The following is a 144,179-nucleotide window of genomic DNA, read 5'->3' as shown; positions in this document are numbered from 1 at the left end:
TAGGTAACAAAGCAGGATGTGATTATTTTCCCAGGGTTCTACTGATGATTGTTCTAAGAGCTGAGATTGAAAAAAGGAGACATGGTAGACTTGGAAAGAGAAGAAGCCTTGATCTAAGACTTGGACTGTGGTTTGTGTCTTTGAGAATGAGTAGTTTAGGAGTGGGGAGGGATTATGGAGCACATTCCCATTCATTCTAGAGTAGTAAGTTTGTACTGATCATCCTCTGTGTCTACTGTGGCTGATGTGGGGGGTTTGGGCAAACTCTCTGCAGTTGTTCACAGATGGATCTTGGCAACAGCAGGAAAACATACTGTGTAATAAAGTAGTAGACATGTTGTCCCCAACAGGAGACAGATTACTTCAGAAGAATTCAAGGCCATCAACCATGTGGCTCAATCTCCATCTCCATCTTCATCTCTTGCTGTTTGTTTTAGAATTTTTGTTCTATGGATTTTGATGTTAAATTTTTTGATGTGTTAAGGTTCAATTATTATTATGTTTTCTTGGGCTATATATTTTGTTTTTTTAAAATCTTTCTCTGCTCCACTTAATTTTGCTGCCTTCAACTCTTCATTGATTCCAATATTACTAATTCAGTTGCCTTTGTATTTAGCAGTATATCTTTGCCCCTTTATTTTATGCCTGGGTTTAGTTGGCCCAACACCAATCCTAAAAGTGATGATAGCAGGTTAATGATCCAGCAGGAGTGAATACCAAGTGATTAACAGTGAGAGTCAGAGGCAGTCATCAGAATATATCCTTAGTCCAGTCAGCTCTGTCTTCTGAGAAGCTTTGCAGGACAGAAAATGCCTTTGGCTACTTCTCTCCAACAGGTAAACAGAACCTTTAGCTGCTACTGGATTAGCTGCTTCTGGTTTCTTTGAACCTTGCACAATCATACCAGAAATATGTTCTTTGTCACCTTTTGATATTTCTATGCCAGTTGTCAGCCTGAACTGGGTTCAGTTCAATTTTACCTATAGCCCCATCCACCAATGACTCTTTGGCTATGACTCACATGCTGGTCTTGTCTCAACAGCTTCCCAATACTGGTTGCAACTGACAAGGTTAAATATCTTAGAAAGCAGCAGAATTTCTGCTGTAATAACCAAGCTCTCTAAAAATTAAGGGAAGCACTAAGTATCTATGACCCATACCAAGGTCAAATTCTAAAAAAAAGGAGGGGTGGCTGGAGTTTCAAGCCTCTAAAGCCTTGTGGCTTTGAAATGCCAGTGGGTAATTTCAAGTCACCATCCAAGCTGCAGGAACCAGCTATCATATATTATTGCTATGACACATAGGCTCAAGAAAAAGATGAGCTGAAGAAAGCTGTTCACTGAGGCATGTGATATGTCTGGACTATGGGATGCAGCAGCATTCTGATAGCCTTGGAACTGGACACTTCACACAGTTTCAGTGAGAGTAAGGGCTGTGGAGATCAGTACAGTGAAGTAAGCATGTGCTGTGTGTCTTCTGTGCTAGGCACTGTACGGACAGCCCCCTTGTGTTCTCAAGGACACATCTAACACAAGCATGCTCTAAGGACAAAGGATGAAAGGTTCCTCCTAGGAAGATAGTGAAAGCTCATTATCTTAAGGACTCACATAGCTAGTAATTTGACCTTTCACATCGCTGCATATTTTTTCACTTGTTTAAATAAAATTACATCTTGTATATGTGCTTAACGCTTTATAGTTTAGAAAGTATTTTCACACATCACTCAATTGGATTGTTAAACAGCTGTTTCAGTCAGGCTCATAGTCTTCATTTTACAGATAAGGAAATAGCTTACGCTGGTTCAGATGATTGCCCAAGGTCAACCTTCTGACAATTGGCAATGCTGAAATTTAGTTATTTATTTTCACTCAGATATAAATTTTTTTTGCTTTTTATCCATTTATTTTTTAATTATAACACAAATTCTCACCATTTGTTTATTTCAACCTTCTCTCTCTCTCTGTGTGTGTGTCTCTCTCTCTTCCCCACATTTATTGAGGTATAATTAATAAACATTGTATATATTGAAGGTGTACAACATGATGTTTCGATGTGGAATTTGAACCCAAGACTTCTATTTCAAGGTTTTTTCAACAAAACCACTGCTGTTGTCATCTCTCAGTGTGAGGCATAACAAATAACTGTGATTGATACATTTTCCACAAACTATTAAAATGCTAAAAATATGGCTGAAAACGCCAGATTTTTATAATTGTGCTTCTTGCTTAAAACCTCAGGACAGAAGCATAATAAAACCATTCATTAAAATATTTAGATCAATTGACAGCCATAATAATTAAATACTCATAGCAGCATTAAGTTGTGTTTTAGATTAGTCTGAGTGTCTGAAAGGCCAGCAATAAGGGCCTCTGCTGAGCAGCTGTGGTTCACTGAGAATGGGAAGCAGAGCAGTGGGAGGATATTGAAGTTTTATCAGGGCAGGGCTCTCATGCATCTGAGGACCAAATGGAAGCAGGTTCCAGGCAGCAGATCTTTCCAATGATGGCAGCTTCTTTGGAAGAACATTTGATTTGAGATGTTGAGGAGCCCTAGGGCAGGTGCCAAAATAGTATGTGAAGTTTAAAAACATGTCATGGCCTAGATCATAGTTTGTCCCATGCCAGTGTTCAAGGGAACACTTACAGAGCATTTATCCTACAGAGAGGGTATTATGGACTTGATCTGCCTTCCTAGACCTTGTGAGATAACCCCTTCTAGTACCACACTGGGCTCTGGAGGATGCTTATTGGAGCTTGCCAGTGATGAACTTTGGTGCCCTGTAGCTTGTAGAATCACAAAGTCTGTGTCTCCATGTGGAAGCTGTCTCTTGATCCTTGTCTTCTGGGTCTGGTGCATGGTCTTTACCAACACCTCTTGTAGTCCAGACTCCTGGACCTGCCCCTCCCTGGCCTTTACATTCAGTTCAAGGAAGTACAAAGAGACATTTGTCTAGCTCCATCTTTGTAAAGGAGCACTTTTCAGATTATTTTGATTTTGTAATTGATTTGAGTGAATAAATATAGTAAAAATCAAGCATCATAAAGGGGCCCACAACAAAAATCAACGTTGCTGCTCACTATCCTTATCTATCCCTAACCTCATTTTGTAATAGTAGACATGTTTGTACATGCCTTTTTTCTCTTCTGTTGGCTAACACTGTAATTCTAAAAGCATATGCTCACATTGTGGTCTTTGCATATCTCTCTATCATCTGCTGTCTCTCTAAATTTAACTATTTTAAGCAGTGTTTATAGACTCAATGTCATGAAAGATAAAGAAGTCACTTACGGATATTACCTTTCACCTCTTGGGGTTGTTGGCTTCCAAGATGGCCCTCAATGATGCCTACCTCCTGGTGATAACACCCTTGTGTATTTTCTTCCAACACTGTAATTAGACTGAGGTACCAGGGCTGGTCTGTATGACTCATGGTGTATGGGTTAAGTGTTGGTTAAGTATGAAAGACACTGTAGATTCCACCTTTCTCTATCAACCTTTCCCCTTTATCACTCACTGGGGGGGGAGTGTCAGTAACCATATCCTGAAGACACTCATACAGTCTTGTGGAGAGGCCCGAATAGCAGGAACCTAGGCTTCCAGTTAGCAGTCTAAAAGAAACTGAGGCCTCTTGAAAATGGCTATGTGAATAAACTGTCTTGGAATTGCATCTTTCAGCCCCACCCAAACCATGAGATGAATGCATCCCTGGCCAGCAGCCTGACTATAACCTCATGAGAGACCCTGATCCAAACCCATTTAGCTAAGCTGCTCCTGGATTCTCTTTAACCCTGAGAAATGACAATATAATAAATCTTTATTGTTTCCAGCAAGTTAAGTTTTAGGATAATTTATTGTTCAATGATAAATTAATGAATAAATCTTCCTCCAGATGTTTGGTAGATATTTTAGCATTGAATTATCTTATTAGTTACACTGTATCTTTAAATAGTAGATCTCTATTTCTTGCTTGTCAATTTTAAAAAGAATTTTTTGACTTAACATTTTGTGGGATGAAAATAGTAGCATAGGCTTCCTACCTTTTTTCCTCCATTTCTACCACATGAATTCTAACAGCTTGATTTTTATTTTAAAAATATAGGAAATTTAAGTTGCACAGACAGATAGAGAATAGCATGATAAACCTCCACATACCCATCACCTTGTTTCTAAGATGATCAACCCAGGGCCAATTTTGTTGCATTTTTGGCTCCAACTACTTCCTCCCTCAAATGTTATTTTGAAGCAAATCCTATATGTTTTACAACTTAATAAAAATGTTTCAGCATGTATCACTAAAAATTAGTATTTTATAACAAAACTATGATTTCATTATTAAATATAAATATAACAATAATTTCTAAATACAGTATCACCAGTGTCTAGCCAGTTTTCAAATCTCTCCCTCTCTCTCTCTCTCACACACACACACACACTCTACACTGTTTGAGTAAGGGTCCATATAAAGTCTATATATTATGATTGGTTGATTTGTTTTTCACATTTAAAAATATAGGAACTTCCTCTGTCATATTTTTCCTCATAATTTATTTGCTAAAGAAACCAACATGTTTTTCATATAGAATTTCTCAGAGTCCAGATTTTGCCAGTTGAATGCCTGTGGAATTGGTTAACATGTTCCTCTGTTCTTTATATTTCTTGTGAACTAGTAGTTACTTCTATAGGTTTGCTGTAATTCAGATTTGACTGGGAAGAGAAAGATTAATATCATATGTTATGTTGATTTCCTTCTCCATAGACACATAGTGTCTAACCTTTTTTTACAATGGTAATTATTATTGTTCAATGTCCAACTCATTACTTCATTAGGGTTTTGAAAATGGTGATATTCTGCTTCTAATTATATCTTCCTCTATTAGCTAGAATACTTTTAAAAGAAACGTTTCCTTCATTTACTGTTTGGTTGCCCAGTGGTACAGTCTATACAGAAAATGCAAAATTGGTATTGATTATTTCCATTTAGTTACAAATTCTCAAAATAATAATTTAGCCTCTATCATTTGAAAAAGTGACCTTTTTAAAACAAGGAAATCATGAAATTAAACATGTTCAGTGTATTCAATCCATTGAAGTCATCTTTTTGTTGTTGTTTGATTCTCAAATTGTCCTATTTTTGGGAAGTAAGTTGGCTTTTGTAATATCCTAGCAATCTTTGATAGTTTCCTTGCTATCTGGTGGGTTGAGATGGTCCAGGTTTATTTTGTGCATTTCTTGCCCTAGATCTACAATCCTCCACTTCTATTAGTAAGAAATGGCATTTCAAGATCACAGACTGTTAATGTGTTTTTCCATTTCTTAACTAGATTGCTTGTCTTGCTGTTTTTCAGTTTCTTGAGCTCCTCATATATTCTGGATATTAATCCTTTATTGCATATGCAGTCTATGAATGTTTTCTCCCATTTTGTTGGCTGTTTTATCACTTTGTTAATTGTTTTCTTTTCTGTGTAGAAGCTTCTGAGGTTCACGTAGTCCCATTTGTGTATTTTTGCCTGTGCTTTTAGGGTCTTACCCAAGAAGTCTTTGCCTAGGCCAATGTCTTTCAGCATCTCCCCTATGTTTTTCTCTAGCAGTTTCAGGCCTGAAGTTTAGATTTTGACCTATTTTAAATTGATTTTTATATGGAATATAAGTTAGGGGTCTTGTTTCAGACTTCTGCATGTGGGAATCCAATTTTCCCAACACCATGTGTTGAAGAGACTGTCCTTTCTCCAGGGAATGGTTTTAGCTTATTTGTTAAAAATTAGTTTACTGTAGATGTGTGGGTTTATTTCTGAGGTTTCTATTCTGTTCTGTTGGTCCATGTGTCTATCTAAATGCCAATATCAGACTATTTTGATTATAACAGCCCTGTAGCAGGTCTTGAAATCTGGTATTGTGATGTCTCCTGCTTTGTGTTTATTGTTTAAGATTGCTTTGCTCTTTGGGGTCTTTTGTGCTTCCACATGAATTTTAGGATTTTTTTCTAGTTCTGTGCAGAAAATCCTTGAAATTGCATTAAATTTGTAAATTGATTTGGGTAGTGTGGACATTCTGATGATATTAACTCTTCCAGTCCATGAACATGGAGGATTTTTTCCTTTTTTGTATGTGTGTCTTCTATTTCTTTCATTAGGCATTTTTCAAAGGATGAAATACAAATGGCCAATAAATAATGGAAAAATGCTCAGGATCACTAATCATAATGGAAATGCAAAAATAATGACAATGAGTTATCACATAGCTCCAGTTAAAATGCTATTATCAAAAAATAAAAAAAAAAAATAGCAAATACTGGTTAGGATGTGGAGAAAAAGGTACCCTAATGCATTGTTGGTAGGAATTTAAATTGGTACAACAATTATAGAGAACAGTATGGAGATTCCTTAGAAAACTAAAAATAGATCTACCACAGCTATTCCATTCCTCAGAATATATACAAAGAAAATGAAATTACCTACACTCCCATGTTTATAGCAGGTGAATTACAATTGCAAAGTTATGGAATTAAACTACATGTTTATCAACAGATAATTTGTTAAAAAATGTGATATTCAGATTTCTGATGTATCTCCATACTCTCTTCCACAGTGGCTACACCAGTTTACATCCCCACCAATAGTGGATTAGGGTACCTTTTCCCCCATCCTTGCCAGTATTTGTCATTTGTTGATTTAATATAGACCTACCATATGATCCAGTCATCTCACTACTGGGAATTTACCCAATCCAAAAGAAATCAGCATATGAAAGAGTTATCTGTACCCCCATATTCAATGCAACATAATTAACAATAGCTAACAAATGGAGTCAACCCAGATTTCCATCAACTGTTGACTGGATCAAGAAATTATGATATATATATACTATGGAGTACTACTCAGCTGTAAAAAAAATGAAATTCTTCTTTTGCAACAAGATAGACATAATTGGTAACCATTATACTTAGTGGAATAAGCCAGTCCCCAAATGACAGATATTATGTTTTCCCTGATATGAGGTAACTAATATAGTGCCTGCAATGAAATGTACTAGAGTGAAATAGACATTTTCAGATTCTATGATTGTTTGCAATTGTTGTCTCTTCTGTTGAGGAACAGTATTATTTTTTTCTCCATACTATATGTTGAATTTTTTAAATTTAGTGTTAGGTTAACTGTATGATCATTAAGTAAACTAAAAATAGATCTTTGTCAAAATTAAGAGTGAAAATGTGAGAGGGAGGAGGAGGAAGTGAAGGTGTGAGAACAGGAGGGAGGGTGGGCAGAAAGTGTCATTATGTTCATAAATTTGTATATATGAAATACATGAAACTTGTATAACAGAATATAAAAAATAAATAATGTGATATAGGAAATGGGGTTGAAATTTTTTCTGGATATAATTGTAAAACAATGGCCGGTGCCATGGCTCACTTGGCTAATCCTCTGCCTGTGGCGCTGGCACCCCAGGATCTAGTTCTGGTTGGGGCGCCAGATCCTGTCCTGGTTGCTCCTCTTCCAGTCCAGCTCTCTGCTGTGGCCAGGGAGTGCAGTGGAGGATGGCCCAAGTGCTTGGGCCCTGCACCTGCATGGGAGACCAGGAGGAAGCATCTGGCTCCTGCCTTCGGATCGGTGCAGCGCAGCAGCTGTAGTGGTCATTTTGGGGGTGAACCAATGGAAGGAAGTCCTTTCTCTCTCTGTCTCTCTCTCTCTCACTGTCTAACTCTGCCTGTCAAAAAAAAAAAAAAAAAAGAAAAAGAAAAAGAAAAACAATGCCCAGAGTGATGGGAAATTTGCTGTTTCCCAGCAGAAATGGATTGTTTCTTTCTGGGTGCTGGGAGACTCTAGGTCTGTAGATTATTTGGTTAGCTCCTCAAGGAAGCCTTGCTCCAGGTGTGACTAGCTGAGCAATGACAGGAATTTAGCACATATTTCATTTTTGGTATTAAAATTATTTTAAATTATCTACACAAATCATGAACACATCTACAAATCTCTATGGTCTTTCATCTCCTACCAAAAACAGTTCTAGGTTCAAGGAACTTGAAACTAAATGAAAATGGCTTGTTCCTTTTTAAGAAAAGACACATAAATTTACAAATTGAAAATTAAGTATAAAAGTCTATATTTATTTTGTTTATTTTTTGAAAGAGAAACTGAGAAAGAGACAGGCAAACACACACACACACACGGAGAGAGAGAGAGAGAGAGAGAGAGAGAGAGAGAGATCTTATTCACTGGTACACTTTCCAAATGGCTGCGACAGCCAGGATGGCAGCAGACTGAAGTCAAGTGCCAAGAATTCCATCCAATTCAAGTATTTGAAACATCATTCACTGCTTCCCAAGCATATAAGCAGGAAGTCGGATCAGAAGCAGAATAGCTGGGACTGTACTGTGATGTAGGATATGGGCATCCCAAGCAGTGGTTTAGTCCACTACGCCACAATGCTTGCCCCGCACTATTTATTTAGAAAGGAAAAACAAATTATAGAAGACATAAATATAAAAGTGAAAAAATGATAAAAACCTCATAAAACCCAGAAAAATGGCCCAATATTTTATTTATCTGATAGTCTCTAATCACTTCTGTGTATGTGTGCATGACAATTTTATAACATTTTTGGCCAGTGCCACGGCTCACTAGGCTAATCCTCTGCCTGCAGAGCCAGCACCCCGGGTTCTAGTCCTGATTGGGGCGCCGGTTCTGTCCTTGTTGCTCCTTTTCCAGTCCGGTTCTCTGCTGTGGCCCGGGAAGGCAGTGAAGAATGGCCCAAGTGCTTGGGCCCTGTACCCACATGGGAGACCAGGAGGAAGCACATGGCTCCTGGCTTTGGATCGGCTCAGGGCGCCAGCTATAGCGGCCATTTCGGGGGTGAACCAATGGAAGGAAGTCCTTTCTCTCTCTGTCTCTCTCTCACTGTCTAACTCTGCCTGTCAAAAAATTTTTATAACATTTTAATAGAGAGAATAAAAGGTATTTTTCTTTTCACTGTCATTATTGATTGAATTTTTTATTGTTGATAGTTTAGAAAGCATTTTCCCCCAGCTTCACAACTCTTTGATGGTGATTCATCTAAATCCTTAATATTATTTTCAGATATAGGTAAGTCCCAATATATGTATGTTTTTTGAGAGAAATTTCCACAAACTACCTTCTAATTTCAAAACTCAGTACACTCAAACCTTGTCTTTCATAAACCACACACTTTTGCAACCAGTTGGTATAGAACATATGAATAAGCAATAGGATCTATGAATTTTTATGTTATGACCCCAGGTGAGTCATCCTTGTAGGTAGGAGGGATATCCTGGAAATCCTTCCCTTAGCAGGATGCCCAGGAATAACTTAACTTTCATGGAAGTAACTGAAATCCCCATAAATATATCACATTAAGCTCAAAATACATGTATCCTAACTCAACTTCTCGTAAGCTAGATCACCAAATGCCACTGGCTACTCCGATGCCACCCCCACACAAGGGAAAGTGGGATAAATGAATAACTCAGAGTTGAATAGTATAGTAATTTAACTGATTACCATTAAAACACCTGGCTCTTGCAAGTTTAACAAAACCTTTGACATTATAAGCATAGTGTTAAGTACCCTGTGCATTTCTACTGCTTCCCCATCCTATTAATTTCAGCATCCCCAAAACCTTGTACAGGGTCTATCCAATTGTTGAATAAATGTTTCATAAGCCTGATGTAATACATTTCATCAACCATGATTCAATGAAATTAAAAGTTAATAACACTACATTTTATACTAGAAATCTACCGAGAGTCAATCTCAAGTATTCTCACCACAAAACCACATAGCTATGTGAGATTATATATATGTTAATTAGCTTGATTGTAGTAATCACTTCATAAAATGGATGAAAATATAAAAAAGTCATCTTGTGCATCTTGAATATGAATAAAGCTGAAAATAATGAAAGCTTTCTTATATCCATGCCCTTTATAATTTTAGATTTGTGGACATTTTTGTTACGAATGAATGTTATCCTTATGTTTCAGGGAGGGCAGGGACTAGTGTGATGTAACGGAAACACCTAGGAAATATGATTCAAGGAGGCAGTACGTGCCTCACTTACCCCACACTCATCCTAGTCTGGTCCCATGATTTGCCTGTTATGGCAGTCTCCTTTGAGGTGTGAAAACGATGAGTGTTTGGTCCTTTTCAAGCAGCCAAATAGCTAACTCTCTGTTGACAGGAAATACAGAAACATAATTATCTTAGTCTATTTGTGCTGCTACAATGAAATCTGAGACTGAGCAAGTTGTAAAGAATATGAATTTATTTTCTCACAATTCTGGATGCTGGGAAGTGAATATAGAGGCACCAGAAGGTTCAGTTTTCTGATAAGGGTAGCTTTCACTCTTTCCAAGATGTTACTTTATTGCTGCATTCTCCAGAGGGGGTGGACACTTCATCTTCACATAGGAGAAGGTGTAAGAGCAAGCAAAACAATGGTGTGTGAAGCCTCATTTATAAAGTCCTTAATCTAATTCACAAGGGATCAGTCCTCCTGGTTCATTCTCTGGTTAAATATATATACCTCCTATTATTAACTACTACCACATTGGCAATAGTTGTGTTTTAGAGGAGACACTTTTTTTTAAACTTTTATTTAGTAAATATAATTTCCAAAGTACAGTTTATGGATTGCAATGGCTTTTCCCCACCATAACTTCCCTCCCACCTGCAAACCCTCCCACCTCCTGCTCCCTCTCCCATTCCATTCACATCAAGATTCATTTTCAATTATCTTTATATACAGAAGATCGATTTAGTATATATTAAGTAAAGATTTCATCAGTTTGCACCCACACAGAACATAAAGTGTAAAATACTGTTTGAGTACTAGTTATAGCATTAATTCACATTGGACAACACATTAAGGACAGAGATCCCACATGAGGAGTAAGTACACAGTGACTCCTGTTGTTGACTTCACAATTTGACACTCTTGTTTATGGCATCAGAAATCTCCCTAGGCTCTAGTCATGAGTTGCCAGGGCTATGGAAGCCTTTTGAGTTCGTGGACTCTGATCTTATTTAGACAGGGTCATAGTCAAAGTGGAAGTTCTCTCCTCCCTTCAGAGAAAGTTACCTCCTTCTTTGATGGCCCCATTCTTTCTACTGGGATCTCACTCACAGAGATCTTTGATTCATTTATTTATTTATTTATTTATTCATTCATTCATTCAATTTTTGCCAGAGTGTCTTGGCTTTCCATGCCTGCAATAATCTCATGGGCTCTTCAGCCTGATCCAAATGCCTTAAGGGCTTATTCTGAGGCCAGAGTGCTGTTTAGGACATCTGCCATTGGATGAGTCTGCTGTGTATCTTGCTTCCCTTGTTGGATCATTCTCTCCCTTTTTTATTCTCTCAGTTATTATTCGCAGACACTGGTCTTGTTTGTGTGATCCCTTTGACTCTTAGACCTATCAGTGTGATCAACTGTGAACAGAAATTGATCACTTGGACTAGTGAGATAGCATTGGTACATGCAATCTTCATGGGATTGTATTGGAATCCCCTGGAACATTTCTAACTCCACCATTTGGGGAAGTCCGATTGAGCATGTCCCAAATTGTACATCTTAGAGGAGACACTTTTAAATCATAGCAATTGTGTTCCTATTATTCCAAGAGTCATCACTGAAGGTACAGGGTTCTCTGATCAATAGCACACAGTGATAACACCATTAATAGCTAAAATTCGAAACCCAAACAGTAGTCCAACACTTGAAAAAATTTAGTAACATCAAAACAATGGCAAGGGTGAGCATTTCAGCTTCCTAATTCAGATTTCATCTAAGTATATTAGGAAAGTTCTGCACACTATCTACATCATTGTAGAAAAGAAGTGAGCATGTAGACAAGAGGAGAAGCCTGAAAGATTGGAATAGGGTTGCCACACAACAAGCCCATTTCTGAATTGCCTCTCTTCCATCCCTGGTTTTACAGAAAGTGTGATCATTAGGAAAGAATCAACGCAAAGACTCCCTCCATAACCTCTGGTTTTCTTTGACCTGAGATCAGTTTCATATGACACTTCAAAGAGGAAAAATTTAGCTAATGTATTCTCAACTGCTCTGTGCTCTTAAAATTTATTTTAAAATCCCCACTATCCTAGAACCAAACCAAAATGCACTTGCATCATTTTTCTCATCATAAAATAATATGCATTGTATAAAATATGTCAAATGTGTCAAAGATAAGAATGAAAAAGGATGTAAAATGATGATTTCAACAAAGATAACCATATTTGATGATATAGTGTATTTTCTTTCAGAATGTCTTATATACGTAGGCAAGTACACACATGCATGGGACCAGATTAGTTTGTATACTGATTCTTTGGCCTATTGTATGCTATGTTTGATATTGTTTGTCCTCCAAAGGTAAATATGCTAGAACTTTGGTCCTCAGTATCATGGTACTGGGAGGTGGTCAGACCTTTAAGAGGTGGAGCCTAATGGGAAGTGATTGGGTCATGGTCACCCTCATGAAAGTTTCAAAGTTTGTCTTGAGTGAAATCGGTCTCATAGGAGTCAATTAGTTCCAGTAAGAGCAGGATGTTATAAAAAGATGAACGTGGCTCATCTCAGACCTCTTGCTTCTTTTCTGACCATGTGAACTCTTTCATGTTCTACTGTCAAGTAATGTCATTTACCACTTAGTGACATAGTCAAAGGATCCACATCAAACAGGAATACCATGCATTTTGGACATTTCAGTCACCAGGATCCTCAGTAAATCAAACTTCTTCATATATTACCCAGCATCAGGTATTTTATTATAGCAACACAAAATGGAATATTGGGGCATTTCTATCTACCAAGAAATACCTTTTGAAAATAGCAATTTTTAGCTGTAACATACTACTCTCATGCATGGAGGTACTGTGATTTAATCTTCTGTTGTCAAGTATATAAGCCATTTCAAATTTTTAGAGAAATTTCTGCAAGGAACTTCCTTAATTAGAGATATTTGTTTGTCTAATAAATTCTGTAGATTTATCTTTTTAAAACTTTATTTAAATTATAAAGTTTCATGTATTTCATATATATAGATTTAGGAACATATTGATAATTCCTTTCCTCCCACCCACACTCCCACCCTTCCTTCAACTTCCTCTCTTATTTCCTCTCTTAATTTTTACAGAGATATATTTAAGTTTACTTAATGATCATAAGTTTAACCCTACACTAACTAAAAGAATTCAACAAATAGTATGAAAAAAGCACTGTTCCTCAACAGAAGAAACAAAGGCTGTAAATAATCATCTAATATCAAAATGTCCATTTCATCCCAATGTATTACGTTTTAGGTATTCTAGTAGTTACCCCTGATCAGAGAAAACATATGATATCTGTGTTTTTGGGACTGGCTTATTTCACTAAGTACAATGATTCCTAGTTGCATCCATCTTTTTGCAAAAGAATTATTTTATTTTAGAGCTGAGTAGTATTCCATACTGTATATATACCATAATTTCTTTATCCAGTCTTTAGTTGATGGACATCTGGGTTGATTCCATATCTTAGCTATTGTGAATTGAGCTGTGATGAACATGGGGGTACATTAACTCTTTCATATGCTGATTTCTTTTGGTTTGGTTAAATTCCCTGGAGTGGAGTGGCTGGATCTTAAGGTAGGTTTGTATTGAGATTTCTGAGATGTCTCCATACTGTCTTCCACAGTGGCTGTACCAGTTTACATTCCTACCAACAGTGAATTAGGGTACCTTTTCCCCCATATTCTTGCCAGAATTTGTTGTTTGTTGATTTCTTTATGAGAGCCATTCTAACTGGGGTGAGGTGAAACCTCATTGTAGTTTTGTTTTGCATTTCCCTGATGGTTAGCCATCCTCAGCATTTTTTCAAGTGTCTATTGACCATTTGAATTTTCTCTTAGGAAAAATGCCTGTTCAAGTCCTTTGCCTACTTAACTGGATGTTTGTTTTGTTGTTGTTGAGTTTTTTGAGCTCTGTATAGATTCTAGATTTCTTAGCATTTTTAAATTTTTAATTACATGATGAATAACTAGTGACAAGGCCAAAAGAAACATTTCTTTATATATATATATGTATATATATATAAATTTTATTTTCTTTAACTTTTATTTAATAAATATAAATTTCCAAAGTACAGCTTTTGGATTACAGTGGCTTCCCCCCCCCATAACTTCCCTCCCACCCTCAACCATCACATCTCCTGCTCCCTCTCCCATCCCATTCACATCAAGATTCATTTTCACTTATCTTTATATACAGAAGATCAATTTAGTATATACTAAGTAAAGATTTCAACAGTTTGCACCCATACAGAAACACAAAGTGTAAAGTACTGTTTGAGTACTAGTTATACTGTTATATAATTTAAATTTTTATTTATTTATTTATTTATTTTTTTGACAGGCAGAGTGGACAGTGAGATATAGAGACAGAGAGAAAGGTCTTCCTTTGCCGTTGGTTCACCCTCCAATGGCCGCCATGGCCAGCGCGCTGCGGCCGGTGCACCGCGCTGATCCGATGGCAGGAGCCAGGTATTTATCCTGGTCTCCCATGGGGTGCAGGGCCCAAGGACTTCGGCCATCCTCCACTGCACTCCCTGGCCACAGCAGGGAGCTGGCCTGGAAGAGGGGCAACCGGGACAGAATCCGGCGCCCTGACTGGGACTAGAACCTGTTGTGCCGGCGCCGCAAGGCGGAGGATTAGCCTAGTGAGCTGTAGCACCGGCCTTGTAATTTTAATTTTTAAGGAATAAAAATTTCATAAGTACAACTTTAGGAATATAGTTATTCTTCCCACCATACTTACCTTTCTACCCACACTGCCACCTCTCCTCCTCCTCCTTCTCCTTCTCCCCTTCCCAGTCCCCATTCTCAATTATGATTCATTTTCAATTAACTTTGTACACAGAAGACCAACTCTATACTAAGTAAAGATTTCAACAATTTGCCCACACACACACACACACACACACACACAAACTGTTTGAGAACTAGTTTTACAGTTAACTCTCATAATACAACTCACTGAGGACAGAGGTTCTGCATGGGGAGTTAGTGTACAGTGACTCCTGTTGTTAATTTAATGATTAACAATATATGACATCAGTGACCACCCGAGGCTCTTGACATGAGCTACATAGGCTATGGAAGCATTTTGAGTCCACAAACTCTGTCAGTATTTGGACAAGGCCACAGGCAAAGTGGAAGTTCTCTCTTGCCTTTAGAGAAGAGTACATCCTTCTTTGATGGCCACTTATTTCCATGGGGTCTCATTCACAGAGATTCTTCATGTATGTGGGGAGCAACTGGGAGCAACTCAGACTAGACTAAGTTACTGGAATTAAGACTTATTCTATACATCTGCTCTCCCACAATATGGCTCTGGGAGAGGAGGAAACAGCTTCTACCCAGCTGCCTCTCACCAACTTGACAAGCTGCAGGACCTGCTCCTGATTGGAGGAGAGCAGCGTACTCGGCGTGTGGGTAGCAGAGTTGGGATTGGTGGAAGAGGACTATAAAGGAGGAGAGAGACAACATGCACCAGGAACATCTATCTGAAGGAACACCTGTGCAGCCCCCGAGAGAGCCGGCCGGCGGTGTGCCGCTCCCCCGCGGAAGTAGGGAAGGTGGCAGGGGGAACCGCCCTTCCATGGAGGTGGAAGGGTCGGTAGCCAACCTGGGAAGAACCAGCAGCAAACCCGGGGAGGGCCGAGCAGACAAAAGAACAGCTCAGGGTCCTGTGTCGTTCCTCCACGAAGACGGGGAGCGACACATGTAGAACATTTTTTTTTTGCCACAGTGTCTTGGCTTTCCATGCCTAAAATGCTCTCTCGGGCTTTTCAGCAAGACCAGGAAGCCTTAAGGGCTGATTCTGTGGTCAGAGTATTACTTAAAGCTATTATCATTCTATGAGTCTGCTGTTTGGACTGCTTCCCATGTTGGAACGTTTTCTTCTTTTAAATTCAATTTTTTTTTAAACTTTTCTTTAGTAAAGATAAATTTCCAAAGTACAGCTTATGGATTACAATGGCTTCCCCCCATAACTTCCCTCCCACTAGCACCCCTCACATCTCCCACTCCCTCTCCCATTCCATTCACATCAAGATTCATTTTCAATTATCTTTATATACAGAAGATCGATTTAGTATATATTAAGTAAAGATTTCATCAGTTTGCACCCACACAGAACATAAAGTGTAAAATACTGTTTGAGTACTAGTTATAGCATTAATTCACATTGGACAACACATTAAGGACAGAGATCCCACATGAGGAGTAAGTACACAGTGACTCCTGTTGTTGACTTCACAATTTGACACTCTTGTTTATGGCATCAGAAATCTCCCTAGGCTCTAGTCATGAGTTGCCAGGGCTATGGAAGCCTTTTGAGTTCGTGGACTCTGATCTTATTTAGACAGGGTCATAGTCAAAGTGGAAGTTCTCTCCTCCCTTCAGAGAAAGTTACCTCCTTCTTTGATGGCCCCATTCTTTCTACTGGGATCTCACTCGCAGAGATCTTTGATTCATTTATTTATTTATTTATTCATTCATTCATTCATTCAATTTTTGCCAGAGTGTCTTGGCTTTCCATGCCTGCAATAATCTCATGGGCTCTTCAGCCAGATCCAAATGCCTTAAGGGCTTATTCTGAGGCCAGAGTGCTGTTTAGGACATCTGCCATTCTATGAGTCTGCTGTGTATCCCACTTTGACTCTTAAACCTATCAGTGTGATCAACTGTGAACTGAAATTGATCACTTGGACTAGTGAGATGGCATTGGTACATGCAGTCTTGATGGGATTGTATTGGAATCCCCTGGCACATTTCTAACTCCACCATTTGGGGCAAGTCCGATTATTATTATTACCAGGCACTTGATCATATTTATATGACCACTTTAATACTTAATCCTAACTATATGTTCATTTTAACATAAATATGATCACTTTAACAATTCAGATGACATTTTTACCATCAAGCTTAATGGAATTTGGAGTCCATGACAAGTTTTTAAACTGTACCCTTAGAAGTAAGTCCATAGGAATGTATGCAGAACTGCACAGCTTTACAGTTACAAACTTCCTCCTCCTGCTCTTATTTTTTACTGAGATCTATTTTCAATTGACTTTATATACATATGATTAGCTCCATGATAAGTAAAGAGTTCAACAAATAGTATGAAGAAGAAAAAAAAAAACAACAAAAAAATGAAACTGTTCCTTGCCCAATCAAGACAAAATCAGCTCAAGTCATCCCTTCTCGAAGTATCAATTTCACTTTTATGTGCTATGTTATCACAGATCAGGGAGAACATGTGGTATTGGTACCTTTGGGACTGGCTTATTTCACTAAGTATGATGTTTTCCAGCCTTTGTTTACATATGATCCTTCTTCAAGAAATACCCTCGCTTTATGTTCTTTTTTTCTAGTTAATTCTTACTGAGCTTTGAGATGTGTTACTGGTATTCCATTCTATGGTATGGTGATTATAATCAACAATGATTTATATTTTAAAATAGCAAGAAGAGGGGATTTTTTTAATGTTCTCATGACAAAGAAATGATGTTTGAGGTGATTTATATACTAATTAACTTGATTTGATCATTATACAGCATATACATATATTGAAACAACACACTGTACTCCATAGGTATACAATTATTTTATCAATCAAAAATAAAACAAAACTTATTTTAAAAGTGTCACTCCAGTGTCACTTGCTTTTCCAGAAGCCTCTGTGACCCTTGTTGGGAGAAGATTATTTTCCTGTTCTCATAGCACAATGTGCTGCTTCCTTGTAGCATTTCTCACCAGTGATTAATTAGGTTATTGTTTAATAACAATCTACAACTCTAGACTACTGGTTCCAGAGGCAAGGGCCATGCTGTCTTGTTCATTGTGGGAAACCCAACACTGAGAACAGAGCCAGACATGTGAAAGTCACATACTGGATAGTTGTCACTTGAATGAGTTGTAGTGACTATTCTGGAAGTTATTGTTGTGTGCTCTTAGGCAAAATACTTAATCTTCCTGAAATTCCTCATTAGTAAAATGGCCTGTTCCCAGAGTTCTGAAAACAAAGATCAATTGATTAGATCATGATGGACACTCAATAAATCTTAGTCTTCTTTCAGAACAGGGAATAAGAATTCTGGGAGTTGGTCACTGCAGATCTTTCCCACTTTGTCACATATTTCAGAATCCATCCTGTTAATGAAATGCAGTCGCCTTTGGTCAAGCCAGTATCACTTGGAGGACAAGACTAGGAATGTATCCATCTGGCCCTGTAAACCTCTGGAGCAAAAGTGAGTAGTCCATCTATCTACTCATTTCTTTACTTAACAAATACTTATTGAGCACCTCCTATGAACTCATAGTTCATAGGAAGTGCTGGCATCTATTAGTAACTATGAACGATATTGGCTCTGACCTCGGGGAGCTTATAGTCAACACCTTTCAACTGTTTGCTTTTTGTGGCACCAGACAAATAGTTTTATTCCTCTGTATTTGTCTTTAGACAGCTCCATCCATGACTTGTGGTGTGGTGTGGTATGGAGGAAACCTTTGCTATCTTGGTTGACTTCAAGCCCTTTTACTTCCCTAGACAAATTTGCACTGGAACTTTTAAATTGCTACCCACAGCATGTCTTCTTAATTTAATATCTTTATTTTGTACTCTATACTTTCATCCTTTCCTGAACTGCACTTGAAATTCTATTCTTTCTTATAACAAAAATGCAGATAGGATATTTGTCCTCGTTCTTAGAGCAATAGCTATTTGCAAAGTGTTGTGAAGAAAAGTATCAGGTGAGTGGGAAATGTTATTACAGTATATTGAAAACTATTCAATTTGTTTTCATCTCCTACATGTGTCCAAGCTGGCAGCATGGCTTTAATTCTGAAGTCTGTTTGCATTTCTTGGCAATTTTAGCTCATTAACGACATATACATATTGGAAAACACAGGGGAAATGCAAAACCCCAAGAAACCCGAGTTCTATTTCTCTCTGCACTTTGTAAGAACACAGATTTATGCTATGGTGTGTGGATGAGAATGCTTTGATAAAGAAATGCATGCAACATGAATCTGCTGTATAGAACAATTCATGCCATTATGCTGACTTTGACTTGCGTGAGCTGCCCGGGATCCATCTCAACAGGATGGGAAAACATCCTTAAAGCCCAGAGTTTCCTGAAACAGTAAAATGAGAGGGTTTGCAAAATATGCTTTCTCTGTCACATGGAGAACCATCTGATTGTGAGGATAAGAAACTTATCAGTACCCCCAATTTATTTATTTTGGAAAGAGATAGCAGGACACCTGTGTGTGTATCTGTGAATGATCTTGTACGTTTGGTGGGGGAAGATATTATTTGGGGAAAGAGTCATATTCTTCCAATTTTCAGAAATGCAATGGCCTCTCATGACAGAGCCAGCTCCACAGCTTCGCTTTTAATGGAGTGAGCAGATTGCAGGAAGAATGTGATGCTGCTCAGTAAATTTAATGACTTTATGAAGATAAATGTTTCCCTTCCGAGGCTCCTTCTTGTCAGAATCCATTTAATACCGCCATTCCTTTGAGAACTAAATTCCTGTAGCACTTTGCAGCATATTAACATGTTTTTCTCACCACATGAAATTGCACTTCAAGCAAGAAATAATAATGTTTCTGCCTCCCCTTGTACATTTTTATTACTGCCAATGAATAGGAGTAAATTAACTATTATGACTAACATTATTCACGGGGACAAATTCCTAACTCATTTTACAGAGAATAATAAATAACTGAATGAATAAGATGCCTTTAATTTCGCATGTGAATTATCAAAGATTCTTCAGAATAACGGAAGAGAAGCCATCATGTTTATATACAAAATACAAACATATAGACAGTGTTTAGAATCATGAGCTATGTCACTTAATAGTCACCTGCTTTGGGTTACACACATAACCTTGCTGTTTTGGGTCTGTGATCCTATAGAGCCAAATTCTCATTCATTGATTCATTGATATTTAGCTAAATATCATATACTTTAATTATATACTATAAGGCTATATTCAGTTTTTACAAACTTGAGTTACAATTTTTATCCAGGTATTTATCACTTCATTCCCAAGGCAACCTCAAGACCAGGCAGATCTTGTCTTGTGAATGACATTACAAAGCAAATTCCACTGTAAAGGAAACTTCCAAAGTCCTGGCCAATGAGTCTTTCCTTTGGAATTGCCTTCAACACACCCAAATTCCATTACAATGACATAATTTGAACACCCTGTAGCCAGTCCTAATGGGATTTTTGTGGCACCGTAAATTATCAAGGGCCTGAAAGGTACAAAGCAGGAAAGTAGGGAACAGAACAGTGTACACCCTCTTCTGGGTTATTATTGTGCTTAATGACCTTCCCAGATCTCTGTAGCTGCACTGCCACATCTGTGCCCTCATTGCCAGATGTCTATTGAGCAGTTTCTGTGTTAGGGTACAGGAAACAAAGTTTAGAGATTTCCAGCCTCTCTTGAGAACATTCAGCCTGGCATTCTGGGTTAGTTGCCAAAAGGGAGCTATAGGCTGGACTTCTGCTAGGCCTTCCAGGAAGCAGATCATCAGCCTGGCTGAGAGGAGGACAGGGCAAGGCCTTTTAGGCAACCATGCAACAGAGCAAATGTGTGAAGGTGGGGATGTGCTGAATGTGCCTGACCAGGGGTAATAAGTTATTGTTCTCATTTACCTGGAGCCAAGGACGTGTTGGGTGAGTGGGCATAGGAACTGACAGTGGCAAACCTTGGAAGCTTGGCCAAAAGAAAGTAGGGGATGCCTTATACCTCTGGACACTGAAATACTAGTGAAGAATCTTGTGCAGATGGCCAATATGTTAATATATGTGTTTTATAGAACATTTTCAAAAAAACCTTGAGGTTCAATGATTGTTTATAGCCCCTATCTCTACTGTTGAGGAATGGTGTTTTTTTCTTCTTCTTATTTGTTGCACTCTTTACTCAGTGTATGGTTAATCATATGAGTATAAAGTTAAGTGAAAATAGATCATTGTAAAAATTAAAAGAAAGAACAAGAAAGGAAAGAGGAGTAGGGTAGAAGTAGGGAGGGTGGGAAGTATCACTATGATCTGAAATATATATATATATTCATATATATATATGAAATACATGAAATTTGTTCACCTGAAAAATTTCAAAATTAAAAAAGAAAAAAGATAAATTGTGTGGAATGGATTTTAGTGAAAGGTTGAGTGAGACAAGCCACTTATGTTCCTCCACCCTGATCATCATCTGGAATGTGGAGCTTGGTTTTCACAAAGGGAGACACTGAATAAAGCATTTCCTCCATAATTTTGTAATGTCTCCTCATCTTGGGACCAAGGAAGTATCATAAACAAAGCTTTGAAAGGGATATTTTAGAAGCTCAATCATTCTAGCTATACTTTGGTGATTATAGATCATCCAACACTAGACGTCTAGGTCTATATCATACTAAGGTTTTTATTTAGGTAAATAGCAGGGAGAGTGCTCAATGAAGAGGTCGTGGAGCCCATGTCATTTCAGTGCTCATCTAATTTGCCATGAAGCCTGTTACTCCCTGACAGAGCACATGCCATATTACAATGACTGTCTTTGAGTGGTAACCCCTACTGGGACTTCCTTGTGACCACCCAATGCAAGCCCAATACCTGAGTGTCTACTAAGCCTTCTTTTCTTTGGATGAAACACTTCCAGGTTAAAAATATTCGTAGCATGGGGCAGGGCATTTGTAGTGATTGGATCCCTGCCTGGGATGCCCACATCTCACATCAGAGTGCCTTCATTGAGTCCTGGCTACTCTGATTCTCTTCCTGCTAGTGTGGATCTCAGGAGGTAGCAGATGGTGGCTCAAGTAGTTGGGTTCCTGCCATTCACATGGGAGACCCAGACTGATTCTAGGCTCTTGGCTTTGGCCTGGCCCAGCCCTGGCTGTTGTGGCCCTTTGGTAGGGGGTTATCTAGCAGATGGAAGATCTCTCTTCATCTGTGTCCCTGCCTTTCAAATAAAATGAAAAAAAAAATAATAAAAGTTTAAAAAATATACTTATGGAAGACAAGCCAGCTTATGCTCCTGGTCACTCTCTTTTGATCAAAGTCTAGGAATTCAATATCCCCTGAGAACATGTTGCTGCCCAGAACTTAATATGTCCCTCTAGTTGTGAACTGCTCAAGGGAGAGCTGTGCTGGACCATCACCTAACATGTGCTAAGCCTCATATTCCATTCAGTTACCCCTAATATGTTCTGATCTTCAGGCAGCCACATCTCATGATTGTCTGATGTACGTCTGACTGCCATTTACAATCCCTAAGTCATCTTCATGCATGCCGTGAATTCATTTCTTTCCCTAAAAAACATTGATTTTTTTGGACACAAGTGAAGAACTTTACATTAGCTCTGTCAAGCTTCATCTTCATAGTTTCAGTTCAGTAGCTCTGCTTTTCAAATAACCACATGCCCTTGTAATTTCTCAATATTATCCCCCTCTTAACTTTAGCATATCTGTAATTTTAACCCACAAGCCATTAACATGTTCTTCCAAGAGTCTGCTGGAAATTGTTAAATGAGGTAGGTCTAAGGTCCAACTTCAACTAATATGATTGAACTAATTAGAATTTTGGGCATACAGGCAGTCATTCAATTGTTTATAAACTCATGAAACTTTACTCTGATTTATAGAATTGGCCTCTTTCTAATTTTAGAAAACAGATGATTTTGCCTTTTCTACTCTTCTAATATCATTGCTATTCTTTTTTTAAGGTTTATTTTATTTATTTGAAAGACAGAGTTACAGAGAGAGGTAGAGCTAGAGAGAGAAAGGTCTTCTATCAGCTGGTTCGCTCCCCAGATGACCACAATGGCCGGAGTTGGGCTGATCAGAAGCCAGGAGCCAGGAGCTTCTTCCAGGTCTCCCACATGGGTGCAGGGGCCCAAAGATTTGGGCCATCTTCTACTGCTTTCCCAGGCCATAGCAGAGAGCTGGATTGGAAGTGAAGCAGCCAGGACTAAAACTAGCACCCATATGGGATGCCACCAATGCAGGCTGGGGCTTTAACCTCTGTGCCACAGCTCCAGCCCCCAACTATTTTGTATATTTACCACACCCTGGCTGATTTCATATTTTGGCTATCGTGAACAGTCCTGATATAAAAATCATGGAACCAGTATTTATTTGACATAATTAGTCCATGTCTTTTGGGTATATACACAGTAGTGGGATTGTTGGATCATATTGCAGTTCTATTTCTAGTTTTCCATAGTGGCTGTACTAATTACATTCCCATCAACAGTGTACAAGAGTTCTGCTTTCTTCACATCTCTCACCAGAATTTGCTACTTTGTCTTTTTGATAATAGCCATTGTAATGGGTGAAGTGATATCTCTTTGTGGTTTTGATTTGTATTTCTCTTATGATTAGTGATATTGGGCATTTTTTCATATATAGTTGGCCATTTATATTTCTTCTTTTAAGAATTGTCTATTCAGGACCTTTGCACATTCCTTACCTGGATTGTCCTTTGTTGCTGAGTTTTTTGAGTCCTGATATATTGTGGATATTAATCTTTTGTCATTAAGTAGCTCACAAATATTTTCTCCAAGTCTATGAGATGACTTTACTTTATCGATTGTTTCCTTTGCTGAGGGGAAGCCTCTGTGTTTGGCATAATCCCAATTCTCTACTTTCTCTTTTGTTGCTTTTGCTTTTGGGTTCTTTTATATATATTTATACAATTTTATTTTTAAAATTTTATTAATATAAAGAGTACAGATTTTATGTACTTCATAGGTACAGTTCTAAGAAGATAACCATACTTCTCTTCTTCCCCTCTCCCTCCTCAATTCCATATCTTCTCTCTCTCATATTCTTTGTGTTAATTTTTACAATGATATGATTTTAATTCACACTATAGTCACAAGCTTAATTCATGACTAATAATAATATTCAATAAGTACAAAGAAGGAAGACCACGGTTCCAAAGGAGTATAAATAAGGGCTAAAAACAACAACCATATTACAAGATGTCCATTTCATTCCTAGTTATTTTTGTATTCTACATAAACTGACTTGTATTAGAGGAAACATATGATATTTGCCTTGTTGAGACTGGCTTATTTCACTAAGAATAATGGTTTCCAGTTACATCCATTTTGTTGCAAAAGGCAAGATTTTGTTCTTTTAATCATTGGCTATACCAGTGTCTTAAAGTGTTTCCCCTATGTTTTGTTCTAGCAGTTTCATAGTTTCAGGTCTTACATTTAGGTCTTTGATTCATCTTGAGTTGATTTTTGTATATGGTAAGAGATAGAGACCTAACTTCATATATGTTTTTATATATATAAATATATAAATGTATAAATATATATAGATACACACACACACACACACACACACACATATATATATATATATATATAGAGAGAGAGAGAGAGAGAGAGAAAGGGAGACAGAGAGCTTTGCCAGTACCATCTGTTGAAAGGACTATCCTTTCTCTAAGGTATATTCTTGGCACTTTTCTAAGAAATCAGTTGGCTGAATGTACGTTGATTAATTTCTGGGTTCTCCACTCTGTTCCATAGATTTATATATTAGTTTTTATGCCAGTACCATGCTGTTTTAATTATTATAGCTTTATAGTTTGCTTTGAAATCAGGTATTATGGTATCTCTGGCTTTATTGTTATAATTTTGCTCAGGATCACTCTGGCTTTTCTGGGTCTTTTGTGGTTACATATGAATTTTATTTTAAAATATTTTATTTGGAAGGCAGAGGGACAGAAAGAGGTGGAACAAAGGTCTTCTATCCATTGGTTTACTCCCCAAATGCCAGCCACAGCTAAAAGCAATAGCCGGAAACTCCGCCTAATTCTCTCACATGGGTGGCAGGAACTAGAGCACTTGAGCCAATATCCACTGCTTCTCAAGGGCATTAGCAGGAAGCTGGCTCAGAAGCACAAAGTAGCTGGCACTAGAACCAACACTCTGTATATGGGATTTCTTTTTCGGAAGTACCATTATTATTGTATAAAATACTACTCTTTTTATGTGTTGATTTTTTTATCTTGGACTTTACTAAAATTTGCTTTATCTGTTCTAACACCTCTTTTATGTAGTGTTTTGCTTTTTCTAGGTACAAAATCATATCCTCTGAAAACATGGATATTTTGACTTCTTCCTGTCCAATTTTGAAGTCCTTTATTTCTTTTTCTTTTTTTGACAAGCAGAGTGGACAGTGAGAGAGAGAGAGAGACAGAGAGAAAGGTCTTCCTTTGCCGTGGGTTCACCCTCCAATGGCCACCGCGGCTGGCGCGCTGCGGCCGGCACACCGCGCTGATCCGATGGCAGGAGCCAGGTATTTATCCTGGTCTCCCATGGGGTGCAGGGCCCAAGTACTTGGGCCATCCTCCACTGCACTCCCTGGCCACAGCAGAGAGCTGGCCTGGAAGAGGGGCAACCGGGACAGAATCTGGTGCCCCGACCAGGACTAGAACCCGGTGTGCCAGCGCCGCAAGGCGGAGGATTAGCCTAGTGAGCTGCGGCGCCGGCCTGTCCTTTATTTCTTTCTCTTCCCTAATTGTTTTTTCTAACATTCCCAATACTATTTTGAATGACAATGGTAAAAGTGGACATCCTTGTCTTCTGTCAGATATGAGGGGAAATGTTTTCAGCTTTTCCTCGTTCAGTATGATGTTCACTGTGTATTTGTCAGATATAGCCTTATAATTTTGAGGTAGGTTCCTAGTTTTTTTAATCATGAAGTGATGTTGAATCTTTATCAAGTGCTTTCTGCACATCTGTTGAGATGACCATATCATTCTTTTGTTCTTCATTCTGTTGTTCTCTTTCATGACATTTATTCATTTGCCAATGTTGAACCATCTTTACATCCCTGGTATAAATCATATGATTTATTATACGATCATGGTAGATTATCTTTTTTGTGTAGTGTTGGATTTTATCTGCTAAAGTTTTGTTGAGAGTCCTTGCTTCAAAGTTCATCAAGAACATTGATCTCTGGTTTTATTTTTTTGTTATGCCTTTGTTTGATTTTGGTATTAGAATAATGCTGGCCTCATAAAAAGAGGGGTGGAGTTCCATCCTTTTCAACATTTTGCAATAGTTTGAATATTATTGGAGTTAGTTCCTCTTTAAATGCTTTGTAGAATTCAGGTATAAAGCCATCAGGTCCTGTACTTTTCAAATCTTGTTACATATTATCAGTCTGTTTAGATTTTCTATAAATTCTTGATTTAATCTTGGAAAATTGTATGTATCCAGGACTATCTTCATTTCTTCCAGGTTTTTAATTTGTTAGCATGTAATTATTTGTAGCAGTTTCTTATCATCCTTTGTATTTCTGTGGTATCAGTTGTAGTGTTTCCTTTTGTAACTCTAATTTTATTTATTTAAATTTTTGTGCCCGGCGCCACGGCTCAATATGCTAATCTTCAACCTGTGGCGCCGGCACACTGGGTTCTAGTCCCAGTTGGGGCACTGGATTCTGTCCGGGTCGCTCCTCTTCCTGTCCAGCTCTCTGCTGTGGCCCAGGAGTGCAGTGGAGGATGGCCCAAGTGCTTGGGCCCTGCACCCCATGGGAGACCAGGAGGAAGTACCTGGCTCCTGGCTTTGGATTAGCGCAGTGCACCAGCTGCAGTGTGCCGGCCGCAGCGGCCATTTGAGGGTGAACCAACGGAAAAGGAAGACCTTTCTCTCTGTCTCTCTCTCTCTCACTGTTCACTCTGCCTGTTAAATAAATAAATAAATAAATTTTTGTTTTTATTTCTTAGTCTAGCTAAAATTTTGTCTATTTTGTTTTTATCTTTTCAAAAATCAGCTTTTCATTTTGTTGATCTTTTGAATTTTTTATGTTTTAACTTCATTTATCTCTGCTCTTATTATTTCTTTCTTCTTGCTAATTTGCATTTGGTTTCTTTTTACTTTTCTAAGTCCTTGAGATGAATGATTAGATAGTTTATTTGAAAATCTTTATATTTTAAAATTTATGTTCTTATTGCTATACAGTTCCTCTTAATAATGCTTTTGCTATATCCCACGGATTTTGATATGTTCTTTTCTCATTTTCATTTGTTTCAAGAATTTTTTTATTTCATTTTTTTAAATTATTTTATTTATTTTTTATTTAGTACATATAAATTTTCAAAGTACAGTGTATGGATTACAATGGCTTCCCCCCCCCATAATTTCCTCCCACTCACACCCCTCCCATCTCCACTCCCTCTCCCATTCCGTTCACATCAAGATTCATTTTCAATTATCTTTATATACAGAAGATCGATTCAGTATATATTAAGTAAAGATTTCATCAGTTTGCACCCACACAGAAACACAAAGTATAAAATACTGTTTCAATACTAGTTATAGCTTTAATTCACATTGAACAACACATTAAGGACAGATCCCACATGAGGAGTAAGTACACAGTGACTCCTGTTGTTGACTTCACAATTTGACACTCTTGTTTATGGCATCAGTAATCTCCCTAGGCTCTAGTCATGAGTTGCCAGGGCTATGGAAGCCTTTGAGTTCGCCAACTTCGATCTTATTTAGACAGGGTCATAGTCAAAGTGGAAGTTCTCTCCTCCCTTCAGAGAAAGGTACCTCCTTCTTTGATGGCCCGTTCTTTCCACTGGGATCTCACTTGCAGAGATCTTCCATTTAGGTCTTCCTTTTTTTTTTTTTTTTTTGCCAGAGTGTCTTACCTTTCCATGCCTAAAATACTCTCATGGGCTCTTCAGCCATATCTGAATGCCTTAAGGGCTGATTCTGAGGCCAGAGTGCTGTTTAGGACATCTGCCATTCTATGAGTCTGCTGTGTATCCCGCTTCCCATGATGGATCATTCTCTCCCTTTTTGATTCTATCAGCTAGTATTTGCAGACACTAGTCTTGTTTGTGTGATCCCTTTGACTCTTAGACCTATCAGTGTGATCAATTGTGAACTGAAATTGATCACTTGGACTAGTGAGATGGCATTGGTACATGCCACCTTGATGGGATTGTATTGGAATCCCCTGGCATGATTCTAACTCCACCATTTGGGGCAAGTCCGATTGAGCATGTCCCAAATTGTACATTTCCTCCCTCTCTTATTCCCACTCTTATATTTAACAGGGATTACTTTTCAGTTAAAATTTAAACACCTAAGAATAATTGTGTTTTTAATTTCTTCACAGACCCATTCATCATTTTGGAGCATGCTGTTCAATTTTCATGTATTTGTAAATTTTCTATTCTTCTTGTTGTTTTTGTCTACGTTTATTCCTTTGTCGTATAAGAAGATATATGGAAAAATTTCAATTTTGTTAAATTTACTAAAAATTTTACATGTGTGTGAATACCTATATCCTTACCCATTTGACAGTTGTGTGTATTCTTAGGTGTAAAATTTTTAGCAACTTGATGGGAAAATAATAATCTCATTTACATTTCTTTGATCACTGGTCATATTGACACTTTAATGCTTATTAACTATAAATGAGGAAAATCCAAAATTTTTCTTCTGTGTTGAGTTTTTCTTACTGATTTATGAAACCTTTTATGTATGAAGGATATTCAATTGTCATCTTGGTTGGGATGTTCAGTTTCTCATTTGCTTCCATTTCTTCTGTAAAGTAGGGATGATTCTTTTTACTTTGCGGAACTTGTTTTATGGTTAGCCATGCTACTAGTAAGGTCTCTAACATAGTGTCTGGTACATGTTTGGTGCTCAATACAGAATGGTTATGACAATGGTTGTTATCAGTTAGGCTTGTATACTATAGTTTTTGGATATGGTCATATGGACATTTCCGCGATAGTCCAGATTTCTGCGTAGGAAACAATACTCAAATTGCTCCTGGGCAAACAAAGTGCTCAAATCATGTGCTGCCTGCCAGAGTAATCAGTAGGCTTGCTGGCCTTTTGAGAGATATCTTCAGTTAGAGAAATAAGATCCCAGTGCCAGAAAGAGGATCCTTAGAACTAATACAATGTGCCTTTAGGGGAGGTATTATCATTTCTCCTTGTTTACTAGAGAGGAAACTGAGTAAAGCATAGGGGGCTTAAGGAACTTTCTTTTTTAAAAAGATTTTATTTATTTATTTGAGAGGTAGAGTTACAGACAGTGAGAGGGAGAGACAGAGAGAAAGGTCTTCCCTCCCAAAATGGCTGCAATGGCCGTAGATGCACCAATCTGAAGCCAGGAGCCAGGAGCTCTTTCCAGATCTTCCATGCGGGTGCAGGAGAGCGCTTGGGCCATCTTCTACTGTTTTCCCAGGCCATAGCAGAGAGCTGGATTGGAAGAGGAGCAGCCGGGACTAGAACCAGTGCCCATATGGGATGCTGACGCCACAGGCAGAGGATTAACCTACTGTGCTACGGCACCTGCCCCTTAAGGAAATTTCTTAAGGTCACAGAGTAACCTAAGAAAACCTAAGGGCGTGGCATCTTGGAAATCAGTCATTTGAACATGAACAAATTTGTTCATTGTGTTAGAGTTTCTTACCTATGAAGTGGAGATAGAAATTCTAACCCACACTAGGTCTCCATTGATATATCTCTAGTCAATACAGACAAAGGAGCACCTCATTACTATTCCCCACTGTCTCCAGGAACTCAGCAAGAGAGGTGAGGTGGGCCTTCTTGTTGCTGATGTACAGGGTAAAAGTTCAGGCTCCCGTGTCCTCTGGTAACACATTACAGCATCCTCTATAATATTGGGTGAAGAAGCAAGTGTCAGCTCTCCACCTGGCCTTCTTTGAAAGACCCTGGTGGTAGGAGTGATGTGGTACAGTCTAAGTTCTTCATTCAGTCTTTCTGGCTGGCATGGAGTGAAAATCAGATTGGCTCCCATGGCTGGGATGGAGTGGCTCCGTGGTTGGCATCACGGGTGAGCCAGAGGCAACGCTGTAGGGGAACAGCTTTACTTCTTAAACTTAAGGAAGCCGTGACTTCTTTTCCCTTATGCTTATTATCTTTACTTCATGGATTAATAACAGATAATTATATTAAAATCCTGAATGAATGTAAAAAATATCTCTTTGGAAAGCCATATCCACCAAATATGTCCAAAGTCTTTTGATCTGGGAGATGTTTTATCAGATATGATCTTCCTTTCTACCATCTGACCTTGGCTTTCCTTTGGCCTGTACCATTGACACTGCTCTTATTCCTGAAGCTTCTTTCATCTCATAACTACACTGACATTTCTGTGAAGACCTGGGTCAGACAACTCTTTTAAATTGAACTGTTGTACCAAAGCAAAGGTTCTTTATGTGGAAAGAGGTCCAGTGGATCTTGCACATACTATGTCCCAGGACAAGTATTTACTCAAAGGATCTTCACAGACTACCTGATTTCTCATTCTCTTCCTTTAGTTAATAAGTCATGCTTTGGCCTGTTCCTAATCAGGGGAGTATCTTCTTTTTCCCTTAGTTGTATAAGGCAACTCATGCCGTAAATATTAATTGAGCTCAAATTATTATTGAATTCTGTATTAGTTGAAAGATTATGAGCTCAGATAGTTTTAATTCAGGAATTTCTAGAATAAGTATCAAGTACTTCTTAGCCTTGGGAACTCTTTCCACTTTTTTACATTCATATAAAAAATTCTTTATCCTTCAGATTTGTATTTTATCATCATGTTCTCCCTGTAACACCTCTTGCCTCTTTATCCTAGGTTAAATGTCTTTTGTTTGTGCTCCCATATCACTTTTTTCTTTTACCAACACTACTTTGCTGTCTGGAAATGACACTTGACTTGTTCATTGTCATTTCCAATAGATCTTAAACTCCTTAAGGACAGGGGCTATGTCTTGATCACCACTGTGCCATCAGTGCCCTGCACAGTTTGGTACATGATAGCTGTATGTATTGGTGAGGATTCAACCAGAGAAACAGAAGTAGCAGTGATATATACATATAGATATAAATGCACATATACAGATATGCATGGTATTCAAAAAGTTCATTGGGAATCTGTGTTATGAAAAAACTGCACTGGGCCGGCATTGTGGTGTAGCTGGTAAAGCCACCAACTGCAGTGCTGGCATCCACTGTGGGTGCCAGTTCAAGTCCCGGCTGTTCCACTTCCGATCCAGCTCTCTGCTATGGCCTAGGAAAGCAGTAGAAGATGGCCCAAGTCCTTGGGCCCCTGCACCTGCATGGGAGACCAGAAGTAGCTCCTGGCTCCTGGCTTCGGATTAGCGCAGCTCTGTCTGTTGTGGCCAATTGGGGAGTGAACCATCAGAGATGGAAGACCTCTCTCTCTCTGTGCTTATCCTTCTCTCTCTGTGTAACTCTGACTTTCAAGTAAATAAAATAAATTAAAAAAAAAACTGCACAGTTTTCAAAAAAAATGTTTGCACCAAATAACATATTTTAATTCCATTTTCCATAAATTTTAAAAAGTACCACCACATATATGTATATATATATGCCTTATAAGGCTAATAAACATTATACATACATATGTACACATATATATTATACACAATAAATTGGCTTATGAAATTACCGAGGATGGCTAAGAAAGTTTGAAGTCTATAGAGCAAGCAGTCATGCAGAGTGACACACAAAACTGGAAAGAACTGCACAGGCCCTGGCTGAAGCTTGTCATCCATGGGCACCAATCTGGAAGGAAGACGATAGGCAGGCTAAAACCTTGTAAGCAGTATCTGTTTAGTATCTCTGCCTCAGGGAAGGCCTAAACTCTCTTTTAAAGGGCTTGTTTGATTAGGTTGGACACACCTGGGATAATCTGTAATGGATTAATTTAGGCTGATTGATTATGATATTTAATCACATCTGCAAAAATCCCTTTCACTATAGCACCAACATTAGTGTTTGCTTGAATAAAGGGGACTGGAACCTGTGCCTAATCAATCTGACACATTACAGTGCTCAATAAACGTTTATGAAAACAAAGGAAGACTGGATGATTGAGTAAAAAAGAAAGCTGGATTATTGAAGACTGGGGCCAGAGTAGGTATATGAGGGGACTTCAAAGAGTTTGTGAACATAAAATTAAAAGATGACGCAAAATTTTCACTTTTCAAAATTTCAAAATTTTCAGACAGTTCCCTCATATACCGTCCTACATTTGGGCAGGACAGGAAAACCATGGAATCACTGAAGCCAGAAGAAGAAAACCAAAGTCTATAGCTCTGCAGTGAGAACTGACCTAAAACTAAAAATTTTTAAAGATTTATTTTATTTATTTTAAAGACAGAGATAGAGAGAGAGAGGAAGAGGAGAGAGACAGAGATCTTCCTTCCACTGGCTTATTCCCCAAATGGCCACAACGACCATTGTTAGGCCAGGGCAAACCAGGAGTCAGGACCTTCTTTCAGGTCTTCCATGTGGATGGCAGGGGCCCAAGGATTTGGGCCATATTCTGCTGCATTCCGAGGAGCATTAGCAGGGAGCTGGATGAGAAAATGGAGCAGCCAGGACTTGAACCAGTGCCCATATGGGATGCCAGCACTGGAGGTGATGGCTTTACCCCTTAGGCCACAGCGCCAGCCCCAAGACCAAATTCTTTAGTTGGATCTTCCTGGCTTCCAGGGTCATGCCTCATTTTATCAGCTCCTCCATGTGCTACATCTGCCACAGCCAGGCCAGACCCTCAGGGTTTCTGCATGTGTTCCACATTCTTCCCTCTCTGCTATTTTGCTTCCGTCTGCTGCCTCTCTCTGCCAGTCCTCATGCTCCCTCTCAATCTGTCAACCTTCTCTTTTAGAACTGTGTTGACTTATTCATGATTAGATAAGACTGCTATCCCCAAGGGAACCCTGGCCTAGGGTATTATAGGCCTGTGGTTATGTTAGCCCCAAAGCATGCTCTATCTCTTGTTTATTTGTGGCTTTGTGTTCTTATCCCTATTGGACTGTGAGCACTGAGAAGGTGGACATAGTGTCCCCTGCTTCTCTGTGTCCCTCTCACAGGGCCTGCATAGAGCCATAGCTTGACAAATCCTGAAAGCTTTGAATTAAAGCAGAATTTGAAATAACCCATCTTTACTCCTTAAGCTTCTGGATTCTGTATCACATGTTCAAACGAAAGACAATTTGTCTTCTAATTAGGTTTTAATGAATTGCACTTGACCTTTTAGCTCTATTTTCAACCTTGAGAGCAGGCAGTGAATGTGTAAATTCCAAGGTCTGATTTAATAATAAAATCACTTCCACTTGCATAGAATCTTGCAGCCCTCAAATTACTTTGCCTCCCCTTGTCTTGTGCACACTGTTTGGATAGGTGAAGAGCCATCCAGATCACAAAAGAGGAAATTGAGAATCAAAGAGGTCAGGGCCCTGGCCCAAAGTTACGTGGCTTGCAAGAGGCAAACCTGAGACTCCAAGCAAGGTCTCTTGACTCCAAGTCTAATGTGTTTTCCCCCAAAGAACAAGTACATTTACCAATTAGGAGGGGAAAATGGAACACTGATCATAAATTTGATAAGGATTTTGGTTATGAAACTTTCTGTTGAACGGAAGGAACATTATACTGTCAATAAAGACTCTGGGGGTATTTGTTGGTGTTCCACTGGGACATTCTAAGACTTTTCCCCAATATTTCCTAAAACCAATCTATATGTGTTTTCTGACAGCTGTGGCTCTAATTTGCCTGTGGCAACTTTTCTTTAAGTTCCTGGCTTTTGCCATAAATTATTTGACATGTTTTCTTAAAAAAAAAAATAGTAAGATCCGATATAGAGAAACCAGAGCAGTGAGAGAGAAAAATAATGGCTTTGGTTACCAGATCATTGACAGCAGTTCAATATGTGGTCATCCCATTTGATTGCTCATTTTCATTGCTCAGTGCTGGGAATCTGCTAATCTTATGTTTTAAAAGATTATTTATTTCAAAGGCAGAGAGAGAGAGAGAGAGAGAGAGAAAGAGAGAGAGAAAGAGAGAGAGAAAGAGACAGAGAGAGAGAGAGGGAGAGAGAGAGATGGGGGGATATCTTTCATCTGCTGGTTCACTCCCTAAATTCTTGAAACAGCTGGGGCTGGGCCAGACTGAAGCCAGGTACCAGGAACGCCATCGAGGTCTCACACATGGGTGGCAGGGATCCCAAGTTCTTGGGCCATCTTGGCTGCTTTCTCATATGCATTTGCAGGAAGCTGTATCAGAAATAGAGCATCTAGGACTTGAACCAGCACTCTGAAATGGTCCCTGTGTTACAAGCTGCAGCTTAATCTGCTGCACCACAACTCTGGCCCCCTACTCTGTTTTTGACTCTGATATGCTAAGAAAAAAGGGGAAATACCTATTTTACTCTTGGCCATAAAGATAGCCACAGCTTAGTTGGTTATCATGGGAGAAATTTGTCTTTTTGTTGTAATTGAGCCTTGAAGGACTCTTATTTTTCCTTCTTACTTTGTGATATTTTCACCAAGATTTCCCGGCACATTTTGCATTCTCTGCAAGACCTGGTCAGGTTGTTCTATCTTTGCTGAGCCAACCATGACATCCCCTTACCTGGTACGTACACATTTCACATTAGATGGAGCCCTGTAATCAAGCTACAGAATCTCACCTGAGTCTCCACACAGCCCCATAAGATGAGCAGAGCTTTCCTATTCATTGTAAGTGAAGAAGCTTAATGTCCAGAGAGATTACATGCTTTTATTCAAGGTGGCATAAACAATATAAGTAGTAGAATTTAAAATATCTCTGTTCTCTGTAGTTCATTGCTTGCTTCAGTCATATCCCATGTTATGCCAATCACATGAGAGGACCGATGAGTGTTCATTGCTTGTGTCCCCGGGACCTACCCTGGAGCCAGTATCTGGCAAGTATTTTGTTAAGTATTTTGTCATAGGCTGTGTTATTTTCTGATTCCTTTCCAAATGCTCTCTCCATGACACTCCCTACAGCTCCTAGATAGTTCACTGAGAATATTTTATATCTGATGTGGACTTGGGCCTGGCAGGTCCCTTGGAATTTGAGGACAACCCACCCTTTTCATGTACCTGGAAGAAATTGAAACCCAGAATGAGAGAATGATATTCAAAATCACACAGCCAAACTGAGATGGGAAGCCAGATTCTGGTACTTTTCTCCAACACCCCAGTCAGTGATAGAGATTTTCTCTCCTTCTTTCCTAATTGCTATATGTATGTAAGAGAGGTAAGTTCTAAAAGGCAAGACTGAGATCATAATTATGAAACTGGAAAAGTACTATGCACATAGGTGACATTGTAATTATCTATTACTGGGTAACAAGCAACCTCACAACTTAGCTCAACACAGCAAAGCCTGTACCCATATTACTTTTTATGAATCTATAGATCTTCCTTGGACTCTCTTATGTGGCTGCATTTAACTGGTATATCTTCTAGAGGCTGGGTTCACCCAGAATGCTGGAGGGGAGTAGTGATGGTGAGTGAATGTTTCTCTCCATATGGTATCAAGGCCTCTCTCATAACATGTTCTCTTGTTATTAAATAGTTCAGAATGACTGTCCTTAAACAATAGTGAAAGTGTTTCAAGAGTAAAAAGAGAACCTTTCAAGACCTCTTAAGGCCTAAGTCTAGAAGTCACATAGTGTTACTTTTACCACATTTTATTGGCTAAAGCTAGCCACTATCTATCCCAGAGACGAGGGGAGAGCAAATGGATCGGACATGTGGACAGGAAGAGCAGCTTGTGAATTCAGGAAAGTGAGACATTTTTGGTGACCACTTTTACAGAAAGCCTGCCCATGAAAGTATTCAATTAATGACATGGTCCATTTTGCCAGAGGCGGGGGTAAGGGACAGTAAATGAAGGGAAATAATGAACTAATTAATTAGTGAATCTAAGAGTGATATGACTGGGCATATGACAGAATGTGACAGAGGGAAGAGTTGAGTCAGAGAGGTAAGTAAGTTGGGCCATATCAAGTGGCCCAAGCTCCACAACTTAGGAGCTTGGGCTTTATTGTGAAGACAGTAGAGTTGATGAACAATTTCAATGACATAGTAAGCTGTACATTTTACTTTTTGAGATATTTGAGTTTTAGATAGATCTCTGTGGTGGTAGAGTTGGAAGGGGAGTGACAGAGGGCGGGGAGGTTGGTGTAGTGATCAAGGGTGAAGTGCTAAGTGTTAGAATTATGGCAATAACAGAAGAAATGTCCAACTCGAAAGGTATTAATGAAGTAGAATTACATTTAAAATATTTTGTAAACTTAAACTTGCCACAAAATCAGACTGTGTAGCCCCAAATCAGACTAACCAATCATCCATCAGGGAAGATTGATTGGGAACAAGGAAAGAAATGGAAATGTAGTATCTTCATTTGGCTTCTCTTTTGTACTGTTACTTCCTCAGCTTTACATCACACCATTAACTCAATTATTTCAAGTCTCACCAGAGACAAGATATTGTTATGGCATTTAAGAGAGTATAACCCATTTACTCCTTCCTTGCATTTCAGTGTACTCTGTGTTATAGTGTTCAGAGAGCGAAAACTCTGCCATAAGTCTCCTAAGTCTGTGAAATGCTTTACTTCCTGTTTAACATATTTCTTCATTGATTCCTTTTACATAAAAAAGAGATTTTTTTACAAGAACAGTGGCCAAGTGTGACTCAATGATTGCCCTTCTCTGAGCTTGTAGCCCTGAGAACAATGAATCAGAATCTGCCAGTTAGACTTGTATCTAACAGGATAACTGGGACAGATGACCCACTTCTACACTTGAAGCACAAGAAGGATCATTGACAGTTGTTTAGTCCACTCTATTCATTAAAATGTGAGGGGGGTGTGTGTGTGTGTGTTTGTGTGTGTGTGTGTGTGTATGTGTGTATGTGTCTGTGCTGGGTAGGTTAGTTGGGAAACTGGGGAAAGAGAGGTGTATAAGCAATTCATAGAGGCCTCAGAGCCACAATTAAGGTGTCCTGCATGCCTTGGTACTTGATAACCCTTAAATAAGAATGAGGATGAGAAACAGCTTAAGATATTCAAAGCCAAGTTTTCCTTGCTGGGAGGCAGGGGGATGCATCAATGTGCTCCTAACCAACGACAAATTTTCCTCTACATTCTGCACTGCTCCAAGCTTTGCACCAGGCCACAGTAATCAGACATTGGTAGAATTAAAAAATAAGTCAAGTATTCTGGGAAATGATCCACCCCTCACCAGTAGGGTGGTCTGTCAAGTGACATGGCCAGATGAGGACGGCCACCCTAAGGAATGCTACTTTCACAGATCTCTGTGGAATAAGCTTTAGTGATTGGTGGAAGGAAAGAAGAAAAGTAGGCAAGAAAAATACTTGCATCTGCTACATTCATCACATAAATCATGGGGCCTTTATGTCTAAAGGGAGATCAGAACCATGTTTACAGAATGACTGTCCAGAAGTGTAATGATTTAAGCACGTAGGCATCTGGTTTATTTTATGCATGCTGTTTTTTTTAAAGATATGTAGTCATTGGGAATGATGGGTGTGCCAAGGTCTGAGAAAGGAAGAGAAAGCCCCTGGATCTCCAGAAAGGACGTGAAGACAGCTGTCAGAAGGTATGTAGACTGGGAGAGCCCACTCCCTAGCAATGAGCTAACTATAGGGAATAGTTACTTAGAACAAATAAGTGGTCAGAGGTGGAACTAGGATTTGAAGTATTGAGTATGAAAAGGGGTGAATGCATTTGTATACTTGGGCAATATTTTACTAATATTAATCCCTAGGTCATATGGAAGAGTGGAAATGTGAGAGTTCTGCTAAACTGAAGATGTATGATGTTGGACAGGTATCTTTACCTTACTGAATCTCAGATTCTTCACCTATAATCTGGAGTTAAAAATCTCTGTTATTCCCTTTCACAGATGAAAGGAAGGCTACCATGAAGGCACTTGGCCATCCAAGAAAGCTTCAAAAGGTTATGGCAAAGTCAAATAAACAGATGATGCATATTTTACATGAATTCTTTTCAAGCACTGTCAAATGCATGGCAATTAGGAGAGTCAATTACAGTTCCAGAACTCTGTGAAATCCTCAGGATGAGGGGCCCTGCAGGAACCCAGGAGCCTGTGATCCTTGCTTGGCAGAGCTGTTGATGATCAAGATCTGACAGATGCAAGAGGAGCCTTTAGAGACCATGTAGTCTCAGTCGTCATTGTACTGATGAGGCCACCAAGACTCAGAGAGAGGAAGGGCCTTTCTTATAGTCACACAGTGTGCAATTTCTCATTTACTTTTCTCCAACACAAAGCATTTAATTTCAGTGAGGCATTGTACAATTCCTGTCTCAGTGAACTGTATGTTCGCATGATAATCAGTTCAGAAAATTATTACAGTGCAAACCGAAAGATAAATGGTTCTGGCATTTGTTAATACTGTAAACACCATTTGTTGGCAAGCGATAAGCTTTATTGATATCCCTAATGTATGTATTAGCAAGAACAATGCACCACAAAATGTTAACATCTGCCAACGCAGTGCAAACAATTATAAGTAACTTTCTTTTAATGCAGAAATTATGCAATAACAAAAGGTATGGCTGCAAATTACTGTGACACAGAGCCAGGTTTATGTATTTAGAGGCATAAACAATAATTTTATACTGAAAGCAAGCAAAAGTTCTTTTAAACATTGCTTTGTCAAAAATGACTCTCTGACACCAAATACAGGAGAAAGTCAGGGAATTGAGATGGTTATTAAATCTGACCTTGATCAGATTTTTATTATGTCAGAAAAAAATGGTTCTTAAGAGAGAGAGAGTTGTCATGGGATTAGAGTCCATCTACAGTGAGACGTTTCCATGGCAACAAATCAAACACCATTTCCTCTGACTCCAGTCTCCTGCTTCAGAAGTATGAACTTAGCATTGAATAATTAGAGTGAGACGTGGTAATGTTGTATAAAGACAAAAAAACAGAAGAATCAATCTGGAGGCAGTGAATTATTTTCAAATGGCAATTAACCCCATCAGTGTTGCTGTCTGCAGCTCATGCTGGCCATGACAAGTACGTATTTGGTTTTACAAATTGAAAGCATATTTTTTTGTCACACACAACCTTAATAAAAAGCCAAAGCCAAACCAGAATTTTACCGAAATTAATGAAGTCTGAAAGTTATGGACGAGGTCATAATAAAAATTCAGAGCTATGCCTAAGTCTGCAGTGGGTAGTAATATGTGATACTCTACCTGAATTCTCCTCATGTTTGAGGGATCTAAAAACATACTTGATACTGGTGCGTGCTTAGTGTCCCACAACCAATGAGCTATCTAAATTCATAAGCTCCAATGTCACACTTCTAAAATCTTGGTGGAAAGTTAAACTGGTACACACAAAGCCACTTAGAAGTTAAGGAGATACCTAAACCCTTTAGTTTCTTGGTTGGCTTGAAGTACTGTCATCTAATTGCATTAAGGGCATATTGTTTTCCTTAGCAAATGGATCACAGGAGCTAATCCGGTGGATAGCATCTGATGTTCACTGCTGGGTTGTGTTCCTCCCAGATGTTTCCCATTTCTGTCAGAGATGTTTTGTACCCACGTGGGTGGGGTGGGGGTGATAATCCAAGATCTGCATTTGTGCCATGAGAACATGCTGTCTTGCTCATGTCACCCAAGTTATAATGAGTGAACTTATCAACATGGCAATCATGTTTGAACCAATTCTATTTCCATGAAGAGGCTTGGGGCGTGGGGCCCTGGATGCTCCTGAAAACACATGGATTCATTCCTACAACACTTTAATCTTATTTGGGTCTCACAGTGCTCACTGTTAGAGACTTCTCTGAAACATCCCTTCCGCTTCCCTTAGTGTGGTTCCTTGGCTGTGGGTAGGCTAGGGACATTTTTTTAAAGATTTATTTATTCTATTTATTTGAAAGACAGAGTTACAGAGAGAGGTAGAAACAGAGAGAGAGGTCTTCTATCCGCTGGTTCATTCCCCAGATGGCCACAACGGCCGGAGCTGCACTGATCCGAAGCCAGGAGCCAAGAGCTTCTTCTGGCCCAAGGGCTTGGGCCATCTTCTACTGTTTTCCCAGGCCTTAGCAGAGAGCTGGATCAGAAGAGGAGCAGCTGGGACTCAAACCAGTGCCCATATGGGATGCCAACACTTTAGACCAGGGCTTTAACCTGCTATAGCACAGCACTGGCCCCTAGGGACATTTTTATATTGATCCTTTCATATCTAGAGGAAAAAATTTGTAATTAAACATTTAGAAAAAATACTGATTCTGAGAGAAATGGAAAAAAGTCTTGCCGATGGCCTAGATTCAAAGGCAAAACTTGGCTTGTCCTAATACATAGTTTTTGAATGTTCCTTAGTTCTATTTCCAGGACTCCTTTGGCCCTCTCTTTTTTTCTTGCAAACTTGTGATTCTGATTATGGGCTGGGAAGTGTGACAGAATCTGGATAATTTAAAGGTAGGAAGCATAGGGAGATCCAGTAGTCCCCTCATTTGTTTATTTATTCATTCTCTCATTTATTCATTCATTTACTTGATTCATATAGTGCACTCTAGATTGGAGGCATCCCAAGGTATTAATCCAGAAAAAGTGGATAAGCAGATCATGTTAGCCTTACATTTGGAGAGTGATGTAGAATTCTTGTCATAACTGAATATTCCCACTCTCCATGTTTCATTGGATGGAAATGTTGGATAGACTTGTCGATGATATAAGATATAAGATAATATGGAATAGGCATTTTACAATACACTTAGCTAGTCCCTCATCCCCTAAAAAGTAGCAAAGAGCTCTGGTCAAGTTATTATCCAGCATGGTTTATGCAGAGCTACTATTGGCTGATAATAGGACAGATAGTAGCAAAATAGCAAAGACTCCAGGTTAACTCTGACTCTACCTCTTTCTAGGTGTGTGAGCTGGGTCAAGTTACTGCATTTTACTGGGCCTCAGTTGTCCCAGCTTGAAAATGGTGTTAATATCTGCCTCATTGGTTTTTTGCCAAGAGTACAGAATATGAAATACAGGGTGTTCAGTGTGAGACCTGCTTGATACATGTTAATAAGAATACTGATGAATTTCAGCTCTATTTTCTGGTTAGACCTTAATATAAGGATGGCTCTGAGGCATATCTGAGGATGGATCTAGACATATTATTTAAAAGCCAACAGAAAATGGGTAGCTTATAAAAATGCATTGTGCTAATATGACATTTCAGTTCTCCAGTACATTTTGTGACTTAGAAAGGTAAGATAAACATTATTCCAACCTCCATTTTTCAATTTGTTTTATTGCATGAAATCCCTTACACACAAATTGTTAGATACTTAAAAAATAGAACAGCTCTTCACTTAGGTTCTTGACCTCACACATTTGAATAGGCTCATGATTTCTTTTACTCCAGGACAACTTAAAAGCCATCTCTATGTTAATGGTGAAATAGTTACTTTAGGTCTATTCTAATGCCTTTAATAATAGTTGGCAGTTAGAGAGGTGACAAATGCAAGTGTCCTCAGATGAATTGTGTGTCATGGGTCTTACTGAGGAAACATTTACAAGGGTTGCCTTTTAGTCAAATGGGGAACTGACAAGCACCTTGGCACAGGGGTCAGTGACTCCACCAGAGAAGAGGACCTACTTCTGGAGAACATGCCATCCCTTGGGACCATTAGTAAAAGCCAAGTGTCTGAGTGCCCCTTATCTTCGTGACAAGCATCTGCATTTGCTCTGTTGTAACCCAGGCTCTCAGCACCCAAGCTTCCAAGCTTAGACACTGCCCTCTATGGATCCTTGGTTACTCATATTATAAGATGCTGAACTTGACTCCTCTGTCATTTGTTCAGTACCCAATCAAGAACAAGAAAAAAAGCAGCCAACTGCTTTGCCTTCTACCCCCGCCCTCTCATCCAAATATTTGACATATTTACAATAAATGTGCACATGGACTGTGTTCAGAAATATCTTATTTCATTCTCATAGTAGCTCTTCACTTGCTGCCTATTTCCTAGCCTACCAGCACTAAAGAAACAGCACTGAGATTTAGGGCAACATGTTTCCAGGGTCAGGATTCCAAAGTGTAGAAGGTAACAACCAACGTGGGTGGGGGCAGTAAAGACACACAACTTGTGCAAAACTCATTTTTCAACACTGGCAACACACCATACACACACACACACACACACCTCCAGCAGGTGTCCGTTCTTCAGAGCAAAGGCAGTGTCTGCCACCCATATGGAGACTGGGGTTCTGTTCCTGGCTCCCCGCTTTGGCCTGGCCTTAAGTTGCTTTTTGGGAGTAAACCAGTAGATGGGAGATATCTTTCTGTCTCTATAATTCTGTCTCTTTATCAAATAAGTAAACAAATAGAAAGTAATAAAGTGGGGCTGGCACTATGGCTCACTTGGTTAATCCTCCGCCTGCGGCGCCGGCATCCCATATGGGCACCGGATTCTAGTCCTGGTTGCTCCTCTTCCAGTCCAGCTCTCTGCTGTGGCCCAGGAAGGCGGTGAAGGATGGCCCAAGTGCTTGGGCTCCTGCACCCGCGTCGGAGACCAGGAGGAAGCACCTGGCTCCTGGCTTCGGATCGGCGCAGCACGCTGGCTGTAACGGCCATATAGGGGGTGAACCAACGGAAAAGGAAGACCTTTCTCTCTGTTTCTCTCTATCACTGTCTAACTCTGCCTGTCAAATAAATAAAAAAGAAAGTAATAAAGTAAAATAAAACCTCACGTCTTGAAAGTTTACCTGAGCACAGAAGACTCAGAGGCCAGATGCTGCCTTGAGGTCCCTCTCAATGAAGCACTCTCAGCAGCAATTCCCAACCTCTCATCTTTGAAATGTGAGATCAGTGCTATTTGCCATTCTTGATCCACTTGCAGGCAGCCTAGTCCAAATAAATTATGCCTCCTGGTTGATGATGCTATAGGAGATCAGACCACAGAGCTGCTGGCCTATGCTCAGGTAGTTGAGCCCTTCCATGGATCCTTTTTTCCAACTTGTAAAGTGGGGTTTGTGTGGTATGTGGATGAGAAGAAAGCCTGAGAGATCATGATGAGGCAAGCTGCTCTCCCCTGCCTATCCCTCTCACCAGAAGAGCAGCCAGAAAGATTATCTCATTAAATAAAGAAAAAATGATCTGTACATTACTCTTTTTAAACTTTTATTTAATAAATATAAATTTCCAAAGTACAACTTTTGGATTATAGCTGCTTTTTCCCCGCATAGCCTCCCTCCCACCTGCAACTATCCCATCTCCCGCTCCCTCTCCCATCCCATTTATGTCAAAATTCATTTTCAATTATCTTTATATACAGAAGATCAATTTAGTATATACTAAGTAAAGATTTGAACAGTTTGCATCCACACAGAAACACAAAGTGTGAAGTACTGTTTGAGTACTAGTTACATCATTAATTCACATAGTACAATGCATTAAGGACAGAGATCCTTCATGGGGAGTAAGTGCACAGTGACTATTGCTCTCATTGTCCAAAAGCATATAAATGTGTATTACTCTTAAATGTGTGTTTATATGCTTTTGGGTAATGAGAGCAATAGTTATTATATTGCTCCAATAATAAAAATTAAGAATTGTTGCACATCTGAGTTGACCATATGGGAAGCATCAGGCTTGGCAGCAGGGGCACTGAGCAGAGAGCTGTTGGGGACCCCTGGCCACTACAGTATGGGGAGAGCAGCTGTGGTGGAGAAACTTGTTTCTTTGAGTATGCTGTCCTCTCTTGTGACACCTTGTTATTTCATTTATGTCTTCTGAAAACAGCAAAAAAAAAGTAGGGGCTCTTGATGATCCCATCCCCATGTGTATCTGTATTGACATAAGTCAGGAGCTGCCTTGAGAGTTTCTGACATCAGGCAAAGAGGAAACTAAAGGAAGCCCTGTTCAACAGCTAGCCCCACTTTTGAGCAAAGTCTCAAACAGAACCCATTTTGATGTATTTCTTGTTGAATCAAAATGGACCCCTACCAAGCAGGAAAGCCTGCTGATGGATGAGGAGGGCCTTTTGTAAATCCTGTGCTCTGGCCAAACCACATTCTGCACTGCTGCACAAGCAGACTTCCGTTTTCCTGTGCCCAGACCTTTATCCATACTGTATTTTCTGACAGCAATGCCCACTCCCATCATTCTTATTGCTTGTGTCAAAATCCAATTTACCTAAAAGACTCACCACAAAATGGTATTCCCTCAGTAATCCATTCCTAGCACTATCTTTTCCTATCTCCCCACCCTATCTAAATTATTATCATTCTGCGTATTTTTTTTCAAAAATACTCTTCAAGAACTCAGCAGTTCTGTGTGAACATTCGTAACTATGGTGTGAGCCTATCTACCCCATGAGACTGTGAGCTCCTTGGGGACAAATGCTGTGCCTGACCTTATCTGTGGCATTCCCAATGAACTGGCCAGATCTAGTCTGGAAGCAGTGTTTTGAAAGCTTGCTGAGTTTTAATTTGAGCTCAACGACTCAATCCTAGGCTGATTAAAGTAGGCCAAGGTGTTGTCCCTGATGACATTGCACTTTGTATTCCACTGTCTGGCATGAAGGCATGCACTTTAGTAGAACTATGACAGTGTTGGAGTCCCCTTGGCTAGGCTGGCCCTCTGCTGTTGCTTCCCTATAGAATGATTACTGTAATTACAATATAGTTCCTGGGTTGGCAACAGGCTGAACATGTGGCCTGTGCCATCTGTCTCTTATATAAATGGTTGACAGTGTGAGCCCATTTTTAAGGCCTTGACTTAGAATGGTTGGTCTATGAAGGGATGCCCCAGGCTTTCTTATGCCTAGTGATCTCCAAAAGATCCAGGACTATATGATCTTCTAAACTTATAGAGATCTCGAATTAGAAGGACCCCAAAAAGCAAATAGTCTAATCCTTTCAGTTTAGAAGTAAGCAGAGGGACATATAACTGGTTTGGGATCACGCAGCAAATCCATGGGAGGGATGGAAAGAAAAGCCAGGGTCCTGACTCTTGCCAGTCACTATTTCAGTACATCTTCCTCTCTCAACTTCCCCTAGCCTACCTAGCCAATTGTTAAAGCAGTTGGAACTCAGGGCTCCCAGAGCAGAGTGTCAAAAGCCTCATGGTTGAAATTCTCAGAATGATGATTGTCAGTGTTGACAGGAGTACAGTGGTGCTGGCATATTGGAATGTTCTAGGGCTTGCACAAATTGGAGCAACCCCTTGGGGTTGCTTTGCATATCATCCACTGGGACACCAGACTCTGATTCTCGCTGTCATTCTCTTAATCATCCACTATGTACATGTTGAGCTCTGAGTCTAGGCCAGCCTATCACTTCTTCAGAAAACTTCTTCCCCTAATCCAGGCTGTGGAATGGGATTTGGTTACCTTAGTTCCCCCCATGAACAGTTTTATACTTAAGGGTTGCCACTGAGGCACTATTTATAAAAGTAGTATATGGAAGTCTGCCTAAAGATGACTCCTGAAATCACTCTGCCCATTAATGGCATGTGATTCAGTTACTAATACAGGTTGTGTGTGAAAACAATGTGGAAGTGTGGAAAAGACTCCTGATCAGTGAAAAAAATGTCTTCTACAAAGCAAGATTGGAATACCATTATATTTGTGTCAAAATGTGAGTGCCTGTGGACAGAGCTTGGAAAGGCACTCTTCAGAATGAAAATAATGACTTTATTGTGGGGTGTGGTTTTGAATCCTCTATCTATTTTCCTAACTCAGTATGATTTTGCTTGATTGGTTTTACTTATTCCCTTAAAGAGAAACAAAGCCAGAAGTCTGTATCTGTGCAACATGTTGCAGTTTTGGTCTTCTGCCAGCAGGTGGAGATGCCCCGCTTTCTGTTTTCTGGCAGTCAATCTACCAGAAGAAAAATCTTGGATTCAGTCAGAAGGTCCTGCAGATTCTCTACGTATTCATTTAAATATTTAACCATGACTTCCCTAGTACCCAAATGAGCCCTAAAAGTTATTTCTGATAAGTCTATGTGGCTTCAAGGGAGAAGATCCAAGTTTTATAGAGCCTGAAGCTTATAAAATGTGTGTGTGGGGAGAGGGGGAAGGGTGCTCCTTGAGAAAAACAGTTCAAAATTACAAACACAAAATAAAGTATGGAAACTTTGAAGTGGTCGCTGCAAGCATGACCCATTTAGCTGAGTCTTCATTAGCTTCCAAATGAATCCATCTGAGATGGGCGCATTTGCACAGTCTGTCTGGCCTGAGGAAGAAGAGTGTTACCACAGAAAGACCAGAAGCTCTTTGTGGGAGGAGTCATGTATTTATTCCCATCAGGTATTGGTAAAGAGTCATTGTCTTTTCTGTTTTTATCAGACATAATTTCTGGTAGGCACTCAGTGACTGGGTATTAAATTATTTATTTTCATTTTATTTGAAAGACAGACTTGCACACACACACAAACTCACACACACACAAATACATGTACACACAAAGAGATATTCCATCCACTGATTCACCTCCCAAATGCCACTAACAGGCAGACCTGGGCCAGGCCCAAGCCAAGAGCCTAGAGTTCAATCCTTGTCTCTCACCTGGATGGCAGGAACCCAAGTACTTGAATGACTTCAATGAGGTGAAGCAGAAACAGCAGCTAAGAGGAAGCCTAGATCTTCAATCTGTCTCCTTTGGAAGGGGAAGCTTCAAAGATGTGGCTCTTAATTTTATTCTTTTCAAGGATCCTGATGGCTGGAGGTCAATGATCAGAAGTGCTACCCAGTGTGATTCCCGCCCATCAGCTACCCAGTCCAATTCTTCTTTGGGTTCCAAAAGCTCTGAATTATTTAGTCTTATTTGTATATAGAGGGTTTAACAATATGCCAGGTCCTGTCAGTATGAATATGCAGGAGTAGTTTTTCCTTCACTTTTTCTTTAAACATTTAATTTAAATGGGCAAATAATTGTATCTGTGTTTACCCTAGTTGTCCTGCCCTATTTCCTTCCTCTATTTTATACACAGATGGGCTGCAATCTTCTTTAGTATAAATATTCTAGTGGTTGGGACTGTTGCTGTTATGCTTCTGGCCATAGCCATGATCAGTACCTTTCTTATAGCCGTGGTGCTGCCTTCTGGCATCAAACCATCTGCTTATTCTGTGTATGTTGGGTTGGCCAGCATTGGTGTATGGTCCTTTCAATTTTTATAACTTGCCCTAAGAATAACTAACTACATATTGAAGAGGCTCCCCTATTGTCCTGGATCTGTTATTATATTATGTTGTTTAGGCTAGTCTGCAGTAATAAATAAAGCCGCACATCTGAAAATCTAAGCAGAATCATATTTCTTGTTCATGCAATGATCTAGAATAGTCCTAAAATGGCAGAGTGCTCTGGTCATCGACCTAGGTTAAGGAGGCTGTGGCATGTGACTTTCAGGGTCTCCTAGGTTCTCTATAACTTAGTTAAGCAGAAGGAAGAAAGCATGCAAGAATTAAGGTTAGGGTTTTTTTTTTATTTTTTTTAATTTATTTTTTTTTACAGGCAGAGTGGACAGTGAGAGAGAGAGACAGAGAGAAAGGTCTTCCTTTGCCGTTGGTTCACCCTCCAATGGCCGCCGCGGCCGGCGCGCTGCGGCCGGCGCACCGCGCTGATCCGATGGCAGGAGCCAGGAGCCAGGTGCTTTTCCTGGTCTCCCATGGGGTGCAGGGCCCAAGCACCTGGGCCATCCTCCACTGCACTCCCTGGCCACAGCAGAGGGCTGGCCTGGAAGAGGGGCAACCGGGACAGAATCCGGCGCCCCGACCGGGACTAGAACCCGGTGTGCCGGCGCCGCTAGGTGGAGGATTAGCCTAGTGAACCGCAGCGCCGGCCCAAGGTTAGGGGTTTTTAATTGGCCAGGCACGTCCCTTGTTTCTGCGTGAATCTCATTAACCAAACATAATTGCAAAGGAGGCTGAAAATGTAGCCTTCTTGTGTATCCTAGAAGAGTGAATAAATTTTGATGAACAGGTAGCCATCTCTGTCTATAGCACAGCAGATATTAGTAAGCAGCCTAGATTCCTACTAGACATTAATTTTAGGCTGGTGGAGTAACAATGACTTTATGTGTTCTAAAACTAAATTGGGGAAAGTGAATGCAAAACAAATATTAGAACTTTATTTTTGCTTAAAACTAAAAATGCTAGTAATCATGAACCACCAAAACAGAATAGGATGTCGTGTGCAGTGAACATTGGGCTGGAGTAAAGGGAGCGCCAATAGAGAATAAATGCCTTTGCAGATCTTTTGGGAGAGCAGGCTGAGCAGAAAATTCTCCAAAGGAAGTGGCCTTCTCTGAGAGAAAATCTAACAATCCTTTGTTTGGGTGCCTATTTTGCTGCAGGAATCTTATGAACTCACTTGGATACTTTAAAATGGCAGGGGAAGTGAGAATGAGTGCAAGAACTCTCAGATACTCCATCTTTGTAAATGCACAGCATGTGGAAGAAAAACTGTGGGTGTTAGGAAGCTCTGTAGCAGCCATTTTTGTGAACTAGAAAGAAGGAAAGGTTAAATCACCTTTCTGTCACTGTCTTTCTGTCACACGCAAAACACATTCACAAAACTCATCTCATCATCTTCTCCCACAAGACCACAGATAATAAAGCGTTTTGCTAAAGAATCATGGGATTTTCTGCTAACCAGGAACACTCTCCTGGTCCCTCTTTTTCACTACTCCTTTCATATATCTGGTCTAGGAAGATTTATTCTCAAAGATGATTAATGATTAAAAAGGAAAGAGGATAGATACAATATCACAAAATGGTGAAAAATATAAAAATCAAACTAAGCCTGAACATTATGAACATTTTGAGGTAGAGATTATGAAAATCATGATCAAATATTTGTCTAATAATTTAAAGAACTTTAAAATTAGAAATCCTTTGCAAATTGAGAGTGAGAAGGAATCGAGAAAGGCAAGGGAAGGAGACAAAAACCAGGTTTTCTGTGTCTTGGACACAAAGTGTAAGTGAAAACTAAAACAATACAGAAATTATGACTACTTTGTAAATAGTACTAATTGGTAACATAGTAGCATCATACTATTAGCTGATGTAATAATAAAGGTGCATGACAACTTGAAAATGAGTGGCAACTTTCAGATAATTGAGTAAAATTAACTGGAAATTTTTAAAAATAACTAGAGGAAAATTATGCATATGGGAGACAGGAAAAGGAGATAAAACATAAACATAAATGTTTTCTTTTTAATTTTATTTAACTTTTACAAGTTTCATGTATTTCATGTATACAGATTTAGGAACACAGTGATACTTCCCACCCAAGCTCTGACCCTTCTTCCTCCTCCCTCCCACATTCCCACTCTTAATTTTTATAAAGATCTGTATTCAGTTTACTTAATGATCATAAGGTTAACCCTACACTAAATAAAAGAGTTCAACAAATAGTATGAAGAAAAAAAAAAGACACTGTTCCTAAAAAGAAGAGACAAGGGCTGTAAACATCAAAACGCAAAATGTCAATTTCACTCCTAAACATTACATTTTAAGTACTTTATTAGTTACCTCAGATCAGGAAAAGCACGTGATAACTGTCTTTTTGGGACTGGCTAGTTTCACTAAATACATCGGTTTCCATTTATTGAAGAAAAAACTAAAAGCTTTAGAAAATATTTGAAGATGTAATTTTTTTTATTTACCCCATGACATTTGGAATATATGTCAGGATTGCCTAGGGGGCATAATGGTGGTTATGATCAAAATGACTTTGGTCATCTCACGTTTAACTCTATGATGGCAATATAATTGAATGATCAGATAATAATATATTTTGAGACATCATAAATATCTTGAATAGGATATGGTTGAGAATTTTTATGTCTCTGCTCATTTGTCAAATATTAGCTTATTTTACCTAATAACTTTATCATATTAAAATCTCAGTCTTTCTTAAACTTCCTTATAATTGCTATCACCATTCTTTTTTTTAACTTTTATTTAATGAATATAAATTTCCAAAGTACAGCTTATGGATTACAATGGCTTCCCCCGCATAACGTCCCTCCCACCTGCAACCCTCCCCTTTCCCACTCCCTCTCTCCTTCCATTCACATCAAGATTCATTTTCGATTCTCTTTATATACAGAAGATCAGTTTAGCATACATTAAGTAAAGATTTCAACAGTTTGCTCCCACACAGAAACATAAAGTGAAAAATACTGTTTGAGTACTAGTTATAGCATTGTGAAGATGTAATTTTTAAAAACTTGTCCTGACATTAAAGAAGATTACAATCTGAAGTTTGAAGGGGAACAGTAGCTCTTAAGGAGGAAGAAAAAGGTTTTCCATGACTGAACCATAGGCTAGTAAAGTTTCCTGAATTAAAGACAAAGAAAACAATTTTATAGACATGCAGAAAAAAAAATGATCGAATTACCTATAACAAAATGAAAATCACAGGTTGACTTCAGACTAACCTATCTTCAGCATTACAAGACAACAGATGAATGTGTAAAAAGTCTTCAGGAGGGGCCGGCGACATGGCGCAGTAGGTTAATCCTCTGCCTGTGGCACCAGCATCCCATATGGCCACCAGTTCAAGTCCCAGCTGCCCCTCTTCAAGTCCCGCTCTCTGCTGTGACCCAGGAGGGCAGTGGAGGATGTCCCAAATCCTTGGGTCCCTGCACCTGCATGGGAGACCAGGAAGAAGCTCCTGGCTCCTGGCTTCAGATCAGCACAACTCCAGCCATTGAGGCCATTTGGGGAGTGAACTAAAGAAGGAAGACTTTTCTCTCTGTCTCTCCCTCTCACTGTATGTAACTCTAACTCTCAAATAAAATAAATCTTTTTTTAAAAAAAGTTTTCAGGAAAAGATGAAGGGAGTTGATAAATTTTTCCTAGCTAAATTGTTTTACAAATATAATGGCAACAGAAAAATATTTCCAAATATGCAAGAATTCAGGGAATATAGTTTCCATGAACACTTTTTTAAAGGCACTATTGGAAAATGAAGTTGAACCAAAATGTAAACGGAAAAATCTGGGGCAAAAATAAATGTGGACCTATGGTTAAATGCTAAAACAACTATGGGAACTACTATTAAAATATAAAATGTGGCCGGCGCCGTGGCTGACTAGGCTAATCCTCAGCCTGCGGCGCTGGCACACCGGGTTCTAGTCCCAGTTGGAGCACCAGATTCTGTCCCGATCACTCCTCTTCCAGTCCAGCTCTCTGCTGTGGCCCGGGTTTGCAGTGGAGGATGGCCCAAGAGCTTGGGCCCTGCAGCTGCATGGGAGACCAGGAGAAGCAACTGGCTCCTGGCTTCGGATCAGCGCGCCAGCCGCAGTGGCCATTGGAGGGTGAACCAACGGCAAAAGGAAGACCTTTCTCTCTGTCTCTCTCTCACTGTCCACTCTGCCTGTCAAAAAAAAAAAATACAAAATGTGATATGATCCAGTTTTCTAATTTTTCATATCAGGTGGGGTTAAATATTTTTTAAAGATGGACACTGAAATTTAAAATATATAAATGAATTTAAGTATGTAAACTTAATGATGAGAACTAGATCTAAGGCTAATAGCACATCCTATGTAATTAAAGATAATGGTGAGGAGTATATTCATTTAGCTTTTTCATGTTACTGAAGTCAATAAATATTAGATAAATACATGTATTAAGTACAACATATAAATTTATTGTTTTTTTTAATTTTTATTTAGTAAACATAAATTTCCAAAGTAGAGTTAATGGATTACAATGGCTACCCCCCCATAATTTCCCTCCCACAAACACCCCTCCCATCTCCGACTCCCTCTCCCATTCCATTCACATCAAGATTCATTTTCAATTATCTTTATATACAGAAGATAGATTTAGTATATATTAAGTAAAGATTTCATCAGTTTGCACCCACACAGAACATAAAGTGTAAAATACTGTTTGAGTACTAGTTATAGCATTAATTCACATTGGACAACACACTAAGGACAGATCCCACATGAGAAGTAAGTACACAGTGACTCCTGTTGTTGACTCTTGTTTATGGCATCAGTAATCTCCCTAGGCTCTAGTCATGAGTTTCCAAGGCTTTGGAAGACTTTTGAGTTCGCCGACTTCGATCTTATTTAGACAGGGTCATAGTCAATGTGGAAGTTCTCTCCTCCCTTCAGAGAAAGGTACCTCCTTCTTTGATGGACCCGTTCTTTCCACTGTGATCTCACTCGTGGAGATCTTCCATTTACGTCTTCTTTTTTTTTTCCCCAGGGTGTCTTGGCTTTCCATGCCTAAAACACTCTCATGGGCTCTTCAGCCATATCTGAATGCCTTAAGGGCTGATTCTGAGGCCAGAGTGCTGTTTAGGACTGCCATTCTATGAGTCTGCTGTGTATCCCGCTTCCCATGATGGATCATTCTCTCCCTTTTTGATTCTATCAACTAGTATTAGCAGACACTAGTCTTGTTTGTGTGACCCTTTGACTCTTAGACCTATCAGTGTGATCAACTGTGAACTGAAATTGATCACTTGGACTAGTGAGATGGCATGGGTACATGCCACCTTGATGGGATTGTATTGGAATCCCCTGGCATGATTCTAACTCCACCATTTGGGGCAAGTCCGATTGAGCATGTCCCAAATTGTACATCTCCTCCCTCACTTATTCCCACTCTTATATTTAACAGGGATTACTTTTCAGTTAAAATTTAAACACCTAAGAATAATTGTGTGTTAATTACAGAGTTCAACCAATAGTACTAGAAAAAAACAAAGAGAAAATACTAAAATGGATAAAGTATTGAATTGTACATCTACAGTCAGGACAAGAGCTGATCAAGTCACTGTTTCTCATAGTGTCCATTTCACTTCAACAGGTTTCCCCTTTGGTGCTCAGTTAGTTGTTGCCAATCAGGGAGAACATACAATATTTGTCACTTTGGGACTGGCTCAATTCACTCAGCATAATGTTTTCCAGATTCCTTCATCTTGTTGCAAATGACTGGATTTCGTTGTTTTTGACTGCTGTATAGTATTCTATAGAGTACATGTCCCATAATTTCTTTATCCAGTCTGCTGTTGATGGGCATTTGGGTTGGTTCCAGGTCTTAGCAATTGTGAATTGAGCTGCAATAAACATTAAGGTGCAGACAGCTTGTTTGTTTGCCAATTTCATTTCCTTTGGGTAAATTCCAAGGAGTGGTATGGCTGGGTTGAATGGTAGGGTTATATTCAGGTTTCTGAGGAATCTCCAGACTGACTTCCATAGTGGCTTACCCAGTTTGCATTCCCACCAACAGTGGGTTAGTGTCCCTTTTTCCCCACATCCTCTCCAGCATTTATTGTTGGTAGATTTCTGTATGTGAGCCATTCTAACCGGGGTGAGGTGAAACCACATTGTGGTTTTGATTTGCATTTCCCTGATTGCTAGTGATCTTGAACATTTTTTCATGTGTCTGTTGGCCATTTGGATTTCCTCTTTTGAAAAATGTCTATTGAGGTCCTTGGCCCATCTCTTAAGTGGGTTGTTTGTTTTGATGTTGTGGAATTTCTTGATTTCTTTGTAGATTCTGTTTATCAACCCTTTATCTGTTGCATAGTTTGCGAATATTTTTTCCCATTCTGTCGGTTGCCTCTTACTTTCCTGACTGTTTCTTTTGAAATACAGAAACTTCTCAATTTGATGCAATCCCAAATGTAATTTTGGCTTTGACTGCCTGTGCTTCTTGGGTATTTTCCAAGAAGTCTTTGCTAGTACATATATCTTGCAGAGTTTCTCCAATGCTCTCTAATAATTTCATGGGGTTGGGTCGTAGATTTACGTATTTAATCCATGTTGAGTGAATTTTTGTGTAAGGTGAAAGGTAGGGGTCTTGCTTCATGATTCTGCACGTGGAAACCCAATTTTCCCAGCACCATTTATTGAATAGTCTGTCCTTACTCCAGGGATTGGTTTTGGATCCTTGATCAAATATAAATTGGCTGCAGATGTTTGGATTGATTTCTGGTGTTTCTATTCTGTTCCATTGGTCTATCCATCTGTTTCTGTACCAGTACCATGCTGTTTTGATAACAACTGCCCTGTAGTATGTCCTGAAATCTGGTATTGAGATGCCTCCAGCTTTGTTTTTGTTGTACAAGATTACTTTAGCTATTCGAGGTCTCCTGTGTCTCCATATGAATTTCAGCATCAGTTTTTCTAGATCTGAGAAGAATGTCTTTGGTTTCCTGATTGGAATTGCATTGAATCTATAAATTGCTTTTGGGAGAATGGACATTTTCATGATGTTGATTCTTTCAATCCATGAGCATGGAAGATTTTTCCATTTTTGGTATCCTCTTCTATTTCTTTCTTTAAGGTTTTGTAATTTTCATCGTAGAGATCTTTAACGTCCTTGGTTAAGTGTATTCCAAGGTATTTGATTGTTTTTGTAGCTATTGTGAATGGGATTGATCTTAGAAGTTCTTCCTCAGCCGTGGCATTTCCTGTGTATACAAAGGCTGTTGATTTTTGTGCATTGATTTCATGTCCTGCTACTTTGCCAAACTCTTCTGTGAGTTCCAATTGTCTCTTAGTAGAGTTCTTTGGGTCCCCATAAGTAAAGAATCATATCATCTGCAAATGGGGATAGTTTGAGTTCTTCCTTCCCAATTCGTATCCCTTTAATTTCTTTTTCTTGCCTAATAGCTCTGGCTAGAACTACCAGAACTATATTGAATAGCAGTGGTGAGAGTGGGCATCCCTGTCTGGTACCAGATCTCAGTGGAAATGCTTCCAACTTTTCCCCATTGAATAGGATGTTGGCCGTGGGTTTTTCATAAATTGCTTTGCTTGTATTGAGGAATGTTCCTTCCAAACCCAGTTTGCTTAGAGTTTTCATCATGAAAGGGTGTTGTATTTTAACGAATGCTTTCTCTACATCTATTGAGATAATCATATGGTTTTTTCTTCTGCAGTCTGTTAATGTGGTGTATCACATTGATTGTCTTGCACACATTGAACCATCCCTGCATACCAGGGATAAATCCCACTTGGTCTGGGTGGATGATCTTTCTGATGTGTTGTTGTATTCTATTGGCGAGAATTTTATTCAGGATTTTTGCATCTATATTTTTAGGCATATTGGTCTGTAATTCTTTTTCAATGCTGCATCTTTTACCGGCTTAGGAATTAAGGTGATGCTGGCTTCACAGAAAGAATTTGGGAGGATTCCCTCTTTTTCAGTTGTTCTGAATAGTTTGAGAAAGATTGGAGTTAGTTCTTCTTTAAATGTCTGGTAGAATTCAGCAGTGAATCCATCTGGTCCTGGGCTTTTCTTTGTTGGGAGGGCCTTAATTACTGTTTCAATTTTTGTCTCAGTTATGGGTCTGTTTAGGTTTTCCATGTCTTCCTGGTTCAATTTAGGTAGGTTGCATGTGTCCAGGAATGTATCCATTTCTGATAGGTTTCCCTGTTTGCTGGCACACAAGTCCTTGTAGTAATTTCTGATGATTCTTTTTATTTCTGTGGTGTCTGTTGTTACATTTCCTTTTTCATCTCTGATTTTATTGATTTGGGTCTTTTCTTTTTTTAGTTAGTTGGGCCAATGGGGTGTCAATTTTGTTTATTTGTTCAAAAAACCAGCTCCTCATTTGGCTGATTTTTTGTAATTTTTTTTTTGGATTCAATCCTGTTGATTTCTTCTCTGATTTTAATTATTTCTCTTCTCCTACTAGATTTGGGTCTGGTTTGCTGCCGATTTTCTAGAACCTTGAGATGCAGTGAAAGCTCATCTATTTGGTGCCTTTCCAATTTCTTGATGTAGGCACCTATTGATATAACTTTTCTCTTAACACTGCTGTTGATGCATCATAAGTTTTGATATGTTGTGCTGTTAACCTCATTTACTTCCAGAAAATTTTTGATTTCTCTTTTAATTTCTTCTATGACCCACTGTTCATTCAGGAGCATGTTGTTCAATCTCCATGTGTTTGTGTATGCTCTAGGGATTCCTGAGTTGCTAATTTCCAACTTCATTCCTTTATGGTCTGAGAAGCTGCATGGTATGATTCTAATTCTTTTGAATTTGCTGAGACTTGCTTTATGGCCTAGTATGTGCTCAATCCCAGAGAAGGTTCCATGTACTGCTGAGAAGAATTTAAATGCTTTATGTGTAGGATGAAAAGTTCTGTAGATATCTGTTAGATCCATTTGGGCTATAGTGTCATTTAAATCTACTGTATCCTTATTGATCTTCTGTCCGGATGATCTGTCTATTTCTGAGAGTGGAGTATTGAAGTCCCCCAGTACTATTGTATTGAGGTCTAAGTCTCCCTTTAAGTCCATTAACAAATCTTTTAGATAAACCGGTGCCGTGTAATTTGGTGCATATACATTGATAATTGTTATATCTTCCTGTTGAATTGATCCCTTAATCATTATATAGTGCCCCTCTTTGTCTCTCCTAACAGTTTTTGTGTTAATGTTTATTTTGTCTGATATTAAGATGGCTATGCCCGCTCTTTTTTCATTTCTGTTGGCATGGTATACCTTTTTCCTGCCTTTCACTTTCAGTCTGTATGCATCTTTGTTGGAAAGATGTGTTTCTTGTAAGCAGCAAATAAATAGGTTTTGTTCCTTAAGCCAATCAGCCAATCGGTGTCTTTTAACTGGGCAGTTCAGGCCATTAATGTTCAATGTGACTATTGATAAGTGGTAAGTTGGCCCTGCCATTTGCCAAGGATATTTTCTGATATATGTGTTGAATTCCCTGTGATCTTTTGGTGTGAGATTTCCTTCCTTTACCTTCTTTCATATTGATGACCGTGTTTCTGTGTTTCTGTGTGCAACACATCTTTAAGGATCTTTTGTAGGCCTGGACGAGTGATGACAAATTCTTTCAATTTCTGTTTGTTGTTAAAGGTCTTTATTTCACCTTCATTCACAAATGAGAGCTTTGCAGGATATAATATTCTGGGCTGGCAGTTTTTCTCTCTTTGTACCTCGGCTATTTCTTGCCATTCCCTTCTAGCTTGTAGGGTTTCTGATGAGAAGTCTGCTGTGAGTCTGATTGGAGATCCTCTGAGAGTAATCTGACGTTTCTCTCTTGCACATTTTAGGATCTTTTCTTTATGTTTTACTGTGGAGAGTTTAATTACAACGTGTCGTGGTGAGGATCTCTTTTGGTCATGTGTATTAGGGGTTCTATGAGCTTTCTGCACTAGGATGTCTCTGTCCTTCTCCAAACCTGGGAAATTTTCTGCTAATATCTCACTAAAAAGGCCTTCTAATCCTTTCTCCCTCTCCGTGCCTTCAGCAACTCCTAGAACCCGAATGTTCGTTTTTTAAATAGTATCCTGCAGATTCCTCACAATATTTTTTAGATTTCTAATTTCCTCTTCTTTTCTTTGGTTTGACTGGATCCTTTCCTGTTCTCTGTCTTCTAAGTCCGATATTCTCTCTTCTGCTTCACCCATTCTGTTTTTAAGGCTCTCTATTGTGTTTGTCATTTGATCTATTGAATTCTTCATTTCATTGTGATTTCTCTTCACTACTAGTTTTTTCATTTTATTTCATTTTGATTCCTCCTTAATATTTCATTTTCACGGGAGAGATTTTCTATCTTGTCCATTAAGGATTTCTGTAGTTCAAGAATTTGTTTTTGAGAACTTCTTAATGTTCTTATCAATTTTTTGAGATCTGCTTCTTGCATTTCTTCTATCTCATCATCCTCATAATCTTGAATTGGGGTGTCTTTTTCATTTGGGGGCGTCATAGTGTCTTCCTTGTTCTTATTATCTTGGTTTTTGTGTTTGTTGTTTGGCATATTGGAGATATTCTTTGGTTTCTTCACTGTGGTGTTTTTTCTTGTTATGCTATGACTCTAGATTAAGTGGACTGTCTGTTTTTGATGGAGCCTTAGAGGCTTGAGATGGGTATGGTGTGAGAGCTCTGTTTGGTTCCTCAGGGTTAAGGGTGTGTCAAAGGTGACACTCCCAGGTTAGGCATGGTAAATCTCTCTCTCTCTCTTTCTTTCTTTTTTTGATTCAAAAGGGAAGTAATTCTGCACAGCTGAACAGAATTGGAGGTAGTTAGCAGGCAAATGATATACCCACAGGAGCCAGAGATCGGAAGCTCTTCCCCAAGGACCACACAAGGAATCTGTCCTGCCCTCAGTGTGGGCTCAAATTCTCCTGCAATCTTCTACTGGGTTGCCAAGGTAATGAAGTTGTAGCATCTCTGGAGAGTACTTACATGAATTCCATGAGTTCTCTCCCCCACCGTCTCTTTTTTCACAGTCTCAGTTCAGTAGCACCACAAATTCACTAGGTCCTAATCTCCTGTTAATTCCCCCGCCCAGAGTCAGGTTTTTCTGCTAGGCTCAGGGCCGATGCAGACCTGAGGTCGCTCTGCTTATGACGTATGTCCAAGATGGTGCCTGCTCTTTGTCTTGCTCGCCTTTGAGAGGTGAGCACAGAAAGAGAAACTTGTGTCCGTACCCGTCACTTTCTCTCTCTCTCTCTCTCTCTCTCTCTCTCTCTCTCTCTCTCTCTTCTAATTAGCCTGGTGAACTTTTCCCACCGGGGTCGTTCCCTTTAGTCTCCTCTTTCTGCTTGCCTGCCGGTGTCTCGGGCTATTGAGGTTCGGCTCACCTCGCGTTCCAGTGCTGGTGTGTTGAATCTGCTGCTGGTGTGTTGAGTCTGCCGCTGGTGTCCCGAACTGCAGGCTCCCACGCTCTCCACGCAGGTCCACTGCGAATCACTAGTTCCGGAAGAGTTTCTTCTGCTGTTTCTTCCCCTGCTCTTCCTTGAACCTGCAGTATCTCCACTTCATTAAACTGTCTCTCCCCGGACTATCAGTGTGCTCCCTTCCTATTCCACCATCTTGCTGCTCCTAAATTTATTGTTTTAAAAGGTTTATTTATTTATCTGAAAGTTAGAGTGATGAGAGAGAGAGAGAGAGAGAGAGAGATCTTCTTTATAACTAATGGTTTACTCCCTAAATAGCTGCAACATCCAGGTCTGGGAGAGGCTGAAGCCAGGAGCCTGGGACTCCATCTGGGTCTCCCACTTGAGTGGTAGGGGCCTGAACACCTGGTCCATCCTCTCTGCTTTGCCAGGCAATTTAGCAGGGAGCTGGATCAGAACTGAAGTACCCAGGACTTGAGCTGGTGCTCTGATATGGAATGCTAGCATTGTTGGATAGTGGCTCAACCCATCGCATCATAATGACAGATCCTATAAAATTATTCTTACAAAGGCAATTTTATAAATAAAATGAGACTACACATTTTCCAAAATGACAGGAAGAAGCCCCACAGAAAACAAAGCAAAGAAATAGAAGATTTTAAAAAAAATTTCAACAATTGTATTAAATATATATATATATATAAATAAATAGAGACACTCATATTCAATGATAAAGCAAAAACTCAATTTGAAAGCAAAAGTATGGGCAAAGACATGTTAGATAACTGAAAATAAAAAGCAGATATCTGAAAATTAATATAATGATGTTGAATTCAAGGAAAAATAAGACAAAGAAGGGCAGGGTATAATCATATGAATGTCTAAAGAATATCTATACAGAAAATAACATAACATCAAAATGTATTAAAAAAAACATAGAGGACTACAAATAGAGTTAGAAACCTAGAGTAGTTTTTAATTTAGTTCCATCATTCCACAACAAATAGTCCAAAAAATGAGTAATTGCAAAGGAGTTGAAAAATCAAGTTAATAAGATACAATGTTAACTTTATTTTGAAAATCTACTTTATTAATAATCAATCACTGAGGTAGATAGATTCTATACTTGGAAAACAGAGGATGCATCTTTTCAAAAGAAATAATACAAAAATTCATTATTTATTTACAACACAAAGATATCATTCATACGAAAACTTTAAAAAGTAGATTAAATTTTATATTGTTGACTTGGAATTGCATGTAACTCTGGGAAATATAGTCTTTGATTTCTTCAAAGTGTATCAGAGTTGGCCAAATGAAAGGAAGTCTTAAGAGATTTAAGTAATAGAAGAGAGCAGAGGTGAATTATCTCTGGAGATAGTACATTTAGCCATATAGACAGATGTAAGATTCACATTGGCACCTTGCTAATAGCTTGAGAACCATCATTTTGTTGCTGCAACATGGGAGCTTTCTCAGAAGTTTTTAGAATTCCAGAAGTTTCCTGGTAAGTATCTGAGCTCTCCCACTTCCACGCTCAGACTTGCATCTTCAGTGTCTCCTTCCCTGATATTCCAATCACAACTTTTTCTGGTCTTCTGCAGTGACTTTTCTGATCTGTTAGATTAGTTTTACCAAAATTCATATAAGCCCTCATTTCTATGTGAAATCTTTCACTTCTGGAATATTTAAGTGCCTTTGTTTTCATGAGGGAACTCAAATTAATAAACCCAGAAAAAAAGTAAAGATAATCCATTATGTGAACATAGATAAAAAATATTCTAAGGAAAATATCAGCAAAAAGATTTATTAATATTTGAAGATGTTATACATGGAAAATCTAAGAAAAATACCACAAAAGTATTAAATGATAAAAAACAGTAAGATAGTTGTGTATAAATTACTATTAATATAGAAATATCAACAGCCTTTCTTTTTTCAAGCAACAGTAAATTAAAAAATATAGAGCACAGGGTTGGCAAACTTTTTCTTTTTTTTTAGTTTTTTTTTAACTTTTATTTAATGAATATAAATTTCCAAAGTACAGCTTATGGGTTACTATGGCTCCCCCCCCATAACTTCCCTCCCATCCGCAACCCTCCCCTTTCCCTCTCCCTCCCCCCTTCCATTCACATCAAGATTCATTTTCAATTCTCTTTGTATACAGAAGATCAGTTTAGCATATATTAAGTATTTAACAAATATAAATTTCCAAAGTACAGTTTATGGATTACAGCGGCCTCCCCCATAACTTCACTCCCACTCGCACCCCTCCCATCTCCTGCTCCCTCTCCTATTCCATTCACATCAAGATTCATTTTCAATTATCTTTATATACAGAAGATCAATTTAGTATATATTAAGTAAAGATTTCAACAGTGGCAAACTTTTTCTTTAAAAAGCCAGATTGTACAATATTTTTGACTTTGCATACCCTGTGGTTTCTGTTATGACAACTCAGTTGTTTCACTGCAGTATGTAAATATCCTTGATAACATCAAAACAAAGGGGTTTGGTAATTTAAATTGTATTGTAGAAACAGCCAGTGAGCTAAATTTAGCCCTCAATTTATAGTTTGCTGATCCCTGATATACAACAAAGGGAGAAACAAACATCTTTAAAAGTTATAGAAAAAAGAGAGTAAAATAACAAGGATGAACTTGAGAAATGTACAGTAATTCTACAGGGGAAACCATTGAGGGACATAAGAGACAATTTGAATGTAGGGAATGACATTCCTAGTTTTTGATGGTATGATTCATGGTGATGACAAATGACCCTACATTAATACAGAGAGTCAATGCAAACTTGTAAACTTTGAAGCCTAAAATAAATCCAAATAAACAATAGATTTGAATTTAATAATGTCTTAGAGAAAAGTGGATGCAAACAAGAAGTAATCTGGAATACACTAATGTCTATCAAAAAACAAAACCAAGAGTACAAAGACCGTAGGGGAAAAAATGACAAGTCAGCTAAATACCAGCTGGCACCAGCAAGATAAAATTGGAAGGCAACATCTAGCTTTTCATAGGATCATAGAAATATTATCATCCAAAAAACACTGCTCAGGCACTTAAAAGTTCACCTAAGCACTAACTATTTTCCAAATTAAAATAACATAACAGGAAGGTACTTTTTTAATATAAAGAGCTGGAAAAATTGTTGTACTGTGGTCTTATAAGAGGTGACACTGGAAGTCCACCCAAAGGAGGTAGTAATAGTAACTGATCAATGGCATTAATCAAGTACTTATCACAGGCCCTTAGTGGCCTACATATATTAACTCACTTAACACCTCATGAGAAATGTATTATTGTTCATTGAGTATACAGTAATGCACCCAGATACAGCTAGTATTCTCCCAGCCACCTGCTGCAATTACTTTTCACATACATTCATACAACAAATATTTACTGAGACTCTTCTCTGAACCAGATATTATCCAAGTGCTGGTGATGCAACAGTACATAAAACATTTATGGAGCATCCATTCTTCTGGGAAAATATGGACAAAAACAAATTCACATATTGGTACAGAATGGTCATCTACATAGACTAAATCTTCTAGATAACTCCGACTTTAAAAATTTTCCATCACCACTGAGAAGAGACAGGGACCTTAGTTACATGAAATATCCTCTCAAGTTGATAGATATCCCCAGGCATATGAAGACAATGTTTACTATGTCTTAGTTTATCATATTTATTTGGTAATACTTACTCCTTCAGTCCAGTCCTCAGAGCCACTGGCTGCCAAACCAAGCAAAATACAGCTACCTTGAACTGAGGGTACAACACATGAACCTATTTTAGTGGTTTAAAACTTATATGTGTAAAATGGTCTATGCACATCCATATTCCTCCACACATCACAATCAAAGATGCCTAGGATCCACAGAAATGGGATCCTAGGTAAATTCTCAATTCAGGATCTTTTTTCAAGTATTTTCTATCTATCATACATTAACAATTTTAATTTTTTATTAATAATTTTACACATTTATGAGGTATGGAGAAACATATCAGTGTGTGTATACAATGTGTACTGATCAAATCAGGGTAATTAACATTTGCTTCTCTTCACCATTACTTTGTGATTGGGCCTTGGAGTTCCTCTCTTCTATTTGCTCACAAAATATATAATGTTATTGTGAAATACTGGCAACCCACTATGCTGTGTAACTCTAAGAACTTATTCCTTACATCTAATTCTGATTTGGTACCCTTATTCAACCTCCTGCCACACCCTTTTCTGCCTCCAGAAATTACTATTCTATGTCAGACTGGATTTTGTTTGATTGTTTCCACATATGTGGTACATTATATGTCTGGCTTATTTCACTTAACGTAAATGTCCATTGGTTCCTTTAATTTTGTTGCAAAAGACAGTAATTAATTATTTTTATAGCTGGGCCAGCGCCATGGCTTTCTTGGCTAATTTTGTAAAAAAATTTGTTCCTAAGTATTTTTCTGTTGTAGCTATTAAAAAGAAAATAAAAAAGAGTAAAGGATCTGAATAGACATTTCTCAGAAGAAAAAATAAAAATAGGATGGCCATTTGGCCTAGCAGTTAAGATACCAGTTATGAGCCCATGTGCCATATCACAGTGCCTGGATTCAATAACTGCTTTTAGCTCCCTACTCCAGCTTCTTTCTGATGCTGACTCTGGGAGAAAGTGGTGATGGATCAAGCAGTTGGCTTCCTGTCCACTACATGGGAGACTTGGATTGAGTTCTAAGCTTCCTGCTTTGTCCTCAGCCCAGCATAACTATAATAGGCATTTGGGGAGTGAACCAGCAGATGGGATGGCTCTCTCTCTTTCTCTCTCTCTCTCTCTCTATCTCTATCTCTATCTCTATCTCTCTCCCTTTCAAATGAATAGAAAAAAATTGAAATGGCCAACAAATACATGAAAAAATGCTTACTATAATTAGCCCTCAGAGAAAGGTGAATCAATACAACAATGAGATATTATCTTACCCCTGTCAGAATGGCTATCAACAAAAAGATAAAAAGTAAGAAGTGCTGGTGACGATATCGAGAAAGGGAAACTTTTATACACTGTTGGTTAGAAGGTACCTTATTATAGTCATCATGAAAAACATTAACAGAGATTCCTTTGAAAACTAGGAGAATTAATGACATATGATCCAACAATCTCACTACTGGATATGTATCTACAAGATGTGAAATAATTATATCAAAGAGGTACTTGTACCACAATATTTATTGCAGCACTATTCACATAACCAAGATATGGAGTCAAATAAAGCGTCCATCAATAGGTGAACAGATAAAGATAATGTGACATACAGACACACACACACAAACATTGGATTATTGTTCATCTATAAAAATAATTTTTTAACAGGCAGTTAGACAGTGAGAGAGAGAGAGAGACAGAGAGAAAGGTCTTCCTTTTCCGTTGGTTCACCCCTAAAAAAGACCGCTACAGCCAGCGTGCAGTGCTGATCTGAAGCCAGGAGCCAGGTGCTTCCTCCTGGTCTCCCATGTGGGTAAAGGGCCCAAGCACTTGGGCCATCCTCCAATGCCTTCCCGGGCCACAGCAGAGAGCTGGACTGGAAGAGGAGCAACTGGGACAGAATCCGGCGCCCCGACCGGGACTAGAACCCAGGGTGCCGGCGCTGCAGGCGGAGGATTAGCCAAGTGAGCTGCGGCGCCAGCCAGGAACAAATTTAGCCTAAGAACTTAAAGATCTCTACAAGCAAAATTATAAAACACTGTTAAAATGAATCATAGGAGCCGGCGCCGTGGCTCAATAGGCTAATCCTCCACCTTGCGGCGCCGGCACACCGGGTTCTAGTCCTGGTTGGGGCGCCGGATTCTGTCCCGGTTGCCCCTCTTCCAGGCCAGCTCTCTGCTATGGCCAGGGAGTGCAGTGGAGGATGGCCCAGGTGCTTGGGCCCTGCACCCCATGGGAGACCAGGAAAAGCACCTGGCTCCTGGCTCCTGCCAGGATCAGCGCGGTGCGCCGGCTGCAGCGGCGGCCATTGGAGGGTGAACCAGCGGCAAAGGAAGACCTTTCTCTCTCTGTCTCTCTCTCTCACTGTCCACTCTGCCTGTAAAAAAAAAAAAAAAAAAAAAAAAAAAAAAAAAAAAAAAAAAAAATGAATCATAGGTAACTGAGAAACTAAAAAGAATCCACATTAATGGATTGGAAGCATTAATATTGTTAAATATCCATACTATCCAAAATGATCTACAGATTCAGTACAACTGCTTTCAAAATATCAGTGACATTCTTTACAACAATTGAAAAAAAAAGGTCCTAAAATTCGTGTGAAACCACGAAAGACCCAGAGAAGCCAAAGTGATACTGAACAAAAATATAAATAAGCTGGAGGCACCAAAATACTTGACTTCAAACCCACATTACAAATCTATGGTAACCCAACCAGCATGGTACTGTCATAAAAAGTGACACATTGATCAATGGGATAAGACACAGGACCCAGAAATTTGGAAATCTTTAATGTAACCTGTGTGTCTTCAATGTTGGACAATGCCATATTCTAGACCACTGTCAAAAAGATCAAGGTTCATTCAGTTCTAACTTTTATTTACCTTCAATTCCAAACTCATCTCATTCATAGAAGTAGAATCATCATTTCTGTCTTAGTCCATTATTTGTTGTTTTAATAAAATATCTGAGATTGGTTTATTTATAAAGCAGAGTTGTTTATTTAGCATATGGTTATGGAGGCTGGGAATCCAAAAGCATGGGTTAGCATCTACTCAGTTTTGGAGAGGGCTGCTTCATAATATGTGTGGAACAGACAAAATACAAAGGGTAGTTTCAGTTTATAACAATCCACTCTTCTGGCGCCTAATCCAGTCTTGTGAAATATGCATTAATCCCTTCTAATGACCTAATTACCTCTTAATCCAATGCACCATAACAACTGCCCCAAACTAATCACCTCTTTAAGCTCCTACCCCAATTCAACATTGTTATATTGGGGACTAAATGTCCATATGAATTTCAGAGGGGACAAATCATGTTCAAATCACAGTAACTTCTGAATTCCATTTCCTTTGTATTTTTCCTATGACTCATCAGGAGCTATTAAATTCCCAAATTAAAGTTTGTGAAATTCCCTTTGGGAAGTCCTAATGGTGATAACTCACATAAAGAAATGGATAGAAATGGCCTCTGTCTTTCTGTAAACATTGGCACTTGGTACTTGGTTAGAAAAATACCTTGGGTGTTTAAAATCTGTAGCTCCAAGAGTACCTAGCTAGAATTTAAAATGTTAGAATTTATTTCAACCATCATTAACACTGTGTGCATGCCTCCTGAGTCTGGATATCCAAGAGCAGAGGATTCTCCCTGATGACTTCTACTACCCTCTTGGGAATGTCCAATTTAATGGATACATAGAAGTTACTAAGAAGGCTCCACAAATAGAAGAAACCACATAAGTCTACCTCCATCGAGTCCCTGCAATGGGCAATGTTTTGATCATCCTACAGAAGACAGAATGAAGATATAAAAGGAGAATTTTGGAGATTTATGGTATTCAATTAGTACTTAACCTCTATGAGGCCATGTATCTATATGGTATATGCATGGATTTCTTTGGACTTGTGCATGCATCTGTATAGGAGACACCATCATAGGACCAGTATGTCACTATGCTGCAAAAGAAACTGACTGGTGTTAAAATAGTATCTCCTTTCATCACCTCTGTCTCCTTTATCCACCCTTATTTTTATTTATAGCACTTTTTGCCACCTAACACTTTATTCACTTATGATACTTTCCCTTCACTAACATCTCAGCTCCTTGGGAGCAGAAACTTTTATTTTTCATTACTGTTCCTCCACTACTTAGTATAATATATGGTACTTAATATATACTCAAGAAATATTCTGGAAGGAAGGGAGGGTGGACTAAAGGGAGTAATAGAGGTAAGGAGGAAGAGAAGGAGAGAGGAAAGGGGAGCAAGGAAGGACGAGATGATGTTAAGTAAAAGGGTTGTCTCACATTTTCACTTCTGACTGACCAGGCATGGTAGACCAAAGGCCTGAATTTGACCCACGGGATTGCTAAATCCCTACTGGAACCAAATGCCTCCCACTTGACTCTCTGAAGCTCCTTTGCTTTGGTGCCAAATAGCTGCAAGGTATTGCTGCTCTACTGTGCTTATGAGAAAAACAGATGTCCTTTGTTTTGGAAGACTTTACTCCTTCTTGAAGTACATGTAAGTAATTCCCCAGGAAGTATGAAGGCAAAAATGTTCATCTTTCTAGAAAACCCTCTTTTCTCTTGCTTCATTTTCCCTTTCCTTATTAACTTTCCAATGCTCTGAGTTAGGGCTGCCCCCACTGTGAGCTCTCAGAAGATGTTGACTGACTAGATAAATTATGCTATTGATGCAGCTTAATTAATACTAATGACTTATCATGAGAATTACAGATATGTATCCATGTCTAGAAAGTCAGTGACAAGAGAATTAAGGTGTCAGTTCTCATAAAATATGAGCAAAATACTCCACAGGGTAATTGGAGATAGTTACTTCCTCTCCCAGTAAAATGCCCTTGAATTTTATCAGAGCATGCTTGTGATTCTTGACTCTTCAGTCTTAGGTTTGTGATAAGCATGGTCACATTTAAATTCCACTTTCCACACCAGCCATCCACTTTTAAGGAAGAGGGTAACAAGTAGGCTGTGGATCCATGTAGCAAAGGTGCATTGAGTAGTGCTGTTTAACCATGGATGGCACGGCCAGGCATCCAGGGCAATATATATCCAGGCAGATAAATGTATAGATTAGCATCCTGGGGTTAATTTAGCTCTGCAGATAATTAACATGTTCTTATTTTGGAAATAAATGTTTCTGCAGTTAAAATAAATGTATTTAATTAGTAGAGACATTTAGTACTGAAGTGGGAAGTGAATGTACTAATGGAAAAATGGTTGTATAAACATTCCAAACCTAGGTTGAATGCATCTCCTTCAAGCCAAACATATGGGACATGGATCTTAGGTGGCAATAACTCATTTCTGGGAGGCTGTAGGTATGTGCCTTGTCCCAAGGTGAAGGATAAGATTGACTCATTTGAGCCTTTGTGTTCTGTATGGGTGACAGAGTTCTAGCCTGGCTTGCAGCTTGAGTTCTTTCCAGCTGTCTAATGGGCACTTGAATTAAGCTGCCTGTTGAGACCTTCAAGACAGACATCTGCACTGCTTCCAAACATATACACTTCCAAACATATACACACAAACGCTTCCAAACATATACACATTCTCCTGTGGCTCTTCTGTCCATATTTTCTGTTGCTGGCTCTTTGCAAACCTTGCATTACCTGTGATTTGACTCTTGTCCCTACATCCAAAACTTCCTTCCAATCCAGCCCATCTTTCACAATTCCTCTGCCATTTCCTTGCAATCCAGGCCAAATCTACCATTCTATTGTCACTATCCTAATTGTCTTAAGTCTGAATTATCCAAATTTCTTCAGGCCCACTGCTACCACTGCTATATATATATATATATATATATATATACACACACACACACACACACACACACACATACATACATACATATAGTGCTGTTATGACCTTCACAGTTTCCTCTTTGTCCCTCTGTACCTAATTCTGGCTTCCATTCAGTTTGTTCTTCACATTGTCGTTAGAGTAACTATCTGGAGACCCAAAGCTGATTGTGTCATCCTCCTGCCTAAACTCTCTTGTGGGTTATGTCACCCTCCCCTCAAATTGTCCCCAGAATAAAACAGACCTTTTTAAAAGGTATTAAAAACACACCAAAGTCTGATCCTTACTTTCCTGTTCAGCCCAATTTCTCATGCCTGTACTAGATGTACTCCAGATGCACAGCAAATCTCCTTCATGTAAACTTCAGAAATCCCATGATTTTCAGCATCAGTGCCTCTGCTCAGGCTATTGCTTTGTCCTAGAATGTTGAGTTCCTTGGGCTTCTGACTTTGATTCCTGGGAAGGACTGTAGATGAATGTGGTTATGGATCCTGATAAGGAATCACTCTTCTCTACCCTATTACCTGCCCCATGCAAGCTGCATTTAGCTTCTGGAATCTTGTCCTGTTTACGGGGCTACAAGCATGAAAGGGGAACTTCTCTTGATGAATTCCTCCTGGGACCTTGTTTCAAATATTGGGCTTATATTCTTCTTCACCTCTTTCTATATACCCAGGATTTCTAAGGACACCTCAGAGTAAATATCCCATGGTCAGATTTACCTCTTGAGTTTGCTTGGAGCTAAAGGTTTTTCTGTAGAGCCCACATGGTGGCCTCATGTTGACCAGAGAGTGAGGTGTCTGCCAATTCTCACCCCAGCACCAGAATATTGGTTTCCTCTGCTATTCCCAGGAATAACCCCAGAACTATGCCCCATCTTTCTCTCAGTTATAGAAGTATTCTGAGCCTTCCTGCTGGGAATCCTAATTCTCATTCATTCACTCCATTTGCACACATATAGCTGCACTCATGTATGTGTGGTGCGTGCACACATACAAATACATAGACTTGTTCTTCAGCTCCAGGCCTGGGGTGGAGACCAGCTGAGGTATAGCTACAAAAAGATTTCAAGGAGGAATTCTCTTGCACCTTGATTTGGAAAGCACTAAGGAACAAGGTCAGAGGTTTTGGCTTTGGAAGAGTACATTGCTTTGGGTCAGGGATAAAGGCAGGTCAGAGATCCTTGAACCCAATGGAATTAAGTTATTTTACAAATACTTATTGAGCACTGGCCATGTTCTACATGATATTCAATCTAGGCAATGCAGACAAAAGTATGAATAAGACAAGCCTGATCTTTCATGGTGTCTATGTTCTTGTGGAAATAGGAAACATTCTCTCAAGCCAATTGCCAAGTCCAGGAAGTCTGCCTCCTAAGTAGCTCTGAACATGAATGCCACTCCTTTCCACTGCCAGTCTTTTTGTTCTGGCTTTCATAACCTTTATTCATTCATTTCTTCATTTTTCATATCAGCAAATATTTATGTGTTTGTACAGTGTGTCAGCAATGAGAAAAGTTAATCAAGTCCTGTTTTCCTAGAACTTAGAGTCTAGTTGGGGAAGACAGATGTCAACATATCACTTCATTAACATTTTATTTTATTTTATTTATTTTTTTTGACAGAGTTAGACAGTGAGAGAGAGAGAGAGACAGAGAGAAAGGTCTTCCTTTTTCCTTTGGTTCACCCCCAAATGGCCACTATGGCCAGTGCGCTGTGCCGATCCGAAGCCAGGAGCCAGGTGCTTCCTCCTGGTCTCCCACGTGGGTGCAGGGCTCAAGCACTTGGGCCATCCTCCACTGCCCTCGCGGGCTACAGTAGAGAGCTGGACTGAAAGAGGAGCAACCGAGACAGAATCTGGGGTGTCGGTACCACAGGTGGAGGATTAGCCTAGTGAGCTGCGGCACTGGGCTTCATTAACATTTTAGATGATCTCAGAATAAAAGTCTGTTCAGGACACCTTGAAGACAGAAAGGAGAGCATAGTTGGTTCTGCTAGGTCAGTGGATGTTCCACAAAGGGTTACCATGAGCTGGATATTGACAGGTTAAGGGGTAGCCTCCAGGTGGACAGGGACATGGTCTTGGCAGGCCTAGGGAGGAGCAAAAACACCAGGGCAGAACAGTTTCTGGTGTTTAGGAAACTGCCAGTACTTCCCTATGGCTGAAAGATAAGGTGGATGATGGATACTACCATAGCCACAGAGAAGAGTGAGTTAGAGCTTTGCTAATTGACTTGGTTCTGGGAGGAATTGCTGAGTGAGGATAGCAAGATACAGAAAAGTATATACAGCATGATCTCTGTTCTGTAAAATAATGACTAACCACCCAAAATGTACTTGCGTGTGTGTGCAAGTGTGTAAATGCTTACATATACAAAGACATCTGAATATGATTATGAGTATACAGAAAAATATGGGGATATACAGATTGGGTTTTTAAAATTTTTCATTTATTTTATTTTTATTTATTTGAAAGGAAGGCATACAGGAAGAGATCTTCCATTTGTTGGTTGATTTCTCAAATGCCTGCAATAGTTGGAGCTGGGCCATGTTGAAGCCAGGAGTCCAGAATTCAGTCTGAGTGTTCCAGGTGAGAGTCAAGGATTCAAACACTTGACACATTACCTGCTTCTTTCCAGGGTTTTCATTAGCAGGAATCTGTATTGGAAGTGGAGGAGACAAGACTTGAATCCGGACACTCTGATATGGGATGCAAGCATCCTAAGTATCATCTCAAGCACTTTGACAAATGCCACCCTTGCCTCTTATAATTCAAATTGTTGACATGTGTTATGGGGGATGACACAGAAACACAAGTGGGAAAGGAGAGGCAAGAGAGTGATGCATAAAGAAAAAAATCCAATAAATGAATAATGCCATGGATTTATGAATGACTGAGCAAATTCATTAGTGCAAAATAGGTTTTAATGGCAGGAATTGAAAGGACTCTGACTTCCTGAGTTCAAAGGATATGATTGAATCCAGCCTACAGTGGCCATGGCATGGAAGTTACAGTCTAGCTATAACTTGATGGTTTTTGCCAGAATTGAAGGTTATGGATAATTCAGGGTCCTCCTAGGAGCCTGAGTAAAGCTTAGACATATGAACACTTCTTATCACTAACTATCAGGAGTCAATAAAGTCTAATAGATTACAAATATTTACACTGGGACCATTTGAGGATAGAAGCCTAGCTCTATGCTTGTTATCTGGATGACCTTGGATAAGATACACCTCAGTGGCTGCCTCCATTTCTTTGTTTCTAAAATACAGATGATAACAACACCTTCCTGGAGAGTTTTGGTGATGAGTAAATGAGTAAAAAGGTGTGACCCATTTAGGACAGTGCCTGTATTTAGTAAGTTACTTTACTTTGTAATTAGACTTGGAAGGAAAAGAAAATAGCATTTACCCTATGCCAACTCTGCCATGTGCCAGGTTGTAGTAATACTTTTGTTCATAGGACTTTCATGACAATTCTATTGGGTGCCCTCCTGAGGAATTTACTGAGTTCTCCACTAACCTTTTTTGGTTGTGGGCCTGAATTGAATCTATAGCTGCCTTCTACAGACAAAATCTCTCCAAGTCCATACACATAAAATTATGTGGACTGTTTCAGGGGTACTTCAGTTCTCTCTCTCTCTCTCCTTTAATATTTATTTTATTTATTTGAAAGTCAGAGTTACAGAGAGAGGGAGAGAGAAGAAGAGAGGAAGAGAGAGAGAGAGAGAGGAAATGAGAGAGAGAGAGAGAGAGGGAGGGAGGGGGGGGTCTTCCATCTACTGGTTCATTCCCCAAATGGCTGCAATGACCAGGGCTGGGCCAGACCAAAGGCAGGAGCCAGGAGCTTCTTCCAGATCTCCCACATGGATGCAGGGGCCCAAGCACTTGGTCCATCTTCTGCTGCTTTCCCTGGTACATTATCAGGGAGCTGGTTCAGAAGTTCAGCAGCTGGGACATGAACTGGTGCCCATATAGGATGCTAACATCACAGGCAGTGGCTTTACCTACTATATAACAGTGCTGCCCCCAGATTTCTTGAAACATCTCTATGGAACCAAGTTTGCAGACTGCTGCTGGATAGGGAAAGGAGTCTTGTGATTTTAGAGGCTTTCATCCCTTCCCTTGCTGCTTTCTTTTTTCACCCTTATATCCTCCAGAAACCCAGTATTTCAGACAGAACACTTTGGAGATCCAACCACCTTTATTTTATGGATGTAGAAATCCAGGTCCAGCGAAAGACGATTCCTTATGGTTGTACCATAACTGAACTTCTGTGTAAGAGAAGGGTGATGGTAGCTTACACACATGGAGCCTTGCCTGGTGAACAGTTCTTTCACCTGCATGAATTTGTTTAATCCTCCTTATAATTTGAGTTCCAATACTGCTCTGCTGATGTACTAACTATGCTAATAAATTACTGAATATTTAACTGTAGCTGGAGGATAATCCCAGTGTCCTTGTGAAGACTGAGATCTTACAAGTGTGCCTGTGATGTATGGGGGCCCAGAGAGATTTCCTGTTCTGTACCTTTCATCTATTGGAAGACAGTGCAATGGACATCAACTGAGGGAACACATCATAACAGTGAAGGAATTGTGAACATCTGATTTTTGCCTATGAACAGGGGTACACATATTTCTGAAAACCTAGGATTTTCAAGGCTTTGGCAAGATCCATGTGGGATCCCAAGGCCCTGTCTTCCTGAACTGTATCCTGATGGAAACGTGTACAGCGATAGTGATACAGATAGAACAGAGGGCACAGGTCCTTGAGGTTCTCAACAAACTCAGGGAAAAGACTATCAGACCTCAAAGGATGGTGTTTGGCGGTGAAACCTCCACGTGAAATAAAGTGAACAGGGGCCAGAGCCATGGTGCAGTAGGTTAATCCTCCACCTGTGGCACCCGCATCCCATATGGGCGCTGGTTCTAGTCCCGGCTGCTCCTCTTCCAATCCAGCTCTCTGCTGTGGCCTGGGAGAGAAGTGGAAGATGGCCCAAATCCTTGGGCCCCTGCACCTGCATGGGAGACCTAGAAGAGGCACCTGGCTCCTGGCTTTGGATTGGCACAGTGCCGGCTGTAGCGGCCATTTGTGGGGTGAACCAACGGAAGGAAGACCTTTCCCTCTGTCTTTCCCTCTCACTGTCTGTAACTCTACCTCTCAAATAAATAACTAAATAAAATCTTTAAAAAAAGAAACATAGTGAACAATGGGGAAATCTCAGACAAAATCAGTAGCTCTGTGCTCCAGCTAGAGAAGCTGATGGTAAGTTTGAACCGCTCTGGAGATGCTTCCTACAAATGGTCAAAGCTTTAGTGGGTCACAAACGAGACTTTAGATGCCCTAACCATCTATAATCAGCACTGTGTATCTGTGGGTTCCACACCTATGGTTTCAACCAACTGCAGATCAAAAACAATTGAAAAAAATTGTGCTGTACTGAGCATATGCAGATTTTATTTCCTTGTCATTAGTTCCTAAACAGTAAAGTGTAACAACTATTGTATGAGATATCATAAGACATCTAGAAATGGCCACTGTGGAGATGAAGACTGAAGTTAAGGAGTTGCAGTCAACTTGTGATTGTGGCAGTGTCTCCTCCAAACTGTCACAGGCATTGCAGGCCACCCACACAGTTCTCTGCTGGGGCTCACTGTGTCAACTCAGCAGGGCTGCTAGAGCAGCCTCCCTGGTCCTCCCCCTCTCATATCCAGCACTGAAGAGAAAGCTCTTTGGGAAATTCAGTTCCATGCTGGACGAGGTCATTTTAAAATAACCTACGGAAGTTCTTTGAAGACATCGCTGTCATGGCAGATAAAGGAAACTCACGGACTACAGCATGCTCAGATTTTTAAAAAGCATCTGACAATGTTCAGCATCTAAGCTGAATGGGCGAGGTAGAGGGTAATAGGAGGGGCTGTTAGATGGCATGAGGGTGGAATTAAAAATAGCACTTGGCCCTTTTGTAAGCCTGTCTTTGAAGGGTCTCTCCTATGAAATGCCATTGGCTATGCCCAGTTTCTCTCAAGCCAGAATCCACTGTGAACCCAATTATTGCTGGCAGGCTTTCAGCATCCCTTATCCCAGATGCTCCCTGGATACAATATTTTGAACCTCTCACTAGGATTTTCTACAGAAGGATCAGTTTTGGGTGCTGTTTTTTGCCTTTGCTGTTTAAAACAGCAGCCCTGATAGGGAGAAAGTATGATCTCAGGCACTGATGTCCAATAACTGTTTTCTTTTCCAACACCCTGCTGGCATGCATGGTGACTTCAAAATAATGGTGGGAAACGGAATTACAAGATATGTTTTTTGTGATACAAAGGTTTTTGAAATTATGCACACAAAGGATCTTCACAAAGTTCATGGAAAATGCTTAGTATGAAAAAAAGCATGGATTTCAATTTTTTTCATCAAAATAAACTTTTAATTCCATGTTTCCATAGTCTTCTGTATGTGCCTTCATATAATTAATGCAGACAAACCAATGCTCACTATGGTAGTGATCCTCAAGAATTGTGATGCGATGGAGGATGCTGAAAGGACTCCATATGTCATTGCAGTATCTCCCCTATCCTCCCCCATTTGAGAAGAACTGCTTTAACTAAATGACTGCTGAGCTGGTAGGCAGGAGAACAAGGTTTGAGTTGTAGTCTTATTAGCTCTTAGCTGTGTAGCCTGGGACAAACCACTTCTCTTCTTCAGACAGGATTTTGTCATCCACGGAATGATGACTTCTGCAGTTCCTTTTTACTCTGGATTTCTGTGTTCCTATAGTAGTGTTTCTCTCTGGGCCTGCCGGTCTGAGAATCCCCTGGGGAATAAATATGCAGCTTTCTGAATCAGAATCTGAGGCCAGGGTTGTAGATCCACTTCCATAACAAGCTGCCCAGGTGATTCTTACGCATCACGGAAACTGAGAGCTACTTTTTCCTCATGTAAATAGTTTAGTGGTTTTCAACTTGTGGGTAAGGAAAGCTCAACAGGCATAGATGCGCAGCAGCTTGATGAGCCCATAGTACTCTCTTCATGTAAAATGTAGATGTGTAACCATATCAAGATTTCTAGCTATAATTTTTTTGTTGCTTTATTGCTTTTGAAAGGGGCTTGATCTCCTTGGCTGAGTGTTGCTTGTGAATAAAGTCCTTATATGTAGGGCCATGTCTTTGTTCCCTCCATGTTTCTATCTTTAAAGACTGTCTGTAATCTGAGGTTTTTATCTTGATGTATCTATCTTGCCTGGAGAAGGGACTCCTGCTTAAGACCTGAACTGGCAACGAAGTTTTTGAGAGCTATGGAGATGGGCATGTGCAGGAGAGAGAATCATAAAAAAAGGCTGAGGGTTCCTTGAGCGTGAGGTTTCTTCTGATTCACTTCTTTTTCCTACACTTTGCACTGAAGCTAGCACATAGTAGGTACTCCCAACATTTCTGTTGAATGAGTGACTCTGAAGATCCCTCTCTACAAGTGCCGGTCTAGAACATACAGTATTATATGCCTAAAAGATTATATGAGCCATTGCGTGAGGTGGAGTTAGACAAGAGTTAGTGGTGCTCTTTGCCCTGATTTGATCATTGCATAATGTATACATATATCAAAATATCACATTAGACTCTATAAATATGTACAATTAATATGTCAGTCTAAAGTAAAATAAAACTTAAAAATTAAATAAAAAGTAGCCATTAAAAAGAAAGGAATTAGTAAAAAGGGCCAGTCAACAATTCCAGATGGTAAAGGACTGTTGGTTGCCCCCCTGCTGGCCTCAGCCTGCACTGTAGTTTGTGTCAGTGATTTGCTTATCAGTAGGTTGGTAGGTGTGGAGTTATCTATTTTTTATTTGACAGGCAGAGTTAGACAGTGAGAGAGAGAGAGAGAGAGAGAGAGAGAAAGGTCTTCCTTCCATTGATTCACCCCCAAAATGGCCACTATGGCTGGTGCTGTGCCAGTCTGAACCCAGGAGCTAGGTGCCCCTTCCTGGTCTCCCATGTAGGTGCAGGGATCCAAGCACTTGGGCCATCCTCCACTGCCTTCCCGGGCCATAGCTGAGAATGGAATGGAAGAGGAGCAACCAGGACTAGAACCTGGCACCCATATGGGATGCCAGTGCCGCAGGCAGAGGATTAACCAAGTGAGCCACGGCTTTGATTGTTAGACTTGTTGAGGGCAAGTTCTACAAGGACCCATCTGGGCTCAAAATGTTGTTTGAGCCACTACTCACACTTCAGGCTGCTGTAAGCCAGTGTCTATGGATGAAGGATAGCAGGGCTCACACCCCTCTTCAAATCATCCATGGAAGCCTCCTTCCATTCCTGACAGAGGTTCATAAATACAGCTCTCCTAACCCCAGATACTTCTTTGAGAATCCCCAGAAGATCATTATAATCAAGACAACATCTATAGACAATTGGCAATGATTGAACAGATTTATTAGGTACCAAGCATTATGCTCACAATTTTCACCAATATCATACTGTATATGACCTTTGAAAATCTTTATCACAACATCATAAGGCAAGTGTAGTTGTCCATTGATATCTGCAGTAAGAGGAGGAGGATTTTTCCCCAACAGTTACAAAATGTGCAAATGCTCATGTCTCTTATGTAAAATGTTATAATACTTACACATAACCTATATGCGTTTTTCTGTAGAGTGTACATCATATTTTTGTTTTTTTTGACAGGCAGAGTTAGATAGTGAGAGAGAGAGACAGAGAGAAAGATCTTCCTTTCGTTGGTTCAGCCCCAAAATGGCTACTACGGCCGGCCTGCTGTGGCCAGCACACTGCACCTATCCGAAGCCAGTAGCCAGGTGCTTCCTCTTGGTCTCCCATGCGGGTGCAGGACTTGGGCCATCCTCCACTGCACTCCCAGGCCACAGAAGAGAGCTGGACTGGAAGAGGAGAAACAGGGACAGAATCCGGCGCCCTGACCGGGGCTAGAATCTGGGGTGCTATTGTGAATTGAGCTGCAATAAACATTAAGGTGCAGACAGCTTGTTTGTTTGCCAATTTCATTTCCTTTGGGTAAATTCCAAGGAGTGGTATGGCTGGGTTGAATGGTAGGGTTATATTCAGGTTTCTGAGGAATCTCCAGACTGACTTCCATAGTGGCTTACCCAGTTTGCATTCCCACCAACAGTGGGTTAGTGTCCCTTTTTCCCCACATCCTCGCCAGCATCTGTTGTTGGTAGATTTCTGCATGTGAGCCATTCTAACCGGGGTGAGGTGAAACCTCATTGTGGTTTTGATTTGCATTTCCCTGATTGCTAGTGATCTTGAACATTTTTTCATGTGTCTGTTGGCCATTTGGATTTCCTCTTTTGAAAGATGTCAATTGAGGTCCTTGGCCCATCTCTTAAGTGGGTTGTTTGTTTTGATGTTGTGGAGTTTCTTGATTTCTTTGTAGATTCTGGTTATTAATCCTTTATATGTTACATAGTTTGCAAATATTTTTCCCATTCTATTGGTTGCCTCTTACTTTCCTGACTGTTTCTTTTGAAGTACAGAAATTTCTCAATTTGATGCAATCCCAAATGTTAATTTTGGTTTTGATGGCCTGTGCTTCTGGGGTATTTTCCAAGAAGTTTTTGCCGATACCTATACCTTGCAGGGTTTGTCCAATGCTCTCTAGTAATTTGATGGTGTCGGGTCATAGATTTAAGTCTTTAATCCATGTTGAGTGAATTTTTGTGTAAGGTGTATTTAGGGGTCTTGCTTCATGGTTCTGCACGTGGAAATCCAGTTTTCCCAGCACCATTTATTGAACAGAGTGTCCTTACTCCAGGGATTGGTTTTGTATCCTTGATCAAATATGAGTTGGCTGTAGATGTTTGGATTGGTTTCTGGTGTTTCAATTCTGTTCCATTGGTCTATGCATCTGTTTCTGTACCAGTACCATGCTGTTTTGATAACAACTGCCCTGTAGTATGTCCTGAAATCTGGTATTGTGATGCCTCCAGCTTTGTTTTTGTTGTACAAGATTGCTTTAGCTATTTGAGGTCTCCTGTGTCTCCATATGAATTTCAGCATCATTTTTTCCAGATCTGAGAAGAAGGTCTTCAGTATTTTGATTGGTATCGCATTGAATCTATAAATTGCTTTTGGGAGAATGGACATTTTGATGATATTGATTCTTCCAATCCATGAGCATGGAAGATTTTTCCATTTCTTGGTATCCTCTTCTACTTCTTTCTTTAAGGTTTTGTAATTTTCATCGTAGAGATCTTTAACGTCCTTGGTTAAGTGTATTCCAAGGTATTTGATTGTTTTTGTAGCTATTGTGAATGGGATTGATCTTAGAAGTTCTTCCTCAGCCGTGGCATTGCCTCTGCATACAAAGTCTATTGATTTTTGTGCATTGATTTTATATCCTGCTACTTTGCCAAACTCTTGTATGAGTTCCAATAGTCTCTTAGTAGAGTTCTTTGGGTCTTCTAAGTAAAGAATCATATCATCTGCAAAGAGGGATAGTTTGAGTTCTTTCTTCCCAATTTGTATCCCTTTAATTTCTTTTTCTTGCCTAATAGCTCTGGCTAGAACTACCAGAACTATATTGAATAGCAGTGGTGAGAGTGGGCATCCCTGTCTGGTACCAGATCTCAGTGGAAATGCTTCCAACTTTTCCCCATTGAATAGGATGTTGGCTGTGGGTTTTTCATAAATTGCTTTGCTTGTATTGAGGAATGTTCCTTCCATACCCAGTTCGCTTAGAGTTTTCATCATGAAAGGGTGTTGTATTTTAACGAATGCTTTCTCTACATCTATTGAGATAATCATATGGTTTTTTCTTCTGCAGTCTGTTAATGTGGTGTATCACATTGATTGTTTTGCGCACATTGAACCATCCCTGCATACCAGGGATAAATCCCACTTGGTCTGGGTGGATGATCTTTCTGATGTGTTGTTGCATTCTATTGGCGAGAATTTTATTGAGGATTTTTGCATCTATGTTCATCAGGGATATTGGTCTGTAATTCTCTTTCTCTGCTTCATCTTTTTCCAGCTCAGGAATTAAGGCGATGCTGGCTTCACAGAAAGAATTTCGGAGGATTCCCTCTTTTTCTATTGTTGTGAATAATATGAGAAGAATTGGAGTCAGTTCTTCTCTAAATGTCTGGTAGAATTCAGCAGTGAATCCATCTGGTCCTGGGCTTTTCTTTGTTGGGATGGCCTTTATTACTGTTTCAATTTCTGTCTCAGTTATGGGTCTGTTTATGTTTTCTATGTCTTCCTGGTTCAATTTAGGTAGGTTGCATGTGTCCAGGAATCTATCCATTTCTGATAGGTTTCCCTGTTTGCTGGCATACAGGTCCTTGTAGTAATTTCTGATGATTCTTTTTATTTCTGTGGTGTCTGTTGTTACATTTCCTTTTTCATCTCTGATTTTATTGATTTGGGTCTTTTCTCTTCTTTTTTTTAGTTAGTTGGGCCAATGGGGTGTCAATTTTGTTTATTTTTTCAAAAAACCAGCTCTTCGTTTGGCTGATTTTTTGTAATGTTTTTTTTGGATTCAATCCTGTTGATTTCTTCTCTGATTTTAATTATTTCTCTTCTCCTACTAGATTTGGGTCTGGTTTACTGTAGATTTTCTAGATCCTTGAGGTGAATTGAAAGCTCATCTATTTGGTGCGTTTCCCATTTCTTGATGTAGGCACCTATTGATATAAACTTTCCTTTTAACACTGCTTTTGCTGTATCCCATAAGTTTTGGTATGTTGTGCTGTTATCCTCATTTACTTCCAGAAAATTTTTGATTTCTCTTTTAATTTCTTCTATGACCCATTGTTCATTCAGGAGCATGTTGTTCAATCTCCATGTGTTTGCGTATGCTCTAGGGATTCCTGAGTTGCTAATTTCCAACTTCATTCCTTTATGGTCTGAGAAGCTGCATGGTATGATTCTAATTCTTTTGAATTTGCTGAGACTTGCTTTATGGCCTAGTATGTGCTCAATCCCAGAGAAGGTTCCATGTACTGCTGAGAAGAATTTAAATGCTTTATGTGTAGGATGAAAAGTTCTGTAGATATCTGTTAGATCCATTTGGGCTATAGTGTCATTTAAATCTACTGTCTCCTTGTTGATCTTCTGTACTGTTGATCTACTTCTGAGAGTGGGGTATTGAAGTGCCCCAATACTATTGTATTGGGTGTAAATGTCCCCTTTAGTCCCTTAACAAATCTTTTAAATAAACCGGTGCCCTGTAATTTGGTGCATATACATTGATAATCGTTATATCTTCCTGTTGAATTGATCCCTTAATCATTATATAGTGCCCCTCTTTGTCTCTCCTAACAGTTTTTGTGTTAATGTTTATTTTGTCTGATATTAAGATGGCTACACCCGCTCTTTTTTCATTTCTGTTGGCATGGTATATCTTTTTCCTGCCTTTCACTTTCAGTCTGCATGCATTTTTGTTGGAAAGATGTGTTTCTTGTAAGCAGCAAATAGATGGGTTTTGTTCCTTTACCCAATCAGCCAATCGGTGTCTTTTAACTGGGCAGTTCAGGCCATTAATGTTCAATGTGACTATTGATAAGTGGTAAGTTTGCCCTGCCATTTGCCAAAGATATTTTCTGATATATGTTTTGAATTCCCTGTGATCTTTTGGTGTGAGATTTCCTTCCTTTACCTTCTTTCATATTGATGACCGTGTTTCTGTGTTTCTGTGTGCAACACATCTTTAAGCATCTTTGGTAGGGCTGGACGAGTGGCGACAAATTCTTTCAATTTCTGTTTGCTATGAAAGGTCTTTATTTCACCTTCATTCACAAATGAGAGCTTTGCAGGATATAATATTCTGGGCTGGCAGTTTTTCTCTCTTAGTACCTGGGCTATATCTCGCCATTCCCTCTTAGCTTGTAGGGTTTCTAATGAGAAGTCAGCTGTGAGTCTGACTGGGATGCTCTGAGAATAATCTGATGTTTCTCTCTTTCACATTTTAGGATCATTTCTTTATGTTTCACTGTGGTGAGTTTAATTACAACGTGTCATGGTGAAGATCTCTTTCGGTCATGTTTATTAGGGGTTCTATGAGCTTTCTGTACTAGGATGTCTCTGTCCTTCTCCAAACCTGGGAAATTTTCTGCTAATATCTCACTAAAAAGGCCTTCTAATCCTTTCTCCCTCTCCGTGCCTTCAGCAACTCCTAGATCCCGAATGCTGGGTTTTTTAATAGTATCCTGAAGATTCCCCACAATATTTTTTAGATTTCTAATTTCCTCTTCTTTTCTTTGGTTTGACTGTATATTTTCCTGTTCTCTGTCTTCTAAGTCCGATATTCTCTCTTCTGCTTCATCCATTCTGTTTTTTAAGGCTCTCTAATGTGTTTGTCATTTGATCTATTGAATTCTTCATTTCATTGTGGTTTCTCGTCACTCTCACAATTTCATTTTCTACTAGTTTTTTCATTTCATTTTGATTCCTCCTTAATATTTCATTTTCACAAAAGAGATTTTCTGTCTTGTCCATTAAGGATTTCTGTAGTTCAAGAATTTGTTTTTGAGAACTTCTTAATGCTCTTATCAATTTTTTGAGATCTGCTTCTTGCATTTCTTCTATCTCATCATCTTCATAATCTTGAATTGGGGTGTCTATTTCATTTGGGGGCATCATAGTGTCTTCCTTGTTCTTGTTACCTCGGCTTTTGCGTTTGTTTGGCATATTGGAGATATTCTTTGGGTTTTTCTCGTTATACTGTGACTCTAGATTAAGAGGACTGTCTGCTTTTGATGGATCCTTAGAGGTTGTGATGGATGTGGCCAGAGAGCTCTGGTTCTACAGGGTTAAGGGTGTGCCAAAGGTGATTCACCCTGATTGTTCTCTTGCTTGCTCTCTCTCTCTCTCTCTCTCTCTCTCTCTTTTTTGACTCAGTTGGGAAGTAATTCCACACAGCTGTGGAATTGAGAGCAGTTGATGTATGAAATCTGGCCCCTGTGTGTATTTGTTCGCTTACCAGAGTCAGGTTTTTCTGCTTGGCTAATGAGGGGCACCTGCTTTACATATGCAAAATGGCACGCACCGCTTTACTTAAGTAAAATGGCGCCTGCCCTTTGTCTTGCTCAGCTTTGTAAGGTGAGTGGAGAGAGAGGCTAAATTTTCGTGCTGGTTCCTCTTATTTATTCGTTTTTTTCTCTCCTCCAGCCAGCCTGGTGAACTTTCCCCAATGAGGTTTCAGGCCTCGTTCTCTGCAGGCTTTTTCTGCTTTTCCCCGCCAATGTCTCGGGTTACCCTATCCTCTCTTTAAAAGTGAAGAAACAGACGAGCAGGAATGTTAAGTAACTTGCTTAAAGTCACACAGCTACCAAGTAAAAGAGTGAGAAGTCAAACCCAGGTTTGTCTGACTTAAGCCATGCTCTAAAATCTTACTGATGCACATTATGAAGAAAATGGATACATATGCATGCAACACAAATGTATAAAGTACATAAATGCCTCTCATAATCACATATGCACACATAAGTACATATAGAATACCTTCACCCATACATACACATGACACAAACTTACCTGTGGAACACAGTCATCCATATACTCATAGATACACAGGTATGTAACAAGCTCACCCACCTGTACTTATGCATATACATCCTAATCAAATATATGGTCAGTTACACACAGTCCATGTATGACTTACTTAAACACATGCTTACAAAAGTTACATAAGTCTACTCACCAATATACTCTTACACAAACTTACAATTACAGTGTCCTTATTTAAATATACACAGCTAAGGCCGGTGTCGTGGCTCACTAGGCTAATCCTCCGCCTTGTGGCGCTGGCACACTGGGTTCAAGTCCCGGTCGGGGCACCGGATTCTGGCCTGGTTGCCCCTCTTCCAGGCCAGCTCTCTGCTGTGGCCAGGGAGTGCAGTGGAGGATGGCCCAAGTGCTTGGGCCCTGCACCCCATGGGAGACCAGGAGAAGCACCTGGCTCCTGCCTTCGGATCAGTGCAGTGCGCTGCCCACAGCGCACCTGCCGTGGCGGCCATTGGAGGGTGAACTAACGGCAAAAGGAAGACCTTTCTCTCTGTCTCTCTCTCTCACTGTCCACTCTGCCTGTCAAAAAAAAAATACACAGATAAATATACAACCCTTTCCACTATACCTTTATAAACACACATATATATCTCTCTTACCAAAACACTCACACACACATACACACACAGATATATCCACTCAGACATACACTCACACATACAGGTATATACATGCCCCACTTCATACACTGACATGAGTACAAAATTCTTTACACACACCTGTCCCATACATGTACCCTTCACATGTGCACACACATCCCTTTTACACATAAACATAAACAAAATGAAGGCACAGTCCCTACCTCTGACACATATAACCACACAAATGTATACTAACACTCCTCACATGCATATACTCTCACGATTATGAGTTCACTCAAACACACATACACCTAGAAGAATATATACTTTTCTTTAATCTATATTGACACACAAATACACCTCATTTATTCATAAACGCACATACTCTTTCAAACACATTAAGATAAATATGTACATGTCTATTATCAGTATAAATATACTCATCACCCATACACTTACACACTCACACACACATCATTATATGGTACCTCCAGATATATTCATGCTTACATGTAAGTGTACAACACCCTCACCTAATCTCTCTCACAGACATATACATTTGCGAACTCTCACCTATATTTTCATACATAGAGATATATACATATGCATTCCTTTAATCCTATATATGTACACACATACATTTAAATATATATTTCCCACCTAAAACCTCTCATATATATATATATGCTACCTCTCCATTCATACATTCAACACCTGCATACATAAATGCCCTCTCATTTACACACTGATACCCACGTGTGCAAATACACTTCACAGAAACATTTACATATGCTAGCACATTACATAAACACCATCACCCTTACACATACATAGGAATGCATATGCATGTATATGGCATACAGTTATATACATTTGCATATAGCATCCAATCATGCACTCAACCATCACATATGTACATGTGAACTCCACTTACTCAAATACTGAAGCACACATGTTCATTTCTGCATCCACCTCCCATTCACTCATATAACCACACATAGTTACTCACCTTTATTTATAAGAGGATACTTCAAAATGTTTGTGGCAAATGAAACTGAAATATGTTTATTCCCATGCCATATTTTGAAATTCCTGAATACAAGGAGTCTTTAAAAAGTTCCTGAAAGATATCTATTATGAAAAACTATCTCTTCCATCTCTATAGGTGTCAACACTGTGGACATGCATGTATCTACTTCCTCACCTAACCTCTCTCACACACATTCATAAATATACTCCACTTACCTATAGCTTCAACCCATACACACATATGTACACTCCCACACAGAACCACATTGGCTCATATACACTCCTTCACTAATTCTCTCCCTGCTCACACACATATTTCTATACATACTTATATCACCTATTCATGCAAACATGTACAACTTCACCCATTGTCTATCACAGACAGGTTGCTATATACTGTTAATAGAAGTAAAACACATGGGTACATGTATACTCTCTGAGACATGTATACTCTTTTCAACCATTCTCTCTCACACCTATCCATATATACATCATCCTTACACATAGACTCACATGCTCAAGTACACATAGTCCTTCACTTATATTCTTTCACAAGCATGGATACATACAACACATACACACACACACAGAATTACGTACACTGCCCTTCATCCATTATCTCTCTCACCCACACAGGTACCCAAACATCACCCTTACTTCTCTCTCTATACACATATTTTTTCACACATTTGAGTTCTTACTGTGTGTCAGGAGTTTCCAGCCCCATTTGAACCTCATCAATGTTCTCCTAGGTCTTTTTGGGACTCAAGCTAAGAAGCACTATGTCAAGGAAGCATTGAGCACTGCAGTGCCTGCCCTCCCTGCCTCCTCCCCAGAAGACATGTGGAAGCGTTTCTCCTGGCATCATGAGCTGCTGGGGACTGCAGCTGCTGACATACAAATTGCCAGTTTGTGTGGCTCTAGAGCATTGCCCACTGTGTGCTCCTTCTGCTCTCTCCACCTTTCTTGTCCACTCAGACATTGCAGAGAACCAGAAGTTTCCCCTCCCATGCCTCAGGGCACCAGAAGAGAGAGAGAGTGATTTTTCCTGTTCTTCCATTTCTATTTTTAATTACAACTAACTGGGGACAAGAGTGAAGCATTTTAGCAATTTAATCTTAGTGTAAAATGGTGTATTTTCACTTCATTAACTAAAAGGGAAATCAAATGGCTTATCAAAGGTTGAGTTTCAAATTTGCATATGGCTCTGGGATTCATGAAGTAGGATTTGTAACAGCTATAAAAGCCCCATGACTGTCTCTGGGGATCATCAGCTTTCCCATTTTGACTGAAGCATTATAAAATGACATTTGGACATGAAGTGAGATGGGTGTTCTTGCTGTAGTCATCTTCATGTGCTCTCTGGTCTCCCCAAGCCTGCAGCATCACTTTTGTCTTGAGTCAGGGAGATGCATGTAGAGGTTTCAGTTGCGAATTAGTTATCTATGGCTGCAAAACAGAATTACTCTAAAACATAGGGACTTAAAACAACAACTAATTATTATTTCACAGTTTTCATGAATCAGGAATATGGATACAGCTTAGCTTGGGGCCTCAAACTCAAAGTGTCTCATGAAGTTACAGTCAGGATAACAGCTGGAGCTGCAGTTATCTCAAGATTCATCTGCGGAGGGATCCTCTTCCAAGCTGAGTCACAGGGACTTCTCCAAATGGCTGCATTATTGCCTGGCAGCTGGCCTCCCCTGGAGACAATGATCTATGAGAGAGCAAGACAATGGAAACAAGAGTGAGAGAAAGAGATTTAGATGAAGCTACAATCATTTAATGAACTATGTATACGTCTTTTAATAACCTACAATCAGAGCAGCATCCCGTCACTTCTGCTGTATTCTGCTTTATGAGAAGCGAGTCAATAGTCTGGCCCAAGCACAATAGGAACCGATTTCACAAAGGTATTAATACTAGAACATTGGGCCATTGGGGGCCGTCTTAGAGGCCACTCTAAAGGTCATTTACTGCAAGTTGCAATGGGGCCTAGGAAGAAAAAGCATCCTCAAAAATGGAGGAGAATTATGAAATTCTGACCTCCTCTTCAGGCCCTTCCTTCCAACTCTTACTCTTTCTTCTCTATGTGACTTCTCTCTACGAGTCTATAAGGCCCTTACAGGGTACCTAATTGGTTTAAGTAGTAATAAAGGATTACTATTTATTTTATTTTAGCATCTCTAGAACACTGTTGTGCAGGTAGCACCCTGAGGTTGCAGCTAGGGAAACAAAGAGAAAGGCTCAATTAGTCAGGATCAGAAAGTGTACAGCAATCCTTAAAAACAAAACAAAATTCCAGGAGAGGGCAAGATTGAGGATGGAGCACTATTGAGGCAGACTAAGAACCCTTATGTAAGTTTAGGAGAAAGACACATGGAGAGAAAGAGAGAGAGAGAGAGAGAGAGAGAGAGAGAGAGAGGCTGTGAAGCACTCTGGAGTTTTTATGTGTTCCTTTGGCAGAAAGAGTGGGCAGAGATTGGTCTCAGGGCCCAGTTTCATTGCAATTACAGGTTGCTCTACTTTCATGGTCTACCTTAAAGACAAAGCCAGTTTTTAGCCATTACTCCAGCCACATGATTTGGCCAAGTGTTGGCACAGAGTAGGTGTCAGAGTGGAGAATGTTTCTGGGATGAAACCATTTATTTATATACAAATGCTTCTATGGAAAATCTATCATGTACCACAAACTGTGATAAGCCATTTATTTTTTATTGAGCCCAGAGCTTCTTCCAGGTCTCCCCCATGGGTGTAGGGGCCCAAGCACTTGGGCCATCCTCCGCTGCTTTCCTAGGCATGTTAGCAGGGAGCTGGATTGGAAGTGGATCAGCTGGGACTAACCAACACAATAGGGGATGCCATCACCACAGGCAGCAGCTTTACATGCTATGCTACAGTGCTGCCCCTGTGCTAAGCCATTTATAGAGGGAAAACAAAGTGGACAAAGTAGCTCCTGTTTTCTAGCAATATAAGACACCAAAGAGGGAAACTAAAACATAAGGCAAAATGATAAGACTAGATGTATTATATGGAATGTACCACAAGGGGTTAGGAAGCACTGTGAGGGATGAGCTGGAGTCAAAATGATTTGTAGCTGTATGCATGGAGACCATGAAAGATTTTCTGTAGTCAGTAGTATTCAAAATAGACTCGGGATAGCAAGGGAATTGAGAATCACTGGAGTGACAGAAGCAAGCAAAATTGTTTTGTAGAAGGCCGGCATTGTGATATAGCAGGTATACCCACCACCTGTGATGTCTGCATCCCATCTGGGTGCTAATTTGTGGCCCAGCTGCCCTACTTCCTATCCAGCTCCCTGCTCATTGCCCTCCCACTGCCTGGGCAAAGCAGTGGAAAATGGCCCATGTGTTTGGGCCCCTGCACTTATGTGGGAGACCTGAAAGAAGCTTCTGACTCCTGGCTTCAGCCTGGCCCAACCCTGGACATTGTGGCCACCCGGGGAGTGAACCAATAGATGAAATAGTTCTCTCTGTGTCTCTCCCTCTGTTTTCGTAACTCTGATTTATAAATAAATAAATAAATAAATAAACCATTTTTGTAAAAAAAGTGTATTATGGGAAGTTATCAACTTCAGTATGGTTCAGACTTAAAGAACATTCTCAAGTATGGCACACAGGAGGAGTGAGGAAATGGCATTGTCAATTGAACTTAGTTCCAGAAATCTTTGAAGGCATACTAAGAAACTTGTAGGGCCTTTGGATGTTTTGATTAGCAAAATCTCTTGTATTTTGATAAGAAAAAGTCTGGCAATTGTCTGTGGGGTGGCACATTTAGAACCTTGATCATGATGTGGGTGAGAGTTAAATAGGCTTCTGGTTCCTGGTGGAAGGGCCAGATGTTTGAACCAAAACTAATTCTCTGGGCTTAATGAAGGATTGGAGTGGTAAAGTCAGGAAGAAGGAAAAGATGTAACTGATAGGCCTCAAACCTGATTCATTGGAAGAAGATAGCAATGGACATGCATGGGTTGAGCTAGTACAGTTCTAATCAGAGGACAAGTGGTTGGTCCTGTAAAAATGTGTGAAAATGGTGCTGAGTGAGTGTGGTATTGGCTGATTTAGGAAATACAAAATAGGATATCTAGGTAAATGCAAATTTCAGGTAAACAAATAAATTTAAGTACATGTAAATATGCACTATGCAATATTTGGGATAAGTATAATTATGGAACATATTTATATTAAAATCTACCCTTTGTTCATCTGAAGTTTACAGTTAATGGGGCCTCCTGCACTTTTTCCTGCACCCCTAACTGATGAACAGTCATTGGAGTCCTAGATTCAGTTCCTTGACATTGAGACAGTCATGCTGCTTTCTGGGGAGGCAATGTTAACTGCATGGGCCCTGGTGTTAGACCAGCTGAGTTCAAATCCAGTTTCTGCTGCCTATTAGTTATGTGACCTTGGAAAAGTGACTCAACCTCCCTAAGAACTCATCTAGGAAGTGGGAAGAATGACTTCTGTTTTGACCACCTACCAGGGTGATTGTGGGGGCCAGATGAGGCCACGGCGTGTGGTAGCGCTTTGAAACCCACGGGGCATCATGAGGCACTGTAATGATTCCCGAAGAAGATGAATACGTTGGCCTCATTAAGAAACCCGCTAGCTGGTGTGGGATTTGGGGCTCTAATTAATTCTAAATATCAAATACTAAGCTGCAGATCTTTCTTTCTTCTTTCTGGAAGTTGGGAGGGGGAAAATGGGGAAAGGGGGACAAGCAGACTCTGTCCGTGTACTACCCCCACCTCTGGTATTTCATGATGTCCTGGGAAGAAATATTCTCCAAACAGCTTGCACTTAATTTCCCTGAAGCCATCATATAGCCAAGACAAAGCTTGCTGGGGGAGGTGTGGGGAGACTGAGTTCTGAGCATATCTCTCTGAAGGGGCAGGGCCTCTTAAGCAGGCAGGGCTGTCATATAGCACAGGGACAAGACAGGCACTGGAATTGATCACAGCCTGGCATTTGAATAGAATTCTAGGAAAACGGCATATTTATCAGAAAACAAATAGAAAGGTGGCAGGTATCTGCCCAGAAAGTGTGTATAATTGTGATTTTCCTCAAAAGCTTGACAACCAAGTCAGGGCAATGTGAATGACAGTGAGAAAGAAAATTATTGCAATTCAAATCTCTTTTATTGTTTGAGATGTGCAGCAGCCATGGAGAAACCAATGACAAAACAATGCTACAAAGCACAAAACTCCTCCACAGCCAGTAGGCAGATGCAACAATGCCCTAAAGCAAAATGCTCTCTTTCCAAACCTGCCAAAACATGGATGACATGTGTGTAGGTTGAGGGAAGCCCCATTTATTTCTTAAAATGAATTCAATGATGGCTTTTCCTCCTTTTGGCAGTATTGTGGATGTCCCTGCTCTTCAGATCACTTTCAGGGTTTGTTATGGGATGGACTGTACCCCCATCCAAATTCATACATTGAAGTCTTAACCCCTGCCCTGCTGCCTCAAACTATGACAATATTTGGAGATAGGTGCTTAAGAGGGGTAGAATGAAGTCATATGGACTGGCCTTGACCCAATAAGATCAGTGTCCATAGCAAAGAAGTGATGGCACAGACACACACAGAGGGAAGACCGTGTGAGAACAGAAGGGAGATGATGCCATCTGCAAACTAAGGAGAGAGACTGTGAAGAAACTAACCTTGCTGACACCTTGGTCTCAGAACTTCTAGTCTCCAGAACAGCGAGAAAACAGTTGTCTGTTGTTTAAGCCATCAGTCTGTGGTTCTTTATGATGGCAGTATGAACAGACTAAGACATTGTCCTATGTGCCATTTCAGCTGGGGTCTTTTTGGTAAAGCCAACTTAACAAACCATTTCTCAGGGCTTAGAAAGTTCTTTTACTTGAACCTTTGCATTGCCTTCAGGCAGAATTTAAAACCATTGGATAAGGTCATAGCATTGTCCTGGGACAGTAGCTGTATTCAGAAATTTCTAGGAAAATGGTTTGTTCCAACAATCATTGGTAAATTTGAAGTAAAATGAAAATTTTTATGTGACTATTAAAGAAGAATGGTGAAAATTTTCCTCAATTTTTATTTATCTTTTCATTTTAAAAAATTATTCTAAGTGTACATATCTATGAGGTGCAGTATGATAATTTGATCTGTATATTCAATGTGTGATATTCAATCAGGTTAGTTAACATTTCCATTTCCTTAAAAAGTAAAAAAAATTGATCAACACTTATTTATTGTTCATATTTATGGGTGTAATGTGATATTTCAATAAATGCATTCAATGTGCACTGATAAAAAATAGAGGAAGCAAATTACCTTAAAATATCTCCTGTTTGCTTCTTGAAAGGTATTAAAGACTAAATCATGAAATCTTTATAAGCCCCTGATATATACTGGGAAGATATTAAAGGGTTTTAATTAGGGAATTTGACCAGGATTGTTAATGTTCTTCAGTTCTCTAGGGATCCATTTGCTTCTTAGACAAGATTTTACCAAGGTGTGATTGATTGATAACTCTCAACTGTAATTCAGTCTGGAATGGTTAAGGTAGAGTATGAGAGTGGAGAAAGGGACTACAGAGGCTTCCAGGAAGTTAAGTTATTTGATGTGATGTGATTTGGTTTCTTACTGTTAAACATTAGTTGTGGAAGACAGTAAGTTGTGACAAAGAATGTGGCAAAGATGAATTGGCTATTCATGAATTCTGGTTTCTCTTGCTGAGACCACAGGAAGACTACATCTCCCAGCCACCCTTGGTGTTATGTTTGGGCATATTGCTGGGTTCTCACCAATGGAATGTGGGCATAAGTGATGCTGTACCACTTGTAAGCCTGACTATAACATTGCTTCTGTACTTCTGCTTCCCCTTCAGAGACTATATGTTGAAAACTGCAGCATCACTGGATGAAAGAAACCTGAATCCCCAGATCATAACATGGAAAGTAGCCACCAATGAAAGCTGTCCAGTTTACATTAGATTTTTATGTGACTGAGATATAAACTGTTCTTACACTAAGTCACAGATATTTTGAGGATATATGTGGCAGCAGCTAGTGCTACCTATGTTGATCAATACAGGAACAAAGCTACCTTGATTAGATAATTACTGGATGTTAACTATATTCCAAGTACTGTGCTTCATACTAAGGATATAGTGAAGAGCAAATAAAACATGTTACTTACAGTCAGAACTTCCAGACTGGTGGGGGCAATATATATTAAGTAAACAATTGTACAAATATAAATAACACAGCAAATGTTTTAATTGATTTGTGCTGTACTGAGGATATGTAATACATAAATTTAACCTATTCTGTTGGGGGAGGAGATAAGGGATAGCGATGACAAGCTAGCTTACTTCTGAAGGACATGTGGGCATTAGCAAGGAAAAAGCACAGAAGGGGGAGATTTCCGGGCAGAAGGAGCAAACAACCTGTGCACTGAAATAAGGCCAAAGGGGGTGGTTCTTCTGTAATTTTAGCTTTAATAACCTGCTCATTAGTTGAAAACTTGTTCATTCATTTCTTTTAGTAGTATCCCTTCCTCATTATTAGGGAAAAGCTGCAGGAGTAACTTCACCCACATCTCTTACTTAATGGGGATCCTGACAGAAGTAGAAACATGAATGTGTTGAGAGGGAACTTTTCAAAGGTATTCCTCAGCATAATCAGGTTCTGTTTTAGTAATAAATAGGAACTTTTCATTTGGAGTTATTATAGTTTATCATATCAGAACCTACTCATGGATTATTGACACTAAAAGTCTCAAAAATGTGCCACAATCTGCTTGGGGACATCTTCATCCATGGGATATTGATACCATCAACCATAAAGACTTCTTCTAAAGGGAAATAAAATAATTGCATGATATTGTTGCAGCACAATAAAAATGGAAGTTGTAAACTTGACAATGTGAATTAGTTTATTTCCTTTTTTATACAACAGATGTTGTTTGACCTAGAAGAAGGAATAATATTATTGAAATTGTGATCAGTCTGAAAGAAAAAAATAAGGATGTCTAAAAATAAAATACAAATAGCAGCTGCTTGAATTGTCTTCCTAATATATCAGTGTTGACATACTTTTCTTTTGCAATTGAGTTGGGATTTTCAAGAAAGCATTTATATGGAAGATTATTTCAGGAGGGCACCCACCATGTGTGTCATATGACCCTTTCTCACACCAAGAGGTCTCACAAACTCAGGACATCTCTGTGAGTCTGGCCTTAAATCCTGGGACCAAATGCCATGGCAGATATGTGGATCATGGGGTCTGAAGAGCCCAGATCTTTTGCCATGACATACCCTAGTTTGCTTTTGTTTTTCTTCTCTACTGCCTACTGATTTTGAAGACAGACTGGCACACAGATTTTCATTTTTGTACGTGTATCCCATCCTCTACGGCAAACTTATTTCTTCCTTGCAGAAGATCTCAGTAAAAATTATAAAGAGGTAGAAAAGAAAATGATAAAGCTTTAGAAGGTATTGAGAGCAGAATATGGTACTGCAGTGATGATATTAACTAGTGAAGAACCACAGCAGTTTTAAACTATGAATACACCTTTCATTTTATGATTTTATTTACTTGTGTCTTGCCATTAGCTATGCAAAATAATAACTATGCATGTATTGGGTGCTTACTGTTTTCCAGGCACTATGCTGTGCATTTTAGACACCTTACCTCAATTCAGGTCTCATGTCGAGTTCAAGATGGTGGCAGAGTCATTGCCCCTCCTCTCATCAAGAGGAGTATTTTTGCTCCCCCATTCACGGAGGAACAACACTGGACCCTGCGCTGTTCTTTTTGCCCGGCTCTTCCTGGGTTAGCTGCCGGCCCTCCCGCCCCCCGCCTCTGCGGAGGGCCCCCCCCCCCCCCCCCGCCGCTTTCCCCACTTCCGCGGAGGAGCGGCACACCGCCAGCCGGCTCTCTCAGGGGTTGCTCAGATGTTCCTCAGATGTTTCCCTCTCAGATGTTCCTGGTGCATGTTGTCTCTCTCCTCCTTTATAGTCCTCTTCCACCAATCCATGCTCTGCTACCCACACCCTGAGCACACTGCTCTCCTCCAATCAGGAGCAGAATCAGCTCCTGCCACTTGTTAATCAAATTGGCGAGGCAGCTGCATAGAAGTTGTTTACTCCTCCTCAGCGCCATATTGTGGGAGATCAGATGCATAGAATTAGTCCTAGTTCCAGTAATTTAGTCTAGTCTCAGTTGCTCCCCACAGAGTATATGTCTCCTCACCTTGAATCTGAATAGAATCTTTTACTACTTTGATCAGAAGAATATGGTGGCAGTGGTGCCATGCCAATTTCCTGAATTTTGAGTATCTTTCTGGGAGCCCTCGGCTGCCAGGTAAGACATCCAACTACCCTTCAGCCATGTTAAGCATTCTGGTAAATAATCCTACCTGAGTGAGAAGCTCCCAACAATCCTCACTAAGGCACCAGACATGCAGTTGAAATCATTCTAAGTCTTTCGGATTGGCCAATCCATCAGCTGACACCACATAGTGAATGCACGTGATGACATGTGCAGCAGAATCTCCCAAGTGAGCCCTGCAATAATTCCTGACATATACAGTGATGAAATATCATTTGCCTTTGTCTCCAACTGAATTTACTTGATGCCTATCAATGCTGGGCTCTGACTTGATCCCGTCCCTGAGATTATCTTGACTGGAACAGACAACATAGAAGCAGGATGGTGGGATTTGAAATTGGAACCTGTTCCTTAGCCTCCAGGAGCTAACTATTCTTTTGGGACATAGTTCTTGATCTTGACCCTCCAAGCTCATCCAGCTAGATCCTGCCTGCTCCTCAGTGGTCACCACAGTGTTCTCAGTGGTCTACCACAGCTTCCACGGCACCAAAGAGAGACTATTTCATGAGATTCTGCTGTTAGTCTTTGCTTCCATGGACTTCCTGAGGGTAGAAATCATTTGACTGGTATCTGAACTTGCTTTCTTCTCTGGACATTGTGTCTCTTGAGGAATAGGGAAACCTATAATTGTTGCTTTTCCTACATGTGCTATTGAATGTAATTCCTAAAATACCTCTTGAATCTGAATTTTATTTTTAATTTCCACTGCTACATTAAATTCAAGGCCCCAAAGTCTCTTACTTGAACTATTTCAACTGTATCCTCTATAGGTACAGTCTCTCCTCCTTCAATCGATTCTCCATTCTACAGACAGATGGATAGTTCCAGAATGATAATACAGACAGCTAACCTCTTGATTGAAATCTTTTAAGAGCTTCCTAGTCCTGCAAAAATAATTCAGATTCCTTAATATGATTCCTTGATCAGGCTCCTGTCTATTTTTCAAGCCTCATCTCTTCTTCCACATCAGCAAGACTAAATTTGGCTCTGAAAGCACACCAAACTCCTTTAGGTTCTCATAGCATACCCTGTTCTTACTTCTGTCCTAGTCATTCATCATGTATTCCCTCTGTTTGCCTTAAGTTTCCCTATCCCACCTGCACTTTTTTCCCCTTGTCTTCACTAAGAAACACAGAATGCTTTGACAATTGTGTGACCCAGCTTTCTGAGATTTTCCCGGGTAGGATTGAACCCAAGATGGGGCTTTGAATATTCCTAGACACTGATAAACTTGTTTAGGAAATTCTCTAAAATACTAAAATATCATACACATTGCTACACATATAAAAACTAGACCCCACCTTGAGTTAAATTTCTTAAACTCTCATATAAACTCCATTCCCTGACTCCCATGCTACAGACATACACAAGTAGAACATCTTTTTTTTTTTTAACTTTTATTTAATGAATATAAATTTCGAAAGTATGATTTATGGATTACAATGGCTTCCCCCACATACCGTCCCTCCCACCCACTACCCTCCCCTTTCCCACTCCCTCTCCCCTTCCATTCACATCAAGATTCATTTTCGATTATCTTAATATACAGAAGATCAGCTTAGTATACATTAAGTAAGGATTTCAACAGTTTGCTCCCACACAGAAACATAAAGTGAAAAATAATAGATGATTTTTTTAAATGATGATGAAATCAGATCAGACCTATTGTCATGTTTAATCCCAGTGAGAGTCAAGTTGGGAGTTGATAATTTCTTTCTTTCTTTCTTTTTTTTTTTTTTTTTACAGAGGATCAGTTTAGTATACATTAAGTAAAGATTTCAACAGTTTGCACCCCCATAGAAACACAAAGTGAACTATATTGTTTGAGTACTCGTTATAGCATTAAATCTCAATACACAGCACATTAAGGACAGAGATCCTACATGAGGAGTAAGTGCACAGTGACTCCTGTTGTTGACTTTACCAATTGACACTCCTGTCTATGGCATCAGTAGTCTCCCTATGCTCCAGTCATGAGTTTCCAAGGCTATGGAAGCCCTCTGAGTTCTCCGATTCTTATCTTGTTTAGACAAGATCATAGTCAAAGTGGAGGTTCTCTCCTCCCTTCAGAGAAAGGTACCTCCTTCTTTGAAGACCTGTTCTTTCCACTGGGATCTCACTCGCAGAGATCTTTTGCCAGAGTGTCTTGGCTTTCCATGCCTGAAATACTCTCATGGGCTTTTCAGCCAGATCCGAGTGCCTTTAGGGCTGATTCTGAGGCCAGAGTGCTATTTAGGACATCTGCCATTCTATGAGTCTGCTGAGTATCTCACTTCCCATGTTGGATCACTCTCCCCTTTATTTATTCCATCGGTTAGTGTTAGCAGGTACTAGACTAGCTTATGTGCTCCCTTTGACTCTTAGTCCTTTCATTATGATCAATTGTGAACTGAAATTGATCACTTGGAATAGTGAGATGGCATTGGTACATGCCACCTTGATGGGATTGAATTGGAATCCCCTGGTATGTTTTTAACTCTACCATTTGGGGCAAGTCAGCTTGAGCATGTCCCAAATTATACATCTCTTCCCTCTCTTATTCCCACTCTGATGTTTAACAGGGATCACATTTCAGTTAATTTTTAACACTTAAGAATAACTGTGTATTAATTACAGAAGTAAACCAGTCATATTAAGTAGAACAGACAAAAAAACTACTAAGAGGGATAATATATTAAGTTGTTCATTAACAGTCAGGGCTATGCTGATCAAGTCACCATTTCCCATAGTGTCCATTTCACTTCAGGAGGTTTCCTTTTTGGTGTTCAGTCAGTTGTCACTGATCAGGGAGAACATATGGTATTTGTCCCCTTGGGACTGGCTTATTTCACTCAGCATGATGTGTTCCAGATTCCTCCATTTTGTTGCAAATGACTGGATTTCGTTGTTTCTTACTGCGGTATAGTATTCTAAAGAGTACATATCCCATAATTTCTTTATCCAGTCTGGCATTGATGGGCATTTAGGTCGGTTCCAGGTCTTAGCTATTGTGAATTGAGCTACAATAAACATTAGGCTGCAGACCGCTTTTTTGTTTGCCAATTTAAATTCCTTTGGGTAAATTCCAAGGAGTGGGATGGCTGGGTCGAACGGTAGGGTTATATTCAGGTTTCTGAGGAATCTCCAGACTGACTTCCATAGTGGCTTGACCAGTTTGCATTCCCACCAACAGTGGGTTAGTGTCCCTTTTTCCCCACATCCTCGCCAGCATCTGTTGTTGGTAGATTTCTGCATGTGAGCCATTCTAACTGGGGTGAGGTGAAACCTCATTGTGGTTTTGATTTGCATTTCCCTGATTGCTAATGACCTTGCTAATGACCTTTTTCATGTGTCTGTTGGCCATTTGGATTTCCTCTTTTGAAAAATGTCTATTGAGGTCCTTGGCCCATCTCTTAAGTGGGTTGTTGGTTTTGTTTTTGTGGAGTTTCTTGATTTCTTTGTAGATTCTGGTTATTAACCCTTTATCTGTTGCATAGTTTGCAAATATTTTTTCCCATTCTGTCGGTTGTCTCTTCACTCTCCTGACTGTTTCTTTTGCAGTACAGAAACTTCTCAATTTGATGCAATCCCAATAGTTAATTTTGGCTTTGACTGCCTGTGCCTCCCGGGTCTTTTCCAGAAACTCTTTGCCTGTGCCAATATCTTGAAGGGTTTCTCCAATGTTCTCTAATAACTTGATGGTGTCAGGTCGTAGATTTAGGTCTTTAATCCATGTTGAGTGGATTTTTGTGTAAGGCGTAAGGTAGGGGTCTTGCTTCATGATTCTGCATGTGGAAATCCAATTTTCCCAGCACCATTTATTGAATAGACTGTCCTTGCTCCAGGAATTAGTTTTAGATCCTTGATCAAATATAAGTTGGCTGTAGATGTTTGGGTTGATTTTTGGTGTTTCAATTCTGTTCCATTGGTCTATCCATCTGTTTCTGTACCAGTACCATGCTGTTTTGATTACAGCTGCCCTGTAGTATGTCCTGAAATCTGGTATTGTGATGCCTCCGGCTTTGTTTTTGTTGTATAAGATTGCTTTAGCTATTCGAGGTCTCCTGTGTCTCCATATAAATTTCAGCACCAATTTTTCCAGATCTGAGAAGAAGGTCTTCGGTATCTTGATTGGTATTGCATTGAATTTATAAATTGCTTTTGGGAGAATGGACATTTTGATGATATTGATTCTTCCAATCCATGAGCATGGAAGATTTTTCCATTTCTTGGTATCCTCTTCTATTTCTTTCTTTAAGGTTTTGTAATTTTCATCATAGAGATCTTTAACGTCCTTGGTTAAGTGTATTCTAAGGTATTTGATTGTTTTTGTAGTATTGTGAATGGGATTGATCTTAGAAGTTCTTCCTCAGCCATGGCATTGTCTGTGTATACAAAGGCTGTTGATTTTTGTGCATTGATTTTATACCCTGCTACTTTGCCAAACTCTTCTATGAGTTGTGGTAGTCTCTTAGTAGAGTTCTTTGGGTCCCCTAAATAAAGAATCATGTCATCTGCAAAGAGGGATAGTTTGAGTTCTTCCTTCCCAATTTGTATCCCTTTAATTTCTTTTTCTTGCCTAATAGCTCTGGCTAGAACCTCCAGAACTATATTGAATAGCAGTGGTGAGAGTGGACATCCCTGTCTGGTACCAGATCTCAGTGGATATGCTTCCAACTTTTCCCCATTCAATAGGATGTTGGCTGTGGGTTTTTCATAGATTGCTTTGCTTGTATTGAGGAATGTTCCTTCCAAACCCAGTTTGCTTAGAGTTTTCATCATGAACGGGTGTTGTAATTTATCAAATGCTTTCTCGGCATCTATTGAGATAATCATATGGGTTTTCTTCTGCAGTCTGTTAATGTGGTGTATCACATTGATTGTCTGGCGCACATTAAACCATCCCTGCATACCAGGGATAAATCCCACTTGGTCTGGGTGGATGATCTTTCTGATGTGTTGTTGCATTCTATTGGCGAGAATTTTATTGAGGATTTTTGCATCTATGTTCATCAGGGATATTGGTCTGTAAATCTCTTTCAGTGCTGCATCTTTTTCCGGCTTAGGAATTAAGGTGATGCTGGCTTCATAGAAAGAATTTCGGAGGATTCCCTCTTCTTCGATTGTTCTGATTAGTTTGAGAAGATTTGGAGTTAGTTCTTCTCTAAATGTCTGGTAGAATTCAGCAGTGAATCCATCTGGTCCTGGGCTTTTCTTTGTTGGGAGGGCCTTTATTACTGTTTCAATTTCTGTCTCAGTTATGGGTCTGTTTAGGTTTTCCATGTCTTCCTGGTTCAATTTAGGTAGGTTGCATGTGTCCAGGAATCTATCCATTTCTGATAGGTTTCCCTGTTTGCTGGCATACAAGTCCTTGTAGTAATTTCTGATGATTCTTTTTATTTCTGTGGTGTCTGTTGTTACATTTCCTTTTTCATCTCTGATTTTATTGATTTGGGTCTTTTCTCTTCTTTTTTTAGTTAGTTGGGCCAATGGGGTGTCAATTTTGTTTATTTTTTCAAAAAACCAGCTCCTCGTTTGGCTGATTTTTTGTAATGTTTTTCTTGATTCAATCCTGTTGATTTCTTCTCTGATTTTAATTATTTCTCTTCTCCTACTAGATTTGGGTCTGGTTTGCTGTAGGTTTTCTAGATCCTTGAGGTGAATTGAAAGCTCATCTACTTGGTGCGTTTCCCATTTCTTGATGTAGGCACCTATTGATATAAACTTTCCTCTTAACACTGTTTTTGCTGCGTCCCATAAGTTTTGGTATGTTGTGCTGTTATCCTCATTTACTTCCAGAAAGTTTTTGATTTCTCTTTTGATTTCTTCTATGACCCATTGTTCATTCAGGAGCATGTTGTTCAATCTCCATGTGTTTGCGTATGCTCTAGGGATTCCTGAGTTGCTAATTTCCAACTTCATTCCTTTATGGTCTGAGAAGCTGCATGGTATGATTCTAATTCTTTTGAATTTCCTGAGACTTGCTTTATGGCCTAGTATGTGGTCAATCCTAGAGAAGGTTCCATGTACTGCTGAGAAGAATGTAAAATCTTTAGCTGTAGGATTGAAAGTTCTGTATATATCTGTTAGATCCATTTGGGGTATAGTGTTGTTTAAATCTACTGTCTCCTTGTTGATCTTCTGTCCTATTGATCTGTCTATTTCTGAGTGGAGTATTGAAGTCCCCCAGTACTAGTGTATTGGGGTCTAAGTCTCCCTTTAAGTCCCTTAACAAATCTTTTAAATAAACCGGTGCCCTGTAATTAGGTGCATATACATTGATAATTGTTATATCTTCCTGTTGAATTGATCCCTTAATCATTATGTAGTGTCCCTCTTTGTCTCTCTTAACGGTTTTTGTGGTAAAGTTTATGGTGTCTGATATTAAGATGGCTACGCCCGCTCTTTTTTCATTTCTGTTGGCATGGTATATCTTTTTCCAGCCTTTCACTTTCAGTCTGTATGGATCTTTGTTGGAAAGATGTGTTTCTTGTAAGCAGCAAATAGATGGGTTTTGTTTTTTAACCCAATCAGCCAAACGGTGTCTTTTAACTGGACAGTTCAGGCCATTCACATTCAATGTGACTAATGATAAGTGGTAACTTTGCCCTGCCATTTGCCAAAGATAAGTTCTAATATATGCTTTGAATTCCCTGTGATCTTTTGCTGTGAGCTTTCCTTCCTTGGTTTCCTTCCTTTACCTTCTTTCATATTGATGACTGTGTTTCTGTGTTTCTGTGTGTAACACATCTTTAAGCATCTTTTGCAGGGCTGGACGAGTGGCAAGAAATTCTTTCAATTTCTGTTTGCTATGAAAAGTCTTTATTTCACCTTCATTCACAAATTATAGCTTTGCAGGATATAATATTCTGGGCTGGCAATTTTTCTCTCTTAGTACCTGGGCTATATCTCGCCATTCCCTCCTAGCTTGTAGAGTTTCTGATGAGAAGTCAGCTGTGAGTCTGATTGGAGATCCTCTGAGAGTAATCTGACGTTTCTCTCTTGCACATTTTAGGATCATTTCTTTATGTTTCACTGTGGAGAGTTTAATTACAACGTGTCGTGGTGAGGATCTCTTTTGGTCGTGTTTATTAGGGGTTCTGTGAGCTTCCTGTACTAGGATTTCTCTGTCCTTCTCCAAACCTGGGAAATTTTCTGCTAATATCTCACTAAAAAGGCCTTCTAATCCTTTCTCCCTCTCCATGCCTTCAGGAACTCCTAGAACCCGAATGTTGGGTTTTTTAATAGTATCCTGAAGATTCCCGACAATATGTTTTAGATTTCTAATTTCCTCTTCTTTTCTTTGGTTTGACTGTATCCTTTCCTGTTCTCTGTCTCCTAAGTCCGATATTCTCTCTTCTGCTTCACCCATTCTGTTTGTAAGGCTCTCTATTGTGTTTTTCATTTGATCTATTGAATTCTTCACTTCAGTCACTATCCCAGTTTCCTGTTGTACTAGTTGTTTCGTTTCATTTTGATTCCTCCTTAGTATTTCATTTTCACGAGAGAGATTTTCTATCTTGTCCATTAAGGATTTCTGTAGTTTGAGAATTTGTTTTTGAGAACTTCTTAATGTTCTTATCAATTTTTTGAGATCTGTTTCTTGCATTTGTTCTTTGTCATCATCCTCATAATCTTGAATTGGGGTGTCTTTTTCATTTGAGGGCGTCATGGTGACTTCCTTGTTTTTATTACCTTGGTTTTTGCGTTTGTTATTTGGCATATTGGAGATATTTGGTTTCTTCACTGTGGTGCTTTTTCTTGTTATACTATGACTCTAGATTAAGTGGACTATCTGTTTTTGATGGAGCCTTAGGCCTTGAGATGGGTGTGGCCTGAGAGCTCTGTTTGGTGTGCCAAAGGTGACACTCCCAGGTTAGGCGTTGTAAACCTCTCTCTCTCTCTCTCTCTTTTTTCTTTTTTGATTCAAAAGGGAAGTTATTCTGCACAGCTGAACGAAGTTGGAGGTAGTTAGCAGGCAAATGCTATACCCACAGGAGCCAGAGATCAGAAGCTCTTTCCCAAGGACCACACAGGGAATCTGTTCGGCCCTCAGAGTGGGCTCAAATTCTCCTTCAGTCTCCCACTGGGTTGCCAAAGTTACGGAATTGTAGCGTCTCTGGAGAGTGCTCACGTGAATTCTGTGAGTTCTCTCCCCCACCGTCTCTTTTTTCACAGTCTCAGTTCAGTAGCACCAGAAATTTACTAGGTCCTAATCTCCTGTTAATTTGCCCTGCGCAGAGTCAGGTTTTTCTGCTAGGCTCAGGGCCGGTGCAGACCTGAGGTCGCTCTGCTTATGACGTATGTCCAAGATGGCGCCTGCTCTTTGTCTTGCTCGCCCTCGCGTTCCAGCGCTGGTGTGTTGAGTCTGCCACTGGTGTCCCGAACTGTGGGCTCCCACGCTCTCCACGCAGGTCCGCTCCCCTTCCAGCGCTGATGTGTGGACTCGGAGCCCTGGACGTCCCAAGTCTCCCTGCTGTTGTCTGTGTGGCACGCACTCCCCTTCGAGCACTGGCGCGCAGAGCCTGCGGCTTGCGCAGCTCGGTCCCTTGGCTCGGCTTCCGCGGCTCGGTCCCGCGGCTCGGCTTCCCTGTGGTGGGCGACCTTGTTCTCCCAGTAGGTCCTCCGATTCACGGCCACTCAATCCAGAAGAGTTTCCTCTGCAATATTTTCCTGGTTCTTTTTTTCTGAGGCTACCGTAACTCCCCTTTTATTAAACTACATTTTCCCGGACTATCGGTGTGCGCCCTCACTATTCCGCCATCTTGGCTCCGCCCCCCAAGTAGAACATCTTTTCTTTTGCTGTCCATCACCAGTACTGTTGCAACACTCTGTATGCCAGATCCCCTAATAAAGTGTTTTTGGCTGCTTACCCTAACATTTAGTATTTCTTTTTTTAGAAACCTGACTGATGCATTCCAGGGTGGTTTGAGGCAATTTCTCTCAGGAACTCCCTTGTGGTAACTTTCCTACTGTTCTTTTGGGTGACTGCAACCTTGAGTTCAGCCTGATAAAATAGCCTGAAAGGTCCTAACTCCCTCATCATGTTTAGTATTCTTCTTTTACTTTTTTTTAAAAGATTTATTTATTTATTTGAAAGGCAGAAATACAGAAAGAGAAGTAGAGTGAGAATAAGAGTGAGAGTGAGAGTGAGAGCAAGATCGGGAGAGAAAGAGAGAGAGAGAGAGAGAGAGAGAGAAATAGAGAGAGAGATCTGCCATCTGCTGGTTTACTCCTCAAATGACTGCAAAGGCAGGGGCTGGGCTAGGCCGAAGCCAGGAGCCAGGGGCTTCTTCCAGGTTTTCCACTTGGGTGCAGGAGCCCAAGTACTTGAGCTACCTTCTGCTGTTTTTAAAAGGGGAGCTGGATCAGAAATGGAGCAGCTAGGCTTCAACCAGCACCCATTATGGGATGCCGGCACCACAGGCAGAGACTTAACCTTCTATACCACAGTGCTGGCCCAAGTATTCTTCCTTTCTTTGGTCTTATATGCCACGTCACCCAGGAAGACTCCTGCCATGACCAGGTACTTGCCAAGATCTGAAACCAGGTAATTTTTCTGCATTGGCACAGCATCTGTGCCTATCTCTGTCACCACACTAGTCATAATAAATGGATTTCAACTGAATTAGGTGTTTGTCTCCTTGATATCCCATGCATTGTCCTTGAGGACAAAGGTCGCATCTTTTTCCATGCTGTATTCATGATTTTCTACAGCACAAACAAGACCTGGTCTGTCTCTTCCTTACAAGGAGGTCACGTGTCATTTGAGTACAGTAATATTTTACAGAGAAATGACAAATGAGGATCAAGTTCAAAGCCTGGAAATTACCAAATTGTATGCTCATATTTGTCCATGTCTAGAGTCCTGCTTCATAAGTTTCCCCTCCTGTAGATGATAAAGGTAGTCTGCATGCAGGCTATGCTTTGTATAAATTAGAAGACTTGGTTACCTTGCTAATAGTGACAGGGGCAGATTCTTTTGGAAGGGTATCTTTTAAGGTTTATATTTCCACTAGAAAGCCCTGACAAGCAGTCTGAGCTTTGAGATAGTCGACATTGAAGGAGATCAGCAAGGTATTTTTAGATGCCAGGGCTGCTGAATTTCAGATTGCTACAGAACAGATACCATCCATTTTTATTTTATACAAATGTGCTGAACTCTGTCCCTTTCTCTGGGCTACCCTGTCACAGGGGGATTCATGATGTTCACTGGTCATTTATTTGTTTCTGGCCTTGCTGTTCACAGAGGGAGTCACATCCATTGGATTGATGGCACAATTGCTGCAAAGGGCACTATTTTCAAGCCTATCAGGGGGCCTATGTATTCTGTGGCTGGGTTAAATCAGAGAGATGCAGCTTTGGCCTGAGAGGGAAGAAAGGAAGCATTGGTGATTGCTAAGCAAGATCCCACCTAATGCTGCAGCCTCCTGCTAGGCTGAAGGGCTAGCATTGGAACAGGGTGCTCCTCTAGGGTTTTGTACACCTTGATACCACAGCCATTATCTGAGTACCTATTATGTGCCAACATGGCCAGGTTGATGTCTCTGGGGGTGCTCCCTATTCTCAAAGACTCCCCTAGTATTTACAATGTACTTTTTAAATTGACATTTCTTGTTCTGTCTCCAAAAAAAGGTCTGTTTCTTCTTTGTGCCTCTAGCAAGCTAAAAATCAGCACACTCTTTTAAGTACTCTAAAATATGTGTGAATAACAGTAGACCACCTAAGATTAGTGTAACCCATAGCAGTTGATGGAAAGGTGGCACTTCCAGATGCCTAGTAACATCTGGGATAACAGCATACCCTTTCCTGGATGCTAGAATTCATGTGCTCCCTTTCTGTTGTGCAAGCCAGGGATCCTGGATCCAGGTGTGGCTAATCTGAGGACTTGGTTTAGGTTTCTTTGCAAAATGTTATAGCTTCTTTAATCCAAATAAAAGGCCTTCTTGGCTTGTGTTTGTGTGTGTGATTGGGAGTGGTTCCTAACAATTTTGTATTCGATACAATTCTGTTTCTTAAAGAGGTTTCTTCAAATTATGTAAGGACTGGGCGTAAAACTTGAATCTTTTTTTAAAAAAAAGTTTGAGAGGTAGAGTTGCAGACAGAGAGAGGGAGAGACAGAGAGAAAGGTCTTCCACCTGCTGATTCATTCCCCAAATGGTCACAACAGCCAGAGCTAGGCTGATTCAAGGCCGAGAGCCAGGAGCTTCTTCCAGGTCTCCCAAGGCGGGGGTAGGCAGGGGCCCAAGCACTTGGGCCATCATATACTGCTTTCCCAGGCTATCAGCAGGGAGCTGGATCTGAATAGGGGAACCGAAAACCCAAACTGGGCCCATATGGGATGCCGCACTGCAGATGGAGGTTTAGTCTATTATGCCATAGCACCAGCCCCTAAAACCGCAATCTTAAAACCTGAATATTCTCCTGGAAAAATAGTTCTATAGTTTCTTCTTGTTCCCTTTTAATTGTATGAAAGCACTTCAAAAAGTTAATAGAGGCCAGCGCTGTGGCTCACTAGGCTAATCCTCTGCCTGCGGCGCTGGCATTCCAGATTCTAGTCCCGGTTGGGGCGCTGGATTCTGTCCTGGTTGCTCCTCTTCCAGTCCAGTTCTCTGCTGTGGCCCAGGAGTGCAGTGGAGGATGGCCCAAGTGCTTGGGCCCTGCACTCGCATGGGAGACCAGGAAGAAGTACCTGGCTCCTGGCTTCGGATTGGTGCAGCGCGCCGGCCATAGCGGCCATCTGGTGGGTGAACCAACGGAAGGAATACCTTTCTCTCTGTCTCTCTCTCTCACTGTCTAACTTTGCCTGTCAAAAAAAAGTTAATGGAAATGGAATTAAAAAATAAGTTTTCATTAAATCATAAAATGTATATGCAAAGTGAGTTGTATATACAATGCATGGGTTTCAAAACATTTTTCACTAAAATAAACCTACTTTTAAATTCTGTTTTCTATTAACTTTTTGAAATATCCTCTTACTGTATCCTATTTGTTTGTACTAGTGGTCTGTATTTTTAACCTTTTAGCCTTTCTAATGGAGATTAATCCCAAGGTCATCCTGTATCAAAGAAGTTGAGTCTTAATTTATTGCTGTATTCATTTATTCCCAAATATTTGTTGAATACTTTCTATGTGCTAGATTCTGGCACAGAGGTGAAAAAAGTTCAATATTCCTACCCTAAAGGATCTTGCATTCTTTTTGAGGGAATAAACACTCAGTAGTCACACTAACAAATTACAATGACGATAAACACTAGCAGTGAAATACCCACAGATTCAACAACCTAAAAAAAAAAGAAAGAAAAATAAGAGGAAGTTGTCCTGATCTAGGTTCAGGAAGTATTTTTTTAAAATTACTTTATTTATTTGAAAGATGGAGTTACAGAGAGAGGTGGAGACAGAGAGAGAGAGGTCTTCCATCTGCTGGTTCACTCTCCAGATGACGGCAATGGCAGGAGCCTGTCGCTCCCCCTCTTCGTGGAGGAACGACACAGGACCCTGCGCTGTTCTTTTGTCTGCTCGGCCCTTCCCGGGTTTGCTGCTGGTTCTTCCCGGGTTGGCTACCGACCCTTCCACCTCCGTGGAAGGGCGGTTCCCCCTGCCACTTTCCCCACTTCCGCGGGGGAGTGGCACACCGCCGGCCAGCTCTCTCAGGGGCTGCACAGGTGTTCCTTCAGATAGATGTTGCTCTTAGATGTTCCTGGTGCATTGTGGGGAGCAACCCGGACTAGACTGAGTTACTGGAATTAAGACTTATTCTATGCATCTGCTCTCCCACAATATGGCGCTGGGAGAGAAGTAAACAGCTTCTGCACAGCTGCCTCCAGTTCAACCAATTAACTGTAGGACTTGCTCCTGATTGGAGAGCAGCGTACTCGGCGTGTGGGCAGCCGAGTTGGGATTGGCGGAGGAGGACTATAAAGGAGGAGAGAGACGGCATGCACCAGGAACATCTATGGGGAACATCTATGGGGAACATCTAAGGGGAACATCTAGTTGAAGGAACACCTGTGCAGCCCCCAGAGAGCCGGCCGGCGGTGTGCCGCTCCCCTGCGGAAGTGGGGAAAGCGGCCAGGGGGAATTGCCCTTCCACGGAGGTGGAAGGGATAGTAGCCAACCCGGGAAGAACCAGCAGCAAACCCGGGGAGGGCCGAGCAGACGAAAGAACAGCGCAGGGTCCTGTGTCGTTCCTCCACGAAGACGGGGAGCGACAGTGCATGTTGTCTCTCTCCTCCTTTATAGCCCTCTTCCACCAATCCCAACTCTGCTACCCACACGCCGAGTACGCTGCTCTCCTCCAATCAGGAGCAGGTCCTGCCGTTTATTGGTTGAACTGGAGGCAGCTGTGTAGAAGCTGTTTCCTCCTCTCCCAGCGCCATATTGTGGGAGAGCAGATGCATAGAATAAGTCTTAATTCCAGTAACAGTCTAGTCCCAGTTGCTCCCCACAGGAGCTGAGTTGAACTGAATCAGGGAGGCAGGAGCTTCTTTCAGGTCTCCCGTGTGGATGCTGGGGCCAAGAACTTGGGCTATCCTCCTCTGCTTTCCCAGGCCATACATAACAGAGAGCTGGATAGGAAGTGGCCTATGCCCATATGTGCCCGTATGGGATGCTGGTGCTGCAGGCCAGGGCTTTAACCCACTGCTCCACAGTGTTGGTCCCAGGAAGTATTTTCTAAAGAAAAATATTGTTCATTAAATCTTCTAGACCATTAAGAAAGTTCTCCTCAAGTTCAGGGATATTAGACTTCACATCAAAAATATCCCATAGAAAAAAGAACAGTTTTTAAAAAATCACTGTCCCTGGCAAGTCAGGGAATAGCCACATAGCAAGGACATGGGGCAATTTACGGCACTGTACTTTACTTATACATTCGCCATTTGTCATTCTATCTGATAGTATCTTGAACAAAACCTGTGGGAGTGTTCCTTTCCTGTGTAAATGAAAGTCCATTTGTGGTGCTCACTCTGGCTGCACTGGTAGCAACCTTACTAAATCTCTTGTACTCTGATTTAGCAAACTTTCAACTTGACCTCACTATAGGAGGCCACCTGGTATACAGGAAAAAAAAGTTTTTCTTTAATTAGACAACCCTGGATTTATATCATGGTTATGCTACTTTCATGCATGATCTTGGGAAAGTTACCTAACTTCTCTAAGCTTCAGTTTCCTCATATATTTTTTAAGTGTACAATTCAATGCTTTTTAGTAAGCTTATTGTGTTATACAACCATCATTATAATCCCATCAAAATATTTTCATCTGATATTATTCATCTATTAAATCAGAATAATACCTATATTAAAGAATTATTACAAGAATAAAATGAAATCTTTTCAATGACAGATATTTTTGTACCTGTAACAAAGGCGCAGAAAGTGCTCAAAATGGCATAAAAGTGACAACAGTGAAATTCCAGTAAAATGAACTATATTTTTTTCCACCTGGAAAAGCAATGATAAAAACTGGTTGGCCGGCGCCGCAGCTCAATAGGCTAATCCTCCACCTAGCGGCGCCGGCACACTGGGTTCTAGTCCCGTTCTGGGTGCTGGATTCCTTCCCGGTTGCCCCTCTTCCAGGCCAGCTCTCTGCTGTGGCCCGGGAGTGCAGTGGAGGATGGCCCAAGTGCTTGGGCCCTGCACCCCATGGGAGACCAGGAGAAGCACCTGGCTCCTGCCTTCAGATCAGTGCAGTGCGCCAGCCGCAGCGCGCCAGCCGTGGCGGCCATTGGAGGGTGAACCAACGGCAAAAGGAAGACCTTTCTTTCTCTCTCTCTATCCACTTTGCCTGTCAAACAAAACAAAACAAAACAAAACAGAACAAAACTGGTGAAAAAAATGACTGTTAGAGTTAACTTTTTTCTAACTTTGAAAGTTAACCAAAGCCTTACAGTAACTTATGGTGGGCACTTATTCAAAAAAATACATAGTTGGATCTCAGTATAACAAGCAATCTTTATGTTATTTTCTTTTACTCTAGTCCTATTACTGACTAGGCAGTTTAGAGTTAGCTTGGAAATATCAGCCCACATTCCTGGTTCTAAAAAGAGCAGAGTGTATCTCATTTGAAAATAATTGTCATTATTTCATCTATCTGATGGTTCTCTGGAATACATATTCAGAAGCCTTCTCTTTATTTCACTGTCACAGAATTCACTCACTGTTCATGTTTTCATCTGGGAGCACTTTTAGTGTTGATGGTATGTGCCATTAATAAAATTCCTCTAAATAATTTTTTGCTAAACATTTATTAACGATGTTCATAGAGTAATATATATATACATATATACATATATACACACACATATATATAAACACAGCAAGAGTAGGCAAGTGAATCCTGCTTTCTATGCCCAGTTGGGAGACTGAGTAGGGAGTAGCCTCAAGTGCTCCAGCCCACAGGGCGCAAATGAAGGGTGGCAGAGAGTGGCATTGTATTTAGATGCTGGCTCTGTCACTTACCAGTTTAATGACCTTGAGAAAATCATTAACTCCTTTCTGCCTCTTTTTCCATACTATAAATCGGGATAATGATAGCACCTGCTAAATAGGGTGTTGGATAAGTTACGTAAATTGGTATAAATAAATTTAATGATAATATGTTAATTAAAATTACAGCTGCTATTTTAAAATTGTGTTAATTGACAAGTAAAATTGTATAGACTTATGATGTTCAACATGATGTTTCAAAAAGTGTATATATTTTGGAAATGGCAAGATCAATTAATTAAGCTAATTAATACATGCATTACCTCACATACTTATCATTTTTCAACATGAGAACACTTGAAATCCAGTCAGCAGTTTTCAGGTATGTAATATGTATTATTATTGAGTGATCACCATGATATACAGTAGCTTTTTTGAACCTTTCTTTCTAACTGAAATTTTATGTCCTTGTACCAACATCTCCCAACTCCTGACCACACCACAGACACTGAGAAGTGTAAGTTAGTTTTATCATACGTTCTGTTTCTGTTTCTGAGTCCAATCTTTCTTTCGAGAACTGCGCTATTAGTGAGGTCATGCAGTATTTGCCTTCCTGTGCTTGGCTTATTTCATTTAAAATAATGTCTACAGTTCCATCACAGTTGTTGCACATGACAGGGTTTCCTTCCTTTTTAAGACTGAATATTCTGTAGTATATATGCATACACCACATTTTATTTATCCATTCATCTGTCGATAGACACCTAAGTTGATTCTATATCTTAACTAGTATGAATATTGCTGCAATGAAGATGGGAGGATAGCTTTCTCTTGCACTTGATGATTTCAGTTATTTTGGATATACAAAGGGACATCATAGAAAGAAGCTAGTGTTTGGTCTAGCAGTTGGGATGCTGATTGAGAGGTCCATGTTCCACACAGGAGTATCTGGGTTTAAGTTTTGGCCCTTACTTCTGACTCCAGCTTCCTGTTAATGCGGATCTTGTAGGACAGCAAGTGATGGCTCAATTAGTTGGATCCCTAACATCCATATGGAAAAATTGGGCTGAGTTCCTGGCTCCTGGCTTTGTCTCTGGGCCAGCCCTGGCCATTGTGGCCTTTGGGGGAGTGAACTAGTTTATGACATCTCTCCTTTTAACTATTTCTGCCTGTCTGCCTCTCTCTCTCTTTTTCTCTGTTTATGTGTGTGTCTGCCACTTTGCCTCTCAAATAAATAGATAAAATTTCTTAAAGTTCTTAGAAAAGGCATATTATAAAAAGCTGTGCATGAATTTCAATTTTTTGCACATAAAATATATTTACCTTTTAACTCCATTTTTTTTCACAAACTTTTTGAAGTACCCTCATATTACTATCTTAGGCCACTTTTCTATTGCTATAGTTGAATACTATTAATTTATAAAGACTAAAGTTCTACCTGATTCACAGTTCTAAAGGCTGGGAATAGAGTTTGGACAACCATATCTAATGAGTTCCTTCTTGCTGGTGGGAACTCTAAAGAGTACCAAGGTAGTACAGAGAATCACATAGTGAGACTGAATATCCAAGATAAGGACTCTCCTAATTAAAAAAAAACCATAATCCTGGGGCTGACTCTGTAGCTTAGCTGGTAAAGCCACCACCTGCAGCACCAACATCCCATCTGGTTCGGGTCCTGCTGCTCCGCTTACTATCCGGCTCCCTGCTAATGTGCATGGGAAAGCAGCAGAAGATGGCCCAAGTTCTTGGGCCCTTGCACCCATGTGGGAGACCTGGAGGAAGCTCCTGACTCTTGGTTTCAGATCATCCCAGCTCCAGCAGTTGCAACCTTTTAGGATGTGAGCCAACGGATGGAAGATCAATTCTCTCTCTCTCTCTCTTCCTTTCAAATAAATAAATAAATCTTTTTAAAAAGCCATAATTCCATTGGAGTAGAGTTCTACACTCATGGCCTCATATAAGTTTAACTACCACCCCCAAATACCATAATCATACTGAGTTTTAACCAATTAGTATTTCACAGTGCTGATTACATTTCAACATGACATTTGGTAGGGACATTCAATCTATAGAGCATAACTAGTAATGTAATTGGTTGATCATATGATAGCTCCATTTTTAATTTTTGAGAAATTTTCAAGCTGAGCTAAATTAAATTCCCACCAAAATTGTATAAAAGTTCCCTTCTCTTCAAATTCTTGCCAACAATTGTCATCTTTCATCTTTTTATAATAGCCACTCTAACATGTGTGAGATGATATCTAGTGAAGCTTGATTTGCATTTCCCTGATTATTAGTGATAATCTTCATATGCATGCTGGCCATTTATATGTATTCTTTTGAAAAATGTTCATTGAAGTCCTTTGTTTTTTTAAATTATTTTGTTTGTTTTCTTAATATGGAGTCATTTGAGTTATCTATATGTCTATTATATTAACCTCTTATTAATTGTATGGAAAAATATTTTTTAAGGGAAGGAGTTTATTGGGGGAAACCCGACAGACCAAAGGGAAGGGGTGAAGAAGCAAAAAGAGGGAGAAGGAGAGCGTAAGAGAGAGAGAGAGACAGAGATAGAGGCAGAGATCAGGAGACAGAGATGAAGAGAGAGAGACATATGTTCAGGAACAGGTCCTTTTAAAACTTCGGGGGGGCTGTCAGGGAAGTAGGATCAGCGAATCCCATTAGGATGGGGGTGAGGCTTGACATCGGGGGTTCTCATTATGTAGGTTGTCCCTTCACTCTGTGCATTGTTTCTTGTGCTATACAGAAGCATTTTATTTTGTGATAATCCCAATTACCTATTTTTGCTTTTAGGATCCAAATAAAAAAACATTGCCCAGATCAATATCATGGAATTTCCCCCTTTGCCATCTTCTGGTAGTTTTATTTCATGTTTTACATTTAAGTCTTTACTTCATTTTGAGTTTAATTTTATATATAGTATGAGAGAAGGGCCTGAATTCATTCATGTGGATATCCAGTTTTCCTAGCACAATTTATTGAAGATATTGTCCTTTCCCTATTGGGTATTCCTGGCTGCTTTGTCAAAAGCCAATTGGCAGGGGGCGGAGCCAAGATGGCGGAATAGTGAGGGCGCGCACCGATAGTCCGGGAAAATTTAGTTTAATAAAAGGGGAGTTACGGTAGCCGCAGAAAAAAGAACCAGGAAAAAATTGCACGGGAATCGTGAATCGGAGGACCTACTGGGAGAACAAGGTCGCCCACCGCGCGGAAGCCAAGTCGCGGGACGGAGCCGCAGAAGCCCCAGTGCTCCAAGGGGAGTGCATGCCACACAGACAACAGCGGGGAGACTTGGGACGCTCCACACATCGGCGCTGGAAGGGGAGGTGAGCTCAATAACCCGAGACATTGGTGGGGAAACGGGGGTCAGAATCTAGAGGGGGGCCGGAAAGTGCAGCAAACTCACTACCGGAAAGAAGAAAAAAAAAGCTTCCGGGTTTCTCTTCCCCCTAACCTTGCAAAGGTTACAAGGCTGGAAGGCTAGAATTCCCAAGAGACAAAGAGCAGGCCTGCGCTCTGGATTTACATATCAATGGGGGAGAGCTAAGGAACTGAGTCACTACAATTCAGTAGCCTAGGCAACCCAGTGGGAGTCCAGAGGAGCCAAAGACTGGAAGCTAAATACCATCAATTCTGCACAGCCGTGCCCTGCGGTGTTACTTACCCCCTGAATAAATAAAATAAATAAATAAATAAAAAGAGAGAGATTTACCACGCATAACCTGAGGGTGTCACCTTTGCACACCCTTAACCTGGAAGAACCAGGCAGAGCTCTCAGGCCGCACCCATCTCAAGCCTCCAAGGCTCCTCCAACAGCAGGCAGTCCACTTAACACGGACACAGTATAAATAAAAAAAAAAAAAAAAAAGAAAAAAAAAACGCACAGTGACGCAAGAAGAATTAACTATGCCGAGTAACAAACACAGAAATAGAGGGAGCAAGATCAACGATGACACTATGATGCCTCCAAATAAGCAAAACACCCCAAGCCAAGAGTATGAAGATGATGAGATAGAAGAAATGCAAGATACGGATTTCAAAAAATTTATGATAAGAACATTTAGAAGTTTTCAAAAGCAAATCCTTGAACTACAGAAATCCTTAATGGACAAGATTGAAAATCTCTCTCGTGAAAACGAAATTTTAAGGAAGAGTCAAAATGAAACTCAGAAACTAGTAGAACAGGAAAGTGTTATAGTGAAGAGAAATCAAAATGAAATGAAGAGCTCAATAGATCAAATGACAAACACATTAGAAAGCCTTAAAAACAGAATGGGTGAAGCAGAAGAGAGAATATCGGACTTAGAAGATAGAGCACAGGAAAACATACAGTCAAACCAAAGAAAAGAAGAGGAAATTAGAAACCTAAAAAATATTGTTGGGAATCTACAGGATACTATCAAAAAAACCAACATTCGAGTTCTAGGAGTTCCTGAAGGCATGGAGAGAGAGAAAGGATTGGAAGGCCTTTTTAGTGAGATACTAGCAGAGAACTTTCCAGGTTTGGAGAAGGACAGAGATATCCTAGTACAGGAAGCTCATAGAACCCCCAATAAACATGACCAAAAGAGATCCTCACCACGACACGTGGTAATTAAACTTACCACAGTGAAACATAAAGAAAAGATCCTAAAATGTGCAAGAGAGAAACGTCAGATTACTCTCAGAGGATCTCCAATCAGACTCACAGCTGACTTCTCATCAGAAACCCTACAAGCTAGGAGGGAATGGCGAGACATAGCACAGGTGCTAAGAGAGAAAAATTGCCAGCCCAGAATATTATATCCTGCCAAGCTCTCATTTGTGAATGAAGGTGAAATAAAGACCTTTCATAGCAAACAGAAATTGAAAGACTTTGTGGCCACTCGTCCGGCCCTGCAAAAGATACTTAAAGATGTGCTACACTCAGAAACACAGAAACACGGCCATCAATATGAAAGAAGGGAAGGGAAGAACACCTACCAGTAAAAGAGCATGGGAAGCTCAAAGCATATACTAGAAAATATTTCTGGGAAAATGGCAGGGCAAAGTCACTACGTATCAATAGTCACATTGAACATTAATGGTCTGAATTCTTCAGTTAAAAGACACCGTTTAGCTGACTGGCTCACAGAACACAACCCAACTATTTGTTGCCTACAAGAAACACATCTCTCTAACAAAGAGGCATGCAGACTGAAAGTGAAAGGTTGGAAAAAGATATTCCATGCCAACAGAAACCAAAAAAAAGCAGGTGTAGCCATATTAATATCAGACAAAATAAACTTTAATACAAAAACTGTTAAGAGAGACAAAGAGGGACACTATATAATGATTAAGGGTTCAATTCAACAGGAAGATGTAACTATTATAAATGTATATGCACCTAATTACAGGGCACCGGTCTATTTAAAAGATATGTTAAGGGACTTAAAGGGAGATTTAGATTCCAATACAATAGTACTGGGGGACTTCAATACTCCACTCTCAGAAATAGACAGATCATCCGGACAGAAGATCAACAAGGAAACAGCAGATTTAAATGACACTATAGCCCAAATGGATCTAACAGATATATACAGAACTTTCAACCCTACATCTACAGACTTCACATTCTTCTCAGCAGCGCATGGAACCTTCTCTAGGATTGACCACATACTAGGCCATAAAGCAAGTCTCAGCAAATTTAAAAGAATTAGAATCATACCATGCAGCTTCTCAGACCACAGCGGGATGAAGCTGGAAATTAGCAACTCAGGAAACCCCAGAAAGTATGCAAACACATGGAGACTGAACAACATGCTCCTGAATGAACACTGGGTCATTCAAGAAATCAAAAGAGAAATCAAAAACTTTCTGGAAGTAAATGAAGACAACAACACAACATATCAAAACTTATGGGATACAGCAAAAGCAGTATTGAGAGGCAAATTTATAGCAATAGGTGCCTATACCAAGAAATTGGAAAGGTACCAAATAAATGAGCTTTCAGCGCACCTCAAGGACCTAGAAAAACTGCAGCAAACCAAACCCAAATCTAGTAGGAGAAGAGAAATAATTAAAACCAGAGAAGAAATTAATAGGATTGAATCCAAAAAAACATTACAAAAAATCAGCCAAGCGAGAAGCTGGTTTTTTGAAAAAATAAACAAAATTGACACCCCATTGGCCCAACTAACTAAAAAAAGAAGAGAAAAGACCCAAATCAATAAAATCAGAGATGAAAAAGGAAACGTAACAACAGACACCACAGAAATAAAAAGAATCATCAGAAATTACTACAAGGACCTGTACGCCAGCAAACAGGAAAACCTATCAGAAATGGATAGATTCCTGGACACATGCAACCTACCTAAATTGAACCAGGAAGACATCGAAAACCTAAATAGACCCATAACTGAAACAGAAATTGAAACAGTAATAAAGGCCCTCCCAACAAAGAAAAGCCCAGGACCAGATGGATTCACCGCTGAATTCTACCAGACATTTAAAGAAGAACTAATCCCATTTCTTCTCAAACTATTCAGAACAATCGAAAAAGAGGGAATCCTCCCAAATTCTTTCTATGAAGCCAGCATCACCTTAATCCCTAAGCCAGAGAAAGATGCAGCACTGAAAGAAAATTACAGACCAATATCCCTGATGAACATAGACGCAAAAATCCTCAATAAAATTCTCGCCAATAGAATACAACAACACATCAGGAAAATCACCCACCCAGACCAAGTGGGATTCATCCCTGGTATGCAGGGATGGTTCAACATTCGCAAATCAATCAATGTGATTCACCACATTAACAGACTGCAGAAGAAAAACCATATGATTATCTCAATTGATGCAGAGAAAGCATTTGATAAAATTCAACACCCTTTCATGATGAAAACTCTAAGCAAATTGGGTATAGAAGGAACATTCCTCAATATAATCAAAGCAATTTATAAAAAACCCACAGCCAGCATCCTATTGAATGGGGAAAAGTTGGAAGCATTTCCACTGAAATCTGGCACCAGGCAGGGATGCCCACTCTCACCACTGCTATTTAACATAGTTCTGGAAGTTTTAGCCAGAGCCATCAGACAAGAAAAAGAAATCAAAGGAATACAAATCAAGAAGGAAGAAGTCAAACTATCCCTCTTTGCAGACGATATGATTCTGTACTTAGAGGATCCAAAGAACTCTACTAAGAGACTATTGGAACTCATAGAGGAGTTTGGCAAAGTGGCAGGATATAAAATCAATGCACAAAAATCAACAGCCTTTGTATACACAAGCAATGCCATGACTGAGAAAGAGCTGCTAAGGTCAATCCCATTCACAATAGCTACAAAAACAATCAAATACCTTGGAATAAACTTAACCAAGGACGTTAAAGATCTCTACGATGAAAATTACAAAACCTTAAAGAAAGAAATAGAAGAGGATACCAAAAAATGGAAAAATCTTCCATGCTCATGGATTGGAAGAATCAACATCATCAAAATGTCCATTCTCCCAAAAGCAATTTATAGATTCAATGCAATCCCAATCAAGATACCAAAGACATTCTTCGCAGATCTAGAAAAAATGATGCTGAAATTCATATGGAGGCACAAGAGACCTCGAATAGCTAAAGCAATCTTGTACAACAAAAACAAAGCCGGAGGCATCACAATACCAGACTTCAGGACATACTACAGGGCAGTTGTAATCAAAACAGCATGGTACTGGTACAGAAACAGATGGATAGACCAATGGAACAGAATTGAAACACCAGAAATCAACCCAAACATCTACAGCCAACTTATATTTGATCAAGGATCTAAAACTAATTCCTGGAGCAAGGACAGTCTATTCAATAAATGGTGCTGGGAAAACTGGATTTCCACGTGCAGAATCATGAAGCAAGACCCCTACCTTACACCTTACACAAAAATCCACTCAACGTGGATTAAAGACCTAAATCTTCGTCCTGACACTATTAAGTTATTAGAGAACATTGGAGAAACCCTTCAAGATATTGGCACAGGCAAAGAATTTCTGGAAAAGACCCGGGAGGCACAGACAGTCAAAGCCAAAATCAACTATTGGGATTGCATCAAATTGAGAAGTTTCTGTACTGCAAAAGAAACAGTCAGGAGAGTGAAGAGACAACCGACAGAATGGGAAAAAATATTTGCAAACTATGCAACAGATAAAGGGTTAATAACCAGAATCTACAAAGAGATCAAGAAACTCCACAAAAACAAAACCAACAACCCACTTAAGAGATGGGCCAAGGACCTCAATAGACATTTTTCAAAAGAGGAAATCCAAATGGCCAACAGGCACATGAAAAAATGTTCAAGGTCACTAGCAATCAGGGAAATGCAAATCAAAACCACAATGAGGTTTCACCTCACCCCGGTTAGAATGGCTCACATACAGAAATCTACCAACAACAGATGCTGGCGAGGATGTGGGGAAAAAGGGACACTAACCCACTGTTGGTGGGAATGCAAACTGGTCAAGCCACTATGGAAATCAGTCTGGAGATTCCTCAGAAACCTGAATATAACCCTACCGTTCGACCCAGCCATCCCACTCCTTGGAATTTACCCAAAGGAGTTTAAATTGATAAACAAAAAAGCGGTCTGCACCCTAATGTTTATTGCAGCACAATTCACAATAGCCAAGACCTGGAACCAACCTAAATGCCCATCAACGGTAGACTGGATAAAGAAATTATGGGATATGTATTCTTTAGAGTACTATACCGCAGTAAGAAACAACGAAATCCAGTCATTTGCAACAAAATGGAGGAATCTGGAACACATCATGCTGAGTGAAGTAAGCCAGTCCCAAAGGGACAAATACCATATGTTCTCCCTGATCGGTGACAACTGACTCAACACCAAAAAGGAAACCTCCTGAAGTGAAATGGACACTATGGGAAATGGTGACTTGATCAGCATAGCTCTGACTGCTGATGGACAACTTAATACATTATCCCTCATAGTATTTTTTTTTGTCTGTTCTACTTAATATGACTGGTTTAATTCTGTAATTATCACACAGTTATTCTTAAGTGTTGAAAATTAACCGAAATGTGATCCCTGTTAAACATAAGAGTGGGAATAAGAGAGGGAAGAGATGTATAATTTGGGACATGCTCAAGCTGACTTGCCCCAAATGGTAGAGTTGGAAACATACCAGGGGATTCCAATTCAATCCCATCAAGGTGGCATGTGCCAATGCCATCTCACTACTCCAAGTGATCAATTTCAGTTCACAATTGATCATAATGAAAGGACTGGGAGTCAAAGGGAGCACATAAACAAGTCTAGTATCTGCTAACACCAACCGATAGAATAAATAAAGGGGAGAGTGATCCAACATGGGAAGTGAGATACTCAGCAGACTCATAGAATGGCGGATGTCCTAAATAGCACTCTGGCCTCAGAATCAGCCCTAAAGGCACTCGGATCTGGCTGAAAAGCCCATGAGAGTATTTCAGGCATGGAAAGCCAAGACACTCTGGCAAAAAGATCTCTGTGAGTGAGATCCCAGTGGAAAGAACAGGTCTTCAAAGAGGGAGGTGCCTTTCTCTGAAGGGAGGAGAGAACCTCCACTTTGACTATGACCGTGTCTAAACAAGATAAGAGTCGGAGAACTCAAGGGGCTTCCATAGCCTTGGAAACTCATAACTGGTGCATAGGGAGATTACTGATGCCATAAACAGGAGTGTCAATTGGTAAAGTCAACAACAGGAGTCACTGTGCACTTACTCCTCATGTAGGATCTCGGTCCTTAACGTGCTGTACACTGAGGCTTAATGCTATAACGAGTACTCAAACAGTATATTTCACTTTGTGTTTCTATGGGGGTGCAAACGACTGAAATCTTTACTTAATGTACACTAAACTGATCTTCTGTAAAAAAAAAAAAAAAAAAAAAAAAAGAAATTTTCAATTCCCAACTTGACTCTCACTGGGATTAAACATGACAATAGGTCTGATCTGATTTCATCATCATTTTAAAAAATCATCTATTATTTTTCACTTTATGTTTCTGTGTGGGAGCAAACTGTTGAAATACTTACTTAAGGTATACTAAGCTGATCTTCTGTATATTAAGATAATCGAAAATGAATCTTGATGTGAATGGAAGGGGAGAGGGAGTGGGAAAGGGGAGGGTTGTTGGTGGGAGGGACGGTATGGGGGGGGAAGCCATTGTAACCCATGAGTCGTACTTTGGAAATTTATATTCATTAAATAAAAGATTAAAAAAAAAAAACTACAAAAAAAAAACTACAAAAAAAAAATGATCTTGATATTTTGGAAAGAATCTTATGAATGCAAAGCAGAAAAAAAAAAAAAAAAAAAAAAAAAGCCAATTGGCTGGGGCCAGTGTTGTGGCACAGCAGGTTAACGCCCTGGCCTGATGTGCTGGCATCCCATATAGGTGCCGGTTTGAGACCTGGCAGCTCCACTTCCAATCCAGCTCTCTGCTATGGCCTGGGAAAACAGTAGATGGTCCAAGTGCTTGGGCCCCTGCACACATGTGGGAAAGCTGGAAGAAGCTCCTGGCTCCTGGGTTCGGATCGGTGCAGCTCCAGCCGTTGTGGCCAGTTGGGGAGTGAACCATCGGATAGAAGACCTCTCTCTTTCTCTCTGCCTCTCCTCTCTCGGTGTAATTCTGTCAAATAAGTAAATAAAGCTTTAAAAAAACAATTGGCTATAAATTAGTTTATTTCTGGGCTCTCTGATCTGTTTCATTGAACTAGTTGTGTGTTCTCATTCCAGGACTACACTGTTTTGATTCTTATAGCTTGCTAATACATAATTTTCAACTTTTATTTAATAAATATAAATTTTGAATTATATCGGCTTTTCCCCCCATAACCTCCCTCCCACCCACAACCATCCCATCTCCCACTCCCTATCCCATCCCATTGTTCATCAAGATTCATTTTCAATTATCTTTATATACAGAAGATCAACTTAGTATATACTAAGTAAAGATTTCAACAACTGCACCCACAGAGACACATGAAGTATAGAGTACTGTTTGAGTAGTGGTTTTACCATTAATTCACATATTACAACACATTAAGGGCAGAGGTCCTACATGGGGAGTAGGTGCACAGTGACTCCCATTGTTGATTTAACAATTGACACTCTTATTTATGATGTCAGCAATCACCCAAGGCTCTTGTCATGAGGTGCCAAGACTATGGAAGCCTCTTGAGCTCACAAACTCCGATCTTATTTAGACAAGGCTGTATTCAAATTGGAAGTTCTCTCCTCCCTTCAGAAAAAGGTACCTCCTTCTTTGATGGCCTGTTCTTTCTGCTGGGATCTCATTCACAGAGATCTTTCATTTAGGTCACTTTTTTTTTGCCACAGTGTCTTGGCTTTCCATGCCTGTGAAACTCTCATGGACTTTTTAGCCAGATCCGAATGACTTAAGGGCTGATTCTGAGGCCAGAGTGCTGTTTAGGACATCTGCCATTCTTTGAGTCTGCTGTGTATCCCGCTTCCCATGTTGGATCGTTCTCTCCTTTTTAATTCTATCAGTTAATATTTTGCTAATATATTTTTAAAACAGATAGTGTGATGCCTCTGACTTTATTCTCTTTGTTAAGAATGATGTGGGTATTTGAGATCTTTGTATTTCCATATAAATTTCAGGACTTTTTTTTTTTATCTCTGCTTAAAAAGTAAACAGATTTTCAATAAGGATTGCATTGAGACTTAGATTACTTTGGGTAGTACAGACATTTAAAAATGTTAATTAGAGTTGGGCAGGAGAGGGAGGGGCCTGGTGGGGCCACAAAGGGCTTGGGAAAGGAAAGTGGAGGGAGAAATGGCAGCTGAGAACCTCCAGAGAGGGAGTTAATGGGATGCTGTGAGGTGGGGGAAAGGAGCAGATGAGAGGGGCTTTCCAGGGAGATTGCAACTGTGGGAAAGGGAGGAGTCCAGGCAAAGGAGTAGGGGCGTGGGAAGAGCATAAACAAAGGCCTAAACTGGGTTGGGCTAGGGCGATTAGGGAGAGTAGATAAGGGGTGGGGTGCCCTCCTGCCAGATTGACAAAGCAAGAGTGGGAGGTAGAGCCTGGGGGTGGCAAGGGAAAGAGGGCTTGTGGCATGTGGTTGGAGGCAAGAGAGGACTCTTGTGAGGGTTACAAGTTGTAGGTAGGTGGGGAAGGTGAGACTTGGACTTAAGACATTTAGTGGGGATAAGATTTTGAAAGTTTTAAATTGGAGATGGGAGGTGGAAGAGCCTATTGGAAAATTTGGGTGGAACAGAAAAGGGAGGTTTGGGGAATGTAGTGTCTGTTGGTGTGAGGAGGTAATGGAGAAAGTGAGAGGCTGGGAGAAAGGTTTGGGAGAAAGGGGAATAAGATGGGGGATAGGGCAGTGGAGCTGCATGGATGACAGAGGCTTGGAGATTTCCTGTTCCCCTTCCTCTGTATGAAGAAAGATAGAAAGTAGAGTTAAGCAGCATCAGTTCGAGTTAATTGAAATTGCCAGGCCCTTAGCTTTCAATACAGTGGGAATGGTCATGTAGGTTTAGACAACTGGGATTGAATGGGTTCAACTGGATTTGTTTAGCAAAAGTCCTCCTGCTTAATGCTCTCTTGCTTTTTCTAGTTAGAAAAATGAGGGAAAAGTGAAAAGGTGGGTGTCAGTGTGGAGCAGTAAAGGACTTTTTGAGATTTTAGCAACTAGCAATACAAGAATGGGGAAACATACATGGCTATATTCTAGCCCTGTTTGCAAAGGTGGTGGCACTGAAAGTCTCAAGAGTACAATACAAAAAGACAGGCTCCCATTGAGCCAGCCAGGCTAATTAAGTGAGTGCTTTAATTTCCAGATCATTCTTTTGCTGTTCAAAAGTGCTAGACTGAGGGGGCAAAATACATGTATTAAAAAAAAAAGATTCCCTGCTGAAACATGGATATGTGAGTGGATGCTTCCACCATGGATATTTTCTTTTCATTGCATGCTAGTTAAGGGAAAGGGTGAAGATAAAATTTGAGAGATAGCTCTGGTCTGATAAGTGAACTGACAGGAAAAAATGCCTTCTTTGACTATAACCACATTCCTTCCAGTTTTCCGTAAAGATGAAAATCAACATTACTTTTGTAACAAAATGCGTGGAATAGGTGTCAGAGTGATATCAGTTTTCGAGGAAATTCCTGATCTTGGGGTCTTTCTGGCCAGGAGCCAATAGGATTGGAGCGTCTTGGAGATGTTATTATTTTTTGAATTGATTAGTAGAGCATTAAGGAAGTTTGGAGATTTTGTTGTGTGTGTGTGTGTGTGTGTGTGTTTTTTTTTTTTTTTGCTTGGAGTGGATCATTTCAATAGAAATAGAAATAGTTTTATTCTTGACTACATTTTTACAAAAAATTGACCAGCTCTATGCTATGGGCCTTTGAGGTTTCAAAATAAAGCTTGAGAAAATAATTCTTTCAGTTCATGAACACGGGGTATCCTTGTATTATATTATATCTGTTATTTTACATATTCCTAAAATGTGTTTGTGTTAGTAAGCTGAGGTAATTTAAAGTGACTGGGACAAAATAGCAGGGAACTTTTCAGAGCTGGAGGTGCATAAGAACTTGTTCTATAAGCCTCCCCCAGGATACCATTTTGAGTATGTTACTTAGAGGAAAACTTTCATCACTTTGCTAGTCTTATCACTAGGCACAGTGAACATCTCAGAGTTTTCCAAATAGCTGAGATGAAAGAAAAGAAAAGTGTGCCTAAAAGGGACATATGGCTTGGGGGACTGACCTATTTTCTCCTCCCACAACAGTGTTACTAATAGAGTTTACTGTGGAAGAATAATTTCCTCCCAGAATGCAAATCCATTGTCAACAAGTCCTTCTGGATTATGAAGATAACAAATGAAATTGGAGTTAAAGCAGGGCCACAATGGCTATAACTGTGGTTAATCCAGAGGAATTTCGCAATTGTGGCTGCACATTGGACACATCTGGAGAGTTTTTTACTAATTGAATGCCTAGTCTCACCTCCTGATATTTCTAATTAACTTTTCTGGTGGGGATTCTGGCTGTGGGCACAATTAAAATGCTCCCCAGGTGAGTCTAATATGCATCCAGCATTGAGAACTACCAAAGTAAAGATACTGGCAGAGTAAGAGCAAATAATCTGGAAACTTCTGTGGTCTATATTTTTTAAAGTCATCATTCTTATTTCATGGTATGTACTGACCCAGCCAGCCTGGGTGCATGGGCAGATAGATATCACCCAGCTGCAGACACACATGAGCCTCTGACTATAGACTGAATGTGACATTGTGGGATTTCCATGGGCAGTATCTGCAGTGCAGAGCGAGATGCTTCCATGGTGACAGCGGTTTGCAGAGTTAGGTATTTGGGCAAATAATGAATTTGTAATGTTAATTTGCAGAAGGATTTGTTCTACTGAATTAATTTATTTTGTGTGATTTGCCTTAAGAATATCTGAATGTTAGTGGCAGACAAGACTAGAACCAGGACCTATTTTAATTCATTAGGCATATAGTTGGTTTGAATGATCAATTGAAGTTTGAGTGGTCGATATGGGATAATATGGCTACATCTGAATGTCAAAGATTTCACAAATGCTAATGGGAGATATCTATGTGTATCATCTACTAGCTTTATAAACATGAACAAATGGACAACTTGGACTACTGCTGTGTTCTGGCCTTGAAACTATAAGAGCATTAAATATAACCAACCAACTTTCTAAGCTAAGAGAAAACAACATATGACTTTCCATGATTGACACTCTGTGACTTTTACAAAATTATGCTAAGAATTTGGCCTGAAATCATCAGAATATGAGATGATGCAAGACTCATCTGAAAAGTGCCATTGGCAGCTGTTTAAAAATATTTGCAGTGTTGTTGAGGGGGCCTTGACAATTTATCATACATTTCCCAATCAAGGAGGCTGATGAACAGATGAAAGTCCCCTTGATGATATCAGCAAGAGCTCAGCTCATCAAGATTTGGAATTTCTCAGAGCAAAGCTACTTCTGTGATAACCTTATCCTTTAGCTTGGTTGTTCTGCACAACAATTATAATACGAAGTAGCTGAGATAGTGTTTAATTTTCCTAGAGAAGACATGCTAGAATAGTAGCTATTTCTGGATAGTGATAGATGGAGGTATATGGATGTGAATGGCCATGATCTGGGTTCTGTTTCTGAATCTGCCCTCCTGTCTTTCCAGATGTGTATTTGGTAGTCATTAATCTTTCACCAAGCAACCTTTAAAGAGTGCCTACTATGTGCAAAGTGCTGGAAGTTGAAAGGTGAATGTTGAGATGGTTGTTTCCCTTAAGAAGCTCATAGTTCAAAATTTAGTATGGCATATAGATCAATTTAACAGAATAGAAGTCTAGGACTTGATGCACCCATATGTTGTCCTCCACCACTAAGGTTTGCCATTTGGAGATGTTATATAGATATACAGGGGAAGGTGTTTTGGCATATCAGGTTAAGTTGTTGCTTAGGACACCTGCGTTGCCTATTGGTGTGTGTGTTTTGAGTCCTAGCTACTCTACACTTCTGATTCAGTTTCCTACTAACATGTCTTGGGGGAAGCAAATGATAGCCCAAGTGCTTGGATTCCTGCTACTCATGTGGGGATCTAGATGGAGTTCTTGCTCCTGGCTTTGGCCTGGCCTAGCCCTGGGTGTTGCAGGCATTTGAGGAATGAACTAGTTGATGTGGGAATCTCTCTTTCTCTCTCTCTGACCTGCTTGCTCTGCTGTCATATAAATAAATGTTTAAAAACAATAATATGGTGTGTAACTTGAGACCAGCTTCTTTGACTCAATGCTTTTGAGATTAATTATTTTATATTGCTGAGTAGTATTTCACTGTATTGATGTATCACAGTTTTTGATTCATCTGTTGAGGGACATTTAGATTTGTTTCTGATTTTGGATCATTATAGATAAAGCTGCTGTGAACACAGATATTATTTGTGTGGACATAAGTTTTAACTTCTCTGGGAAAAATGCCAAAGGATGCTATTGGTGAGTCACATGGTTAGTATGTATTTATAAGAAAACTGACTGGTATCTACAATGACTATACAATTTTGAATTCCTGCCAACATTGGGTAAGAGTTCCTCTCTTGCTCAACATGCTTACCAACACTTCATTTGTCAGCTTTTTTTTTTTTTAATTTTAGGAATTCTGACGAATGTGTAGTAATTTCATTTTAGTGGTTTTAATTAGCATTGTCTTGACGTTTACCTATTGTGGGGAGCAACTGGGACTAGACTGTTACTGGAATTAAGACTTATTCTATGCATCTGCTCTCCCACAATATGGCGCTGGGAGAGGAGGAAACAGCTTCTACACAGCTGCCTCCAGTTCAACCAATAAACAGCAGGACCTGCTCCTGATTGGAGGAGAGCAGCATACTCGGCGTGTGGGTAGCAGAGTTGGGATTGGTGGAAGAGGACTATAAAGGAGGAGAGAGACAACATGCACCAGGGAACATCTAAGAGGAACACCTGTGCAGCCCCTGAGAGAGCCGGCCGGCGGTGTGCTGCTCCCCCGCAGAAGTGGGGAAAGTGGCAGGGGGAACCGCCCTTCCACGGAGGTGGAAGGGACGGTAGCCAACCCGGGAAGAACCAGCAGCAAACCCGGGAAGGGCTGAGCAGACAAAAGAACAGCGCAGGGTCCTGTGTCGTTCCTCCACGAAGATGGGGAGCGACATAATGGTGCCGTGACTCGGATAGGAAACTTAGGGGGGAAGAAGCGGGAAGAAGTGGGAAAATACCGGAGAGAGAGACTAGCAAAGAGCCTAGGGAAAAGCCGGACGGAAAAGGTGCCGGAAGAAGCTATCGAAAGCCTAGGCATAGACTCAGATATGGACTGTGGGAAAGAAGTTAGGATTGAAAGCTAGGATTTAAAGTGAAACAAGAAGAAACTTAGACTCAGATACGGACTGCAGGTTGAAAGTGAAAGTGAAACCTAGAAGAAACTTAGACTCGGATATGGACTGTGGGGAGAAGCCAGGAGAAATGAGAGGGGAATATTGTTGGAAGAAAAGTTAGGAAACATACCGGGTAGAGAAAAATATGTTAGGGAGGATGAAGCCGCGGGGGCAGGCTGAGGCAGAGATGTAAGCTAGCTTGGGATTCGTTGAGTCAGCCCGGGGAACAAGGGGCGAAAATCTGGAACCAGAGGCGGAGACGTGGGCCAGGTTGGAATCCGTCAGATTAGCCCGGGGAGCAAAAGACGGGAAGCCAAACCGTAAGGCGGAAATGTAGGCTAGGTTGGATTTCGCCAGGTTAGCCCGGGGAACTTAGACTGAAAACCAAGAAGTGGAAACGTAAGCTAGGCTGTGTGATTCGCGGAAGCTGCCGCGCGCAGAGAGAGCGTGTGGGGCACAAGTGGGGAGAGTGCATGGGGCGCGAATAGATAGGGAACGTGGGGCTAGTGCAAAGGCTGTGGTGCGGGCGCGAAGGGCGTGGAGACCGCGGAGAGCGTGTGAAGCCGGGAAGCGGCTCAGAGCCGGGAAGCCGCTGCGGGGCGAGGCGCCGAGAAGCAGCCTCGGGGCAGGCGCCGGGATGCTGCAGGGATAAGAGAAACAGAAGTTTAGAAGTAAAATGAGAGAAATAGGAATGCTGGCAGAAAGAAGTAAAATAGGAGAAATAGGAATGCCCGGAGATAGAGAAATAGAGAAAAATAAGGCCTCCCCACAACATGGCTATGAGAGAGCTTGGATTCGGTCTGCCTGATTAGGGAGGTGGTGAGCACCTGCGGGTGGCTAGCAGCTTATGCGCCGCAGGTCACCGAAGACAGGCACGAATTAACATCAATAAGTCTCCCCAAAATACGGCAATGAGAAGGCTTGGATTCGGTTTGCCTGATTGGTAGGGCTTGTAAGCACCTGCAGGCAGTTCTAGCAGAGCAGAGCATGCGCTGCAGGGCACCGAACACAGGCACGCATCAGCGCCTAAAAACCTCCTCACAACATGGCGAAGAGAGGACCCGGATTCGGTTTGCCTGATTGGTAGGGCTTGTAAGCACCTGTGGGCAACTCTAGCAAGCAGAGCAGAGTGTGTGCCATGGGGCACCGAAGACAGGCGCGTATCAACGCCAAAAAATAAAGAAAGGGGGAATTGTGGGGAGCAACTGGGACTAGACTGTTACTGGAATTAAGACTTATTCTATGCATCTGCTCTCCCACAATATGGCGCTGGGAGAGGAGGAAACAGCTTCTACACAGCTGCCTCCAGTTTAACCAATAAACTGTAGGACCTGCTCCTGATTGGAGGAGAGCAGCGTACTCGGCGTGTGGGCAGCCGAGTTGGGATTGGCGGAGGAGGACTATAAAGGAGGAGAGAGACAACATGCACCAGGGAACATCTAAGAGGAACACCTGTGCAGCCCCTGAGAGAGCCGGCCGGCGGTGTGCTGCTCCCCCGCAGAAGTGGGGAAAGTGGCAGGGGGAACCGCCCTTCCACGGAGGTGGAAGGGACGGTAGCCAACCCGGGAAGAACCAGCAGCAAACCCGGGGAGGGCCGAGCAGACGGAAGAACAGCGCAGGGTCCTGTGTCATTCCTCCACGAAGACGGGGAGTGACACCTATGCTGAATGTCTTTTCATGGGCATATTCATCGTGAAGTGTCTTTTAAGTTCTTTCAGTAATTTACTAATCAGATTTTTTTTTATTGATGACTTACTGTTGAGCTTCTTTATATATTCTCAGTACAAGTCCCTTATCAAATATATGATTTAAAATGTATTTTGCCCAATCTATAAATTACCTTTCCATTTTCTTCCATAGCTTTTGCATATCAAATCATTTCAATTTTGACAAAGTCCAATTATCAATTTTATTTTATGGATGATGTCTAAGAGCACATTGCCTGACTTAAGCTTGAAGAACATTCTCCTACAGTTTCTTCTAAATGTTTTATACTATGATTTATATTTTTACTAAAGATACAAATTTTAATAATATATGAGATTAGGTAGAGCAAGATTTTGTTTGTTTGTTTTGCCTTTACATGTCCAAATTTTCCAACACCATTTGTTGAAAAGACTATCTTTTCCTTCTCAAAATCCAATGAACCTATTTGGGTGGGCCATTTTCTGGACTCAATTCTGTTCCATCAATCTATGTCTAGCCTTTGCCAATAACACACTATATTTGTTACTTTAGCTATCTAGGAGGTTGTAAAATTGGATAGTCTGAGTCCTCCAATTTCAATCTTTCAACTTATTTTGCTGTTGTAGTAGTTCCTCTTCCTTTCCATAGAAATTTAAAGATCAATTTGTCTATATATGTAACAAATTCTGATGGAATTTTGATTGGAATTTCATTAAATCTGTAGAAAAATTTGAGAGGATTTACATTGTTAGTATGTTGAGTCTTCCAAATCACAAAGTCTGTGTCTCCATTTATTTAGTTTATCTTTCGTTCATCAATGTTTTAGAACTTTCAACATACATATCCTGCACATGTTTTGCTGGATTTGTATCTATTTTGCATTTTTTATTTACAGAAAATTATTTTTCATAAAGACCGGGAAAAGATAGTTTAATAGAAGTGGAGTTACGGTAGCCTCAGGAAAAGGATCAGGGAAAAACTGAAGAGGAAACTCTTGAGGATCTAGTGGCTCTGACTCGGAGGACCTAAGAGGAGAGCAAGGTCGCCCAGCACGTGGAAGCTGAGCCACGGGAGCCGCCAGGGCCACCGGACCCGCCGGACCCGCCAGAGCTGCAGAGTCTGCGCCAGCGCTGGAAGGGGAGGTGAGCTAAAAACCTCTCGGTAACCAGAGACATTGGTGGGGAAAGGCAGAAAAAGCCTGCAGAGAATGAGGCCTGAAACCCCATTGGGGAAAGTTCATCAGGCTGGCTGGAGGAGAGAAAAAATCGAATAAATAAGGGGAACCAGCACGTACATTTTAGCCTCTCTCTCCACTCACCTTACAAAGCTGAGCAAGACAAAGGGCAGGCGCCATTTTATTTAAGTAAAGCAGTGCGTGCCATTTTGCATATGTAAAGCAGGTGTCTCTCATTAGCCAAGCAGAAAAACCTGACTCTGGTAAGCAAACAAATACCCACAGGGACCAGATTTCATACATCAACTACTCTCAATTCCACTCAGCTGTGTGGAATTACTTCCCAACTGAGTCAAAAAAAAAAAAAAAAGAGAGAGAGAGAGAGGGAGAGCGAGCAAGAGAACAATCAGGGTGAATCACCTTTGGCACACCCTTAACCCTGTAGAACCAGAGCTCTCTGGCCACACCCATCACAGCCTCTAAGGATCCATCAAAAACAGACATTCCTCTTAATCTAGAGTCACAGTATAACGAGAAAAACCCAAAGAATATCTCCAATATGCCAAACAAACGCAAAAGCCGAGGTAACAAGAACAAGGAAGACACTATGATGCCCCCAAATGAAATAGACACCCCAATTCAAGATTATGAAGATGATGAGATAGAAGAAATGCAAGAAGCAGATCTCAAAAAATTGATAAGAACATTAAGAAGTTCTCAAAAACAAATTCTCGAACTACAGAAATCCTTAATGGACAAGACAGAAAATCTCTTTTGTGAAAATGAAATATTAAGGAGGAATCAAAATGAAATGAAAAAACTAGTAGAAAATGAAATTGTGAGAGTGACGAGAAATCATAATGAAGTGAAGAATTCAATAGATCAAATGACAAACACATTAGAGAGCCTTAAAAACAGAATGGGAGAAGCAGAAGAGAGAATATCAGACTTAGAAGACAGAGAACAGGAAAGGATCCAGTCAAACCAAAGAAAAGAAGAGGAAATTAGAAATCTAAAAAATATTGTGGGGAATCTTCAGGACACTATTAAAAAACCCAACATTCTGGTTCTAGGAGTTGCTGAAGGCATGGAGAGGGAGAAAGGATTAGAAGGCCTTTTTAGTGAGATACTAGCAGAAAATTTCCCAGGTTTGGAGAAGGACAGAGACATCCTAGTACAGGAAGCTCATAGAACCCCTAGTAAACATGACCAAAAGAGATCCTCACCACGACACGTTGTAATTAAACTCACCACAGTGAAACATAAAGAAAAGATCCTAAAATGTGCAAGAGAGAAACGTCAGATTACTCTCAGAGGATCTCCAATCAGACTCACAGCTGACTTCTCATCAGAAAGAATTTGGCTTCTAAAAGTTCATTACAAGTGTATTGAAATATGGTGAAGATGTATTTTTTTAAGATTTATTTATTTATTTGAAAGTCAGAGTTATACAGAGGAAGAAAGTGAGGCAGAGAGAGAGAGAGAAAGGACTTCCATCCACTGGTTCACTCCCCAGTTGGCCGCAATGGCTGGAGCTGTGCCAGGAGCCAGGAGCTTCTTCCAGGTTTCCTACGTGGATGCAGGGGCCCAAGGGCTTGGGCTATCTTCTACTGTTTTCTTAGGCCACAGCAGAGAGCTGAATCAGAATTGGAGCAGCGGGGACTCAAACCAGCACCCATATGGGATGCCAGCACTGCAGGCAGTGGCTTTACCCACTATGTCACAGTGCCGGCCCTGGATGTATGTGTTGACCTCATATCCTGTGGCTTTGATGAACTTACACATTAGTTCCAGAGTTGTTTTTTTAGATTCCTTAGAATTTTCTACATAAAAATTATGTCAAATAAAGTAGAGATGATTTTATTTCTTCCTTTCCAATTTGTATGACTTTCACTTCCTTTTCCTTATTATGCTACCTTTCAGGATGATGTTGAATAGGAGTGGTGAAGATATTCATTCTTGCTTTATTCCAATTTTAACACAAATGTATTCACTCACTTATACCATTAAATATGATGCTAGACACCAATTTGTTTTTAATGCTCTTTATATGTAGAGAAATATTTATTATAAATGTTTACTGATTTTGTCAAATACTTCATCTGCACCTATTAATAGGAGCATGTATTTCTTCTACATACACTTAACATTGTGATTTGTCCATTGATTACTCAACTTTGAACCAAGCTTGAAATTGAAGAATAAATTCCAGTTGGCGTGACATTCTTCTTTTTACACATTGCTGATTTTATTTCCTAATATTTTGTTGCATAAATTTGCATTAATTAGTAATAGTATTCTATGCTTTTCTTTTAATTATTTTGTCTTCCTTTGATATCATGATAATCAGATCTCATAAATGAGGTGGGAAGTGTTCCCTCCTCTTTTAATGTTGAAAACTGATTATGTAAAATGGATATTCTAATTTCTCTGTTTATAGAATTTACCAATAAATCCATCTGAAGGTACAAATTTATTCTGGAAGTTTAAAAATACCGATTAAATTTATTTAATAGCTATAGTTCTATTTATTTTTTTCTTTTCAATTTTTATTGAATAAATATAAATTTCCAAAGTACAACTTTTGAATTATAGCAGCTTTTCGTCCCATAACCTCCCTCCCACCCACAACCATCCCATCTCCCACTCCCTATCCCATCCCATTGTTCATCAAGATTCATTTTCAATTATCTTTATATACAGAAGATCAACTTAGTATATACTAAGTAAAGATTTCAACAACTGCACTCACAGAGACACATGAAGTATAGAGTACTGTTTGAGTAATAGTTTTACCATTAATTCTCATAGTACAACACATTAAGGGCGGAGGTCCTACATGGGGAGTAGGTGCACAGTGACTCCCATTGTTGATTTAACAATTGACACTCTTATTTATGATGTCAGCAATCACCCAAGGCTCTTGTCATGAGGTACCAAGACTATGGAAGCCTCTTGAGCTCACAAACTCCGATCTTATTTAGACAAGGCTGTATTCAAATTGGAAGTTCTCTCCTCCCTTCAGAGGAAGGTACTGCCTTCTTTGATGGCCCGTTCTTTCAACTAGGATCTCACTCAGAGATCTTTCATTTAGGTCATTATTTTTTTTTTTTGCCACAGTGTCTTGGCTTTCCATGCCTGAGAAACGCTCAGGGGATTTTTAGCCAGATTAGCATGACTTAAGGGATGAATCTGAAGCCACAGTGCTGTTCAGGGCTTTTTAAAACTTTTATTTAGCAAATATAAATTTCCAATATACAGTTTGTGGATTACAATGGCTTCCGCCCCATAACTTCCCTCCCACCCACAACCCTCCGATCTCCCACTCCATCTCCCATTCCATTCACATCAAGATTCATTTTCAATTATCTTTATATACAGAAGATCAATTTAGTATATATTAAGTAAAGATTTCATCAGTTTGCACACACACAGAAACACAAAGTGTAAAATACTGTTTCAGTACTAGTTATAGCATTACTTCACATTGGACAACACATTAAGGACAGATATCCCACATGAGGATTAAGTACACAGTGACTCCTATTGTTGATTTAACAATTTGACACTCTTGTTTATGGCGTCAGTAATCTCCTTAGGCACTAGTCATGAGTTGCCAAGGCTATGGAAGCCTTTTGAGTTCGCCGACTTCGATCTCATTTAGACAAGGTCATAGTCAAAGTGGAAGTTCTCTCCTCCCTTCAGAGAAAGGTACCTCCTCCTTTGATGGCCTGTTCTTTCTACTGGGATCTCACTCGCAGAGATCTTTCATTTTTTTTTTTTGCCACAGTGTCTTGGCTTTCCATGCCTGAAATACTCTCATGGGCTCTTCAGCCATATCCGAATGCCTCAAGGGCTGATTCTGAGGCCAGAGTGCTGTTTAGGACATCTGTCATTCCATGAGTCTGCTGTGTATCCCGCTTCCCATGTTGGATCGTTCTCTCCCTTTTTTTATTCTCTGAGTTATTATAAGCAGACACTAGTCTTGTTTATGTGATCCCTTTGACTCTTAGACCTATCAGTATGATCAGCTGTGAACTGAAATTGATCACTTAGCCTAGTGAGATGGCATTGGTACATGCCACCTTTGTGGGATTGTATTGGAATCCCCTGGCACATTTCTACCTCCACCATTTGGGGCAAGTCCGATTGAGCATGTCCCAAATTGTACATATCCTCCCTCTCTTATTCTCACTCTTATATTTAACAGGGATCACTTTTCAGTAAAATTTAAACACTTAAGAATATTTGTGTGTTAATTACAGAATTCAACCACTAGTATTAAGTAGAATAAAAAATACTAAAAGCGATAAAGTATTAAATTGTACATCATCAGTCAGGGCAAGTGCTGATCAAGTCACTGTTTCTTATAGTGTCCATGGCACTTCAACGGGTTTCCTTTTTGGTGCTCGGTTAGTTGTGACCGATTAAGGAGAACATATGATATCTGTCCCTGTGGGACTGGCTTATTTCACTCATCATGATGCTTTCCAGATTCCTCCATTTTGTTGCAAATGACCGGATTTCATTTTTATTTTTACTGCTGTATAGTATTCTCTAGAGTACATGTCCCATAATTTCTTTATCCAGTCTACTGTTGATTGGCATTTGGGTTGATTCCAGGTCTTAGCTATTGTGAATTGGGGAAAAAGTGACACTAACCCACTGTTGGTGGGAATGCAAACTGGTAAAGCCACTGCGGAAGTCAGTCTGGAGATTCCTCAGAAACCCTACTATACAACCCAGCCATCCTTGGAATTTACCCACAGGAAATTAAATTGGCAAACAAAAACCTATCTGTACCTTAATGTTTATTGCAGCTCTATTCACAAAAGCTAAGACCTAGGGCTTTTGCGAATCTATGAGTGTGCTGTGTATCCTGCTTCTCATGTAGGATCATACTCTCCTTTTTAATTCTATCAGTTATCTGCAAACACTGGTCTTATTTATGTAATCCTTTGACACTTAATCCTATCTTTTTGATCAATTTTGAACTTAAATTTATCTCTTTAACAAGTAAGATGGCATTGGTACATGCCACCTTGATGGGATTGAATTGGAATCCCCTGGTACGTTTCTATCTCTACCACTGGGGGTAAGCCCAAGTGAGCATGTGCTGAACTGTATGTCTCCTCCCTCTCTTATTGCCACTCTTATATTTAACAGGGATCACTTTTCAGTTAAATTTAAACACCTAATAATAATTGTGTGTTAATTAAAGAATGCAACCAATGGTATTAAGTAGAACAAAAAACAATAACAGGGATAAAATAGTAAGTTGTTCCTCAACAGTCAGTATAAGGGCTGATCAAATCATTGATTCTCATAGTGTCCATTTTACTTCAGCAGGTTTCCTTTTAAGTGCACTGTTAGTTGTTCAAGGATCAGGGAGTACATATGATAATTGTCCCTTTGGGATTCACTTGTTTCACTGAGCATGATGTTTTCCAGATTCCTCCATTTTTTTTACAAATGACTGGAGACTCTCTAGAGGCTTGTGGTAGGTGTGGCCAGAGAACTCTGTTCAGTTCTTCAGGGTTAAGGGTGTGCCAAAGGTGACACACCCAGGTTTGGTGTGGTAAATCTTCTCTCTCTCTCACTCTTTTTTTTATTCAGAAGGGAAGTAATTCCACTCAGCTGAGCTCTTCTCCATGATGGCAATCTGTGCCTGAGTGCTAGCCCCAGTGGGTATATTTGTCTGCTCTGTCCCAAGGACCACACAGGATCTGTGCAGTCCTCAGTGTAAGCTCAGATTCCCCTGCAGTGTCTCTCACCAGATAGCAAGGTTACCATGTTTGTTGTGTCTCACACTGAGACTTGTCATGTCTCAGCCACACCATGAATGCCCACACACACCCTCAGTTTTTTTTTTTTATTTTCACAGTCCCAGTTTATAAGCTCCACACATTCACTAGGTCTTAGTCTCCTGTCATTTCTCCCCACTAGAGTCAAGTTTTCCTGTTTGGCTGAGGGCAGGCACAGTCCCAAGCTGGCGCAGCTGTTACATATGTCCAAAATTTGCCTGCTTTGTTGTCTTGCATGCCTTTGTAAGGTGTGTGGAGTGAGAGAATCGTGTCCTTACCAGTCCCTTTTATTTTTTTTTCTCTCCTCTAGTTAGGCTGGTATACTTTCTCCCATGGGTTTCAAGCCTCGTTCCCTCTAGGCTCTTCCTGCCATTTTTCTGCCAGTGTCTCAGACTACTTCAGTTTCACCTCACCTCCATTTTCAGCGCTGGTGCAGAGGAGAAGATTCTCAGCAGCTCGGCTCCTGAGCCGTGGGCTTCCCTGAGACTTCACTATATCCACTTTTATTAAACTATCTTTTCCTGGACTATTCCGCCATCTTGGAGCCACACCAAAATCAAAGTACTTTAAACTAAAATTTCCTATCAATAGTTGGTTGAATCTATAGAGATGTAACTCACAGACACAGAAGGCTGACTGTATACAGAATTAGCATTGAAGCTAGAGTTGATAAATTTGGCAAATATAATTTAACACATTGCATGGAATATGCTTGTATTAAAATATTATTTTAGTTGAAATTCAAACTTAACTGGGTGTTCTGTAATTTATCTGGGCATCCTAACCATACTGTGGCTCCAAAACAACAAGTTCTAAATACTTCTTGCCCCCATGAAAGAGCTGGTGAGTTGGTTAGGAAAGTGTGGATGACTTGCCCATAGTTCCGTGTTGAGTAAATGGCAGAGTTAGGAGCCCAGTTCATTTTTATGGCTTCTATGGTATCTTAGGTGAGTTATATTTAAACTCTCCCTTGCCTCACAAGCTTCTACTTGGTACCAGAGTGAGAAGAATTGGCAAATGTTGTGGGTCTGTGATGGATGGCAACATATTCAGGCCAATGGAGGTAAGAAGTAGTTCTTTCAGATCTCTGAGGCCCCTAATCTCTGGCAAGAACAGTGACCCAAAGACTAACTTTGCCTGGCATCCCCACACGTACGTACACCTGAGGGCATCATCTGAATTCAACCCAGCCTAGCAACCACAGTATCTAAAGGAATAATTATCTTAAAGTGGGCATAAGAAAATATAGAACCATATACCATAACAATACAAGATCTTTTTATGTTTATCAGACTGGAAAAACACAAGGCTACATCATGCCTGGTGTTGATGAAGCTGGGGTTGAGAAGGGACATCTCATAAACCATTGGTGAGAATGCAAAGAATTTCCATCTTCCTGAGGGTTAATTTGGCACTATCTATGGAAACTTAAAACTCATAAACTATTTGATCTAGAAGTTTCTTAGCTATTATACTAAAAGCACAAATGGCTATGATGATTAATTGTATGTGTCAGTTTGACTGGGCTAAAGGATGCCCAGATAATTTATTAAATATTATTTCTAAATTTGTCTGTGATAGTATTTTGAGGAGAGTTTAGAGCCATATGCCAAGTAAAGATTATCCTCACCATTGTGAGAGGGGATCATCCAACCTATGAAGGACTTGATTAGAGCAAAAAAGGTAGAAGTAGGACATATATGTGCTCGCTCTTGCTCTCTCTTTCTCTCTCTCTCTCTCTCCCTCTCTCAGCTGGTATATCCATCTTCTCCTGCCCCCAGCCACTGATCCTTCTGGTTCTCCAACCTTTGAATTTGGACTTGTTCTTACACCATTATCTTACCCAGTTCTCAGGTCTTTAGACTTGGACTGGCATCTACATCATTCTTTCCCTCATACTTACATCTTGACTACAACTTACATCATTGGCTTCCCTGGTTCTCATGCCTTCAGGATTGGATTGAAACTACACCTGTGTCTCTCTTAGGTCTCTAACTTGTACATAGTATTTGTGGGACTTATTGGCTTCCATAGTTATGTGAGCCAATATAGCATATTCGATCTCTCTCTGTATATCTACATATATCCTATTATCACTATTCTCTGGAGAACCCTAATACAAGTGGAGTCCATTTCTTTAGGCATAAATCAAAATATGTAACAACATTCTTTCATTTTTATTTTTGAAGTTGAGTTGTTTCATCAAAAGTAAATGATAGCTGGATGATAGAAATGTAAATTTAAAGGTGTCAGATTGAAGAAATAATGAAGATATTTGGAAGGGCTGACATCACTGTGAAGTGATGAGGAAAAATATTTGTTAATGTACTGGTTACATGATTAACCTTAAAGAAAAGATTAACCTCATTGGGGTGGTGTGCTATTTTATGAAGTAAAAGATGGATAACATTAACATAACATTCTCCAAAGACAAAAGAAAAAAATCACTGTTGACTACAGCATGCAAGGAAAGCTCTCTGGTAGGCTATGGCCCTATGAGACCAGGGTGGAAGTCACCCCAAGCAACCATCTACCATTGCTATAGCCCTGGTGTACCCTTGGAAAGTGGGGATATGTGTGCTAAATTTCAAACCAAAGCAAAGTGGTAGAATGCAAAGGGCTTCAGTTTAGAATTTATATTAGAGATTGACTGATTAGATCATGTCTTATCTCCTCTACACCTCAATTTCCTGGTCTGTAGCAGTGGGATGGTAATGCTTGTTCCTGTTTTATATTTCACAGGGCTATTACTATGTTAAAAGTAGAAATAACAGAGAAGAAAAAGTGTTGTCAAAGGAAAAGCACTATATGGATGCCTGGTGATTTAGTAACAATGCTTGTACTAGAAGGCACATTAAAGCTAGGTATCAGTTAGGAATTGGCTGCTCTCATGATCTTGGAAAGTTCTGTACCCGCAGGACCTGGGTTGAGAAAGAACAGAAGAGAATAATTTTACTACTATTCAGTTACAAATAGGTGCAAGACATGTGTCTTAGTCTGCTTTTTAAATTTAAATTTTTTTTCCTATAACAGTACATCTAAGTCTGGGCAATTTATAAATAAAAGATATTTTTGGCTCACAACTCTGGAGAATAGAAAATCCAGCATCCGGTGGTTCCATCTGGTGAGGGAAACTCATGCTAGAAAGTGGAAGGGCAAGTGAGTACACACAGAAAGCAAAAAAAGGGGGCTGCATTGCATTTATGAGCAGTAGGTGGCTCATGTGTGAAGTTTCTAGGGATGCCTTGAAAGGTAGAATATCACTCAGATGGCTCCATCTTTGGATGAACATTTCTATCATTTTATTTTCCTTGTTATAATTGGGCATAATTAAAATCTAATAAATTGCCTTTATTTAAACTATATTCTTACTTCTAAATGTACAAAGTGCTTTAAATGTTGTGATACCTTTTTAATATCTCATATACCTAAGTCATCCTTCAATTTACATTTCATCACAGAATTACATTTATTCATTAGTAGCCTACTTAAAAATTCTTTGTTCTTTGAAGTTGTATGCTTTGTATTTAGTTTATTAGTTTTCACTCTGATTTAGCATTGTTGTACTTTTTCATTCATCTGTTTAGAGATGCTTCTTTTTTATCTGGTAACAATGTTTTCTTATCTACATGTAATCTCTTAATATCCATGTCTTGTATTAGGGTTCTCTAGAAAGACAGAATCAGTAGCAAGTATATATAGGCATATATATAGGAGGGGGATTTATTAGATTTACATGACTATGATTATTGAGAAACGACATGACAAATTATTTTTGAGGCTAGAGGGTCTAAGAAATCAGTAGCATGGCTCATTCTAAGTCTGAGGATCTCAGAATGAGGGAAGCAAAGGGTATAACTCTTCAGTTTGAAGCAGAAAGTTTGAGTACCAATAGGGTGTCATTGGTATAAAGCCTGGAGTCTATAGGCCAGCTGCTGATATCCAAATGAGGAGTCGAGTGTGACCCATCTCTCAGTGAGAGATCATTTTTCTTTCTGTACTTAGTGTCTCTTGCTCCTCAGCCAGTTGATGATGCCCATTCATACTGAGGCAGTTTCCCACCTCGTCCAGAGACTCACATGCTAATCTCATTTGGAAACACCTTCACAGACACACAAATAGCACTTTTCCAGGTTTCTAGATACTTCCTAATCCCATCAAGCTCACACTATCACACATAGTTTCATCTATCATTAATAAAAATAACTGTTGTTCAACTTTACAGTGAATTTTATAAACATAATGGATCTTCTTTAGGAAATAATTTAAGTAATAAATGACTGTGTACACACTGAAGAATGTAGGAATTTAGCTGTTAGTTTGTTTGTTGGTTCTTTGTGTAATATAACATTTCTGAATGTACATCAAAGCTGTCCCTCCAGGCTGCACTGAAGTTGTTGGGGGCATGAGCCCATTTCAGGATGAGAATTGTATCTAGCCACGAAGGGACAGCTTTTGTACTCTCTTCACATGTGAACAATAATTTTAACCCCCCCCATACTATTGACAAAATAAATCAAAGTTTCAACTGATGGAAACATCAAGGAAAATATCACTGTGCTAAAAACTGAAGAGCGTGTCCCTCTCAGATGACAGATGCTGAATTCTACAAAACTTTCATTTGATCAGAACCAGAGGATCATGATGCGTTTGATGACTCAACCAAACCAGATGAATGTGACACATTTTCTCTTGTCCTGTTGTCACTTTTGGTACAAACTCACTCATCTCACTTGGAGTAGGTGAATGGTGATACAATGGCTCAAGAGCAAAGTGAATCAGATGGTAGCTAAGTTGACAGTCTTGTTTTATCTAGCAAGGAAACAGGTGGTCAGGACGGACACTCAGGGCTACATAAAGACTGATTTGCTAAAAAAACAAAAAACAAAAAACAAACAAACAAAAAAACAAAAAAAAAAAACAACTATAGGGCTTAGGAAAATCTGGATGAAAGTGACTGACTTAACATAGACAAAAGCCAGAAAGCACCTTGTAATGCCAGTGAACCTCTTACCTTCAAGAAAGTCCCTCATTGTCAGCTTTGTTTCCAAATATAGGCTACTGCAACACCCAGCTATGAGGTAATAGTGGCCCTGACACAGGCAGCTAGCTGTAGGGGGAGGAGGAACGTGAAAGATTTTATGAGAACGATAATGCATATAACTTTAGTTGACTTTTTGCATTGAAATAATTCAAATAGCTTTAATCATGGAACATTTTTCCTTAATTCACTTTATGGCAAAACCTGACTTGAACTTGAGGGAAAGAATGGTATTTATAGTTTTTACTTACACCATATAATGTGAATATTCCTACGTATGACTCCAGAAACTACATTTATTTGATTAGGGGGTGCTGCCCTAGTATTATATAATATATTATATATGCAATATATTTCTAAAATTTGAAAATTTTAAACTTCTGAGCCACTCCTGGCTACAAGAGTCTCAGATAAGGGATGGTGGACATGTATACCACGTGGTTTAAAAAGTAGCATCATATGTATAATTTGGGGCATGCTCGGGCTGACTTGCCCCAATTGGTAGAGTTAAAAACATACCAGGGGATTCCAATTCAATCCCATCAAGGTGGCATGTGCCAATGCCATCTCACTATTCCAAGTGATCAATTTCAGTTCACAATTGATCATAATGAAAGGACTAAGAGTCAAAGGGAGCACATAAACAAGTCTAGTATCTGCTAACACCAACCGATAGAATAAATAAAGGGGAGAGTGATCCAACATGGGAAGTGAGATACTCAGCAGACTCATAGAATGGCGGATGTCCTAAATAGCACTCTGGCCTCAGAATCAGCCCTAAAGGCACTCGGATCTGGCTGAAAAGCCCATGAGAGTATTTCAGGCATGGAAAGCCAAGACACTCTGGCAAAAATATCTCTGTGAGTGAGATCCCAGTGGAAAGAATAGGTCTTCAAAGAGGGAGGTGCCTTTCTCTGAAGGGAGGAGAGAACCTCCACTTTGACTATGACCGTGTCTAAACAAGATAAGAGTCGGAGAACTCAAGGGGCTTCCATAGCCTTGGAAACTCATAACTGGTGCATAGGGAGATTACTGATGCCATAAACAGGAGTGTCAATTTGTAAAGTCAACAACAGGAGTCACTGTGCACTTACTCCTCATGTAGGATCTCTGTCCTTAACGTGCTGTACACTGAGGCTTAATGCTATAACGAGTACTCAAACAGTATATTTCACTTTGTGTTTCTATGGGGGTGCAAACGATTGAAATCTTTACTTAATGTACACTAAACTGATCTTCTGTAAAAAAAAAAAAGAAATTATCAATTCCCAACTTGACTCTCACTGGGATTAAACATGACAATAGGTCTGATCTGATTTCATCATCATTTAAAAAAAATCATCTATTATTTTTCACTTTATGTTTCTGTGTGGGAGCAAACTGTTGAAATACTTACTTAAGGTATACTAAGCTGATCTTCTGTATATTAAGATAATCGAAAATGAATCTTGATGTGAATGGAAGGGGAGAGGGAGTGGGAAAGGGGAGGGTTGTGGGTGGGAGGGACGGTATGGGGGGGAAGCCATTGTAACACATGAGTCGTACTTTGGAAATTTATATTCATTAAATAAAAGATAAAAAAAAAGTAGCATCATAAACCAGACTTCCTGTTTCCTGTCCTAGTCCTACCACCAAGAATAGCTGCATGGCCTCTGAGAAGTCACTTTAGCTCTCTAAACCCTGATGAAAAACATAGAACCTGTACCTCATTGTGTTGTAAAAATTGGATAATTGAATAAAGTGCTTAGATGGTGCTTGCAATTATTAATAATGAGCTCAGGACAAGTGACTCCAGGTATTGGAAAAGAGAGGAGGAAAACAGTGGCTAATCAAACAAACCACCCTGCATCATTTGGGATTCTAATGTTTGAGGCCTGATATGTTCTTTGGGAGCTAGACTTACTTTGCTGCCAACTTAGTGACCTTGAACAAGCCACTAGCCCTCTCTGGACCTTGGGAACAGGAAGGGGTAAATGAGACAATTTCTAAAGGCTGTTCAGTTTGAACATATTGACTACAATAAGAACACACTGCAGAAGAATAACTCTGGTTGGGGATTTGAAAACCTCTCACTTGCTAAATCCTGGGGGCTAAAGCAATATAATCCTTGTTTTCATAACCCAGAGCTATGTCCAGGGCCAGGCAGAGAAGCAGATGGACAGACCCAACTCCTAGATGTTTGTAATTGGTCAGGACACACTGTAATGAAGTAATTTTCTTGTCTTCATTCTCTATGTCAGCAGGAGCCTGTCTACTATGCAGGAAGGGTGACAGAGTAATCTGAGCCACAGCTGAAAACCTGCTTTTTCTCCACAGTTATTTAGCCTGCCATGAGCTCTGGCAGGCGGCGGGAAAGAGTCCAGACAGGCAGGGGAATTTGGCTTCTCTCAAAATATCATACAGGAACTTAAAAAAATTGAACTGATTTATGCTTTGTAATGTTTTCAATAATGTGTAAATTAAGTTAGAGCTTGAATCTGGGTTTAAGGAGACTTTTTATATGTTACCAGCCATGAAAGGGCCACAGAAAAATCTCATTGCATGATAAGGTTCCCTCTGCTGTACCAAGAATTACACTTTGCATAAATAATGGGTTCTCGGGTAAAATATATAACATGCATTGCTTTTCAGCAACAAAACAATGCTCAAAATCATCTGGAGGTCTGAAAAACTTCTCTGGGGCTTATGAATCTCCAGATTCAGGCAAAGGCCTTCCCACCATAGAACAGGTTTATAACCTCTGCAGATTCAAGGTGTTGCTATGGGAAGTTGGTGTAAGCCTCAACCTTCTCAACTGAGGCATGAGCATCACAGTCCTATAATTTATCCCAAACCATATTTTGAATCAGGAAATACACCACACACATTCCAAGTGGGGAAATTACATGGAAGATGATGCTTTCCCTCTAATGGACACTATACTAAAGGCCAAGTTGTCTGACTCAAAATATCTGATACCCTAGAATGCCTTCTACTTACCCATACTCTGAGCCAGGGGCCTATGTTCACCTTAAGTTTTTATTATATTAATCCCAGGAATCTAACAATAGCCAGATTTTTGACAAACAAAGCAAAACATGACTACAGCAAAACCAGTTGCAGATGGCTTTGAAACAAAGATGTAGGAATAAAAACTATAGCAGAGACCTGCATTTTGTAGCTCATTTGTTGATATACTCTCCCTCCATTTGTCAACAGCTGAACAAGCTCACCTGAAATCCAGAGACCTGAGTTAGTCATTAAAACACAGGACATTTGTTCACAGTCTGATTTGAGGTGAGTCTAACACATCTGGGGGCATTGAGCTTCTGCCGAGTAAAATCTTCAGTGCAGCACCTGCAGGAACCTACTAATGGGACCTTCCCAGATTATGTAAAGGCAAGGGAATATGACATTGGCATTACTAGAAGCCTTTTATAAAAGGTAGCGTTCTGGATAGTTCCAAAGAGTGCTGTTTTTTTTTTTTTTCATTCGAGAAATATCAAAAGGGAAAACACTTAAAGTACTGCACAGTATACAGATATCACATTAAAGCTCTGAAACTGGACGGATTATTTGAATTGAGCCACATCATGAAGCCAGAAAGGCATTTTGGGTGCAGCATGGACCAGGACATGAGGAAATCAGAGAGAAAGTGTTCTATACTGATAGAGCAGCCAAAGAAATGGGGTCCTGGCAGTGGAAGCAGGATATCCAGGGCTGGGGCTCTGGAGTAGCTCTGACTTGACTGGGGGCAGTGGCAGGTTAATTCCAGTATGTGATATAAAGGATTAGAGTTCAGATCATCATCTAAAGCACACTGGTAAGGCAGGTCTGGGAAGGAAAAGGCTGATGGGGAAATTCTTGCCAGGGAGTCCATGTATTACACCTCAGATCCACAGCAACGTTCTGGGGCAGATCCAGATCACCTGAGATTCTGAGGTCCCAGCCTCATGGCCAGTGGCCATGTGACAAACATTCTAGTCACACTCACAGCTAACCCATCTGGTGTTAGAATGGTGATTATTAGTGGTAATTCAAGACTGTCACAAATGTAGAATTTGTGCCTTTCAAAACATGTCTTCATCAGTGCATTCATTTTTGCCTTCACAGAAAATCTTGAACAGATAAGTCAGCTGTTATCTTCACTTGTATAGGAGAATGTTCTTACCCAACCAGCTGAGAACAGAAGAAAGTGGCCCAGCCGCTAGTCCCATATTTTCCTGCTCACCTCATGTTCTTTTTAAGGAACAGCTGGCATAAAATGAGGTAGATTTTCACCAGTGAGTAACTCATTTCCCCAAGGTCCTTCATATCCTGGGCTGCCTAGGACCATGACCCCTCTATTTTCAGATAGATCCACAATTTAAAAACTGAATTCTTATGAGAAGTACCTGGAGTCTGATAAAGGCTAATTACAGTTAAGCAATATGAAAATTGGGAACTCAAGAGAAGATTGGCTTCTACTACTGCCTGGGCAGAATAATCAAGAAATTAGCAGAAAGTGATGGAAACCATAAAGAGGCACTAGAGGATAATTGAAGTATTAAAATTAAAGATAT

Source organism: Oryctolagus cuniculus, chromosome X (assembly GCF_964237555.1).
Source record: "Oryctolagus cuniculus chromosome X, mOryCun1.1, whole genome shotgun sequence".
NCBI classification, from domain to species: domain Eukaryota; kingdom Metazoa; phylum Chordata; class Mammalia; order Lagomorpha; family Leporidae; genus Oryctolagus; species Oryctolagus cuniculus.
This window is presented reverse-complemented; position numbering follows the sequence as displayed.